The sequence below is a fragment of the Delphinapterus leucas genome, chromosome 11 (assembly GCF_059928025.1).
Source record: "Delphinapterus leucas isolate spDelLeu-1000000601 "Yukka" chromosome 11, BTC_Dleu_Yukka2, whole genome shotgun sequence".
Lineage (NCBI taxonomy): Eukaryota > Metazoa > Chordata > Mammalia > Artiodactyla > Monodontidae > Delphinapterus > Delphinapterus leucas.
Window position 1 is genome coordinate 43,521,275 of NC_143139.1, and position 144,179 is coordinate 43,665,453.

General features: G+C 40.9%; 2 protein-coding genes across 2 annotated transcripts; one reads left to right on the forward strand and one right to left on the reverse strand.

Moving 5' to 3' along the window:
* Positions 1 to 20,024: 20,024 nt before the first annotated feature.
* On the reverse strand, positions 20,025 to 85,085 carry TESPA1 (thymocyte expressed, positive selection associated 1). The gene is given in 15 exon segments (XM_089920832.1): positions 20,025 to 43,252; positions 43,254 to 43,447; positions 57,215 to 57,308; positions 58,470 to 59,266; positions 60,839 to 61,047; positions 65,796 to 65,894; positions 66,167 to 66,203; positions 66,949 to 67,002; positions 67,764 to 67,813; positions 74,368 to 74,410; positions 75,534 to 82,363; positions 82,701 to 82,757; positions 82,938 to 83,586; positions 84,313 to 84,447; positions 84,919 to 85,085. Coding segments are annotated over 11 exon segments (1,788 nt in total). The 5' UTR covers positions 75,697 to 82,363; positions 82,701 to 82,757; positions 82,938 to 83,586; positions 84,313 to 84,447; positions 84,919 to 85,085; the 3' UTR covers positions 20,025 to 43,204.
* A 37,789-nt stretch (positions 85,086 to 122,874) lies between these two features.
* Positions 122,875 to 124,062, forward strand: NEUROD4 (neuronal differentiation 4). The gene has a single exon (XM_022571457.3). It carries the CDS (start codon positions 122,894 to 122,896, stop codon positions 123,887 to 123,889), a length of 996 nt encoding a protein of 331 aa, XP_022427165.1. The 5' UTR covers positions 122,875 to 122,893; the 3' UTR covers positions 123,890 to 124,062.
* Positions 124,063 to 144,179: the final 20,117 nt, after the last annotated feature.

Sequence of the window (144,179 nt, forward strand, 5' to 3'; positions counted from 1 at the left end):
CTTCATTTTTGGTAATTTTTATTGCAAAATGAGATATACGGAAAGTAAAGGAACAAAACATTTAACTTCAGGGTCTAGAAAGTAAAAGCCGAATAAACCAAAAGAGAGTAGGAGGGAATTAATAGATATGAAAGTGAAAGCCATTTAAATGTAAAACCACAAACAGAACATGAGGTTCTTGGGACCCCCTCTTCCCTGGGAGGTACTGGAGGCGCAGCCCCCTCTGCTGTGCTAGCAGCCTGGCTTCCAGGCTTGGGAGCTGGAGCCCACAAATATGCTGGCTCCTTGGTCGGTACTGCAGTTTCCAGACCCTCTGGCTACCCATCCTTATTGCTTCATCCGCTCACCTCGCCGTGACGCATCTTCCTTCATTTAAGACTTTGGCTCCTGGATCACAGTCTTGCTTCCCATCCCATGTCCTCCCAACATCCCAGATAATGTGCATTTTCTGGAGTCTCCCAATTCTTTGACCTCCTCATTTCTAATAAGTTTCATCTCAACTGCTCTGGCTACACATGGATGTAATTCATTACCTAATTTAGCTCCATTTATGACATTCTTAGTTCAACTAGCCCCGATCCATAAGCCCAGCATCCTATGCCTAACTCTGATGTATATATTTCCTTCCACCTTCAGTGCCTTGGCTGCTTGGGTCTCTCCATTTCTGTCTTTACAGTCTTTCCTTTCTGCATTAGATTTCATGATCCATCACACTCATGAAATGTCGTTTTGGTTTATTTGTGAAAAGTGACTAACTGATTTTCTTCACCTTACCATCATTCTCTTGCACATGACCACAACAATGTCACTCGCTGATTTGTTGCAAACTATCAATGAAACTTTAAGTCCTAGGGAATCATTGGGAGCCCGAAGGAGTCTTCAGACTTTAGAGAGTGTGGAGATAATCTGGGAAAGCAGCATGGAGGAAGAGGCTTGAGGAATGGTTGGTGTGGAGCTTCTCAGCAGGGAAAGGAGGGGCAGAGTGGGGTGGGAATGCCTCTGGGAGTCTTGAGAAGAGAAAAAGTGGTGCAAACTTGTGAAGGGGACAAAATATCATGGTGGTCCCATTAGGATGGTGGAAGAGGTTAAGTGCTGGGGATAAAGCATGGATGAAGCAACTTCTCCTGATCCCTTTTATGATTCCTGGAACTGTACGTGGCAATTGAGTACAGAAATCCTTCAATCCTTCAATCTTGCCATGTTAGTATTATCTACTAACAATATCTAAAGTATTGTTTTACAGATTTTAAATTTTGTATAAACGGTCTCACACTTTTGTTTCCTTCTGAAACTTGCTTTCTTTTTACTCTACATTATATCTTTGAGACTTACCTCTGGTGATAAGTGTACCCCTAGTTCATTTATTTAAACCACTGTCCTGGATCCCATTAACCAATTTATTCTTATTCCCCTGTTGATGGATGTTTGGTTTTCTATTTCTTTCTTGTATTAGCCATACTACAAGGATTTTTTGGTTCATGTCTTCTTTTGTCCATGGGTTAGAGTTGCAGGGTTGCGTGATATGAGCATGTTCAACTTTAATACACTTTGCCAAATTGTTCTAAAAAATGGTCCAACCAGGGCTTCCCTGGTGGCGCAGTGGTTGAGAGTCCACCTGCCGATGCAGGGGACGCGGGTTCGTGCCCCGGTCCGGGAAGATCCCACATGCCGCCGAGCGGCTAGTCCTGTGAGCCATGGCCGCTGCGCCTGCGCGTCTGGAGCCTGTGCTCCGCAACGGGAGGCCACAGCAGTGAGAGGCCCGCGTGCCGCAAAAAAAAAAAAAAAAAAATGGTCCAACCAAATGCTCTGCAAAGGGGGTACCCACGACGTATTTGTTTCCATTGCTCCAACACTCAATATTATTAGCCTTTAAAAAGTTTGCAAATATAATGGATATGAAAGTCGTTTCTAATTATTTTCACATGTGTTTCTCTATCAGTGAAGTTGAAGTTTTTTTTCATATGTCTATTGGCCTTTGTGCTGCTTTTGTGAGTTTCTTTTTTAAAATTTTTAATTTTTTTTTTTTACTGTGCTAAGAACACTTAATGTGAGATCTACCCTCTTAACAAGTTTGAAAGTGTTCAAACAGTTACTGTTAACCAAAGGCATAACGTCATAGAGTAGATTCTAGAATTCACCTTATATCTACTCTTTTTATTTGCACTTTTTAGGCCTCTGTTCAAAATTCATTTTTCCAAACTCCTGTAGCTAAAGTTATCCACTCTGACTCCGATTAACCTTCATCCTAGTGCCCTGCTTTCTTTTCTTTCTTTTTTTAAATTGCCATTTAAAACTTTAACTTTAAACTTAAAAAAAATTTATGCCAGCTTTACTGAAGTATAATTGACGAATAAAAGTTATATATATTAAAGATGTACGACTTGATGTTTTGATATACAGACACATTGTGAAATGATCACCACAATCAAGTGAATTAACATCCGTCGCCTCATGTAGCTACCTTCATTTATTTACCTATTTGTGGTGAGAACGCAAGATTTACTCTCTTAGCAAATTTCAGGTATACAGTACAGTATTACTAACTATAGTCACCATGGTGTACACTAGGTCCCTAGAACTTGTTCATCTTATAACTTTGACCATCATCTCTCCATTTTTCCCACCTCCAGCCCCTGGCAACCACTATTCTCCTCTCTGCTTTTATGAGTTCCACCATACCATACAGTATTTGTCTTTCTGTGTCTGGCTTATTTCACTTAGCATAACGTCCTCCAGATTCATCCATGTTGTCTTAATCGGCAGGATTTTCTTCTTTATCATGGCTGAAGAAGAAGACATGACAATAGTGAAGAATATGAGGGTCTCCTCACAAGCGTTTCCTCTTATTAGGGGTCACAGGAAGCCTTCTCTAAAAGCCCCATCTAAGAATTTTTTCAGCTGCCATTGGCTGCCCACCCCTAACTGAAAAGAAGTCAGGATGTGGTCATCTACCTTTGTATCCTTGATAGGGCCAAGCGGGCTGGCAGCAAGGAATATGGGAACTAACACAGCCCTGTAAATCAACTATACTCCAATAGGAATTTTTAAAAAAAAGGAATACGGGAAGTGGCAGGTGAAAACATGGGCTATCAGCTGAGTCAACAGCCAGGTGCCCACCACATAAATCAGTAGAAAGCTGAAGCATCTAACAGAAAATTGTGCTAAACATATGATAAAAAAATTCACAAAAGAATTCAAATGACCAGATAACCTTGAGAAATGTTTAACTTTGCTTGTGAGTAAAGGAATGAGAATTAAAGCAAAGAAACATTGCCTTTGGCTTATCTGACTGGCGAGGGTGGAAAAGAAAAATGAGAATCAAGTCTGGAGGGGGGGTTTGGAGAAACTGGGAATATTTACTCCATGCCGAATAATTGTAATTTTGCCAGTGTGTCTGAAAATCTTTTAAAAAGATGTATATATTTTTATCCCAGCAGTTCCACATTTAGAATTTTTTCCTGAGTAAATAGACAGAAGCAAATTTTATTGCTTCTCTCTGTTGTGGAATAGCCCATAATGAAATGGCCACTCCCTACAACTTACTTATCCACTGCGCTGGTGATGTTCCAGCCAGTTTTGTTCCAGCTCTTTGCTATCATGAACAATAGTGCAGTAAATAGCCTCAGACGTGTCTCCCTATGAATGTGTGTGGGGTTGGATTGTTGGGCCATAGGATGTACACATATTTAATATCACCTGGGACCGCCCGATTCCTCCTGGAATGGTAGAACCACGAACAGCTGATGAAAATTCCCTTTCTCCACATATCCTCATCAATACAGAATATACCAATATTTGTTTTTATCTATTTTTCTAATTTTTTGCCGCATTAATGGTGGTAAAGTGGCAGTTAGCTGCTTTAATTTGCATATTTCTGATTGCTAATACATTTAGAATATCTTCATATAGTACTTTTTAGCCATTTGTATTTCCCTTTTTGTGAATTTTATATTCTTTGCCCACTTTTTGGGTTGTGTTTCTTGTTTTATTGATACCATAAAAATTAGCTAATATTATTGATTGTTTTGTATGTGTTAGGCAAATACTTTTCTAAATAACTTAATCTTCACAATAAACTCTTATTATCTTCATATTATTGGTGAAGAAAGTGAGACCTTGTGTGGTTAGTAAGTTGTGGAAAAATTACAAGTTCTTTCTGCCCCTTTGAGATGTAAATATTTAAAAAACCCCAAACTTCTTCGGACTTCCCTGGTGGTCCAGTGGTTAAGACGCTGTGCTTCCACTGCAGGGGGCACAGATTTGATCCTTGGTTGGGGCACTAAGACCCCACATGCCTTTGTTTCAGTAGATTTGAGCTAAGACTGAGTTCTGGTCTCTCTCTCTCTATTGCAATAGCCTTGAATGAAGTCTTTCTTGCCTATTTAACTTTGTCCACTGTGGTTTTTTCAATTGGTTATTTTTTCAAAGAAAAACAATGAGAAAATAAAAACCGTATGATAGCCCACTTGTGTGCAATTATGCATACATGTACGTGTGCACAAAGACAAATATGAAATATGGTTATAAAAATGAGCATAATGGCAATCCTAAAATGGTGGAATTGGGATTTCTGGTGATCTTTTTTTTCTTTTGCAGTACTCGGGCCTCTCACTGCTGTGGCCTCTCCTGTCGCGGAGCACAGGCTCCAGACGCGCAGGCTCAGCGGCCATGGCTCACGGACCCAGCCGCTCCACGGCATGTGGGATCTTCCCGGACCGGGGCACGAACCCGTGTCCCTTGCATCGGCAGGCGGACTCTCAACCACTGCACCACCAGGGAAGCCCGAGCAACTTACTTTTGAGAGAGAGGTGAAAGAAAGGATTTAGGTTCGGCATCCACGTTATACTTTTCTAAGCCACAAATCGCATTGAGTCCCCTCCCCCACTCCCAGGAGAGTGAGTGAGAGCGCTGTGCGAGGCCAGGAGTACTGGACAAGCAGAACATTATCCGCACAAGAGGAAACAGCAAAATCAGGAAAGAAGCATTCCTCCTTGTGCTAAGAGTTTCCAATATCCATTCCTTTCTTCCTTATCAGTATCAGAACTCCTAAATTTAGCTAAGTCCATGGCCACCCAGAAGAAAAGTGACATTTCTCAACCTCAGACAAGTGTGATCACGTGGTTAAATACGTCCATGCGAGGTAAGCGGAAGAGGTATCGTGCAACTTATAAAAAGTTTCCTTTAAAGAGGGATCATGCCTTTCTTCTCTCTTTTCTTTCCTTCCTGCGGTGTGTCATGTGGGCCTGATAACTGAGGCTACAATAGCCACGTTGGGCCATGAGATGAAGAATGCATGGTCAGGATTGTAGAGCAACAGGATCAAAGAACCCTGGGTTCGTTATGATGGTGGATTGTTTACGGCAAGTGTAGACTTTCAGGGAGAGAGAGTGAGACAGAGAGAGAGAGAGAGAGAGAGAGATGTTTAGCATGTTTAAGCCACTGTTTCTTTGTTTATTTATTTATTCGTTTATTTCCTGCGGAATCCAGTCCTAACTAATCTATACTATGGTACTAGGAAATGGGAGGATACACAAGACAGAAATTAATGTTGGCTTGGTGATTGACTAGCGGGCAGCAAGGGCCCCCAGATTTTGCAGGGTGAAAGATTTTGCCGCTACTGTCATTCAGTGGCAACACGTTTGAAAAAAGGAAACTGCTAGAATTGGAGAGCTAAGTGCCTGCCCACTGAGCGTGTGTGGTATTAGTGGAAGTGATGGGAAATCGCCTATTAGTGTACGTCGGCTGCTTCTTGCCACTTTCATCAAAGTCCTGGGAGAGAGATGAATCCAGGCTAGAGCTCATCAGTCTGCAAGCCGAGATAGGAGGAGGTGTAGCGCTTTGGGAGGTGCTCTCTGCCTGAGGCCTCTAATTTAAGTTGACTGAAAGTCTGTAATTTGGAGTCTTGAAGTTTGGAAAAGATAATCACTATAATATCCCCAAATGAAGCAGTTATATCAGTGGCTGTGAAGAAACAGCGGGAGCAGGAGATAAAACCATGGCCCCAAGCCTTTTTTAGCGTCCTCAAGGAAGAGTTTTCTGCCAATGAGAACCCAGTGCAACGGCAAAGATCAGATTAAGGATGCTGCCTTGATGCTAAAACTATTTTTTTTTCATTCTGAGCACCTGTAGATAGCTGCTATTAACATGATAGAGAGGAGAGAGGCCAGCCAGTACAAACCAGAGTCTTCAGATTTAAAATCCCTTTGATTGACGCTTAGGTTGCTTCCATGTCCTGGCTATTGTAAATAGAGCTGCAATGAACATTGTGGTACATGACTCTTTTTGAATTATGGTTCTCTCAGGGTATATGCCCAGTAGTGGTATTGCTGGGTCGTATGGTAGTTCTACTTTTAGTTTTTTAAGGAACCTTCATACTGTTCTCCATAATGGCTGTATCAATTTACATTCCCACCAACAGTAGGATAGGGAGGGTGGGAGGGAGATGCAAGAGGGAGGAGATATGAGGATATATGTATATGCATAGCTGATTCACTTTGTTATAAAGCAGAAACTAACACACCATTGTAAAGCAATTATGCTCCAATAAAGACGTTTAAAAAAAAAAAGCACGATAGAAAATCAGTTAAATAAACAATGTATTTCTGAATTAAAAACAAAAACAAAAAACCCTTTGATTGTGGGTTATTTGCTTGTGGGATATCTGGGACTTACCGGATACAAATAGATCAGGTCTCTACTAAGTTTTTAAGGAATTATAGTTATAAGGAAACCATGAGCCTGGCTGTAAAAGCCCGTGATTTTTCCACCTGCAAAACCTACAATCGGTGGGAAGTTGTATAGCTTCTAAGAAGGTGATGTTTTCAAAGGTTCTAGGGTTGGCTTTGGCTACCGAAGGTGATGCGCAAGGAGGGACAGACTGGATAAGACAGAGGAAAGGGAGTTTGCTCCTCAAGACCAGAAGCAGGGAAGCTGGATGGTCAAAATAAGGACTTAGTCTACTACCAAAGAACAACGGAATTAATTAATTGTTATGGACTAGTGACTGGTGTGTATTTTCCCTGCTCCTCTTTACCAAATTGTAGATTTAATCTGTGTCGAAATCCTCCATTGCATCTTGGTGTGTGTTCTGAGCAGATGAGGTCTTGTAACTTATAGGTCACCGGATTACAAGGAGTCATATCTAGACGCAACTGAGAAAGAGTTCATCACCCAGAGAGAGCCCTGACTCTGATCAGGAAGCTGTGACTGGTTGGGACTTTGCTGTTGTCTTTTTTTGTTGTTTTGCTTGTTTGTTTGCGTTACGCGGGCCTCTCACTTTTGTGGCCTCTCCCGTTGCGGGGCACAGGCTCCGGACACGCAGGCTCAGCCGCCATGGCTCACGGGCCCAGCCTCTCCGCGGCATGTGGGATCTTCCCGGACCGGGGCACGAACCCATGTCCCCTGCATCGGCAGGCGGACTCTCAACCACTGCGCCACCAGGAAGCCCTGCTGTTGTCTTTTTTGAGGAGCCAGTGTGCATGTCCTTTAGGGAGAGGAAGGATGTACACAGATAAAGCCAAAAAGACAGACGATGGTAGAGAAGGCAAGTTAGTTAGTCCCTAATATCCATCCTCCCCTTCTTCCTCAGCCACAGAAACTTCACATGTTAGCTGGGTACTTGGCTGCTGGACCTAAGGATGATTTTCTAACTGCCATTGAGGCCATTATGGCCGCAGGGCTGTATTCTGGCCAAGAGAGTGCGTACGTGGAAGAGGCTGGTGCATCTGCTGAGAGCATCGTCCTTAGAGAGGAGAATGGGTGCACCCTTCTTTTTCTTGTTTTTCCTTCTTACTGGCTAGGATGAAAGCATGTGAGCTGGAAGTGGAAGAGGTATCTTCAACCAGGAGGCAATGTAGAATCCACATCTCGGGATGGTAGTGTAACAAGGTAGAAGGCAACTGGTTTACTGGTAATTGTGGAGCCAAGTACAGTGATGGTTCACCTCTGCTTCTGTGAGAGAAAAAAATGTATTTTTGGATCTAATCTTGACATTTCCCCCCAAATTTATATAATCATAAAAAATCCACTGCAGCATTTACTTATTTTGATTTTTTAAATTTTAATTAATTAATTTTAAATTTTATTGGAATATAGATGACTTACAATGTTGTGTGAGTTTCAGGTGTAAAGTGATTCAGTTATACATATACGTGTATCTATTCTTTTTCAAATTCTTTTCCCATTTAGGTTATTACAGAATATTGAGCAGAGTTCCCTGTGCTCTACGGTAGGTCCTTGTTGATTATCTATTTTAAACATTGTAGTGTGTACATGTTAATCCCAAACTCCCAATCTATCCCTCCCGCCCACCTTCCCCTTTAGTAACCGTAAGTTTGTTTTCTAAGTCTGTGAGTCTGCTTCTGTTCTGTAAATAAGTTCGTTTGTATCCTTTTTTTAAGATTCCACATAGAAGTGATATCATAGGATATTTGCCTTTCTCTGTTTGACTTACTTCACTTACTATGATGATCTCTAGGTCCATCCATGTTGTACAGCATTTTTTAAAATGACCAACCAACCAACAACATCCGAAAGAACCAAGTTGAAGAGATTGAGTAATGGTTTGTATTCAGTTTGACTATCAAGAGGTCTAACAAACAAACAAAGCTGTGTTTTCTTTTCCCTCCGAGACCATCTTATTTGAGTGAAAGCACTCGATCTATTGCTTGGGATTTGGGGATGGGCTGCTCTGCAACTTGACTGGCAATTACACAGCAGGCCCATGTCCCTGATACTGGCTTGATTTGCCCCCAGTGACGTACATTGTCTCCAGTGTATGATATTTGTCATAAGCAAGCTTTTCTTTTCCTCAACATCAGGCATAAATCGCCATTTCTAAGCAGGCAAAAGAGATTAACTCAATGTTCTTTGGCAGTACATAAATAATTTAAACGGTACATAAATGCCACAGAAAGGTAAAGTATTTTGAACAAGTTGCAGTTATTAGATCAGTTATGATACTACGTAACAATAGATATGATAACAGCAATATGATGCTGGCCATTTTAAGTATAGATGTGTCTGTATTCTACATATATTAAATTCCTTTATATACAATGCATTATTCAAATGGAATTATTATACCACCTTGAAAAGTCTAATGCTAAAAAGTAATAGTTGAAGTATTTAAATGTCATAAACGTTTTAAATATATATGGAAATAAAACACTATAATATCCTTTGTTGTAAATTAAGTCTGACTCTGACTTGTGGTATTTAAAAAAGTTGAAAGTTGAGCTCCTCTGATGCAAGCCCTGGTGGGCCAGGACCCAGAGCCCTCTCACAAAGTCCCTGCCCCAGTCCAGCCTCCACTCCCATAGGGGGTTCAAGGGAATGCCAGAGTTCGTAGGGTGCAGTTAGGCAGAACCTCTCTGGTTCTATGCCCTCACTTAACATTGGAGGTGACTGCAGCCCAGAGGGAAAGTTACGTGTTTTGGATTATACCATGTGCTTTCTTCTTCCATTAGGCAGTGGGAATCCTTACGGCGATTGGCAGGTCTCAGGAGCCCTGTAGCGTTATGGGAGAAAGCGCTTTTTGTATTACTCTTCAATTTGTTTGGTAGATTTACTAGAGAGAGCCTGTGGATGGAGGAGAAATGGAAAAGGGAGAGGAGAGGTAATGAGGGGAAGGAAGGTGCAAGGGTTACTCTTTACCGAGAGTAATCTGATAAGAAAGAGAGTTCCTTTCTTCCTTCTTTTCTTCCTTCCGTCAAACTTTTCAAAAAGTTAAACAAACAAACAAACATGACTCTCATACAACGTAGTATGATAATATATAAAGGATTTACTTAACTCGTCGATGAGGGAAACAGCAAGATAGGAGGGACTAGCATATATGTTAAATTAAAGAAAAAAATGTAGAATAAGATTGCAAAATTAAATCCAAAACTGGTTAATGTCCAGGACTCGAGCTTTGGGGTTATCTTTTCTATGGGACAGAAATCATTCACCGTTCACTATCTTTTCCAAGGTAATATCTGACTTTACAGAGTCTGGGCCCCACTCAATAATAAACAGAGTCAGACAACTATGTTCCCTAGACAATCAGATGATCCTTAAGCAGGCTTGTTAGACAATGTCTTGTATGAACTTGAAATGGTACAAAGTGAGTTTTTTGGTCTTCTTTCCAAGTTTTTAAATAATTTTTCTTAATTCTTCCTTCCTAATTTCCAAAGATCTTTAATTTCTTGCTTGCTCTTTCACCTGTGGTCCTTTATAAAACTATTAGGAGGGCTTCCCTGGTGGCGCAGTGGTTGAGAGTCCGCCTGCCGATGCAGGGGACACGGGTTCGTGCCCCGGTACAGGAAGATCCCGCATGCCGCGGAGCGGCTAAGCCTGTGAGCCATGGCCGCTGAGCCTGCGCGTCCGGAACCTGTGCCCCGCAACGGGAGAGGCCACAAAAGTGAGAGGCCCGCGTACCGCAAAACAAAAGAAAACAAAACTATTAGGAGCTCTATTCTGTGCTCTGGGGTCCAATGGTGAAAAAGACATCTACAGAGTTCTAACATTTCTTGCTCCAGCCAGCTCTCTTCATTGTGATGACAGCTGTACCTTCCACCCCAATCTGGTGTTAGAGGTGAGGACAGTCTACATCTGCCTGATCCTTAAGGCTTAGTCTTTGCCATTCATGTGATGAGGATGCCCTGACAGCTTTTGGGAAGCCTAGTGTGGGCTGTTACTTGATAGACAGCCCTGGGAAGGATCAGGCATGTTATCTGCTGCTCACGAGACAGACCCGCAATCAGTGAGTGGAGTTCACGGGATTCACATCAACGTACCCAGGCATTTACTGTGTTATTTTTTCCCCTCTACATTTGTAAGGCATTTCAAAATCCAGATATTCAATATGGTGTTTATCATGAACTCTTCCTCTGCCCTTTACCACTCCCATCTCCTCAGAGTTAGTCCTGGCTCTTTTAAGAACAAGTAATAGCTGTTATTCCATTTTGTTTGAACATAATTACATGACAAAGAGCTTCTAAGGTATCTCTTATGACAGACAGAAAAATGGTGAAAGAGGCTCATTATTTCCCTGTTTTCAGCCAGTAACTGAGCTAATTACACTGTGCTTTGTTACTTTCTGAATAAACAACAGGAGGGCATGAACCAAGCCTGACAGCTCCAATTGCATGAGTTTCCTTATTGCTTTTACAGTTTATAAATATTTCTTCAACCAGCTTCTTCACTAACAGGCGTGTGATTCCCAGCAATCTCTGCGAAGGCAAGTGAAGGAGAATAAGATGAAGTTAGCACAGATTCACCTTGCTGTGCAGGTGTCTGATACAGGCGATACTGAAGTAGAACACCGAGCTGCACTAGTAAAATATAATCCAGTGGCATATTTTCTAGAAAGAACTTTGTATCTCGGATTAAGTTTGAGAAAAATCTCAAAAATCCTTCTTCAACAACTGCAAATGGTCATCAGTCCATAGTAATAATTTCAACAAGCTTTTTGTTAAAATTTTTAACTTTGACAGACTCAAAACTATAAGGCAGCGTCTTTTAAAATTATTCTTGTAACACCTGTTGGCTTGAAGTTTGATTAGTGAGAACACAATGTGTTTCTCCAATACTTCACAAAGTATTCCTCTCTCATTTTCCTGTTTTATTCATACCCTTTGTAGTCTTCATTATGGCTTGCCTGGTGCTAGAAAAACCTGGTTTGTGTGTGAATGTAGATGTGTCTGACAGATTCCTGAACCTGGGCTTACATGATTTTGGTATTTTTCTCTCGATCAAAAATTTGAGGTGAAGAAGTTGATATTTTGCTTTTAATTCATCCTTCTATGATGTGAAGAATTTCCAAATAAGCCTTTTTTCATGAAAGACTCATGGTTAGCTGCAATTAAAATAATAAAAATTAAGTGTGATTCTTTTTTTTTGGCTGTGTTGAGTTCTTTTTGCTGTGCATGGGCTTTCTCTTTAGTTGTGGCTAGCAGGGGCTACTCTTCGTTGTGGTGTGCGGGCTTCTCATTGCGGTGGCTTCTCTTGTTGTGGAGCACGGGCTCTAGGCGCGCGGGCTTCAGTAGTTGCAGCATGTGGGCTCAGTAATTGCGGTGTGTGGGCTCAGTAGTTGTGGCTTATGGGCTCTACAATGCAGGCTCAGCAGTTGTGGCTTAGTTGCTCCGCGGCATGTGGGATCTTCGTGGACCAGGGATCGAACCCATGTTCCTTGCATTGGCAGGCGGATTCTTAACCACTGTGCCACCAGGGAAGTCCCAAGATTCTAAAAGGCTATTTTGCTTAATGTCATTTATGTTGGTATCCCAAACAATTCTAACAAGAGGAAGATCGATTAGTCTTCTTTTTATTATCATTTAAAATATATTTTATAAATATTTGTTGGCACAAAATGATATTATATTCTTTCTAAATCATCTAGCTGAAGCCAGATGAATGTACACTTTTCATATTTGTATTGATTAATAATTAAATTTATTTAACTATTTAAAAGTCCTTAGGAATTATTTTTATACATAAAATGAATGGATTTTACAATTGTTGTTAACCCTTGCTGTGTCAGAGGTCCCCAAGTCCACCCTTAGGTTTAATGACTCATTAGAAGGACTGATAGAACTCAGAAAAGAGGTAGTACTTATGGTTACTGTTTATTACAGCAATAGTATACAGATTAAAATCAGGAAAGGAAAATGGTGCATAGGGCAGAATCCAGGAAAGACCAGGCATGAGCTTCAAGTTTCCTCTCCCAGTGGAGTCATGTGGACAGTGCTTAATTCTCCAGTGTGACAACTTGAATGAGCTACTGCCAACCAGGGAAGCTCACCTGTGCTTCAATGTCCAGGGTTTTTATTGGAGGTCAGTCATGCAGGCATGGAGCACCTGTGTGACTGACCTTAGCTACTTAGTCTCTAGCTTCTACAGAGGTCAAACAGATGCAGTGTGGCCCAGGGCCCCAGGTGAGCAGAAACAGGTGCTCCCCATAAATTAGATTGTTACTGTAAACTATTTGGCATGGCTCAAGTTCCAGGTAGTCAAAGACACTCTTAGCAGGCAGGCTATTCCAAGGGCTTAGAGGTTATTGCTCCGAAGGCAGTCAAGGGCCAGCCCTTTCTTTGGGATGGGCAGGGTCTGAACACCCTAAGCCTGCTAAGTTCACCTTTCATTGCACACTTGCAGAATTTATTGTTCCAAAAGAATGCTTATGTGAAAGTTAACAGTGCATCTGAATGACACAGCCTGTTTGCGTTACTGATAGTTTTAGGTTATTAGCTATGAAGGTACTTATGAGATAATATAGTCATTGGTCATCAGAGTCTCAGTAATGTCAGAAATGGATGTAGGTATTTAGCTAAAGACTGAGGCTGAAGTCAAAGTTGAAAAGCAGATTCAAAGACAAAGGAGGAGGGCTTCGCGGGTGGCGCAGTGGTTGAGAGTCTGCCTGCCAATGCGGGGGACACGGGTTCGTGCCCCGGTCCGGGAAGATCCCACATGCCGCGGAGCGGCTGGGCCCATGAGCCATGGCCGCTGAGCCTGTGTGTCCGGAGCCTGTGCTCCGCAACGGGAGAGGCCACAACAGTGAGAGGCCCGCGTACCGCAAAAAAAAAAAAACAAAAAAACACAAACAAAAAGACAAAGGAGGAGGCCTTAGTTCTTACAGATTCCACAGTTTGCATCTTCCTTCTGCTCCTCATTCCCAGTCCAAGCCCTCAGGAGTTGTTTGGGTAAATCCTAAAGGCCCATGTCAGATATTTAACAGACACATATACCCTTGCACATAACACATTTCTCTTCTGAGCACCTGTTATGTACTTCATGTACATATCTCTACTGGAATATTTAAAATTCACTTTTCTCTTTCGTAGCTGGGTTAAACTTCTTGGAATGGTAAAATAATGAGCTGTTATCTGCAAGGCAGAAATAGAGACACAGACGTAGAGAACAAACGTATGGACACCAAGGGGGGAAAGTGGGGGGTTGGGGGGTGGTGGGATGAATTGGGAGATTGCCACTGACATATATACACTAATATGTATAAAATAGATAACTAATAAGAACCTGCTGTATAAAAATAAATTTTAAAAAAAGAGATGCTATTTTGCTAGGAGGACCAGAGAAACCAGAATCCTATGTCAATCCAGTCACTTCTCCAGTCCTTAGAGATCCTAAGGGGCTATGTGTACACAAGAGAGGAAAAACAAAAGCAAAGGCAGAGTCAAGTCAAAATCAAAGCCAAAATCAAAGCAATTCTTTATGATTAACTAGGGCTATTGGTGGCCAACTCCAGTGCAGAACTCCAATAAGTTGGGCAGGGTCTCTTGGAGGACTTTTTCTCCATAGTTCATTCATTCAACAAACTTTTATTGAGTGCTGACTATGTATCAAAAACTGTTAATATTACTTAGCTGTAAAAAAAAGAATGAAATAACGCCTTTTGCAGCAACATGGATGGACCTAGAGGTTATCATACTAAGTGAAGTAAGCCAGACAGAGAAAGACAAATACCATATGATACTGCTTATCTGCGGAATCTAAAAAATGATACAAATGAACTTATTTACAAAACAGAAATAGACCCACAGATGCAGAAAACAAACTTATGGTTAATAAAGGGGAAAGAGGGGGAGGAATAAATTAGGAATTTGGGATTAACATTTACATACTACTATATATAAAATAGATAACCTACAAGGACCTACTGTATAGTACAGGGACCTATACTCAATATTTTGTAATAACCTATACAGGAAAAGAATCTGAAAAAGAATATATATATATATGAATCACTTTGCTGTAAACTGAAACTAATACAACATTGTAAATCAACTATACTTCAATAAAAAATTTAAAAAAAAAGCAAAGCCTGTTCTATATGGTGGAAATATAGGAGGTGTCATAAACAACAGCCCGATAAGTAAGGAGGTTGATTCTATTCAGGCCGTTGCAAAGAGCATGCCCAGATCTGAAAGTCTCAGCAGGGTGGTTTTGCCTTAGCTACTAATATAAGGAGGGGAAAACAAGTTGCAAATGGGGTGATTTACAGGTGAAGTAGTTGAGAGAGGAGGGGGAGTCCAGTCGGTCATCTGAACAGGAAATGTTTTCCTCCATGGTTCGATAGTTTTAAGGGACACATGGTTCTAATCTTATCTAATCAATTAGGAGGCAGGGATGAGAAGTTGGTGGTTCTGAGTCTGGCTTTGTCAGCAGGTTCAGGCAAAAGGAGAATGGTCTGTGTTTGGCCTTGTTGGAGTGAGTAAAAGAAAACTGCTGCCCTCATAGAGGTTACATTCTAGTGGAGGAAGACAATCAAACAAGTAAATATATAAATATATCATAGGTCAGATGGTTAAGTGCTTTGAAAAAAGGCAGCATCAAATGAAATGTGACATTATTTTTTTTTAATTCATTAATTAATTTATTTATTTTTGGCTGTGTTGGGTCTTCGTTTCTGTGCGAGGGCTTTCTCTAGTTGCAGCGAGCGGGAGCCACTCTTCATCGCGGTGCGCGGGCCTCTCACTATCGCGGCATCACTTGTTGCGGAGCACAGGCTCCGGACGCGCAGGCTCAGTAGTTGTGGCTCACGGGCCTAGCTGCTCCGCGGCATGTGAGATCTTCCCAGACCAGGGCTCGAACCCGTGTCCCCTGCATTGGCAGGCAGATTCTCAACCACTGCACCACCAGGGAAGCCCCTGATGTGACATTTTTTGTTACGATGGTGTCACTGGGGAAGAATTCTCTGGGGAGATGATCTGAAGAAAGTGAAGGAGGAGCCTGGTGGATACCTGGGGAGGAGTGATCCAGTCCTGGGTGGAGCATGCCTCTCCGGTGAGTGACAGCAAGGAGGCCACCGTGGCTGGAGAGAGGTGAGAAAGGCCAGAGTGGGACTGGATAAGATCAGAGGAGGGGCTGGAGGCCACATCACGTGGGGCTTGTGAGAAATGAGAAGCCTTTGCAGGCTTTTAAAGTGGGTTCTCTATAAACCCAAAGTTATGCATTAAGGACTCTGACGATGCAAAACCACATCCGAGATAACCAGTAGAAATGGAACTGGTGGCACTTAACAGGAGAGACCTGATTATTTCCTAATTTTCTGTCTCTTAGATACTGGATCCAGTTAGAAATCTGACCAATCATAACCATATTCCTCTTTTCTGGGCAAGAGTGAAGAGGCGGGTGGAAACTGTTCACCTCTGTCTTTTCTTTGGAGTTTAACAAACCTATGGTCAGCTCCTCGAAGTAATAGTTAACATTTATTGATCAGTTACCATATGCCAGGCACTGTTCTAAACAATTTACATTTATGAATTAGCTATTCTCAAACGTATCCTCTAAATCAGGTGCTATTATTATTCTCATTCTTTAGATGTGGAAACGGGGATCAAGAGAAATTAAATAACTTTCCCAAGGTCTTCCAGGGCCCAAGTTGGGATTCAAATTCTGGCAGCCTGGCGTTAGAGCTTGGGGCTTTACTACAGCTGATGCTGTGGAAAATCAATGATGTATCACGTATATACCCACCTGAGACCAAAGCAATCGACCATACAGCTTCTTCGATGTTACCAGAGAAGATTCTGAATTGTGTAGAACTTAATTCAGTTAGTTCCAATACAATGCAGTAAGAATTTGCCTCTGCTTTTTCCCTCTTCCTGTTTTTACCCTTGGATTCAGGGTGTGTTTGGTCACCACGCAATTTAGAGAATGACCACCAGATGGCAGTACAACCCAAATTTAATACAATACCAGTAATTTTTTTTAAATGCCCTTTATTGAACAATTTTGGTTTCCTTCCTTTTTCATGCCTCCATACAGAAATAATGTCTCTAAATTGAATATTCTGCCCTTTGGTCCCACAGAGAAATTGTCCAGAATATTTCCTTCTGTTTTGCTCAGTTACAGCCCTGCAAATCTTTCCCAGGGCCTGGGTGGAGGCTGGTAGCTTCCCCTGTAGCTGTGCAGGGCCTGGGCTTGTACTGGTTATGTTTTCATTTTCAGCATCTACATCAAAAACTTATTAGTGAAACACAGCCAACTATTGGGAAAATAAAATGTTTCATTTTTCAAAGAATTGCATCTGAGGCACTAATATTGTTATCTTGCATCTGCAGGGATTTACTGAGGCCTCCTTCTTGCCCCTTAGAGTCGGTAGATGAAACTTAAGATTCTGGCTTTACCTCTTTCGTCGGGCTCCAGGAGTCCAGGCATCTGGACGCTGAGGTTACTGCGGGTGTCACCTGTGGACACCACCATGGGCTCACACTGCCTGCAGCCTGTCCTGCTCATTCTGTTTCTCCATTTCCTGAAGGACCTCGAGGATATTTAAGTTTGTCCTGTCATTTATGGCAGCTGCCATAGCTTCCAAGGAGAAGGGTTTTTTTTTAATGCCAGAGAAACTCAAGAAGGTTCTGCCCTGGTCAAGCCAACATTCTTCTGAGCAGAGCTCCTTAGGGAGATTAATCTACAAAGGAATCAAGAAAAGCAAAAGCAACAAGGTTTTGGTATGTGGTTAAGCAATTCCTTCGCGTTTCACACCTCTTTCCCCTGCTTTCTTCCCTTAACCGAGACCTGGCTCTCTCCTGTGGATGCTTCTTCCGTGGGCTCGCCAGGCAGAGGCTGTTCGTGATCCTGCGTTTCATGTTCAAAGCCAGCATCTTCATTTACCTGCACCAGCTTCCATCGTCCTCATTTTCAGACTCTCCTGCCACACTGAGGGTTTCAGAACTTACTCAGTCACCCTCTGTATTTTAATCCCTGACATCATCACCCAATGTTCCTACCTCTATTTGTCCTTCTATAGCTTTTTAACTACTGTACCTCACCCTGGAAGGGCCCAAACTATAGCCTTCTTACTCTTCGTTGTACGTTTTTACCACCTGCTACTTAGTGGTCAGTTATTAAGCAGATGTTGAATTAGATTGATTGATCAATTATTATCTTGCGTTTGTTTCCTAAGTTAGAGATATCTAGTAAATTGGGTTAGACTAGTAACCTCAAAACTGGACGGCCATACCTTAGAGATATACAGTTACAGATAGCTTCAAGGGAATACATTTCCAGATTCTCAATTTCCACACATTCTTTCCTAAAATGTACTTGCCTGAGAACTGGCCTGTGATCAAGGACTCATGCTGGCTTCCCTTTCCCATCTCCTCTTTCACAGTTTCCCTTCTCCTACTTTAAAAAAGAAAAGCATATTTCTCATTCATGCAGAACAGATGCGTTAACCTTATGTGTAAAAACTCTAGAACATTAAACAGAGGGATATTTGAAATACGGTGCCAGTGCTGAGAAAGTGAAAGACTTGTATAACTGAATAGCCAATCATTTTGAAAATCAAGTGGTTTCTAAATATTTGTCATATGATAGATTATTTTTTTGATAATAGATGGTTGTGTGATGTTCTTAAACACATAACTTAAAAGGAACTCAAAGAACTGAGCGACATTGTTAAAACAAAAGTTTATCCTTTTCTACTAATTGATTTTTTGAAAAAATTTTATTGGTGCTCACAAATAAAAATAAAAATAGAAATAGTATTGATGCTGAACCCTGTAGCATTAAGTAATAATCATTCTTGGATACATGAACTAATTGGGAAAAAGCTCATCTATGGAATGCATTTCCAACAATATATTTTTATGTTTGATATTTGTCAAGATTTAGAATTTATATGTACTATTTTGATCGATAGTGAGTAAATTAAAATTGTAACGATAACTAAATTCAGACATAAATTTTCAACATGTGGAATTTTATGGCTACAGAAAAGATTTAAATAATATACATATACGTGTTGCAGAAGAATTTGATAGAGGAATCCATAAAATACTTTCAAGCATAAGGATATATAAAGATAAAGTTCTGTGGAGGAGTGGGGTATAAAACAGGTTAAGGAGAAAAAGGAATTTTATGAAATTTTTAACTCTAAACACATCTCATCTTAAAAATGTTTGATAGTGGGTATCAAATTGCTATGGCATTTAGATTCCATTGGATACCTTTAAAAGAGTGAAATAACAGCTTTGTTTAAAATGTCGGTATTTTAAAGTGCTGGAAGTTATATCACTTACAACTATTTAAACTTAAATAATTTCTTTAAAAATCCTAAATGTCTATTTAAAAATGTGTGAGAGGGTATGTAGGGTTCCCAAAAATTTTAAGGGTGCTTGTGAGTGAGATGTTTAGGGATCACTGGGCTAGGCCCCATGGGTATCTTTTTTTTTTCTTTCTTTTTGAGCTCTTTATTCTGCTTGAGTTGCCCAGTGTACCCATACTGTTTTTAAAAATAAGGGTTTCTAGTATGGCTTAATAGCTGGTAGAGTATATTTTTGAAATTAGCCTGGCTGTTTGTGGATTTTTGTCCTCATAATCCATATAAATATATACAATTTTGACCATGATTTTATGAGATATAATATCTTTATAAATTTATTTTAGGGTATCTTTTTTGACTCCAAGCCCAAATGGTCCCCTACTTCCCTTGCCTAAGACTGAATCTTGGAAGTTACTACCCAAATGGGATGAAGAGTTTATACCTACAAATATTAGAGGAGAAAGAGCCAAAGTGAAGATTTCCCCATTGCCTTTATTCACAGAAAAACATATCTTCACATTTGTCCTGAAATCTGACCAGTTGGAGCAGCACTTTTTCTCCCATAGAAGAAGTGAGGTGTCAGTTGTCAGAAGAAATGGAGAGCGGCTCTGTCTAGCTCCCAAGTGATACTGTGAGACTAAGGTACAAAATAAATGAAACTGGGAATATTTATATCTGCTTATAGTATTGAGTCGTGGCATGTTTAACCCAGGTTCACAATTTGAATAACTGCCACTGAACTGTAATAGTAATCAACAACTACTTCATTATTATTTTCTATGATTTTTGTGTTTCCCCTGCCTAAGAATGAGGGAGCTTTCCAAGAATTTGTCCTGCTTATTGTTAGATGGGGTGCATTTACCTTGATATTTGATGTTTAATACATTGAATTTTCTGATATTTTGGATTGAATGTTTTAAAACTGAATGATAGATAGGGAGGGTGGGAGGGAGACGCAAGAGGGAGGAGATATGGGTATATATGTATAACTGATTCACTTTATTATAAAGCAGAAACTAACACACCATTGTAAAGCAATTATACTCCAATAAAGATGCTAAAAAAAAAACAACTGAATGACAGCCCAAAGGATTCACAGACATTATAGCTTGGTTAATAAGTAATAAATGAATATTTAAAGGTTGCTGGGTATCTATAGAATCAAAGATTATAGCATGTCCCATGGCTCTAGGCTCTCTCTGCTGTGCTGTGGGATTTAGGAGAACCAGAAAGAATCAGGAGTGAATTTCCTTCTAAGGATGGACGTTGCTTATGCACGAATGAACTGTATGTATGTTAGTTTCAGGTGCATTACATAGTGATTTGACATTTATATACATTATGAAAATGACCACTGTGATAAGTCTAGTAATCACTTGTCCCTATACAAAGTTATTACAATATTATTGACCATATTCCTTATGAAGTGTATTACATCCCCATGGCTTATTTATTTTGTAACTGAAAGTTTGTACCTCTTAATTTCCTTCACCAGAGGGTATGGTGCTAAGTAAATGGGAACTTTCTTAACAAGAAAAAGTTAAGGTCATTTACAAATGACCTACAGCAAATATCATACTTAACCATGAATTAGTAAATGCACTTATCTTAAAATCAGGAATAATTCAGAGAATGCTGCTATCACTATTTGTTTTCAGCCTAGTACCAGGTTCCTCGCTTGAACATTAAAATGAGAAAAGGAAAGAAAATATCAAATAGTTGAAAAGGGAGAAAGAGAAATGTCATTATTTGTGGATGACCTGATTATCTCTATAGGAAACCTGAAATAATCTATAATTTATAAAATAGACATATTTCAATTTCTCTATTTGCAAAATCTAGATTATGTCATTTTATGTTATGTTATTTTATTTTTAATTTTTAGAAGTAAGTAGGACGTTGTGTAGAATCTCCCAACATTGAAATTGGACTGCAGTTTCCAGCTTCCCCTACAACCAGGAGGCAGTTTTGTGTGAACTAGCTCTGCTAATCTTAGCAACTTTTACAAGACCTTAATCTGGAGATGAGCATGTGTGAAAACACTCTTCATTTTGCTGGCATATATTGCCTGCAGAAGCATCCAGGTTAGAAAGAGAGCAGTGGTTGTAGGATTGAATTCTAACACGGAAGCACATTTCATAGGTAGCACTCACTATTACTTAGTGAAATTCTTAGCGTTTAGTGCTCTGCTGCAGATGTGCTTATGGGAGTGGTTTTCTCACCAGACCAGCCCTTCGGCAGAGGTATTGCCATTGTTCCTGGAAACTTCGACATGATCCAGTTTCTCCAGTCCTTTGAGTGATTTTAGGATCCAAATGATAAGCTGTATTAAGTAACCTTTCTGCTGAAATTAGCTTTAGTCCAGGTTAGTGTGTAATAAGTGTCCTCCTGATACACAATTATTTTTACTTTTTTCTTATCTTTAACATGCATGCTTATTTTATACAGTTGTATTCATTGTGTCTAAACAAGATTGGATTTATAGTCACTTAGTTTTACTATAAATACTCCTTTCATGTTATTTGCTTTTCAGTGTTATTTAAAACTTGTTTTAATGGTTACAAAATAGTCCAACATTCTGTTAAATGCATTTTATTGTGAGACATTTGGGTTATTTCCAGGTTTGGGTTATTTTAAGAAATGTAGCAATAATCACTTTTATGCATTTAACTTTTTTCTTTCTTTGAATCTATTCTTTGGACCACTTCATGTGTGGCTTTTGTACCTACGGCTATGTTACTTCCCAAAATATTGTCCCAAATTTCTCAACATAACTTCTGAAACCCTGGAATGTAGAATATTTTCAGAGAAGTTTTATACTCATTGTCTTATTTGTTCATCAGAACAAATTCCTTGAGTTTGACAGGGCAGGTTTTATTGAACTCTTTCAGTTGATAAAACTGAACTCCAGATTTTTCTATGACGTGTCCAGACATTACCCTGTAGTAGCAGAGCTGATATCAGAACCCCATGATGCCAATATACTATTGTCAGTGTCTTTGATTTCTCTCAAGTACCTATCCCATTTGCCACACTGTTCTAAGCCCTGGGGCTACAGCTGTGAACAAGACAAAGTAAACTAAGTTCTTACTCTTGTGGAACTTGCCTTCCAAAGAGACAGGCAAGAAACAAAGAAGAGAATCATATGGAACTTCCTTTAGGTATCAATTACTTTCCTGAAACTGTAGCATTTGAATGAATCCTTTTAACCTTTCTTCCTCCTTTTCTCTCTCTCTCTTTTCTACTTTCTTCCTTTTGATTCCTCTTTTCCACCCTATATTTATCGATGTATTTAGCTGGACTTTGTGCTATATTTTAAGAAAAATAGTGCAACATGAGTGATGTAAGAGTGCAGAGTCTAGATGTGGAGAGAGAATGATTATAATAAAAGTGAATGTAATAGAAAAGCAGAAGATGCAACAGGATAAGATGGCAGTTCACTGAACCAATGTGGGTCAAGGAAGGCTTCCAAGAAGGAGGATGCAGGAGTGAATCTAGAATAATGAGATTTCAGGCAGAAGAGGAGTTGGAAGGGTTTTAGGACAGGAGTTCACAGAAGGATTAGCATGTAGAACAGCCCACAGGGTGCATTCTAGTGTGGATTACCATGGTTAGAACAGTTCAAACTGTAAGTTCCAATTTGAAGAGGAGCCTTCTCAGAGCAAGGAGGAATATGACCTCATTGGGGTGTGTATGAAGCTTTATAGATTGAAAACCGGACAAGATTCATAGGGTTATAAAAAAAGTTATTTAATACAAATTCCTGATAGGGATATAAAAATAAACTTCAAAAAGGGCAGTTTTTGTGAGGTATAATGTTCTGAAAACTTTTCCTTTAAAATTAAAAAAAATTTTTATACAAATTTTAAAGGTTACTTTCCATTTATAGTTATTACAAAATATTGGCTAAGACATGGAAACAACCTAAACGTCCATCAAAAGATGAATGGATAAAGAAGATGTAGTACATATATACAATGGAATACTACTCAGCCATAAGAATGGCTGAGAATGAAATAATGCCATTTGCAGCAACATGGTTGCAACTAGAGATTATCATACTAAGTGAAGTAAGTCAGAAAGAGAAAGACAAATACCATATGATGTCACTTATATGTGGAAACTAAAAGAGGATGCAAATGAACCTATTTACGAAACAGAAACAGAATTATGAACATAGAGAATAGACTGGTGGTTGCCAAGGGGTAGGGGATAGGGGAAGGGATGGAGTGGGAGGTTGGGGTTAGCAGATGTAAGCTGTTATATATAGAATGAATAAACAACAAGGTCCTACTATATAGCACAGAGACTACATTCAACATCCTAGGATAAACCATAATGGAAAAGAATATAAAAAAGAATGTATGTATATGTGTAACTGAATCACTTTGCTGTACAGCAGAAATTAACACAACATTGTAAATCAGCTGTATGTCGATTAAAAATAAAAAAAGCCCAAACCACATAATATTGGCTATGCTCTTTGCATTGTACAATACATCCTTGAACCTATCTTATGCCAAATAGTTTGTACATTTATGTTTGTACATCCCGCTATCCCATCCTGTTATTTTCCCTCCCCACCACTGGTAATCACTAGTTTGTTCTCTTTATGTGTGAGCCTGCTTTTTTTTTTTTTTTTTTTTTTGTGGTATGCGGGCCTTTCACTGTTGTGGCCTCTCCCGTTGCAGAGCACAGGCTCCGGACGTGCAGGCCCAGCGGCCACAGTTCACAGGCCCAGCCACTCCGCGGCACGTGGGATCCTCCCAGACCGGGGCACGAACCCGCGTCCCCTGCATCGGCAGGCGGACTCTCAACCACTGCGCCACCAGGGAAGCCCGAGCCTGCTTTTTTTATGTTCACTCATTTGTTGTGTTTTTAAGGTTCCACATATAAGCGATATCATACAATATTTATCTTTCTCTGTTGGACTTATTTCACTTAGTGTAATGCCCTCCAAGTCCATCCATGGTGCTGAAAATGGTAAAGTTTTGTTCTTTTTTATGGCTGAGTAGTATTCCTTTGTACATATATGTGTGTGTGTGTGTGTGTGTGTGTGTGTGTGTATCTCACATCTTTATCCATTCATCTGTTGATCAACACTTAGGTTGCTTCCATAACTTGGCATTTGTAAATAATGCTGCTATGAACATTGGAGTGCATGTATATTTTTGAATTAGTGTTTTTGTTTTTTTGGATATATACCCAGGAGTAAAATTGCTGGATGACATGGTAGTTCTATTTTTAGTTTTTTGAGAAACTGCCATACTGTTTTCCAAGGTGGCTGCACCAATTTACATCCCCATCAACAATGTACAAGGGTTCCCCTTTCTCCATGTCCTAGCCAACATTTGTTATTTGTGTTCTTTTAAATGATAGCCATTCTTAGAGGTGTGAGGTGATATCTCATTGTGGTTTTAATTTGCATTTCTCTGATGATTAACCATGTCGAGCATCTTTTCTTTTCATGTGCCTGTTAGCCATCTGTATGCGTTCTTTGGAAAAATGTCTATTCAGGTCTTCTGCCCGTTTTTAATTGGGTTGCGTTTTTCTGATGTTGAGTTGTATGAATTGTTTATGTATTTTTGATATTAACCCTTTATCGGTTATATCATTGGCAAATATTTTCTCCCATTCAGTAGGTTGCCTTTTCTCTATCTGCTAATGCTAATATCCACCTTCTGAGTGGGTGTCTTTATGTGGTTCCTAGATTGTCTAGGTTCTCCACTTCACACTGGACTATGTATGTTGGGGCAGGAGAAGGTATGAGAAATTCCCTGTGTTTTCCTTGCTCTCTACTTTCATTTGGTTTTCCACAGCAAGTAGACAGAAATTGGTGGGACCACAAGGTATGTACTTATTGGCTACTACCTTGACTTATTTTTCCTTTAGCATGAGGTCTGTCTAACTTCATATTTAATAGAAATTTTACGGTAAAGACCAAAAAGTTTCAGCCTTTGGCCATGTACCTATTTGTGGTAGCTATAATCAGTCAATTCACTTTTCCTTTGGAGAATTTCCCAAGAAGTAGAAAATGACTTTATAGTGGGTACTTGTCAGGGAAGAAGTATGGACCATATAATTTTGACAGTCTTTCAGAGTGTATTGGAAATGTTTAAATCTTATTGCAGGTCAAGATTTAGGCCTGTCTTGCAGGTTTACCTATTCTCCCCTTCCCACCAGCATACTGATTTATTATAAATATTTTTTAATCTAAGACTTCCGGGCACCATGTTAAATATTTCACATATTAAATAAAAGCTTCATCTTACACCAACTTTTAAAAGTAGCAAATTGTGAAGAAGTGGAAATGGATGTACAGAGATCGTGTGTTGCTGTTCTGGACACATGGCATATATGGCCAAGAACTGTTTTGTATTCAAGTAGTCTAAGTTCAAGTAGTCTAAGGAGGCTGTTACTAACATTGCTTTATATTATTTCACTGTCTGGCCATATGTTGGCACATGATCAAGGATCTGTATTGGACTGCCTATGACTAAAATTTTGATCTTCCTTCTTTTCACAGTAAGGCTGTCTTATTGCATATTTTTGGAAAAAGATTTAATAAGTCTTGGGATTCTTCTCATTGTCAAACTTTCAGCTTGTGGTAGGCTCCTATGCTGGGTTCCATAGACCACCACATTCTTTTGGAGAAAAGTTGATCTTCTCCCATGTACTGGGCTCTAGGAGCTCAAAACTCAGATCTTTGACTCTTATGAATTCAGTGACATTAGGCACTGTTTTTCCCCTGGCAGGTAGTATATAAGGGAGCCACATTCTGTAAACTTCTACGGAACTGTCAACAATCTCTCTCTCTTTCTCTCTTTTTTTAATGTGTGTTACAGTTTTATTTGCATGAATTGCCTCACTAGTGGGGGATATTTGGTGAAGTCACCCAGCTGGTCAGTCATAGGCACACGTTGCCTCTTCTGCCTTTGGCCCTGCTGGGCTGGAATGTGCCCACAGTTCATCTCACCTGATTGCCTACCTTCTCTTCACATCTACTCTTCTCAACAAATGTATCAGTATTCAAATAAAGCCACATTAAAAGTAAAATACATTTCCTCTTATAAAACTATCCAGATAGGAATGGAGAAATCTCAGGGAACAGAGTTAGAGCTGCACTTTGGAAACTTAGAGTAATAAATATGGAGCATCTGCACTAAATAATATAATCTGTGATATAAAATGTGTGCTAAACATGCAAAAGACCTTAAGAACCCAGGTTATAGGTAGTTTCCTTCTGCCCGAAATGATAGTTTTTTTGTTTTTTTTTTCTGTCTGCTTAATTATTTAATCAATATAACCAAGTTGGTCAATCTTCTTTTGTTGAAGACAAACCATCAAGGAAGTAAAGGAAGGCAGGTGACCCAGTGGAATCCTGTTATCAGCTGGATGTTGGGTAGGTAGACGAATATTCATTACTAAGAGGCAGAGACCATATTTGTAGAATGGCCTTAGCTGGATATCCAGATTTAGGGTTACTTATAGTAAATAATCCCAGAATCCATAGATTTATGAGCACAGATTTCTGGAAATGGCTATGTCAGCCATACATTTCATTTAATCATTTCACATATAAAAGTTTGTTTTAGGGCTTCCCTGGTGGCGCAGTGGTTAAGAATCTGCCTGCAAATGCAGGGGACATGGGTTCGAGCCCTGGTCTGGGAATATCCCACATGCTGCGGAGCAACTAAGCCCGTGCGCCATAACTACTGAGCCCATGTGCCACAACTACTGAAGCCCATGTGCCTAGAGCCCATGCTCCGCAACGGGAAGCCACCGCAATGAGAAGCCCGTGCACCACAACGAAGAGTACCCCCGCTCACCACAACTAGAGAAAAGCCCGCATGCAGCAGTGAAGACCCAACGCAGCCAAAAAAAAAATTTTTTTTTAAATTTTAATCTTATACCAACTTTAGGATATATACATATCTTCTTTTTCATATTCTTTCCCATTATAGGTTATTACAAGATGTTGAATGTAGTTCCCTGTGCTATACAGTAGGTTCTTGTTGATTATCTATTTTATATATGGTGGTGTGTATGTTAATCCCAAATTCCTAATTTATCTCTCCTCTCCCCCTCCCCCACACTAGCCCTTTTGTTAAACATAAGTTTGTTTTCTATGTCTGTGAGTCTATTTCTGTCTTGTAAATAAGTTTCTATTATTTATTTAGATTCCACATATAAGTGATATATGATATTTGTCTTTGACTTACTTCACTTAGTATGATTATCTCTAGGTCCATCCATGTTGCTACAAATAGCATTATTTTATTGTTTTTTACGGCTAATATCCATTGTGTATATACACCGCATCTTCTTCATCCATTTATCTGTTGATGGACATTTAGGTTGCTTCCATGTAAATAGTGCTGCTATAAACATAGAGGTGCAAATTAGAGTTTTCTCCAGATATATGCCCAGGAGTGTGATTGCAGGATCATATGGTAGCTCTATTTTTAGTTTTGTAATGAACCTCCATACTCTTCTCCATAGTGGCTGCACAAATTTACAGTCCCCCCAACAGTGTAGGAGGGTTCCTTTTACTCCACGCCCTCTCCAGCAGTTATTATTTGTAAACTTTTTTTTTCTTTTTTTTTTTGTGGTACGTGGGCCTCTCACTATTGTGGCCTCTCCCATTGCGGAGCACAGGCTCCGGACACACAGGCTCAGCGGCCATGGCTCACGGGCCCAGCTGCTCCGCGGTATGTGGGATCTTCCCGGACCGGGGCACAAACCCGTGTCCCCTGCATCGGCAGGCAGACTCTCAACCACTGCGCCACCAGGGAAGCCCCTATTTGTAAACTTTTTAATGATGGCCATTCTGACTGGTGTGAGGTGATACCTCATTTTAGTTTTGATTTGCATTTCTCTAATAATTAGCAATATTGAGCATCTTTTCATGTGCCTGTTGGCCATATGTATGTCTTCTTTGGAGAAATGTCTATTTAGGTGTGTCCATTTTTTGATTCAGTTGTATGTTTTTTTGATATTAAGCTGTATGAGCGTTTGTATGTATTGGAAATTAATCCCTTGTCTGTAGCATCATTTGCAAATATTTTCTCCCATTCTTAGGGTTGTCTTTTCATTTTGTTTATGGTTTTCTTTGCTACGCAAAAGCTTTTAAGTTTCATTAGGTCGCACTTTTTTATTTTTGTTTTTATTTCCATTGCTCTCGGAGATAGATCCAAAAACATATTGCTGCAATTTATGTTAAAGAGTGTTCTGCCTATGTTTTCCTCTAAGAGTTTTACAGTATCTGGTCTTACATTTAGGTCTTTAATCCATTTTTATTTTATTTTTGTATATGGTGTTAGAAAATATTCTAATTTCATTCTTTTACATGTAACTCTCCAGTTTTCCCAGAAGTGGGAAAGCAATCTTGAACTTTAAACCTGGAACACATACTGTAGCTCATTCCTGACTTACTACAAAGATATACACATACGATCAAAGGATCTTTGCAAAGCTAGCCAAACAATTCAATGAGGAAATATAAAAACTCTTCAACAAATGGTACTTGATAAATATCAATATTACCGAAGAGAATCTAAACCTTATGTAATACCATTCCAAAAAATAAATTTATGATAGATTATAGATATAAACCTAAAAGCTAAATGAGAAAGCTACTAGTACAAACACAGAAAGGTATTTTATGAGCTTACGGTAGCCAAAAATTTCTCAGAAGGAATACAAAATGCATCAATATTAAAACAAAAAATTGATGAGTTGGACTGCGTCAAAATAAAAAAGTTTGACTCATCAAAACCACCATCAAGAGAAAATAAACAAGCCACCAATTGAGATAAAATACTAACAACACGTATCTGATAATTTATGAATTAATAATGAAAAGACAAACAAACAAATTGAAATGGGCAAAACACCTGAAGATATAATTTACAAACAAAGATGTAAATAAGCACGTAAAAAACCACTCAGGTTCATTAGCCATCAAAGAAATAAAACCAAAATGAGATATCATTACATATCCACTACAGTGATTAAAATGAAAAAGTATGACAACAGATGTTGGCAAGGATGTGGATGAACCAGAATTCTCATTCATTGCTGGTGGGAGTGTAGGATAGAACGAGGACTTTGGAAAAGTGTTTGGCAATATTTAGAAAATACTTATATCTATCCTATAACCTGGCAATTCTATTTCTGGGTGTTTATTCAAGAAAACTGAAATATGTCACAAATGGTTTCATAAATGATAATTCACAGAAACTTTATTTGCAATTGCCCAACAGTTGGTGAATCTTTCTAATTTTTTCTCAAGTTTAACAGATGTATAATGATAACTCTTGCTGAGTTTTTTATATTTAATAAGAACTTTTTTAATTAGAATGGTAAGAAAGACATCCGTATTTTAATAGGATGAGGACTAAAACGTACATGCAGGATGATATGCGCATATTCTTGCTGAATTTAATCAGCATTTGCTAGTCAGTAAATTCAAGCGTCTTGCGATTAGCTTTCTGAGTTCCTTTTTTTGTAAGTTGCCTTTTCATATCCTTTGCTCATTTTTTCTATTAAAAGTGTTTTTTGATTGATTTTCTGCAGTTCCCTAATTATTTTAAATATTGGACATTTGTTGGTTTTAGAACCAACTTTTTATGTCAACTGTCTATTAACTTTGCCCATCATGGACCAAGAAGAGTTGAGGAATTAGGCATACTTAAGAAAAACATGAGAATATACTGGCATTTCCCAATAGCAGAGTTTTCACCAATTACAGATAGAAATCTTGACTAGAATAAATATATTATACCCTGGATCTTTTGTAGCATATCCACACTACTTATTTGCACCATCCTTTGAAAAATCCTTAATCAATATGGTTTATGTTAGTGTATTCTGTTAAAATGATGAAAGAGTTTGGGAAATTAAGCCCCACTTTGTAGCATATGCTGTGTTAAAACGAGCTCATACATAGGATATATTTGGCTTTGTTTTTCCAGACAATTTCATTCACTGGAATGATCCCATCCTGGCACAATAAAGAATCTCAAAGACTTGATTACATAAATGGGAACTAATTAAATTAAAAAAACTAAATATATGATCCAGCAATCCCACTCCTGGGCACTTATCCAGAGAAAAACATGGTTTGAAAGGATACATACCCCTCAATGTTCACTGCAGTGCTGTTTATAATAACCAAGACATGGAAGCAACCTAAATGTCCATCGACAGAGGAATGGATAAAGAAGATGTGGTACACATGTACAATGGAAATTACTCAGCCATTAAAGAGAATGAAATAACGCCATTTGCAGCAACATGGATACAACTAGAGATTATCATACTAAGTGAAGTAAATCAGAAGGGAAAGACAAATACCATATGATATCACTTATACATGGAATCTAAAAAAAAAATAATGCAAGTGAACTTATTTACGAAGCAGGAACAGACTCACAGACATAGAAAAGAAACTATGGTTACCAAAAGAGAAAGGGGGTGGGGGAGAAATAAATCAGGAGTTTGGGATTAACATACACACACTACTATATATGAAATAGGTAACAACAAGGACCTACTGTACAGCACAGGGAAGTATATCCAATATATTGATTTCCTATTGGCTGAAAAGTGTGGAGTCTGGAGTCTGTTCTTTACAGGGCACCTCTTGCTGCATGTACATTAACAACTCAGGACACACACAGGCCAACCTCTAGAAGACGTCTTAAAATATACAGGTCATGTATAATATAACTAAAATATTTCAACAAATTCCCACACTCCCTGAGCTTCCTGATTTGTTCTCAGGGATCTCTCCATTCACCTGGGGGCAAAGGCTAAGAACTGGATTTCAAACAGAAGCAAGTCTATTCATCAAGGGCTTCATCATTATTGCCTTGGTTAAATGTACATTGCAGAGATCTCAGAAAAAAATATCTATGTCTTTTAACCTATCTGCTACACAAGTGATTGCTATTCCTGATGCTGAGACATCACAGGATGGACTGGTGAGAGTTTAGCTAATGACTCCACGTGTGGCCAGGCAGCCTGCAGGTGCCTTGGACTGACATGAACCCCTCCTGCAAACGCACACCTCAGATAACAGCCACAAGTGAAAGTAAGTTCCTAACCTAGGAATCCTGTTAGCCTCTTCTCACAAAGTCACCAGGTAGAAATCTGAATTTTAGCAGGACCCTAAGCAGAAATCCTTAACAGAGTTACTGAGAGTGGGCCCCAGGCTTTCTCTATGAGCCCATAGGGTCTGACAGTTCATATAGTAGAAGTTTCTGCCCATATATGTGCAGACTAACCCTCTGGCAGAAATCAAATAGGATTTCTTTGCAAAGTTCTCTTGGGTTTTGGATTTGAAAACTACCCGATGCAGATTCTTCTTACAGACCATTTGAAAAACAGATGCAAGCTTCTCAGTGGTATTTGGTAAAAGTAGCCTCACTATTGAAGAACATCACACTGTTCTGAGGCCATAAATAACTATGGATTCCGGTCGTGCCCTGGATGATGGGAGATAGACAGTCAAATATGTGAGGACCATTAAGAAATGCTCCCTCATAGTGTGGAAGTTTACTTTTAAGGGTGTGCTAAGAATGAAATTTCAGGGAGTGACCCACTCATACAGAAACATGTTGTATTGCTGCTTGCTGGTGGCAAATAGGGCTCTCAAAGAACCTCCCTGACATCATTCCAAGTGGTCTGGGGCATAAAATGACTGAATTACCAATGAAAGTTCTTGAACTGAGAACAATGTTCCTGCTTGGAAGTTAGTCTCAAGCAGGCTCTGCAGATACCAAAACACTGATGAAAGAAAGCAAGGGTAAATCTTTTCACTGCATAGAGTTGAAAGTTCCTTATTTAGCAGTGAACAAAGTTTTAAGCTCCTGCCCTCTGGGAAGAATTTAGATATGATAGACAATAAAAAGAAATGATGTAATGAAGAAAACGCATCCAATATTAACAGGAAAATATTGGATTAATAATGGCTGTGGGTGAAATGACCTGACACCGGCAAGTGGATCACATTGGACCTCTATTGTTAGCACCACGGTTCTGTAAGTGGGTTTAAGTATTGGGTATTAACTGGGCACTCATGCTACACTAGGATTTGCTTATCCTGTAAAGGACTAATCTTGTATATAAAATAAAAGTGTGGAACAACCAATTCATCATTAGTTTGGTCCACTTGATTGTATTTCTTCTCAAGGTATGAACTGTACTGTTACTATGAACTACTATTTAATGTACAGAAGTGATCAAGAAACATGATGTTTTTTGATGAAATCCAGTTTTTCAATTTTCTTTTTCCTATTATTATCATTTTCCATCTAAGAAATGTTAGCGTTCCTGAAGTTTAGATAGATGCACTTTTTGGTTTAATTCTAGATGTTTTATAATTTTAGTGTTTATGATTTTGTCTTTGATTTTTGTGTATGGTATGAGATATGAATCATGTTTTTGTTATCATATAGGTAGTTCTGTGTTTTTTCAGCATAATTTGTTGAAAGAATTTCCTTTCTTCTATTGAATATCCTTAGCATTTTTGTCAAAAACCAATTAACAGTAAATGTGTGAATCTATTTTATAATTCTTTATTCTACTCCATTAACCATTTTTTCTATCTTTATGTCAATATCTCAACGACCTGATTAATATAGCTGCATAAGTTTGGAAATCAGGTGTGTGATTCCTGCAACTTTTCTTTTTCAAGATTATTTTTGTTCCCTGACATTTTTACTTTGTCATATACATTTTGCGATCTATTTGTTAATTTTAACAACAAGCCTTCTGAAATGTTGACTAGGATCAGAGTGAAGGTACAGACAAATGGATATTTAAAATTGTTATTTCTTCAATGACATGAACAGAATATACCTATATTTATTTAAGGTTATTTGATTTCTGTCATTGAAGATTTTTTTTTTTCTTTTTTGCGGTACGCGGGCCTCTCACCGTTGTGGCCTCTCCCATTGCAGAACACAGGCTCAGGACGTGCAGGCTCAGCGGCCATGGCTCACGGGCCCAGCCGCTCCGTGACCTGTGGGATCTCCCTGGACCGGGGCACGAACCCGCGTCCCCTGCATTGGCAGGCGGACTCTCAACCACCGCGCCACAAGGGAAGCCCTGTCATGGGTATTTTGATAGAGATTGCATTACATAGTTGCCTTGGATAGACTGATGGGACGTTTTAACAATATTCCTCCAATCCATGAATATGGGCTATCATTCTATTTACTTCTATCATCTTCAATATTCTTCTTCAGTGTCTTACAGTTTTCAGAGTGTACGTCTTTCACTTCCTTGGTTAGATTTATTCCTAATTTTTTGGAATAGTTTGAGAAGGATATAGGTGTTCACTCTCTCCTAAATGTTGGATAGAATTTACCTGTGAAGCCATCTTGTCCTGGATTTTGTTTGTTGGAAGTTTTTAAATTACTTCTTTGATTTCATTACAGGTAATTGGTCTGTTCAAATTTTCTATTTATTCCTGGTTCAGTCTTGGGAGATTGTACATTTCTAAGAATTTGTCCATTTCTTCTGGGTTGTCCTAGTTTTTGAATGGCAAGTGACCTAAGTTGAACCAATCAGACTGAAGCCAAAAACTTTTGTATGGAAATAGGGGGAAGAGATTTATTCTTCAGGTGACATGTACTTGAGGAAGCATTTAGCCCAGGATTGAGTGGCAGCCATTTTTGGATTATGAAAGGCAAATCTAATTGAAAACAGAACAATTATCAAAGAAGCAGAGGCAAGAAATGGAAAGAATAAGCTGCTTGGTCCCATTATTTGAGCTATAAACTCAAACCTCAAGTGAAGACAGCTCTATCTCTAAATTCTCGGGCACATGAGACAGTACATGTCCATTATTACCTTAGACCATTTGAGGTTTTTGATACAATCAAAGTCATTTCTATTAGAACAAAGTTGCACAAACATAAGGCATTTAAAAAAGTGCTCATCAGCCTGTAGAACAGTGACTGGCATGTGATAGAGGTATTTGTCTTGAAAATGTTTTTGTATTAGTAGCAATAGTTAATTATTGTTATGTGTAGCAATAGTAAAAATTAGCAATGAAACTAATGATCACTTATGTCTTCAGGTTCTGGATGAATGTGGGTGTGACCACAGAGGCCTGAGCATTTGTTCAAATGAGACTTAACTGAGCTTTCTCTTTCCTACTTGTCACCATCTTCCCTCTTAATTGCCAACACCTGCAAACACACAGTTCTTGTCTCAGTAGAAGACCCCTGGCTCTTGAATATGTCCCCTTTGACATTTAAACAACCGATGCTCCTCATATGCACCATAAAACGCTCATATTTCAGCTCCTTCATAGGCATTCTAAGAGGGATATAGCCACATAGAGGGACCAAGGGGTTTGAACCAATTTTCTTTCTTGGGTAAGACCTGGAAAATTGGTCATCTGGGATTAATTATCCCTTTCCACTTCCAATACTTCACCCTTCCTACAAGCATATGTGATTTTTAAGGGACATTTCCCAATTGCCATGAATTCTTGCAAGTTTTCTGAGTTCACAGCCCTTTGAATTCTTTGAAGAACTTTGGTTTGCTTTTGTTTGCAGGGAGTTCCGAAGCAGAAATGCACTGTAACATCTTGCTCGGTCATCACTGCTGTGTTGCCTTATGGTTATTACTGACAGTTAGTGCCCCCATGGGTTTAGTCTTAACTTCATTCTGCTGAAATCTTAGCTCATTTCTCTCCTCCCATTCTTCAGCAGGGAAAAACAATTGTTCCCCATTCCCTGCAGGTAATAATGTGGCTTACGCATGTAAGCAATGACTCAGTTCTCACTCAATCTGCTCTCTCTTCAGCTACATCATCCTAATGCCCACTGGACAGATTGAAATAGTCCAAATCTATTTTTAGGCACTTTTGGCAACAGACAACTTAGAAAATTCATCTCACCCATCTCTCTGCATCTAGGCAGGATCACTTTTTGCCTGGTCGAGCAATATTCTTTCTTCCTTCTGAAGTATTAAGATCCTCAAGGGGAGGGAACAAATCCCAGACCTTCTTCCTACTGTTTCTTTACATAGCCACTAAAGCCCTACTTTCAAATTTCTTCCTTCCTTCCTTTGGGTGTACAGATAAAGAGAAGGTCCCAGTGCCTGTCTTCTAGTAGTTTTAATATATATTGGGAGATAAATTTTATATAAGGAACAAATTGGGAGCCATTTCTGGTGTAAGAGCTAACATAGGATTTATTTGAATGGATGAGGAAGGCTTTGCATCTAACCTAAATCTTTGTTGCTATTGTTAAGTTCATGAGATGGTGGAAGTATTTTATTACAGTTCATTTGGGAGGATGAGGATGCAACAAGGTGGAATGAAACCAAATGGTGAAATACCTCATGACTAAATCAAAGATTCAATGGTTAAGATTTGAGATCATCTAATCTGGTCTCCTCATTCCTCATTTGTTCATCTATTTAAGAAACAGAGTGACGCTTATGCATCAGGTGGTTTTCTAGCCCTGAGGACATTAGTGAACAAAACAGATAAGTGTTTTCCTGCACAGAGTTTACATTCTATTAAGGAAAAAGAGGCAATAAACATGGAAGTAAACATAGAATGCGAAGTAGTGTAAGTTCTGTAGAGAAAAATTATGGCAGGAAAGGGGGATATGGATTAAAGGGGCTTCTACAGCTGTAATAGGGAGTTGAGGAGGACTCTGAGGCTGAGAGAGAGAAAGAGACTTGTCCGGGGTCAGGAGGCAGGTTTACAGCCATGACAATGCACAAGCTAACATTTCTTACTCTCAGTCCTGTGTTCATTCCTCTATTTCTTCTGCATGCAGTAACTACTGGTTACTGCATCCTGACTCACTAATGAGAGGCCACAGGGAAAAATGCTGAACAACGCATTTTTCTTAAAATGCTATAAATACAGTAACCTTGATTTTGATTATAGTATAAAAGTTGAATTTACAGGTACATTTGGGAAGTGGTATAGGATATAAAAAAAGACTAGCTGTGCCTTAAATTGCAACTTATGAAAAGAAATAATATAATGCCTTATTATATATATGTATGACTTACTGTTTGCTTTCATGCATAGAAATTATCTGCTTGCATATGATTGTTTACTGGTGACCAAGTATAGCCACAGGAACGTACGGAAGGAGAAAGTGGTATTAAAGAATGGTAACTTTATCATGCACTAAACATCTGAGAAAGAAATTTTCTTAGGATAGAAAATCTTTACAAAACCGTGTCATTAGAATTGTCTTGAGCCATTTGCTGTCCAAGCTCGGGTGTCCTATTATAGCCCTTTATGGAAACATTTCCCCGTAGAGACAGGACTGAGGAAGGATGGATGAAGCAGAGGACTTCCTTAGATACCCTCAGGCTATTAATTCCCATCCTCACACTAACAAAGAGGTGGGTATAGGGAAAATGATCATGCCGACCAGCAGGTAATATAATAGTCATTTTGCATTAGATATTAATAAGCACCAAGCATCAGCCTTCTCCACCCCTAGAAGAGTCACATCACTAATCTGGTTTGGTTTATAAAAACTGTGAAGTCTTGAGACCTTAGGGGCTGTGAATGTGTTAGAATAGGCAGCAAATGTGTGCTGAGCAAGGGCAGGAAAGTGACTGGAGGTTAAACGTTCACCTTGGAAAACTGCCTAAGAATACAAACTGATGCCCAGGAAATTGAGACTTACAGTTGTTTTATGAGAAAATATCGTTTTTCTGTATTAAAGTCATTAGGTCCTAAAGAATTAACAAACCTCAGAAATGGAAGAAATCTCACATATCATTTATAATATTAATAATTTCAGGGCTTCCCTGGTGGCGAAGCGGTTGAGAGTCTGCCTGCCGATACAGGGCACACGGGTTCGTGCCCGGGTCCGGGAATATCCCACATGCCGCGGAGCGGCTGGGCCCGTGAGCCATGGCCGCTGAGCCTGCGCGTCCGGAGCCTGTGCTCCGCAACGGGAGGGGCCACAACAGTGAGAGGCCCGCGTACCGCAAAATAATAATAATAATAATAATAATAATTTCAAACCCTTCTCTCATGATTAATAAGTGCCAGGCACTCTGCTCTGCTCTTCCAGAAAGTAACTCATTTGATGCTCACAGCAAGCTTCCGGAGTAAATATTATTCTAATTAGTATTGAACAAGATGGCCTTAATGTTCCCTTCAACTTAACTGAGCTTTAGGCAGGCTTCTTCTTGATTCTAGGCTCCTGATCTCCATTTTCTTAGAGCATTTTTTTTTTGAAAACTTGCCATTGTAGGCTCAAAGACTTAAATATAAGACATGGCACCATAAAATTCCTAGAAGAGAACATAGGCAAAACATTCTCTGACATAAATTGTACCAATATTTTCTTAGGTCTGTCTCCCAAGGCAAAAGAAAAAAAAGCAAAAATAAACAAATTGGACCTAATCAAACTTATTTTTTTCCACAGCAAAGGAAACCATAAGCAAAGCAAAAAGACAACCTACAGACTGGGAGAAAATATTTGCAAATGATGCGACCGACAAAGGATTCATCTCCAAAGTATACAAACAGCTCATGCAGCCCAATATCAAAAAGGCAAACAACCCAGTCAAAAAATGGGCGGAAGACCTAAATAGACATTTCTCCAAAGAAGACATACAGATGGCCAAGAGGGACATGAAAAGATGCTCAAAATCGCTAATTATTAGAGAAATGCAAATCAAAACTACAATGAGGTATCAAATCACACTGGTCAGAATGGCCATCATCAAAAAGTTTACAAACAATAAATGCTGGAGAGGGTGTGGAGAATAGGGAACCCTCCTACACTGTTGGTGGGAATGAAATTGGTGCAGCCACTGTGGAAAACAGTATGGAGGCTCCTTAAAAAACTAAAAATAAGTTGCCGTATGATCCAGCAATCCCACTCCTGGGCATATATCCGGAAAAGATGAAAACTCTAATTCAAAAAGAAACATGCTCCCCAATGTTCATATCAGCACTATATTTACGATAGCCAAGACATGAAAGTAACCTAAATGTCCATGGACAGATGAATGGATAAAGAAGATGTGGGGTGTGTGTGTGTGTGTGTGTGTGTGTGTGTGTGTGTGTGTATATATATACACAGTGGAATAATAGCCATAAAAAGGAATGAAATAATGCCACTTGCAGCAACATGGATGGATCTAGAGACAATCATACTAAGTGAAGTAATTAGACAGAGAAAGACAAATATCATATGATATCACTTATATGTGGAATCTAAAAAATGATACAAATGAACTTATTTATAAAACAGACTCACAGATGTGGAAAACAAACTTACGGTTACAAAAGGGGAAAGGGGGTGAGGGATAAATTAGGAGTTTGGGATTAACCTATACACACTACTATACATAAAATAGATAACCAACAAAGACCTACTGTATAGTACAGGGAACTACATTCTATATTTTATAATAACCTATAATGGAAAAGAATCTGAAATATATAAAAAGAATGTATATATATATATATATATATATATATATAAAACTGAACCATTATGCTGTACACCTGAAACTAACACAACATTGTAAATCAACTATACTTCAATTTTAAAAAGTAAAAAAGGTGGGAGGGAGGGAGACACAAGAGGGAAGAGATATGGGGACATAGGTATATGTAAAACTGATTCACTTTGTTATAAAGCAGAAACTAACACACCATTGTAAAGCAATTATACTCCAATAAAGATGTTTAAAAAATAAATAAATAAAAAGTAAAGAAAACATAATAAGAAAATAAAATCCCACCACAGCAAAAAAAAAAAAAAAAAAAAAAAGAAAAGAAAAAAAAACCCCTTGCCATTGTAAATTATTCCTCTACCCCTTTGAAACAGAAATCTCCAAGTCTCTTCCCAGTTCTACAACTCAGGACTATCTTTTACAGGGACCTGGGAGCCATCTCTTTGGAATGTAATCTTCGAAAGAGAATTAGCACCTTTATATCCCAGTTTCTGTGGGAGGGTAGGCGCCTAACATCATAGGTGCCTAGCCCTAAGTTGAAAAACTATCTCCTGTCACAAAGATATGAGAGAGATTTTTCCTTTGGATAAAGCCAGTTAGCAAATACAGATGGCCTATGGCCACCTCCTAAGGTCCTTGGTGCTTTTCTATTAGCTCACTCTCACCCTTAAAAACTATCACTCCTGCTTCAGCAGAGTTGAGTTCAGGCTTAGTTCTGGCCCCTCTCCATATTGCAGTAGCCATGAATAAAGTAACACAGTTAGTGAGTGTCTAGATTCTAAACCTACCCCTCACTTTACTGACATTCTGATGCTGTGAGTCAGGGCTTTCTGTCTCATTAGAATCCTTCCTAGAATAAACATTGCTGTGCTAAAAGCACTTTTATACCATTACTTTGCTTATTCCAATCCAGTATACTAGACAGGACAGTCCTCAGTAACTTTACTTTACAGTTGAGAACTTAGGGAGGTTAAACACCATGCCTAAATCATACAGCTGGCTAGTGAATGATGAGGGTGTAGGCTTTCATATTTGGGGCCCCAAGTAGGGTTTATATCCTTGTTGCACTCTGGAGCTGTGAATCTAAGTAGAGCCAGGTACCTGGGAAGGGATAACTTGAAATACCCACCCAATCCTCAGATTTTGGCAACTCTGAAAGCTTATACCCTCTCCAAACCAGCTAAGGACCTCTGGTCCCTCTATCCCCATTCCAATGGTCCCTCTCCCCACTCTTCCACCCAGCAGCCTCCAGAGGCCTTCATGTTGTCTGGAAAAGCCATCTCCTATAGCCTTTTCCACCCACATTACTTTCCTTTGAACCAGCTCCCTGTAATGACCCTGTCTTTCCCCAGCCTATACTTAGGATTCACTTAGAAACTGCAATTTGTATATGGACACCTGTCACTTTGCCTTGTGGGGCTGCAAGTATGAGCAGCCTGCTTCTTGTGGGTGTCCTACATCCCAGATTGGCTCCTCTCCTTTCACAGGGTTTCCTAGGTGACCCAGGATGGCAGTGAGGGCAATGGGGGTGAGGTGGGAGTAGTTGTGGCAGAGAGAAATCAGCATTGAAAGGGTGTTAGGGATTAATCTCCAAAATATACCAACAACTCACGCAGCTCAATGTCAAAAAACAAACAACCCGATCCAAACATGGGCAGAAGACCTAAACAGACATTTCTCCAAAGAAGACATACAGATGGCCAACAGGCACATGAAAAGACGCTCATCACTGCTAATTATTAGAGAAATGCAAATCAAAACCACAATGAGGTATCACCTCACACCAGTCAGAATGGCCATCATCAAAAAGTCTACAAATAACAAATGCGGGAGAGGGTGTGGAGAAAAGGGGACCCTCCTACACTGTTGGTGGGAATGTAAATTGGTAAAGCCACTATGAAGAACAGTATGGAGGTTCCTTAAAAAACTAAAAATAGAACTACCATATGATCCGGCAGTCCCACTCCTGGGCATATATCTGTAGAAAACCATAATTCGAAAAGACACATGCACCCGTGTTCACTGCAGCACTATTTACAATAGCCAGGACATGGAAGCAACCCAAATGTCCATCAACGGAGGGATGGATAAAGAAGATGTGGTATATATATATATATTCCATTGTGTGTGTGTATACACACACACACACACACACACACACACACAAATGGAATATTGCTCAGTCATAAAAAAGAATGAAATAATGCCATTTGCAGCAACATGGATGGACCTAGAGATTGTCACACTGAGTGAAGTAAGTCAGACAGAGAAAGATAAATATTGTATGATATTGCTTATATGTAGAATCTAAAAAAATGATACAAATGAACTTATTTACAGAACAGAAATAGAGTCACAGATGTAGAAAACAAACTTATGCTTACCAGTGGAGGAGAAAGGATGGGGAGGGATAAATTGGGAGATTGGGATTGACATATACACACTACTATATGTAGAATAGATAACTAATAAGGACCTACTGTAGAGCACAGGGAACTCTAGTCAATATTCTGTAATGGCCTATTGGCAAAAGAATCTAAAAAAGAATGGATAAGTTTCCCCAGTTTCTGTGGAAGGGTAGGAGCCTAACTTAGGGGTGGGGGGAGGAGAGCTAGTTCCAAGTTGCAAAACTACCTCCTGTCAAGAAGATACCAGAAAGTTTACTTTTCCTTTGGGTAAGGACAATTAGCAAACAGAGATGGTCTAAGAAGCCTGCCACTACAGCTCTTAAAAACTCTCCAGCCCTTTGTTTCCACCTAGCTAGGCAACCAGACTGGTCTATGCTCTATGACTGGCAGTACTATCAAAATAAAATAGAGTTCTGTTTGCTCGTAATATCTGGTATGATTTTTTTAATCTTTAACACTCATGGTTATCCTTTCTGTCTAATCCCTTTCTCCTGATCTTTGCTATTGTCGACTAAAAAATTATTCACAACCTAAAAGTTGAGAGCTGTTTTTTTAAAAAATATATTTATTTATTTACTTTTGGCTGCATTGGGTCTTTGTTGCTGCGCCTGGGCTTTTCTTTAGTTGCAGTGAGCAGGGGCTACTCTTTGTTGCAATGCGCGGGCTTCTCATTACGGTGGCTTCTCTTGTTGAGGAGCATGGGCTCTAGGCACACGGGCTTCAGTAGTTGTGACACACAGCCTCAGTAGTTGTGGCGCACAGGCTTAGTTGCTCCGCGGCATGTGGGAATCTTCCGGGACCAGGGCTCAAACCCATGTCTCCTGCATTGGCAGGCGGATCCTTCACCACTGCGCCACCAGGGAAGCCCTGAGAGCTTTGTTTTATTTGGCGAGAATTTTTAGGACTTCAAGCCTGGGAGGCAGAATCTCAAGTAATCCTGAGAGTACGGCTCTGAGGAGGCCAGGGAGGGGAGCTAGGATACACAGGAGTTTTGTAACAAAGCGCAGGTAGTCGGGAACATCAAAAGATTACTATTAATTAAAGAAAACCAGATATGTCAAGTTAAGGAATTTCACGCTTTTCTATGTATGAGAAGATGCAGGAATGTGGCTCACTGAAATCATTCCTTTGATATACACCTCAGCTATCTGGGGCCAGTATCCTGTGTTTTCATATCCTGAGTTTCCTCAGGGCTCACCGACTCACGTTGAAGGGCTGCAGTCATTGATGACTGTGACATCCTTTGTTTACTGGTATGGTAGGCAATATTCTAATTGTCTACCATACACTATCTTGCAGTGTATTAGGCAACCAAGTAATACATTACTGTAAGCGTGCGCGCGCGCGTGTGTGACCTCTCCCACCCTACTAAAATTTTCTTCGAGAAGGAATGTATCTAAAATGCTCTATACCACATATGGCCTGGTAGAGTCCTGTCAGTGTTCAAGCTCTGTTTATTGACAAAACATTTTCCTTCTGACACAAACCACAACTGCTTATTCTTTTTAAAATATGCCAAGGTTGGGCTTCCCTGCTGGCGCAGTGGTTGAGAGTTCGCCTGCCGATGCAGGGGATGAGGGTTCGTGCCCCGGTCCAGGAGGATCCCACGTGCCGCGGAGCGGCTGGGCCCGTGAGCCATGGCCACTGGGCCTGCGCATCTGCAGCCTGTGCTCTGCAGCAGGAGAGGCCACAACAGTGAGAGGCCCGCGTACCAAAAAAAAAAAAAATTCCAAGGTTTAAAAACATATTTTTATTTGTATTGTTTTCTGCCAGCAGAAAATACTGTGAATTTTTTGCCATGGCCAAGAGGAGGGATTCTGAATCCCACTCATCTCTTTTCCTATGAAGATCCAAAATTTAGGATACAGGGAGAAAATGGTTTTAGTGGGGAGGCTCCAAGCGTATCTCCTTGGATGAGGCCTCAAGAAGAAAAACAGGACAATGGTATGGTGGAAGACTTCCTGGAATTTAATTGGGAGCACAGAGGGATGAATAGAGGCTCAGAGGGAATCCTACTGTAGGCTGCACCAAGGTTTCAGGGCCTGAAAGTGGGATTTGTGCTTCCTCATTTAGCTTGAGCCCTTTGAGAGTATTCCAGTAGCAACCCTTGTTCCCCAAATTTGATCATCCTTAAATCTTCTAACTGTCCTAGGCAGTGTCAAAGCTTGAGAGAAAATTAAGTATTTGTCCAGGTTACCACTGTCCCTATCATGTAGATCATGTATTCTAATACCCACAGAGTAGAAAAACCAAAGAGAAATGAAGTGACTGCCTAAGGTCTGTCTCTGTGCATGCTGTTCATGATAGCATCAGGATGGAGATTCCAAGTCTCTTACTCTGGTCTTCTGTCCGGTGTACCAGGCTGCTTTTCTCCTACTGAGATTAGGAGTCTGTAGGGCCAGAGAGCAGGAGCTGGATATTGGAGGCCATACAGCCTCCTGCAAGAGGAGGTGGGAGTTAGGCTCTTCTATGAAGCTGCTGCTGTCAGAGCACGTGCTGTGGTGGTGGTAAAAGCCTGCAATGGGAATTTAAAAGAAACACATCATGCATTTTTTTAAAAATTGAAGTATAGTTGATTTACAATGTTGTGTTAGTTTCAGGTGTACAGCAAAGTGATTCAGTTATACATACATTCTTTTTCATTATAGGTTATTACAAGATATTGAATACAATTCCCTGTGCCATACAATAAGACCTTGTTGTTTATCTGTTTTATATATAGTAGTGTGTATCTGTTATTCCCAAACTCCTAATTTATCTCTCCCCTCTCCCACTATCCCCTTTGGTAACCATAAGTTCGCTTTCTATGTCTGTGAGTTTGTTTCTATTTTGTACATAAGTTCATTGGTATCATTTTTTAAGTTTCCACATATAAGTGATATCATATGATATTGTCTTTCTCTGTCTGACTTACTTCACTTAGTATGGTAATCTCTAGGTCCATCCATGTTGCTGCAAATTGCATTATTTCATTCTTTTTTATGGCTGAGTACTATTTCATTGTGTATATATACCATATCTTCTTTATCCATTCATCTGTCTGTGGACATTTAGGCTGCTTTCATGTCTTGGCTATCGTAAATAGTGCTGCTATGAACATTGCTGTGCATGTATCTTTTTGAATTAGAGTTTTCACTGTATATATGCCCAGCAGTGGGATTGCTGGATCATATGGTAACATTATTTTTAGTTTTGAAAAGAACCTCCATACTGTTCTCCATAGTGCCCGCACCAATTTACATTCCCACCAACAGTGTAGGAGGGTTCCCTTTTCTCCACATCCTCTCCAGCATTTATGGTTTGTGGGTTTTTTAATGGTGGTCATTCCGACTGGTGTGAGGTGATACCTCATTGTAGTTTTCATTTGCATTTCTCTGATAATTAGTGAAATTGAGCATCTGTTCATGCACCTGTTGGCCACTTGTATGTCTTCTTTGGAGAAATGTCTATTTAGGTCTTCGGCTCATTTTTTGATTGGGTTGTTTGTCACATCATGCATCTTTTTTTTTTTTTTTTTTGCGGTACAAGGGCCTCTCACTGCTGTGGCCTCTCCCGTTGCGGAGCACAGGCTCTGGACACGCAGGCTCAGTGGCCATGGCTCACGGGCCCAGCCACTCCACGGCATGTGGGATCTTCCTGGACTGGGGCACAAACCCGTGTCCCCTGTATCGGCAGGCGGGCTCTCAACCACTGCGCCACCAGGGAAGCCCACGTCATGCATCTTTGAGACAACTTTGTGTACTGGATTGGTAGAAACTTTTATACCCTACCTGGGGAAATGTTTCTCACTACTATAAGTAATATTTAAAGTTATTATTAGCAGCAGCAGCAATGGGATCAAAGAGTCATGTGACTTAGGCTTTCTGCTCTTCTCACCATGAAATGAGATTCCTGAAAAAGTTCACTTCTTAATGTTTAGACTTATAAAAGTATACCTATGCTTTTATTCTTATTCTTTTGTATAGACTGCTGAGCACTGCTGGAGAAAATGACAAAACTATTCCCAATCCATGTTCTGCACCTTGAGCTGAGCCCTAATGCTATTCACCAATTCGACTATTAATACATATTTCTATTAATAAATATTATTCTTGTCCTTTCTCCATAGTGGCGATCTCAAATCTTTATGATCCTCCTCAAATTTCTTGCCTCATGCTTTTAATGATGACCCAACAGGAAAAAGAGAGAAACCAGTAAGCATATATTTCTTGACCTCCTCTCCAGACAACCAATGTAACTGTATTCACACCTGTCCTTTTTCCTTTCCTCTAAACTCAAAGGTCCTGGCTAAACCCTCCAAAATGCTTTGGATCTCAACTTATTCCAGCTCTCTGTTGACCTCACATCCTCATTTCCCTTCCCTCCTGAACCATGGCCTTCTCCACCCTATTGATTCTTTTCCTTCAGCAAATATACATGCTTAAAACTTCCACATCCTAGAAAACAAAACAAAACACTCCTTAGAGTCTCTTGACCCCTTTACCTACTTTGTTTGCATAATTTCCTATTCATTTTTCACAGTAATATTGTAAAGCCCTGTCACACAATAAAAATACTGTTACCAAGTTTCCTGATCATTTTCTAGTGGAAAATCCAAAGGTATAGTTGCATTGTCTTTCCTAGTGGATAGTTTATGACATATGTTACTGAACACTACACTTTCCTTCTTGAAGCAGTATTTTGCCTTTTTAAACTTATACTTTAAAATATTTGCCTTCCAACTTGTTGCTTCTACTGTATTTTGTTCTTAATAAAAGTGCATTAATATTCACTTAGTTACCTAAGGTGAAACCTGCCAATTTCTCTGTGTTCCTTTATTTTTCTCATCCCTTCCCTCTCCCACAAACACAAATATGCTTGGTCTTAGGCTTAGCCATTGTACATATTAAATATCTCAAAATCTCACTCTTCTTCCTCTCTATTCCCAGCACTCTTGTCTTATTTCTGGTCATTGCATTTCTCCTCAATCTTTTGTGGTAGACTCTGAGATGATTTTCCTTACTCCACTAGCTCCCTATTTAATCCATCTCCCATACCTCTGCTAGAATGATCTTTCTAAGAGATAAATCTAATCATGTCACTTCCTTCATAAATTTTTAGGTAGTTTCCTATCTTCCTAGACTAAATCAAAACTCTGAAAATAACACAGAAGACTTTGTTTCATAATCTGATTTCTATTTATCTTTCCTATTCTTAATTTTGATCCTCTCCCACATATTCCCTTTCGACCACTAGGCAGAAGGTGTAGCTTCTGAAGATACAGTATTATGACATTCCATTCCTCTTTGCCTTTGAACATGTTTTCTCTCTGCCTAGGATATCAATGTCTTGTTTCTTCTTCTACCTCCCCCCATAACTTTCTCCTGTTCAACTTTTACTCGTCTGTCCAGATTCACCTGGACATGTCATCCTCTGGGAAGTTCATTTTTCGATGTCCCTATGGCATTTGATGAAATTAAATCAAAGTAATTGTGGATTTTCCTATCATGTCTTTCACTAAACTATGAGCTCCAAGTGGCCTGGGAGTGTTCCTGCTTAACCTGCGTAACACTCATCTTGCCGGTGAGTTTATAAGAAGGCAAGCAAAATTCAGTGTTGATAAAGGTAGTGAGGTTATTGGTGCTTAGCTCAAAGGGTTAGGGCATGAGTAAATGAAGGTCAGATTCAAGTAAAGGTAGTGAGGCTTGCTCTGATCCACAGCTACAGTCTGAGCTCCTGCACACTCTGGGCAGTGTGCACTGATGAAAAGAGCACTGGTTTGGAGTCAGGAGACCTAAGTTCTAGCTCTGATTCTGATATTAACTAAATAACTGATTCACTTTGTTATAAAGCAGAAACTAACACACCATTGTAAAGCAATTATACCCCAATAAAGATGTTAAAAAAAAAACTAATTACATAATCTTGCTAAGTAATTTTCCTGCTCTGAGCCTTATCAAGCATAAAATGGTTTTTGCTCTCTATGTGATTATAAGGTTTATGTGAGATAATATCTCCAAAAAGGTTATATAATCACTAAAGGCCATTCACATGAAGGGCTAGATGAGGTAGTGTGGATGAAGCCAGGGCCTCTGCTCTGCACATCTCCAGGAGCAATGCTTACACTACAGTCTATGTGAATGTTGACACATGAAGCCATGTGGCGTGACTGCCTTGGATACAGCCTTGGTAATCCACTGGAATATTTGAAATGTATAACGCAGAAAATGAACATTATGTTAGGCATATAGAAATTACTCTTCTGCCTTCCACAGTTCCAAAAGAAGAATGAGGCAGTACAGATAAAGGGAAAGCAAAGGAAGAGAAACGAAGATGCAAAGAAGTGTAATGGCAAACACAAATTCAAAATAAGAAGTTAAATTTCCTTGTTGAGAAATAGGCTTTGCCTCCACCCCCCTTTTCTTAAAGCATGGTTCTTTTGTGTGTGGGGAGGGGTGATGAGAACTCTTAAGATTTACTTCCTTAGCAACTTTCAAATTTGCAATACAATATTATTGACTACTGTATCCAGGCTGTATACTATATCCCCATAGCTTATTTATCTTATAACTGCAAGTTTGTACCTCTTGATCCCCGTAACCCATTTCACTTACCCTCCAACACTTTACCCCTCTGGCAACCCCAATCTGTTCTCTGTATAATGAGTTTTGTTTTGTTTTTTTGTTTTGTTTTGTTTTTAGATTCCATATAGAAGTGCAATCATATGGTATTTGGCTTCTCTGTCAGACTGATTTCCTTTAGCATAATACTTTTTTTTAAACGTTTTTATTGGAGTATAATTGCTTTACAATGGTGTGTCATTTTCTGCTCTATAACAAAGTGACATATACATATATCCCCATATCTCTTCCCTCTTGCGTCTCCCTCCCTCCCACTCTCCCTATCCTACCCTTCTAGGTGGTCACAAAGCACTGAGCTGATCTCCCTGTGCTATGTGACTTCTTCCCACTAGCTATCTATTTTACATTTGGTAGTGTATATATGTCAATACCACTCTCTCAATTTGTCCCAGCTTACCCTTCCCCCTTCCCGTGTCCTCAAGTCCATTCTCTAGTAGGTCTGCGTCTTTATACTCTTGAAGTCCATGTATGTTGTTGAAAATGGTAAGATTTCTTTTTTTAATGGCTGAGTAGTATTCCACTGTATACATATACCACCTCTTCTTTATCCATTTATCCATTGATGGACACACGTTGTTTCCATATCTTGGCTATTGTAAATAGTGCTGCAATGAACACAAGGGTGCATGTATCTTTTCAAATTAGTGTTTTCATTTTATTTGGATAAACACTCAGAAGAGCATTTACTGGTAGTTCTAATTTTAATTTTTTGAAGAACCGCCATACTGTGTTCCATAGCAGCTGCATCAATTTACACTCCCATCAGCAGTTCATGAGGGTTCTCTTTTTTCCACATCCTTGCCAACACTTGATATTTGTTGTCTTTTTTACCATGTTGACAGGTGTGAGGTGCGATCACATTGTGGTTTTGACTTGCATTAGTGATGTTGAGCATCTTTTCATGTGCCTATTGACCTGATCTGTATGTCTTCCTTGGAAAAACGTCTATTCAGATCCTGCCTATTTTTTAAATAGATTGTTTGTTTTTCTTATTAATTGAGTTATATGAGTCCTTACATACTTTGGATATTAACCGCTTATTGGGTATATGATTTGAAAATATCTTCTCCCATTCAGTTGGTTGCCTTTTTATTTTGTTGATGGTTTCCTTCACTGTGCAGAAGCTTTTCAGTTTGATATAGTCCTATGTATTTACTTTTGCTTTGTTTCCATTGTTTCTGGAGTCAGAGCCAAAAAAAAAATATTGCTAAGATCAATGTTAAGGAGCCTACTGCCTATGCTTTTCTTTTCCTAGGATTTTTATGATTTCTGGTTTTACATTCAAGTCTTTAATCCATTTTGAGTTAATTTTTATGTATGGTGTAAGATAGTGGTCCAGCTTCATACTTTTGCATGTGGTTGTCTAGTTTTCTCAACATAATTTATTGAAGAGACTCTTCTTTCTTCACTGTATCTTCTTGCCTCCTTTGTTATAAATTGGTTAACCATACATGGGTGGGTTTATTTCTGGGCTCTCTTATCTGTTGCATCAATCTGTTTTTATGCCAATGCCATATTGTTTTTATTACTATAGTTTTGTAGTATAGTTTGAAATCAGGGAGTGTGATGCCTCCAGCTTTGTTTTTCTTTCTCAAGATTGCTTTGGCTGTTCAGGATCTTTTGTGATTCCATATAAATTTTATGATTGTGTATTTGATTTATGTGAAAAATACCCTTGGTATTTTGAAAGAGATTGTACTGAATCTGTATATTGCTTTGGGTAGTAAGGAAGTTTAAATAATATTAATTCTTCTACTCCATGAGCATAAAATATCGTTCCATTTATTTGTGTCTTCTTCAGTTCTTTCATTGATGCCTTATAGTTTTCAGTGTAGAGACCTTTCACCTCCTAGGTTAAATTTATTCTAGGTATTTTAATTTACTTTATGATGCAATTATAAATGGGATTATCTTCTTAATTTCTCTTTCTGATAGCTCATTGTTAGTGTTTAAAAATGCAACAGACTTTTGTATATCAATTTTGTATCCTGCACCTTTACTGAATTTGTTTATTAGTTCTCACAGTTTTTTGGAGGAGGCTTTAGGGTTTTCCATATATAAAATCATGTCATCTGCAAATAGTGACAATTTTACTTCTTTCTTTCCAATTTGGATGCCTTTTATTTCTTTTTCTTGACTAATTGCTCTGGCTAGGACTTCCAGTACTATGTTGAATAAAAGTGGTGAGTGTGGTCACCCCTTCCTTGCTCCTCATCTTAGAGGAAAAGCTTTCAGCTTTTCACCATTGAGTATGATGCTGGCTGTGGGCTTGTCATATATGGCCTTTATTATGCTAAGTCATGTTCCCTCTATGCCCACTTTGTTGACAGTTTTGATATATTTAAGTTGATAGCAAGTTAAGTTTGAATGCATTCTAAAACTCTATATTTTAACGCCCCCATCCAAATTTTGTGGGTTTTATTTTTATTTATTTTTGTTTTTTAATTGAAGTATAGTGGATTTGCAATGTTGTACAAATCTCTGCTGTACAGCAAAGTGACTCAGTTTTACACATTATACATTCTTTTAAAATATTCTTTTCCATTATGGTTTGTCCCAGGAGATTGGATATAGTTCCCTCTGCTATATAGTAGGACCTTGTTGTTTCACATTTTGTGTTTTTGATGTCACATTTTACATCTTTTTATTTTGTGTACCTCTTACCTAATTATTTTAGTTCTAGTTATTTTTACTGCTTTTGTATTTTAACCTTCATACTGGATTTATAAGTTATTAATCCACTACCTTTAATATATATTTACCTTTACCAGTGAGATTTTCACTTTCATATGTTCTCTTGTTAGTAATTAGTGTCCCCTTTTTTCAGCCTAATGAAGGTTCTTTAACATTTACTGCAAGACTGGTTTAGTGGTGATGAACTCCTTTAGCTTTTGTTTGCCTGGAAAGTTCTTTATCTTCTTTTCAATTCTAAATGATTACCTTTCTGGGTAGAGTATTAATTGGTTGGAAGTTTATTTCTTTCAGCACTTTGAATATATCATGCTACTCCCAGCCTGCAGTTTTTGCTGAGAAATTGGCCGATAGTCTTATGGAGGTTAGCTTCTGCATAACAAGTTGTTTTTCTCTTGCTATTTTTAAGATTCTCTCTTTAACTTTTGACATTTTAATTATAATCTTGGTGTGGCTCTCTTTGGGTTCATCTTGTGTGGAACACTCTGGGCTTCTTGGATCTAGACAGATCCAGACATCTAGTCTGTTTCCATCACCAAGTTAGGGACATTTTCAGCCATTATTTCTTCAAATATGTTTTCTGCCCCTTTCTCTCTTCCCCTTCTGGTACCCCTACAATTCAAATGTTATTCCTCTTGATGTTGCCTCATAGGTCCTTTAAGCTATCTTCACTTTTTAAATTTCTTTGTTCTTTTTGCTGGTCTGTTAGGTGAGTTCCACTGCCATGTCTTCCAGATCACTGATTCTTTCTTCTGCTTCATCTAGTGTGCTGTTGAACACTGCTAGTGTACATTTCAGTTCAGTTATTGTATTCTTCAAACCTGTGATGTTTGTTTTCTACTTTCTTTTATTATCTATAACTTTGTTTAAAGTTCTCACTGTGTTTATCCATTCTTCTCCTGTGTTTGGTGAGCACTTTAATGACCATTACTTTGAACACTTTATCAGGTAAATTACTTGTCTCTATTTCATTGAGGTGTTTTTGTTTCTTTTCCCTGGGTTTTTATCTTGTTCTTTCATTTGAAACATATTCTTTGACTCCTCATTTTTGCTTGACTCTCTGTGTTGTTTCTATGTGAAATAGCTACGTCTCCCAGTCTTGAAGGAATGGCCTTGTGTAGGAGATGAACCTTATCATTTAACCTTTCCCTAGCTTGTTGTCTCTCAAACATTTGTGTTTGTCTAAGCAGCCTGATTTATTCTGGGTAGGTCCCAGTTGTTGAGGATGTGCCAGGACCTCTGAGTGTCCTAGAGGAGGGATCTCAGTTTGGGGCTGATTGAAAGTTAGACCTTCAGGCAGCAGCTTTTAAGATATGCAAGTATATACGGTCCTGTGGGACTGAAATTGTAGACTCTGCTGGCATCAAGACCAAGAACCCGGAGATGTCCCTTTGAGAATGTTGCAAAATTCTGGGCTCCAGTTGAGTGTATAAGCACCTTTCTGGGAGGTACTGGTGAGCTGTAGTGAAGTCAAGTGAGAGTACTGGCTAATGTTCCCTGAGAACACTTCTGTAGCATCTAGATGTGTGGTTAACTTGAACTCTACTTCTCAGGCTGATGCTCCAGGACAAGTAAATAGGCCTTTTGCATGGGAAGACTGGGGGTTGTTTCAGTCTGCTGTCTGTGCAGTGCCCTGCGGGTGGTAGCCTGCCAAGAACTCTAATTGTTTCAGACCTGTGGAGCCCAGAAAGGCAATCCTACTGGCCATCAGAACTAGGCTGACTCAAGGAGCATTCCCCGTGTGGGCTGTGCTCACCTGGCCACTTTGGTAGGGCCATGGGGTGTGCAGCGGCAGGTCACTCACCTGGCAGGTTAAAACATGTCTCTTTAGGAAACTTGTAAATTCTTTGTTTCTCTGAAATGTATGTCAATCTTTTTTAAAGGCAAAATCAGCCCCTTGAAACCTTTACAAACCAGAAACGTCTCTCTCAAGGATATGGAAGCCACTGCTTTGAAATGTATCAAGGATCATAGAACCCCCATCTCCCAGTCTCCAGTCTAACTTAGATGCCTGGCTCCAACTGCAAAACCACGAATTGCCATAAAAACGTGAGAGGTATTTATTATTCCTTTGGCTAAAGGCAATAAGCTAATATGGTTGGCCACCTCAGTTATCAGGTGAATCTAGGATGAACTATGTGTGAAAAATGGTGCTGTCAAGTCCTCTTACTTGAGGACTAGTTACTGTTTATTTTGACAACATGTATGTAATGGGTTGTATCTTCTTGGATATATAAGAGGGTAAGACCCCTTCCTGTCTCTGCAATCTCTTTAGCACATCCTTTGCCTGTGATGCACATCATATTCTGGTTTAATGTTTATTCAAAAACATAACTTTTTTCTTTCTCTTATACCTTTCCGGAGAGGGATTCTGGGGTGGCAGAAGGTTTTGTTTTTAATTATATTTACCCCGCAGACACAAAACAACCTTGGTAAGAAATGTAAATGAGGCAGAAAAATAATTATCACATTCTCATAGTCCTCTCTCTCTTTCCTCTCCCTTTTCTTGTCTCTCCCTACACTTCCTATCTGATAGTTCCTCTTGAGAATTTATTTTGGTATAAAAATAACTGTGCCCAGGGTCATCACCTATAAAATGGGGAACAATAAAGCAACCGAAATCACAGGATTAAATGATTTAATTCCCACAAAGTACTAAGGATATAGTGTATGACATGTAATAAGCAGTATATATATTTGTTATTGTTAATATTATCATATGGCAAAATCTTTCATCAAGGAGCAAGTCTGTAGCTACCTGGCTCACAGAGTTTCCACCAAGCACAAACAGATAGTGTGTTGAGTTACCCACCATTTGGGATTATCTCAGACTAGTTCTCTTCTTTATCCTGTGCTCTGCACCAGCCTCCCCACCTAATCCTTCCTGACTCTTCTCCCACTGCTGCTAGCAGTGTTGATAATAAAATGAAACCTCTCACTTCTAGATATGATCACTTCACAAACAGGATATATATTATGCTGTACTACCTCAGATCTGGTAAAAGAAACAACAACAACAACAAAATAAAAATAAAAATATTCTCCTTAGCAGTGCTTCTCATAAATGTGGTAAAGGTCAAATGATTTAAATTTCAGCAACAGGGCACCAATAAAAGGGCCATGAAGTTGAAATTCTTGAGCAAGGTGCAAATTATGAGGGATGAGTGTCATTCTTTGCCAGGAACTTGGAGGAAGATTAAGATTTCTCTGGAAGAGACTAAAAGATGGAGTGGGAGGGATGAAAGCTGATAGCTGGGAACAAGATCCTCTTTTAACAGAAAATGTGCCCTTGTGCTAATTGCAGAAAGGTGCTCATCTTATATAGATAAATTAGGGGAAAAAAATAAACTCTCTCTTAGAAGAAGAAGACCCTTGAGATTATGGAAGGTAAGCTCAGTAGAGCTGGGTTCCAACCCCTATTTGCCTCTTCAAGTGAGTGTCTTTGTGAAATGTGAGGACCACACAACTAGACACAGCTACTGGCTGGGTGCTGCTACCACTTTCTATCCATGCTTGCACCTCTCCTATGCTTGACAACAAGTAGTAGATTAACACCTGGGACTAGATACAGAGATCCTGGGAGATAATTACAGATCCTGGAAGGGGCAGTAGATCTGAGGAACTGTCCCACCTAGTTCTGCCTTTGATGGTGGTGAGTGAATTTCCCTATCCGTGTTTCTTATGCAGTCTTTAATCTTGCCAGTGCTGAGCTGTTTTCATAGCTACTTCCCACTCCATGTGATCTTTTAGAGGATGATAGAGGAGTGGATTGAGAGAGATAGCTTATAGCTTTGTGAGAAGATTAATAAAGAAACTCATAGAACATTGGAATGATTTGGGAACCACTGTGACCCCCTGCCTCAGCTGAAGTCTGTGTCAGTGAAGGAGAGATCTCTCATTTTTCTAGGGGAATCATAAAAGGAAAATCTATAAAATCACCTCCTCATTTACCTGAGAGGCTAAGTGCATTGAATTTCTAAAGTTACTGTGTTTCATTGAATCTGATAAAACATTGTTTGTAAGACATAATTAATTTTGTATTCCATTAAGAAGACAAATATATGTATTATATATATATATATATATATATACACCCACACACACAAGTATATTGGTTGACACTGCCAACTGTTAGACCCATTCTATTTCAGAGATATTCAAGTGCAGAAAAATGTACATCTTAGAATAAGTGAAATACAGCATCTCTAAACACAGTAACTCCTGCTGTAATGAAATCCCATCACCTAGCAGAAAATGGAGTCTAGTTACATCTAGTTACTTATTTGAAATGTTTAACTCCTAGAAACTTCCTCCCTGGCAACTCAATTCCAATCTTTCTGTATACTGACCTTTAGTCAAAGATGGGACGTTTGTGAGAGGAACTGACATTTTGGGTATTGCATGAATTGTCTAGAAAGGTATAATCATATAGATCCTACACAGCCTGCTTTGCTGGACAAATCGGCATTTTCTTGTGCGAGGCTGACATCTGCTGGACAAGTAACACTTGAGCAAAGCTTTGTTTTGCTATTTTAGAATAAATTAAAATTTTTGGCAGGGAAACCTAGCTGTGGTGCATATACTCCACATTTTCTATTCGAATTTTATAAGTTTAGCAGTTAATTTTCTTTTCAAATTTTGTATGCTGTGGCTGAGTTTCAATGAGCTTTAGAATGACAGCTTACCCTCAGGGCAACTTTAATATGTGAGGATAAAGCCCTTTAATTAAACTAGTCTTTCTTAACCCTCATGGGGTGTCAGAATCACTGTCTGTGAGAGACTGTTTATAAAGATGGCCACAGCAACCCTCCCATTCCACATTGCCTTTTCACAGTGTGACTTTGCCACTCCTATTTAAAAAGTAAAGTCTGTTTTCCTTCCTTTTGAATCTAGGTTGGCTTTGTGCTTTGATTTCAGCAATAACATGTGGTAGAGGGGGCACTGTACAACTTAAAACATATCCTTAAAAAGAGCCACTGCGACTTCAGTTTTTGCTGAACATCCACGTAAGAAAGACAAGTTAGACTACTGAAGAATGACTCACCACATGGAGAGAGTGCCTGCCTGCCTGCCGGTCAGCAGAGAGATTCAGCACCAAGGCCAGCGCCAATAGGGTGAGCCCATTTAGACCTTCTAGTCCAGCCCAGTCAACTAGCCAAAAACAGCTGCATAAGTGAACCCAGATGAACCAAGCAGAAGAATCCCCCCCCAGTAAACCCACGAAACAGCAAGAAATCATAAATAAGTTTTCCTTTAAGTCACTACATTTGGGGTGGTTTATTATGCAAAAATAGGTAACTGCTAACACGAGGAAACTTTAAAAGAAGAATAAACAATGATGCCCAAGTCCAAACCTAAGAGATTTGTATTTAATTTTATTAGGTGGAGCCCAGGAAATAGCAATTTTTTTAAAAGCCTGTAAGACTGGGATTCACTGATCTAAATATTTTGCCCATGATTACCTTTTCTAAAATCAGTAGCAACAGCAACGTTGTAACGGTTATTCCAGCATATGGTGCATTACCTACACAAACTCTCTGTCAGGTTTCATAGGAGCAAACAAAGTTAAGTGAGTTTGGCAAGATTGCTGAGCTAGTAGGAGGTAGGTCATTTGACTCCACATCTTAAATTTTTTCAACTACATATAGTAGATTGCTGTCTTCTGACATTTTACCTCTTTTGTGAGTGACTGATACATACAAGCTATATATCTGGAGATGAAAGTTATGGGTAAGAGAGAATGTAGAGTGATGAGGACCCTAAACCCACAGATAATTAGAATTAAAGGAGTTGGAATCATAAAGACCTTTGCGATTCTGGACCAGTAACAATGAAATTTTGGTGTCAAACAAAAAGCTATTGGACTAGGAAGTGCAGTAAATAGTACTAAGACGTTCAAAATGGAGGGAACCCTAAGCAAGATGATTAAAAATCATTATCTATGATGCCATATTCTCTGTGGTCCTAGTGGATAGTCAGTTGAAGTACCAGGAGATTAATTTCTGCTTAGTTTAAATAATAAAACTTTAGTCAAAATTTTCAAAAAACTAAAGGAAAGCTCTGAAAGAGTTAATACTCGAAATTCATATCTAGAGGAAAGACATTTTAGCTGCAATAACTACCTACGTGAGATTCATTGTCCTTCCTTGAGGAGAGAAGGAGAGCTATGTACATCAGACCCTAGCTGCAGAATGGAACTCAGAGCCTAAATGAACATACATGTGAGATACATTGAGGACTCTTGCCTAAGTCCTATGATTTGGGCTGATTAGAAAGTAGCTAAAAGCAGGTGCTGGGGTATAAATCTCCATGGTTGGTCTTCATCTGGTTGGTCTTCACCTGTTGCAAACTACAATGCTTCTCAAACTTCAATGTGCAAGTAAATCACCTAAGGATCTTAATAAAATTTGATCCATTAGGTCGGGGGTGGGGAAGGGCTGGGATTCCACATTTCTAACAAAATCCCAAATGATGCTAATACTGCTGATCTGCAGACTACATTTTGAATATTAAGGTTATACAGAATTTTCCCCCCGAGCAACAGTTCTCAGGCTGTGATCACCAGACCAACAGCATTGACATCACTTGAGAATTTGTTAGAAATGCAAATTCCTAGGCCCGGTCCAGATCTATTCAATCAGAAACTCTGGGAGTTGGGACCCAGCCATCTGTAGTGTCACAAGCCCTCCAGGTGATTTTGATGCTAAAGTTTGAGAACCACTGATCTAGAAAAGTATTTATCCAGCCATAATAGAATTACACTAGGAGGTTTAAAACAAAAAAAATCAGTCCCTGGGCTCCACGCCATACCAATTAAATCAGAAGGCAGGATGTGGGACACTTCACTGTGAGTATTTTTAAAAATCTTCCCATGTGCTTACAATGTGCAGTGAGGTTTGAGAAACACACACACACACACATACACACACACGAGAGAGAGAGAGAGAGAGAGAGAGATCCACTTCACTTACTTCCTGAGTCTTTGCCAGCAAAAGTCTGGTAGAGGTGGTGGTTTCTGGATCTGCTGGGCCAGTGGCTCTCTTCCTCCTCACTGTTGCTTTGCACCTGTAACCAAGATCCCGGCAAAACTCAGTCAGTGCCAGTGTTGGAGAAAAGTGCAGAATGGCAGATACCTGTAAAGGAAAGAGGCTGAATGTACTTGAGAGACTTGGCCTCTTCTCTTGTGGTAGGAGCCTGGTAGTGAGGAAGGCAGGAACAGCTCTACATTCAATGAGAGGTGACATACATGCAAATGACACTGCAAATCATCATGGCTTCTCTTTGTGGCAAGGATCTGAGGGCTTTTCCTCGAGACTCTAGCACTTGATGGCAGTACTGTCCATAGACCCAGGCAAGAAGAATTCCAAGTTTTAGAGAGCTCACAGGATGAAGAGTTGGTGGACCTAGAGGATGTGTCCACTTTGATCTTGTACTACCCCTTCTAGACCATGCTCTGGATACCCAGAATACCCCCAAATGCTATTCAAATGGCCCCAAGCCTGTTTCAGGGAAATGCATTGGCTTTGCCTCGTGTCTGTTCTCTCAAAGACCAGCCTTTCTCCTAGTGTATGCACTCCCAGGCCTGAGGGATGACTAATGGTGGTTATATGTGTGGGTAGGGGGTTTGTGGCATTTGTATATGCAGGCTGGGGTGTTCACATATGTATGTGCAAAATCCCTTATGGTGCAGGGCAGATCTGGCCATGGGAAGAGAAGGGGACAGGATGGGGAGGGTCTCTGCCCACCCTGCCATGTTCTAGCACTGAAGTCCTAAGAGTGAGAATTCTAGATTTGAACCTGAACTTCTAGGACTTTGCGGTTACATGCTTGTCAAGGTAGAAGAGAAGATTTTATTTACTCGTGTTTAGCCTAGTGTGTAACCTCTATCTGTACTCTTGTGTGGATCCCACAAATGACAGGGGCAGGTGTGCTTGATGAGAAACTTCAATGAAGATCAGATTAGATAAGGAATTAGAAAAATAGTGCTAGAAACCTGGGCACTCTTAAGAAACCAGGCTCATTTCTTTTTCTCCCTCCTTGTATATTAACCCATTCCCAAAGGTTTCTGAATATAATTCAAGAATTGAAAAAATAAAATAAATAAATAAATAAATAAAAAAGAATTGATATATCTGGCAAGGAAAAGGAGCCTGGATTTCCTTTACCCAAGGGAAGGAATCCAGAGCCTTTCTCTGCCAGCCTCTCCCTCACTTTCAACCCACTCACCTCCAAGACCAAAGTGTCCTGCAGCTGCTGGGTTAGAGATCGGTGCAGTTCTGTTCTCTCTTGGCCCTGTTTCCATTTCTGTTGGATGGTGGACAGGTCCAGGGATTTAACCTTCCTGCCCATGGGATTCTTCTGAAACAGACTCTTTCTTGCTCTGCTCTTTCTTTTCCAGAAGGTCTCATCCTTGGCTGAATGGGCTTCCTTACTGGTGGCTTGTAGACCCCACAGCTGTCTCTTTACCTGTGCAGGGTCTGTGCTCCACTGTAGATCTGCTCTGGGCAGAGAATGTGTGCAACAGGGGTTAGAATCCAGAGTTTCTGATGGTTCTTGCAATGTGGACATCCCCTGCTGTGTTTCCTCTTTAAAGCAGAGGGCACATGGACAGGAAGAAGTGGGCAGCTTTGTGCCCCTGATGGGGGGCACAGGATCTCCCTGTGGGACTGGCCCAAACCCAGGGTCTTGCTGGAGGACCAACTTCTCTCCTCGCACTCTGTCCATCACTTCCCACACCACCTGGTCTAAACTGTTCCTTTTGGGGGTGTGGTCGGGTGGTGATAGCCTATCTCGTGGGCACGTGTACAGGCACATCTTGGAGATGGCTTTCCGGAGGCGCTCTCTGGGTGAGTGAGGTTCAGGTTCTGGGGCCAGAATCTTGATGGATGGCACATCAGTTGCGTTGCAATTCCAGAACATGTGGGATGGTGTGAACTTTTGGACAGGGGTCTTAGATACGTAGGAGTACAGACAGAAGAAGGCATCGGCGGTGACGGCCAGTGTTTGCACTTGCTTAAACCTGCCTGAGTGCAAGAGTTGAAGACGGTGAGTCTAGGGGGTCATCAGCCAATTACTTCTTGAATCTTTCCCTTCAACAGCCTTCCTAAAACTCAAAATTCAGAAAGAAGGTGCCATTTTCTCTACCAGCGTTTCTCCCATTTAGATTTCTGACACCCAGGATTCTCTTTCTTGACCTTCTTGACTTTTTGACTCCCTATCCCAAATAGTCCAAAAATTAATTCTATACGGGATGAAAAACTTTTCTGTATCTTGATTTAGCATATCCTTTCTGCTGTCAGTATACAATGGTCTCTATCACTGTGTTTGCCTTAGATGACAAACATGACTAAAAAGGGCAAAATTAACATTATTTTCTTAGTAAGAAAACTTTAGGGTTATAGAAGTCTTCTTTGATAGCAGCAAATCTGAGGGATAGCAATTACTAGGCAATGGACAGAGGTAGAGAAATTTAGATGGACTATATCATTTCTGCTAGACTTTGCTTCTCAAAGTGTGGCCAGTAGTCCAGTAGCATTGGCATTACTTGGGAATTTATTGCAAATACAGACTCTCAGACTGTATCCCACACATTTTAACAATATCCTTCAGTAATTCACACATACACCCATGTTGGAAAAGCACTGTGATAAACCATATATCCCTTAAACTGTAAGTGTCCTAAAGGCAAGAATCATGTTTCTCTTGCCTAGCTGCTGTCCTTCCAGAATTTAACAACTAATTATGTACTTGGCACATAAAATAAATTCAATAAGTCATCCTCAATCTTTAGTGTGTGAAAGAATCATCTAAAATGCTTGTGCAAATACTCCAACTCAAAATCCTTGTTCCAGCAGGTGGAGCTCAGAAGCGTAGTTTTACCAAGTTTTTAAGTTGAATCTGTTGCAAGGAATCTGAAACAGCACGGTCAGAAACACTATGTTGGGGGGCTGTAAAAGAATATAATTTGAAATATATTGTAACACATAGAATAAAATAGAGTCTTTTATCCCTCATCCAGGTAGAGAAGCCCTCTCATATCTTTCCTTAGTATGGAACTGGGACAACTTAAATCATTGTTTCCCTAGACGTGGTCTAAGGATTATACATAAGAATCATCGGCGTGCTTACTTAACATAAATATTCCTGAGCCCTTCCTTCTCTGGAAGAAAAGCCTATGAATATGAATGTTTGATTAACTCCTGCACAATTTAACATAATTAACAGAACCACTGCCCTAAATGGAAATGATTTTAATGTAGTGGCTATAAATGGGGAACATTCAATAATTCCAACTGAGAAATAGAAAATGGGGACAAGATTTAAAGACATTGTTCCTATTTGATTCAGCTGAAAGAGAGAAGATCTAAAGAAAGTAATAGTGATATGAGGTCTCTTGAAGACAATTTCTTCAAGAGAGAGAAGAGAAGTCAGAGTTCTCTATCCTCACTGAAGACAGCATAGGAAGAAACAGACACAAGAGACAAAGGGTCGAGTGAAGCTGGCCAAGAGAAAGTAGTATTTAGAGCCACTGATCCCTGTTGTGAATGACTGCAGGCTGGGAGAGAAGTTGAGCATATATCTGTGGTAACACTCACTGGCCAGCATGAGGCACGGGTCTTCCATTTCAATCCTCCGCACCTGGGACTTCAGGAAGAGCTGGAAATCAATGCCTTTGGCCTGAGACGGAGTGGTGAAAAATCGGGCAGGAATTCGAGAAGTGTCTTTGTGGTCCTCCTGGCCAAAGCCCAGACTGAAAAGGACATCTTCTGCATCTTCTTGCACCTTGTCCAGAATCTCTGAGATGCTGCAAAGAGGGGGTTTGGGTAAACAAGCAAAGCTTTGAGACACAGGGTAATCCAGAGTTATCTAATAAAAGCGTCAGGAGACTGAGATACCTTTCTGGCCATTTCTCCATCTGCCACTGTGACTGAGAAAAGCTTTCACTGCTCTGAATCTAAACTCTCTGTCTGAAACACGGGAGTTACAATCTCGCCCTGGTTTAAAAACTGAACGAGATTCTGTCATGACTACAGTGATTACAGATGAATGAAAATTTGCTATGAGAGGGATTTGAAAAATCAAAAGCAGTCTAGATGCAAAGAAACCTTGCAGTTGTGTTATTAACCTGTCAGTTCCCACTTGCACATACTGTGACACAGCTGGCTTTTGCCAAGCGCTTTGTAACTTGCTACCCAGCTTGTGCCAGTGGCTGTGTGGAACACCCAGGCAATGAGTGTGTAAGGAACATAAAACTCATTTTATTCTCACCCTGAGGATAAAATTTTATCTATACAGGTATGCTCAAAACCTGATTTTGAGAAGTAGGCCCCTTTACAGCACAATTTCAGGACAGAAGTCCTGCATTACAGACCAAACACTTTCTCTCTGTCTCTGTCTCTGTCTCTCTCTCGGTATGGCACCAACATATGTCTACATCCAAAGCTTGGTAGCACCAAGCTGGGTGACACTAGAGCTCACCAACTACGTGTTCCAAACAACCATGTGGGTAGGGGAGCTGTGAATTATTTGAGGCTTTGACTAATCACTGTTACTCTCTTCAGAAAGGAGGCTAGGCTTTTTGATCCAAATCGAGACCATCTTATTCAAGTAATAGCTGAATAATTGGAATCCCTGGATCTATTCTCGTGCATTCCTCCTAACTGCCAATTTTTTTTTTTTTTTTTGCGGTACGCGGGCCTCTCACTGCTGTGGCCTCTCCCGTCGCGGAGCACAGGCTCCAGACGCGCAGGCTCAGCGGCCATGGCTCACGGGCCCAGCCGCTCCGCGGCACGTGGGATCTTCCCGGACCGGGGCACGAACCCGTGTCCCCTGCATCGGCAGGCGGACTCTCAAGCACTGCGCCACCAGGGAAGCCCCTGACTGCCAATTTTATCTTCATGATCCTAAGTTTCCTTATCTGAATTGTGGGCATACGACTAGATCACCGAGGAGGGGGGAGATCGAGGTGGCAGAGAAGGAAGATGCTGAGTTCACCCACCCCAACGAACAGATCAAAAATACATCTCCACGAGGAGCAACTCTCGCTGAAAACACACTGGAGACTGATACGCTCTTACACAGCCAAGGCTGTAAAGCAAGATCTACACGGAATTGGGTAGGAAGAGAAGAGAAACAGTCAGGTCAGGACCTGCATCCCTGCAAGGGGACACAGAGGAAGAGGGGGATTACATGGGCTCTGAGATCCTCCCTGGGGAGTGGGTGGTTCAAACCACAAACTGGGCACCCCAGCCCTAGGGTCTGACGCTGGGCAGAGGAGTCCCATTAGCTGGCTTGAAAACCAGTGGGACTAACAGGAGGGCTGCAGGAACCCTAGACTCTGCTCGCGAAGAGAGCGCACTCGCTCGCTGACTCCCTGAGACAAGGAGGAGGAAGCAGATTGAAAGTGCCTTGACTCTGGCCATCTTCCTGTGACCCACACGGGGCACCCACTATAGTTCCTCTTGCTCCATGGTGCAGCTCTCCACTAGGGTGAAGGCTGCCATTACTGTGAAGGGTGTGTAGCTGTGGGCGATGGAGCTGGCTTGGACCTGGCGCTACATGTGAACCGGGCGATGGCAGCCATTACTGGCGCTCCCAGCAGAGGCAGATGGAGAGCGGTCTGGAACTCTGACTCATGTGCCAGGACTGCTCCCCAATGGGCCCTTGCTTGCAATGGGCACCTGCCCCAGCCCTTCTTGCTCCAGCCCTGCTCCCCTCTGGGGCGAAGGTACCAATGCTGGGTTGCAGGAGAGCACACACTCAGAGGGAATGGAACCAGCTCAGACCTGACCCTCAGGAATTCTGCTCCAACAACTTAGGACACAGTCTTGCCCCGGATAGGGTGCTGTGAGCCACTGAGCACAGGAGAAGCCCTGGCTCACACCAGCCTCTGGCTCTAGCCCTTCCATCCCCAGCCACAGCTTCCACTAAGGTGACAGCTGCCAGCACACCTCGGCGGGGAGAGGTGACTTGTGTCCACTTCAGAGCCGGTTATAAAGCTATAGTCATCAGAGCAGTTTGGTACGGGCACAAAAGTAGATATATAGATCAATGGAACAGAATAGAGAGCCCAGGAAAAAAACCATGCACTTATAGTGCATGATAAAGGAAGCAAGGGTATACAATGGGGAAAAGACTGTCTCTTTAATAAGTGGTGCTGGGAAATTGGACAGCTACATGTAAAAGAATTAGAAAATTTTCTCACTCTGTATAAAAAAATAAACTCAAAGTGGGTAAACACTGTTCCATAAGAACAGAAGTCATAAAACTCCTAGAAGAAAACACAAGCAGAATACTCTTTGACATAAATTGTAGCAATATTTTTTTGGATCTCTCTCATAAGGCAAAGGAAACAAAAGCTAAAATGGACAAATGGCACTTAATTAAACTTAAAGCCTTTTGCACAGTAAAGGAAATCACTGATAGAATTAAAAAACAACTCACTAAATGGGAGAAAATATTTTCAAATGATATGACTGATAATGGGTTGATATCCAAAATGTATAAATAGCTCATACATCTCAATATCAAGAAACAAAGAACGTAATTAGAAAATGGACAGAAGACCTCAATAGACATTTTCCCAAAGAAAACATACAGATGGCCAGTAGGCACATGAAAAGATGCTCAACATTGCTAATTATTAGAGAATTGAAAATCAAAACTACAATGAGGTATCACCTCACACCAGTCAGAATGGCCATCATCAAAAAGTCTACAGGGCTTCCCTGGTGGCACAGTGGTTAAGAATCCGCCTGCCAATGCAGGGTACATGCGTTTGATCCCTGGTAGGGGAAGATCCCACATGCCGTGGAGCAACTAAGACTGTGTGCCAAAACTACCAAGCCTGCACTCTAGAGCCCAAGAGTCACAACTACTGAGCCCGCATGCTGCAACTACTGAAGCCCATGCGCCTAAAGCCTGTGCTCTACAACAAGAGAGGCCACTGCAATGAGAAGCTTGCGTACTGCAATGAAGAGTAGCCCCGCTCGCCGCAACTAGAGAAAGCCCACGTGCAGCAACGAAGACCCAACACAGCCAAAAATAAATTAAAAAAAAAAAAGTCAACAAATAATAAATGCTGGAGAGGGTGTGGAAAAAAGGGAACCCTCCTACACTGTTGGTGGGAATGTAAATTGGGCAGTCACTATGCAGAATAGTATGGAGATTCCTCAAAAAAACTAAAAACAGAGTTACCATATGATCCAGCAATCCTACTCCTGGACACATATCCAGAAAAGATGAAAACTCTAATTTGAAAGATACATTCACTCCATTGTTCATAGCAGCACTATTTACAGCAGCCAAGACATGGAAGCAACTTAAATGTCCATCAACAGATGAATGGATAAAGAAGATGTGGTACATATATATACAATGGAATATTGCTCAGCCATAAAAAAGAATGAACTAATGCCATTTACAGCAACATGGATAAATCTAGAAATTATCATACTGAGTGAAGTAAGTCAGACAGAGACAGATAACTCTCACATGATATCACTTATATGTAGAATCTAAAAAAATGATTCCAATGAACTTATTTACAAAACAGAAATAGACTCACAGACCTAGAAAACAAACTTAAGGTTACCAAAGGCGATAGCAGAGGATGGGGAGAGATAAATTAGGAGTTTGCAATTAACACATATACACCACGATATACAAAACAGTAAACAGTAAGGACCTACTATGCAACACAGGGAACTATACTCAATATCTTGCAATAACCTATAATGGGAAAGAATCTGAAAAAGTACACCTACACACACACACACACACACACACACACACACACACACATCTCTGAATCGCTTTGCTCTACCCCTGAAGCATTGTAAATCAATCAAATACACTTCGAAAAAAAGTTTTAATGCAGATATTTGAGTCTCATCTCCAGAGATTCTGTGTTAACTGAACTGGGGTGTTGCCAGGGCTAAGGTTCAATAAAGACAAATCACTAAAGAGAGATAAGAGCTAATAAGGTCTCAAATTCAAACTCTGACTCCAAATTCCAAACAATTTTTATTATAGCACACTAGTTTTCATCACTTTCCATCTTGTTTTAAAGTTATTTGTGTGTGTGTTTTGTTCACCCTATAGGCTTGGTGGGCTCCTGCGGGCAAACTCTTTGTCTGCTTCATCTTCGAATTCCACACAGTCATTGCCTGGCCTGCATTTGGGGGTACAAAATTATCTGAATGAATCAATGTTTTATTGCCTCAATCAACCAATCAATTAATACATTCATTGATTGTTTACTGAGTACTTATAGGTCCAGGAACTGTGATGGTACCGATACTACACCTCTTGGGGTACAAGGTGCAGGGGAGGAGACACCTGTATTTTACACACAGCATCCAGCTCTGAGCAGTAGATTCCTCTGCATCCCTGCTATTCTTGAAGCAAATATTGTTATGCTTGTCAAGTATGTGACTACATAAAAGCTCTAGCAGTATATCCCAGAAAAAAAACTGGCAACGGTTCTTAGTTCCATTCTCTTCTACCTCTCATCTTCCCCGCCCTTACACCCCTGCCAAACTTGGCACCTACCTTGAACTAGTCTTGTTGGTCCCACCAGTCATGCTACTGGAAGCCAAACTGCAGCCAAGATCCAGTAGCTGCCCAGGCCGGGCTGTCTCCAGGAAGCTCCTGCAGGGATCAACGCTGAAGTCATACTAATCTTGTGAGCAGTCTGCACCCTGGTCCCTAGACATGCCCTGCTGGGCATTGTCACTCCATGCTGGGTACCTTTGAACCATCTACTGTAAAAACTCAATCTATGGTCTCATTCCGAGTTGGAAATCTCACCTCTATTGTGAATCTTCAGCTCTTTGTTTTTAATTTCTTGGACTCTGACACCCACCCCAGTTCAGTAGGTCCTGAAGGAGACATTGTTCAGCCTGGCTCAACTGAACACTTACCTGGAGAAGAGTTTGCTGTTGGCGGCCAACAGTGTGGCTGGACAAGGAACAGAAAGGCAAAGAAAAAGTTAGAAGGGAAAATGCAAATCACCTAAGCTGTCCCTCCGAGCTTAAAACTCAGCCCCCTCTGTTCCCCTCTGCCACTACTATAGGCCCCTGAATCCCATGAACTCTGTTCTTTATATAAGTATCTGAAGATTATCAAACACAGACCTGGACAAATACAGCAGAGAAAAACTGGCCCCGAGCCTCTGAACTTCTGAACCATGCCTGGTGTCCAGACAAGAGTTTCTCTGTCCTGAGGAGGACAGAGTCATTCAGGCACCCAGGCTAGTGTTCCTGCCTCACCACGTGAGTCTCTACGGGTCCCAGAAGACACTGGTAGGTTGCGGTACCTCCATCCTTTATCCCAGCCCTTATTTTCCTCCAATGGAGTCTCTCTCTTACACCCAGTACTCAGACTGCCTGGGGCTTCCTATACAGAAAACCATCTCAAAGATGTCTGGGCAGCCACTTTTATGGTGATTTTATATATTCAGGGGCCAAAGGAAAGCTCCAATGATGGACCAGTAGATGTCTTGATAGGCTGGTGAGGAAGTATTTCTGGGCATGTGACACTTTCTGAGTTTTCCATTAGATCATATGAGATTGCCCTTTCCCTGCAGATAAGACTCCAGGGATGGGCTGCTTCTTTCTGCAGTTCTCCCCTTCCATTCTATCCTTAATTCATCCAGTAGATAGCCTCTTCCTCAATTCCAACCTCAGAGAGCTGTGCCACTTACCTTCTGCTCCGAGGGTCAAGTCATCTTCAAAGCTGGTTCCATGGCTGGGGCACCCTGTCAAATAATAAGGCAAAGGCTGCAGAAAATCAGGCTTGGACTCACACACGCACACACACAATCACACATTAGTATACACATCTACAACCACACAATTACATCATACATCCACATGTTTGAAAAACTACCCCAGCCACACAGATACTAACTCAGAAGTCACATTCATATCTTGATTTAAAAAATCACGTAAAAACTCACCTACAATTAACCTGTCCCCTATATCACATAGTCATGTACACAATCCTCTTCCAAAGAACTGGCACGTGGGGGTATGCACTCACACATAAACATACATATACAGACACACATTTTATTTTATTTTGAATTTTATTTTTTTATACAGCAAGTTCTTATTAGTTATCCATTTAATGCATATTAGTGTATATATGTCAATCCCAATCTCCCAATTCATCCCACCACCACACCCCCGTCACTTTTCCCCCTTGGTGTCCATACGTTTGTTCTCTACATCCACACATATTTTATGAAGCTCGTTTTCCATAGCAGTGGTTGTTAGCTGAGCAGCCACTAACAGAAGCTAACCTTTGAGGACTAGTCAGCCTGTGGGCTCTGACCCAACACTTACTCTATCCTCTGGGCCTCCTGGACTGTCTTATGACCACTAATAGGTGTTCTGTAGGCAGTGAAAAGATAGCATCTTACACACGTGCACACACACACACACACACACACACACACAGCCGTGTCGCTGTCTAAGGTAGAGGAACAAGAGGAGAAAGAACAGAGCCTCTGCTTACCGTTGTGGATCGGCTGTCCTGCTTCCTCAAAAAACCCTTCTTCAAAGTATCTAAAAACCAAAAAGAATCTCATAGGTTTAAATCACTACATTTTCGAAAGGGCTTTTCTTCAAATATTTCCCACAAGTTCACGTAATTTTCCAATGAGAGTCAGTAGTATTTAAACCGCTTTTATGTTGAAGCAAATGGAGAGTGATGATTTGACTGACAAGTCCATAGCGGTAGCCAGAAGGTGCTGTATTTTATTTTATTTTATTTTATTTATTTTTTTTGTTCATCACATTTATTCATTTTCATCCTAATTAATAATAAATAGAATTAGTTAAAGCAGGAATAATGGGTTCGAGATTTGTTAGATAATGGATTTGAGAGTTGTTAGAGATCCTGCCAACACAGAGACACACAACACAATTTCTTACATAAAATAATTTTACATCCCAAGGGAATTATCAGTATGATACACACACACACACATACACACACACACACACACACACACACACACATATATATACATAAAACTTCATAAACTGCCAAGGTGCTGTATTTTAGATTGTGCTATCATTGTGCTGATAACAGTGTCCCAAGTCAGTTTAGCAATGATTCTTCAGTAGCTAGGAAATAGGAAAGATACGGAAGCAAAACTGGAGAAATATATTTACAGAAGCAGGGGTCTGGGTGCCATAAACTTTCCATCAGAAATACAAATACTGAAACTAAGAAAAAACTTTTAGGAGGTCATCTTATCTACCTACACCTCCTTCCTTTTCATTGAGCCCCATTGTTGCTGAATATCACATCTTTCAGGAAGCAGCAGGAACCGCATCTTGGTTAGAGATTACATTTCTACATTTTGAGATATGGGCTTATCAAACATTTACTGTCTCCACAGGAAGAACAATTGGAATTCAGCATACATGGTAGTGAGAAACAACTTAAATGAGGAAGAAATTCGCTGTCTCAAACGGGTGATTGAAGTTGTCTGTGGAAAAAGCTTTGAACAGGGACCGGAGCACCTGGATTCCAGTCCTGGCTCCTGGCTGCTGCTATGTTCCCAAATATTAAGTAAGGGGATTTAGATGCCTAGATATTATCATTATCTAAGTTCACTTCAAACACCGACGTGCTGTGAGTTTTATAGTTGGCTTTCCTGAAAGTTTTAAAAATGGAAGTTGCACGTGATGCTTTGAATGTAATCTCAAATGGAGGCTGGAATAGAGAAGAGTTGTTCAAGTGAGTTAACAGGGAAACTGACTGGAGAGCATCCATTGGAGCTGGTCTTAAACAAGCCTTCTCCTTTATCAGTCTCCAGAGATCTAGGCACCTCTCAGGCTATTGGAGTATCAGTTCACGAAATGTTTATTAATGAAAATGGGCTTACCGACTCAACGTCTGTAGAACGAGCTGTGTTTAATTTTACAAAATAAATCCCTACACATATAGACATCTTTTGCTGGTACTTTCCTTTCAATAGTGAAAAAATCAACAATATTGTCTAAAATCTGGATTTTTACATGTCCTCATGAGAAGAACTGTACATCAATATATGCTATAAAATGTGGAATGATACTCAAGGTAATTAAGAATGGGTAACTCTAATAAACACAACTAGAACTACAAATACATACTTCTCTTCCTAATATATAATTACATAAAGATATATATTATAATACTACAAACGTGTTAGTGTATATATAACATTACAAATATTAGTATAAATTAATATTTCCTATTACTATTAAAAACATTATGATAACAATATAGTCAACTACTAGAAGGCTGAGATCTACTGTTGCATTTAATGCTTGTGCTGTAGCTACACAGTAATGCAACTACTAAGGCCTACAATTACTATAACTACAATAAAACACACTACTGTTACACTTCTAGGTATGCAATCAATGGAAATGCCTGTATACGTTCACCAACAGAAATAATGTTTATAATAACTCAGAATTGGCAGACCCCCAAATCTCTAGTTCTTGTAAAATGGAGAAGTTGCATGATCAATAGACAATGCTACACAACAATGGAAAAGAATGAGCTATTGCTGGATGCAAACACATGGATGAACATCACAAACATAATGCTGAACAAAAAAGGACACATAAAACAGTGCATATTGTATGGTTCTATTTATATAAAGTTTAAAAAGTACAAAATTTATCTTTGATGCTACAAGTCAGGGTATTGGTTACCCTTGGAAGCAGGGCAGTGAACAGAAGGGGACAGAAGGAGCTTCTGGAGTGCTGGTGATGTTCTATTTCAGATTTCATCACTATATTCCCTTTGAGAAAATTCATTGAACCATATATTTAAGACTCGTTTATTTTTCAGTAAATACTTTATACTTCAACACAATTTATATTGCTATTATTTTATATTTATACGTATACATCTGTATATTTATATACAGCTTTATTTAGGTATAATTGATACACGAGGAACCGCACATACTTAATGTGTGCAACTTGATGAGCTTGGACACAGGTAAACACTTGTGATACCATCCATCACCAATCGAACTAACAGACACATCCAACAACTCCCAGAGTATCCTTATTTCCCTTTGATTTTTTTTTTTGGAAGTAAGAACACTTAATATGAGATTTACCCTCTTAACAAATTTTGAAGTGCACAATACCATATTGTTAGCTATAGGCACTACGTTGTACACCAGGTCGCTAGAATTTATTCATCTGGCATAGCTGAAATTTACATCCATTGAGTTGCACGACAATTTATATTAAAAAGAAAAATGCTACTGATATGTATGCCATACTTCAATAAAATTTACATTTAAAAATACCACTGATAAAATTCCTTATTTGCCCAAAGCAAAATTTAGTAACACAATATTTGTTGGGTGTGCATCTTTCATTTCTGTTTTCTAGCTGCGCCCTACCAGGCATGTCCATAGTCTCTACATGAGGACCAGCTCAGGCTGACCCTTGTGATCGTATGCTTTTCTATGTGTATGTGGAATACACCACAGAAGTATGGACATAGGCCTGGATCTGTTGATCCATGCTCAGCTCCTCTGAGCATGGTGGTTTGAAATTTCATGTCCCTCATCCAAGTCCCAGGCCTTTCATGAGTTATCGCTTAGAACATAAAATCAATGACTAGAGACTAGATCCATAGCTGCTCCTCTCCGCATTTGCACTGAAAGGTCCCTTAGCATCATTTCAAGTCTGACATAGAAGAGCCAAGCTACTGCTCTTCCTGCATACCCAATTCATAAACAAAGAGTAGGGAGGAGGATTGGACTGTAAGAAGAAGCATGTGGCTATTTTTAGCTTCTTCCAGAAATTTCCATAGATTCTGCCTGCAGAGACGGATGAAATAAAAATTCATTTTAAGGCAAGACAAAAATTTAAACAAATTTGTTTTCTGCCCATTTTGGCCTCCTTCCTCCCCTCTGGTGTGCATTATGCATTAACCAGACCTCTGCAATGGCAGAAATATCTGCTCAACCGTAGAGATCAATTTTTCTTCTTCTGGCACCAGCCATGTAATGACCTAGATGATATTTCTTTCTCAATCCTACGTATGGGGTCGTGATGACCCACCTCTCGCCTTGTACGTGCAGACATCTTTGGTGAACTTTATGTACAATTCCAATATGTCATTTCCCTTAAAGATAGGGACTGGTGCAGAACAGACTGGTCAGATGACCTGGGGAGATACAGGGCAGCACCTAATAGAATTTCTTAGCTTCAGTACTTACTTATGACCTATTAATGTTACTAGCTATATTACTTGTAATCTTATTTTAAAAGATTATTTTTTCTTGCATTACCGTATGTGTGACTGAGCCTCAGATCAAATTAACGATGATTAGGTGACTTGAAAAGATTGATCAAATATGTAGTTCTATAAGATCAGTGATAGTGTAAGTTTAGATATAGGAAGAAACAGCAAGAGGAAACAATTTCCTGGACCATAACAGACCAGTAAGACAGGTGGTCCAACTGGTCTAGTAACAGTTAGCTACTGTTAACAAGGCCTAGTCCAGTAATAGTACATTGAGTGGCCTATCAAAGAAATCCTCACCTGACCTGGGAATAAGCATTCCTAGTGCCATGGGACAAACTGAGCATCAAATGCCTCTCAAAGCTTGGTCGAAATTAAGACTGAAAGGGAAGGGATTGTAAAATGAAGAATGTTGCCCACCATCCAGTTCTACAAGAATCAAGTCATTAGCCACTGCAATCGCTGACCTACAATACACCTTGAAGGAATTTCAGGGCAAAGATCAGGAGAAGGCACTTTTGCGCTCTGGGAAAACTGACAGAACTGGCCCTCAGATAGTTAGATATTTTCAGGAGAAGTTTTACTCCCATTCCTTCCTAACATTTTTCCTTCCTAGAGGTAATCACTGTCCTAAAGTTGATATGCATCATATCTGGACACACTTTTCCGATAAATAAAAGGATACAGATAGATGCCAGGTAAATAGATAGATGGACTTATTTTGTGAAATTTTAAAGTAGCATAAAACTCATCTTTATAAACTTCATGTAGGGGAGCAAAATTTGCCACCCTGAAATGTCTCTTTGGCATGTGGATTATTTCAAGCTGAAGACAACCAAGGCTCAAAAGACTCAGGAAGAAACCTTGACGTTCTGCCTTAGCTGCCTAAAGAATTTGGATAGAGGGACTGTAACAGGAATAGAGATCTCACTAGAGAATATGAACTAGGTGTGTTGGAATTCAGAGTCTGCTTAGTATCCCATTGTCTTTACATAGTCCAGTAAATGTTTGTTTACCAAACATTTGCTTTTTCATCTCCGTGTGAATTGCCTTCCTCCCCTTTGAAGTCCCAAACCACTATCCCCAATATCATCCTTTGTCTTTAGCTGAGGATGGTATTTAAGGTGAGGGTTTCACCATTTTGGTGAGTTACTCAGTTCTCCGGGGTGTCTCCCATGTATACATGTTTAAACTTTTGTTTGATTTTCTCCTGTTAATCTGTCTCACGTCAATTTAATTCTCAGATTAAAGAATTAAAGAAGGACCTAGAAAGAAGGGTAGAGGAAAATTCTTTCCTCCCTGACACTCACCACTCACATAGTACTACAGAGTATAAAACACTTGTACACATATATCATTTAAATCTCACAAGAATCTTTTGGAACTTTATTATTCTAGCTCTCCACTTTACAGAAGAGGAGTCTGAGATAGAATTTCAGTTGTTTGCTTACAGCTGGTTATACAGATGGTTAGCACAAGAATTAGGCTCAAATCTTGGAGCCTTTTCACTCACCAGACTACTTTTTCATCATAAATTTTGGTTCAGGGTTTATCTTGGTAGAATATAGGTAGGGAAAGGTGATTTCTGGAATTTACAATCTTGTATTTCTGGGAATTTATTCTTTTCAACTAGAATGTAGTATGTTTGTGGTCAAGGAGCATATTTTAAACTACTTGGCACCCCTCTAGGCCATTTAGACAATCAGACAGTTAGCAAACTCACGGTCAGTAATAATTATTGACTTGATAAGACTGAAGAATAGTTAATGGGATAAAGACAGTAACTGAGCCCACTGGTTCTCCTGTACGTATCTGGAGAAGCATTTTAAATCCTGGGACAGTTCTCACACACCCAAACCTGCAAACATTACCACCATCCATTTACTTCCCTATATTTTGATTACCCTTAATTAACTCTGAAATTCCGAACCAGATTATGACAATAAAGACAACATGTTTTGTACACAACAAAAACACAAAATAAATTCTTCCTTGCCTTACCTCCCAGGGCAGAGTTAAAATAAACAACCTTGGATTATACAGTGTTATTTATTTCCTACCAAATAAGCCAGGATGGGTTTATTCATAAGTTAATAAACAAGTTTAGATGAAAGGCTATATACAGCTTGAAACATTTCTGAAGAGGAAATAAAGAGTAGGCGGGAGTTATAAGTTCTGAGAATTCATTATCACACAAATGATCACACTTAAATAGGTCACAGAAGCTTTCCCTCCAGGTCTGGGTAGACTGAACCTAAAATGGTACAGGCAGAGGGGGTGTAGGGTTTCAAATTTTAAAGTGTTTCTCAGGAAAGAGGTACTACATTTTGCCTTGAAGTACCTGCTCCAATTCGTCACTGCTTTGAATGACTGGGGTAAACCCTTAGCCCCTCTTCCTGTGTTCTTCAGTAGAAATAAACAACATAATGATTCATAATGAAGAAATACTCTGACCATAAGAACAATTAGGTTTCTAAGTCCTCTTCTGTTACACAGTGTAAAACTCCAGTCTGAAGGGAAAAGCAATGGAGCAGGAATCTGGAATCTAGCCCAGCTCTCCCCTGTGGCTACCCATTTCCATCCTTCTTAGTTTTAGACCAGGTCCAGACTGTACTTCCAGATCCTCACCCTAACTTAGTCTCAGCCCAGCGATGCACTTGATTCATAGCCCCAATCCCCACACTCACCCCAAATCTTTACAATCCCCTCTCCCTTATTTCAACCTCACTTCTAATCATTACGCCCAATTAAAATTCATGTCCCTGCGCTCTGAGTTCTCAAGAGTCAGAGCCTGTTAACACACCCAAGCATCAACCACGCTCAGTCCAGCTGCCTCGCCAGCACTTACCCACAATCCTGCAGCCAGTCTTCAATCTTGTTGATTGGATTCCCTAGAAAAGCCAGATATCAGATCACCGTGGAAACTGAAGGAAATCAGACTTCCTCCCTGAAATTCACCCCATTCCACAAACATCATTATATAAGCCACCTCACGACTCCTTTTTCTTCCCATAAAACTTTTCTTTAAGATAAAAGAGGAATATATCCGTGTATAAAAATAGTGGATCGGGTTTCCCTGGTGGCGCAGTGGTTGAGAGTCTGCCTGCTGACGCAGGGGACACGGGTTCGTGCCCCGGTCCGGGAAGATCCCACATGCCACAGAGCGGCTGGGCCCGTGAGCCATGGCCGCTGAGCCTGCACGTCCAGAGCCTGTGCTCCGCAACGGGAGAGGTCACAACAGTGAGAGGCCCGCGTATCGAAAAAAAAAAAAAGTGGATATTTCTTCTCTCTCTGCCTCTGTGCCCCCTTTCTCCCAGAAACGTGGAAAATACCCCAAGGTTTGGGAACAGGAATAGATCCTTCTCTTTAAAAAAAAAAAGGAAAAGAAAATAAAAAGCACAATTTTGCGTTTGCACTTTTTGTTTCCTACCAAATAAGCGAGGGTAGGTTCACGTACATAAGATTTATTTTTAAATTTATTTTTTACTTTTTACTCTTATGTCTGCAGCATCATTGGAACCTAAAAGAAGCTCTGAGAGGCATGTGGAAAAGGTACTATTACTATTTCAGGTACTAATACTTCAATTAGACAAGCATGTCCTAGAGCGGTGAGCGACTTGCCAAAGGTCACGTCACACAGCTGAGTTGCAGCCAGAGTCCAGGCACCCAGATTGCGTGTAACCTTGTTACACAGACACAGAAACACTCCAAACATTCATAGAGAACCCTGGCCTCGGATCCTCACAGATAGCTGCTCAGGACGAGGCAAAAGTGTGCCTCTTCCTTTTTCCCAATCTTAGGCTGTTTCTTTCTCACATAATTCATGCCTCATATTACTTTACTCATCTTCCCTTAAACTCATTTAACACAGTCAAAATAAGCCTCGTGGTGGGGGGCGGGGGTGGCTAGCCTAAACCCAGGACCCGCTGCCCGCACTGCAGACCTGGGCATCTGGCACGTTTTCCATATCACAAGAGAACGTGCAAGTCTGTTTGATGTCTAATGGCCTCTTACCTTCCTGGAAAACATCATCCAGGCCAGAAGGCTCGGGATCTGGGACACCCTGCAGGGCTGCGGCAGCGTCCTCTTCCAGGACCTGGGTCTGCCAGTGCCGGCTCTGTCGGAGCCAGGCCCGTCGCCTCTCCCAGGACGTGGGGCTCAGCACAGAGCCCTCCATGGTGCTGGTTCAGACTTCAGGGCCTCCCGCCACAGGGATGCTGTCCTGTGAGTTGGAACACAGTGATGCTGCCTCATCCTCTGGTCAGTAATCACCACTCCCAGGGCTGTCCCCACATCTTCCCAGCTCTGCAGAAAGGAGCGTAGCCCTCTGCCCGTTCCGGAGGAGGGAGGAGATGTCTTGTTCCTCCTCCATCTTCCAACGAAAGGAATGCTCTGAGCAATCTAAACACCAGGTCTTCCAAGTTTGGAAACTGGAAATATCATATGATTTAAGGGACACCGAGAAAGCGCTTCTGACTTGAGAGTTGCTACTTCTCATGATAGGTGAAATGCTGTATTAGAAAACATTTTCTTTAGTTCTTAAGAATTTTGTCTCCCAGAATCTTCCATTGTAATTAAAATATCTTTAAATTTGCAATGTGTAGATTTCACTTTATTTGATCCTCATAAAGATATATGAAGTCTCAGATCTCAAAGGTTAAACGAATTTTCTAAGGTCTCACAACCAGGATGTCAGTCTAACTACAGTCATTCTGGGCTTGTTTTGTTTCCTATTTAGCATAGGATTTCTCTGGGGGCGGTAGGGATGAGGGTGGGGAGAATCCCATAATAAAAACAAGGAGACATTGCCTGAAGCAATTAGCAGTTACCACTTTCAGGATCATCAGATCACTTTCTAATTTGTCAGCTTGGGTTTCTCCATGGCTCTGAGTTAATTGTCCAGTTCATCAGTGTGCTAATACTTCATTTAACACTGCCTAATCAACACCTCTGTATTCTTCCAAGAGATATATTCTGATGGCACGAGCCACTTATTCAAAGAGGAAGACAGAGAGGATGAATCATTCGATTGTCCAAATAGAGCTTAAAAGGACTTGAGGCTAATGTACAGTCATTGGCTTATACTCTGTCCTCCTGCCTCTTCCCCACCAGCTGCACTCACAGTCCCCACAGTGAACAGGTGGAGGTGGGACCAGCCCTTGTCACTGGAGCTGCCATAAACGCTTCATCCTCATGGCTCCACCTTTAACTGCTGGAGTAAGGAAAAATAAAAGGGGGAAATAAATAAGAAGAGCGCCAGTTTCCAGAGACTTCTGCTTCTCAAACGCTTAAAAACAAAATCATCAGTGAAGCATTCAACAATTTAGGCACTAAAATACCTATTTTTGAAAAGAAAGTCCTGAACATAAAATGCATTCCTAGGGCAATAAAATTCTTTTGGATGTTTCTGCTTGTTACAGACAAAACATATCCAGAGAAAAATAGTACATAATTACTGCTGTCTGATCTAAATTCTTTTACTGCAGGCCCAGCCTAAGGCATGTCTCTCCCCCAAGGAGAGACAGCAGTTGGCACTATGAAACTTTATTAACCCTGGACACCCAGCCCTTTCTCCACTGCCTGTGCCTTTAAGGGGAAATTAAACAACTGAATGAAGTCTGTGGTGTATAGTGAAGCCACAAAGAGGGGTAGCAGAGAGAATTTGTTGTCCTTTGGCCAGAGCTGTTATGAGGTGATAAAATGAGGACGAAACTGCCACTATAAAGAATTTAGGGAAAGAGTCTAAAAAGCCTTGCTAGTGTGCATTTACCTAGTACTGCACCTCCATCCAAAATATTTAATATGTTGGTGTCAGTCAGTCCGGGGAAGAAAATATCAAAGGCTAACTTGCCTATTGTCTTTAATTTCCAGAGCAAATGAATCTCACCTAAATCACAAGAAATCTTCGGGTCACAAGAAGAACTAATTTGGTGATCAGGGGAATTTAAAAGGAATTCGGGAAGGAAGGGAAGGAGGGAGAGAAGAAGGCAGGAAGAAGGGAAGGAAGGAGGAAAGGAAGGAGGGGAGGAAGGAGAAAAAGAAGGAAAGAAGGAAGGAACCTTCAACTCCCACACTTTATTCTGCCACTTACTAATGGTACAGCCTTGGCGAATTCAATCCCTTTCTCTGGGCTCAGTTTCTCAATGAGGATGTTACAGCCTAGCACAGTGTCAGAATCTCACTAATTGAGATGAGTGATGGAGGCCTCTCCTTTGGTTTCAGCATCCTCTGTGGTGCAAATCTATCCCACACTCCTCCTACATCTTTGAAAATACGCCAGACTCATACAGGCTCATTTCCCCTCTGCCCCCTGAAAATGCTTATCCCCCGTTCAACCCTAGGCTTTCCCCATGTTTTTCCCCTCCCTCTTCTTCCCTCTCAGCCTTTGGCACCCTTAACCTGAAAGCCCAACTCTTAACCGATTTCTCCGTGAAGCCAGGCCTGGCTTCCACAGCCTCTAGATGATAGGCACTTCCACTGAGCTCCTTCCCTGCTTGACTTTCTTCTTCATTGTTCTTATCACTAACATACTTTGTTTTATTTGTTAATCCAATTTATTGTTTATTCTTCTGATTTAAATAGAAGCTCCGCAAGGACAGAGGTTTTTGTCTGGGTTGTTCACTGCTATGTCCCTGATGCCTAAAACAGAACCTAACTGATTTTCCCCAATCTCTGCCACACGTGGGTTATAGAGACCTGTTCACAGGGCATTATGTGGGAACACTGTAAGTACATCAGTATTTGGAGGTCGGGAGAAATAGAATTGTCTGGTTAGTGGTGACAGAGGGAAGCTGTGCTGCTTGGAGATGAGAAACTGGGTGTTCTCTGTGGAAATCTGGAGGAAGCAGCACATGGTTATCAGACAAGCACGTCGGCAGTAAGTGTTAGAAAGAACTGAAGGATGGATGCCCACAGCTGTCAAGATGGCACCCTTGAAAGCACGGAGGGTCCTTGTGACAGAGAGAGGGCATGGAGATATTTCCTCCAAACAAGTCATACAAAAAACACACACCTGGATGTACAATGGAGTTTGGTGCAGTGAAAAGAGCACTGATGGGAGTCAGGAGTCTTGGGCGTTCTTCTAGACTTTCTGTCCAATTAACTGACTTCTGGCAAGTCAATTAGGTTTTTCTATTTGGGCATTGACTTCAACCTCTAGAAAATGAATTGGTGGGACTCAATGTTGTAAAAGTTCGCCTCTAATACCATTGTTTATGAATTTATTCCAATTGAGTCTGAAATATTTGTAGGAATAATACCTGTACAAAAGATGCATTTGTGTAGTTTTTCCTGTAAGAATTAGGAAACGGCCCAGTGGCCTCTGGAGTTACTTGCCACTTAACAAATTCCCTTTCAAATTAACACTGACTTATGAGGTTCTTGGACTTAAAAGCTTCAGTGACCCAGGAAGGTGGTGAGCCTGGATGAGGGAGGCTGAGAAGGAGCCCAAGGAGTGTGATTCAGTCAGGAGAGCTCAAGGACCCCCAGCACTTCTTGAACTTTTCTGCTTCTTTGCTTTAGCTTACCCAGTTTCAGCCACCTTCCTCTCTACCCAAACACATTCTACATTTTGAAGGGCTCCTCAAGTCATCTCCGTTCTCTTGCCCACCACTAGCACCCAGCACGTGCGCCTAGACCACATTCAACAAGACGTAAGTGGCTTACCTTTCTGGCCGTTATCCACCATTGCTTGTAACCTGTCCCCTAAATCCTACCTCAGGGCAGTGCATGGTACATTGCAACAGAAGGGGCTCAGTAGATACTGTACCTGCAGAGGACCAAGAGTCACGCTGCTGCTGAAATATTATCCCCCTCTAGTGTGTATCATAGGCCAGGGGCTCCGGACTTTCCACATGGTCTCAAATCCTAATGTATGTATTTTGGATACCTTCTAATGAAGAGGAAAACGGCCTGGGGCATAGTCACGCCACCCCTTTGTTGATAGAACATAGGGCCACACAAATCTGACTGAACTTATAAGCTTAAACTATCAACTTCTCTTGTCCTAAAAAAAATATTTTCCAGAATTTTTCATTGTAGGTTTTTATTCCCTGGTCACAAGTTCCTTCTGGAATCTAAGTACCATTTTTCTTGATGCTGGTTTAGATTATAATATTACATTTAGTCCATATTCTGTGGGGATGAAAGTCTGATGCCTGCTGATATATTTTCTCTGACATTCCCACTAAGCACCTCCCCACCCCCAAAAAAACAACAACACGAATGCCACGCTGGTTCTGTTTCTACTTGCCTGAACCACCCCAAAGCCTCCTTTCCCCCTCTGCTATCATTTTCAGTCCTCTGTCTTTTCTTCTTTCCTACATTTTTCTAGGGATTTACTCCCAAAATATTTCTCCACAATCTGTTGAGTGCTCTGGAATCTGACTACAACCAAGTACAGCAGGAGAGAATTCTCTTTTTCTGAGGATGTTATAGTTCAAAGCAGAAATTGCAGCAGCCATGATTGAAGTTAGACAAGAGGAATCACCATTAATGGTTTAAGACTAGGGAGCTGGGGACTTCCCTGGTGGCGCAGTGGTTAAGAATCCGCCTGCCAATGCAAGGTACACACGTTTGATCCCTGGTCAGGGCATATCCCACATGCCACGGAGCAACTAAACCCGTGCGCCACAACTATGGAGCCTGTGCTCTAGAGCCCGCGAGCCACAACTGCTGAGCCTGTGAGCCACAACTACTGAAGCCCGAGCGCCTAGAGCCCGTGCTCCGTAACAAGAGAAGCCACCGCAATGAGAAGCCCGCGCACCGTAAAGAAGAGTAGCCTCCGCTCACTGCAACTAGAGAAAAGCCCGCGCAGCAACGAAGACCCAACGCAGCCAAAAATAAGTAAACAACATAAATTTAGTTTAAAAAAAAAAAACGACGAGGGAGTTGTTTCAGAGCTTTGAAAGGAATATCTTCCAACTAAAGTCATCAGCAGAAGCAGTAACTTTACTAGCAGAGAAAACCTTTATGGGTGTGTGATTATTACTACACTGAGAGCATCACTTACTTCCAGGCTCTTTTCTAAGGAATGTAGTCAGAGATTCACTTTATATAAACATGGGCAATTCAAAGCAATAGGTACTCATAATAACTGAGATGTATAGAGTTCCTTATATTTATCCATAAAACTGTCCCATTGTCAAGTATATCTAAAAAAAAAAAAAACTGTCCCACAAACTACTTCACTTAATCCCAACAATCTCCTTGGAGCTAATTATTGTTATCTGAAGCTCAGAGAGATATGTGCCTAGTCCAAGGTCATATATTTAGGATCTTATGGTGCTGAGATTTAAACTCACATTAGTCTGACTCTAGTTGTATCATCTTTCCACTGATAATGGAGCAAGAGGATAACCTAAGATCACCATGCAGGTGTCACTGATAAATGTAATTTAGGATAAAGGAAGAAGAAACTGTGTTAGTAGATTCTCTAGTTCACATGCTAGATGAACTCTCCGTTTTATAGTCTAGTATAGAAGAGGCAGATAAACCAAAAGTAATTTATGCTTGACTTTGTGACAATCTTAGTAAAGGAAGAGTTACTTTGTCCGGTTATTAGTGTAGTTTTCCTTCTTGACTCCAACGAGATGGTTAGGAAGCAGTTTTGCCTTCCTCAGGCTTAGCGTGGTTTAGCAGCCACGGAGGGCCCAACGAGGTTCTAGTTCAGAGGAGAGAGTCTGCCTGGAATTTCACATTACTTGTAGACTGTTGTGGCATTCAGAACATTTAGCAATGGTTATGGAGCAGCATAGGCAACTCAGAGGTCATACCAGTCCCAGTCCTGTGACTGGGTCCTACAAGTGTGTGGCTAGCTTGGCACTGAGTTTTTGGTGCCATCTGGGGAGTCTTGTGGGAAGAGCTGGGGTAGCTGGGTTAGTGGTGGGCACTCAGTGGTCTTGGAGTGATGAATATTTATCATAATTTGATATGAACATATTTTAATATCTTAGCAACCATATGGGCCTACCAATCTAAAATATGAGCTCTAGTTACAGATGTCTCACCAAGGGGATACTTTGAAGGGGTCTAGGAAGGATGGCCAACTCTTGAGGAGGAAAACTGTAGGAGTGTGCGGCTGTGCAATCAGAGTAAAGCTTGTCTGAAACCACAGTTCTGTCTACTTACTGCATATGTGTCCTCAGTGACATTCCTTATCCCCTCTAAACCTGAGTTTCTTCATATGTAAAACATAGTGTACCAAACTTGTTGGGTTATTGGGGTTTCAAAATCAAAACTCAGATAATGCATACTAAGTCCCTGATGTATAAAGGAGGTGCTTAATAAATATAGTTATTATTGTTATTAATTTCCCCTCAGTCTAAGCCATTCACTAAAGTTGGAACGTTTTCAGGAATAAGGAAAGAAGGAAGGAGAAGGAGTGGGCAGAGCAGGGTACAGAAGTGTGTGTCAAGTCCAGACGGTGAAAGAAGGATGATGCTGTCGAGAAGAGATAAAAACTAAGCAGTAAATAGGTCCTCTGTTCTTACTTAATGCCCAAAGCGATCAGAGAGATCATCTAATCCTGATCACTCATTTTGCAGTGAAGGAAACTGACACAGAGAGAGAGAGAGAGACAGAGAGACAGAAAGAGAGAGAGAGGCTTATCTGAAGTCACATAGAATATTAACTGCTATCAACAGGACACACACAAGTTCTGAGTCCCAGGTGTGTGCTTTCTTCCTTTATATCACATAGCCTTCCTCCTCACTCTTGGTTTCCAAGACCCAGCCTTAGGTTTCTCTTGAGCACGCTGGGCCTCCTCCCGGGACGTGTATCAGACGGACCTCTCTGCTCTTCCGGCTGTACTGCGTCTGTACCCCAGCAGTGCCTGTGAACTGGGACTGAGAGTGAGAGAGCGTGGGAGGAGAGAAAAAGGAAACGGAATTTCCATGATGGGGCCTGTGAGACCTTCCGCAACTTATGCATCTTTTCTGCAGTCACAGACAAGATAGACATCACCACTCTTGCAAGGGGTTGTGGGAAATCCCAGGACAGCCAATTTCTCGGTTTTCAACAAGGACAAACTCCACCTCAAGCCAGGTTGACTGCCGCCCATTCTCCATACCCCCAACCCCCGCAACAGGCTCTCACACTCCTTCACAGATAGGCAATGTCTTGCTAATCTCTAACCCTCTCCCATGTCACTGCCATTTGGAAGAACATCAGAACAAAAATTACCCTGAGTGCAGCATTTGTGCATCCTGAGACTTCTTGTGGTCTAAGGGAGCAGTTCAACTGATTTGAGGAGAAAAGAGGAATGCTATTTGATAAATAATACCAAGAAAAATGCCCATTCACTTTTGTAACTCGTTTCCTCTCTCTTTTCATCTCCTCCCTCCCACAAATAAGTTTAGCTGAATAAATCCCTAAAAAAGACCATCTACAGCCTCTTTTTCTCTCCTCTTTCTTACTTACTTCTACCTCCGTGATGTGGATGAGTTTTATGGGAGCCTTGTAAACTCCTACAGGAAATATTAAAGTTGTACATTTGGAAAAAAGGGATCACGTGCTGTCCATGTTGGGAAACACTAGATTCTTTCATCATCAAGGCATCAAGAATAAGAGACATCAGTTTGCCTGGACTGGTTTACAGGTAGTTCAGTCTAGAAACAGGAGTGAGAATAAGCAGACTTCTCGATCATTGAGTTAGTTCTGTGAATTCCTATCTTTAATTCTTCAGTCTCATTTCCTTGGTAATGAAGCTCTGTCCCTCAGATACTCATGTTTATTCTTCCCTCTTTTTCTTTCACAATATCTACACCCTCTTTTCTTCTTCTCAAAATCTGTGTTTAAGCCTTTTTGCAGTAGGCCCGTGTGTGGGCCGGGCACACAGTACTGTGGGTACTGGAATACCCACCTTTGTCTTGTCCTTTAGGCTGTAAACAGAACAGTTGGCAGTTATCAAGTGGAGATCGATGTCTGATCATTTCCTCTTACTGTGTGAATCATGACCTGGGCTGGGACCAAACTTCCTCTCCATTTTCTAACAGAATATGAATCATTAACCAAATGATGGTATTGGGTCTCCATGGCTGCTACATTATACTTAATCACAGGACTCCATCTAAGTTTCAGGAGAGCAAAGGAGTTATGAGAAAGTGTCTTTGGTATGGTTGTAAAGAGTTTCCTTGGGATGCACATGAAGAAAAAATCATTTGTAAGATCTCTTTCTATCTCTCTTGTGATAGCTTTAGCTTGTTATCTCTGATAGTCTCAGTAGAGATAGATAATAAACCTATCTTACTTTATTCCTAATAATGTTTCAAGTTACATGAAAATTAGACCAGATCTTTAGCTCTAATCACTCAAGCCTAAACTCAAGATTGGACACACAGGTCGAAAGTCTGCAACCTCCAACCTCCTATCCTGGGCACTGCTGTGTACTGTCTAGAAAGTTCCCTTGCCTCTCTATTTAGGGCTATTTGTGGTAGACAGAGTCACTGGGGATCTCTTCCAAACACTTGGGGTCTTATCAATTCTGGGGGGCTCTTTCATCGTGTCCTTGTTCTACACTGGGGACACACCTCTGCTCCTCCACCCACTGGTGGGTTCAGTAGCAAGTAGGGCACGGGAAAACCCCAGCGTAGAGGATCTTTCCACTCCTCTACCTTCCCCCAAACTCATGCAGGTGGTGACATGCTCAGCCTGGCTACCACTGAGACCAGGTGTGTTGGAGGAGCAGACCCCATCCCTCCTCAGGATTAGACAGGTCATTAAGTGGTCAATATATTCATCGATCCATCTCTGAGATGTACGGCTTGAACACTAAACCTGACAGGTGGTTACTGACCTTGAGCCTTCCAGTAAATTTGGCCCGGTGTCGTCCAGTTGTATAAATTCTCCCTCCCCTTTCACCCTAGTATACGTTGCTATAGTTATCTCCTCAACAACTTTCTTCTACAGCTTTTGAAGAAAGTGGTCATACCTGCAAAAAGCAAAATTCATTCTGGCTAGGTATTCCCGAAAGTCAGAGTTATGGATGCTAGAATGGGACCCAGATGAAGCTAAGAAACATTTCTCCTTGAGAACTTTTCCAAGTTAGAATCAAATTGAAACGCAGCAAAAGTGAGGACAGCAAGACACAGAGAGGAACTTCTCAGGTGAGAAAGATGAAAAATTCCTAAATATTAATTCAGGCCGTCGAAGGAACCCATGTTCTGTGACCCTAGCGAGAGTACCTCTCTGATAATAGGAAGGAAAAAAAAAAAATAAAGAGACCTTGTTCCAAGAGGCGCAGTGATGTATTTTTTAAGATGGAAGTCAGGGATGTGGGAGCTTTTCTCCTGACATTTCCATTTTTTTCGCAGCCTGATTTTTCTCTGACTTGTTTCCTCCTATCTCCCAGCACCATCCTAAATCAGTACAGTCTTAAAATTGAGGTGGAAGTTGTACTCACCTGTTCGCTGGTAAAGAGCTGAGTTTGAGGCAAAGCAGTTCTCAGAGCTGGGCACAGCCCTTCCCGGCTGGGATGGAGGTGAGGAAAGGGAGAAGGTATCATATTGCATATTGTATCTTTCTCTCTGTCTTCATTAAAATGCTGTCGCCAGCTTGAAAGGGGAAGCGGAAATGAGAAAACACACACATACGTACACTCACATATGTACAGTCCCCTCCTCCTATCCTGGCCACATCCTCTGCTCTTTAGCTCTGCAGACTGACTGTAGAAGAAAATATCTGCGGTCCCCAGAGCTCACCACTAGGGAGCCCGTCCCATCACAGAGCTGCTGTGGTCTTTGCAAGACAACAGGAGATCTTTTCCTGCTAAGGGGAAGGTACAGCTCATTTAAGGATGTGTGTATAGGAAAGTCTTCTAACCATATAACTGCCTCAAATAACCCCACTGCCTCACATAAAGCTTCTGTCTCCAGGAGGAGAGGTGTCTAAAAATGGTACGGCTCTCTCCCGAAAATTATCTCACATTTATCTCAGAGAAGATGCCTACAGCCCCATCACACACTTGAGAGGGATCTAAGCCAGAGTGGATCTGTTTTCGTAACTCTTTCACACTCTGGTAAATTCCCCAGAAGCTTGTTTTCAAATACTGCACCACTGTAAGCAACTGTCTCTCTGTGTTGACTTCTTTTTTTTTTTTTTTAAGCAAGTTTCTTTTCTTTTTAAATTTTATTTATTTATTTTTGGCTGTGTTGGGTCTTCGTTGCTGTGCAAGGGCTTTCTCTAGTTGTGGCGAGCAGGGGCCACTCTTCATCTCATCATGGTGCGCAGGCCTCTCACTGTCGCGGCCTCTCTTGTTGCGGAGCACAGGCTCCAGACGCGCAGGCTCAGTAGTGTGGCTCACGGGCCTAGTCGCTCCGCGGCATGTGGGACCCTCCCAGACCAGGGCTCGAACCCGCGTCCTCTGCATTGGCAGGCAGATTCTCAACCACTGTGCCACCAGGAAAGCCCTTGACTTCTTAATGTTTTGTTTTCATGCTCAAACCAATTCAAAGTATTTCTTTTTGTAAATAAATGATGGCTTTCCGAAGGTTTTCCAAAATCTGTCACATCCTGGAGATGTCTTCAATTTATTGGCTTTCAGTTCCAAGAAGACTTACTAGACTCTAGAATTTTTTCCCATTCCTCTATCACTTTCACCTCTGACCAGCATTCAGCATCCTTGACAATACCTCTCCTTATCTCTCCAATATTTCCTAATATTTTTTTCTTCTTTGATGTTGCACCATTCAAGTTATTTCCTATCTTTCTTTCCTGGTCCTAATTCTGTTTCCTTCCCTGTGTCATTTATTTATAAATATTTATCATAATATTTATTGTACAAGACACACCTCTGATGTGCTAAGTAACTGTGACTGACTTTCGCATATTCATTCTTTTTTTCCCAAAAAATTTATGGCTATAACTACAGCTGGATCTCTTTTTACCACGTCCCCAAATTCCATTTCCAATTGCCAACAGGACAACTTCATTGGATACTCACAATATATAGTATCGTGGAGAAGCCTAAATAAAATTTCTGCTCAGCAAATTGTTCTCTAAACATTACTTTCTTCAAAGATAAGTAGTATTAAAATAATAATTCTTGATGTCTCTCTCTCTCTAATACACAGAGACACACACAATACATTCATTTATATGTAGGGATAAAAATGTCTAACATATTTTCCCAGTACATAGTAGGTGCTAAACATATGCTTTCCTGAGAATCAACTCAAAATCAACAAATTAAAAAGCCAATGCTAGCACTCCCTTGGTCTCTTTAACATTATTTTTTTCTGTACAAATTAACTACAAAAACTAACTAATGGAACTCTTAAAATTATTTTTAACCTTAAGTTTCTGAAATTCATTAATTTCCTTGACAGTTATTTTCAACATGCTGGAGACAGGGAAAGTACCACCTCTATAGCGCATTTTAATTTTTAGCGTGATAGGAAGCTGCTCCTGGTATTTAGTGCCTGAGGACCAAAGATGCTGAACGTCTCCAAAGCCACAGGACTCTTCAGCAACAGGAATGACTGTCCCAGCCATAATGCCAACATTCTGATAAACATGGGCGGTTTCATGGTTAGGAGATTTGGTTCTGGAGTCACACCCTGGTGCTAGGTGACTCTGTAGTCCTGGACACATTAATTAACACCTCCAGGCCTTAACTTCCTATCTGCAAAATGAAGATAATCTTAAAGGACTGCTTGCAAAGCTACAGGAAAAAAGGAATGTAGAGTATATAGTCCAGGACTTAACTCACGGCAAATGCTCAACAAATTGCAGCTATTTTCTTAAGGCTCTTGAATACAACGTTTTCAATTTATCTATAAATTGAAATGCTATATCCCTGTATCCATCAAAGTGACCTTACTGATTAAAGAATCCATTTCACAAGGAAATTTCTAGAGATTTTGTTTGTTAAAGAAATGTTTGCTTCTTTATAAGCTGTTGCTGAAAGATTAGGATGAAGGCTATATGATTCCCAGGAGGATAAAGAAGGCCAGAATATTCTTCTATGTTTGTCTTCTTCCTCAGTTGTAGAGTGTTTCTCTCTCAGCTACTCTTCCTCTGTCCTTTAATAACGTTAAGAGCCTCAGTTGACACTGTAAAGTTCTCTGATCATATATTCCACAGGCTTCCTGAAACTTTGACCAATTGTCCTTTTTCTGCTAGATGCAGTTCAGGATTTCAGGAGGTTTTTAGGAGATTTTGTTCATTTTTTTTTTCTTGGTTAAAAATAAAAACCCTTAAACCATCTGAGATGTTGAGTTAGCTCTCTGCTGCCCATGCGATTCACCAGTTCAACACTTTATCACATGGCCAGATTGTCATTTTAGGGTGGCCTCCCTCCGTGCTTTATGAAATCTAGTAAAAACACTGAACTGGGAGTAAAAAAGCCATCTGGCTTTAACACTAGCTATATGACAGTTACTTATCTTCCCTGGCTATCAGTTTCCTCTTCTGACAAATAGAGGAATATTTTCTAAGATTCTCTTGGGTCTAGAAACCTATAATATGTACATACACTGTTTTTCTCTTCTTTCATGTACCCATGTGTGGTTTATTACAGAAAACGAAAATATTAAGTGACGGATCTTTGGTAAGAAAGCACTAGGAAGATGAGAGAGAATGCGTTAGGGAAAAAAAAAAAAAAACCTGTTGGCCTTTGCAAAGCTAAGTAAAAATTGCTTTTGCGTGATATTATCCTCCAGACATGTAACCTGATAACACTGATAAGTAAGCACTGAGGTGTCATCAAACAGATGAGCTGGGGCTGGGCATGAGTTCTGAAGCTATAGAACTGAGAGCTAGTTGGCAGGCTGCCAGCCAGACCTGGGGCAGAGCCAGGACAGCTGCCCGGCGAGGCTGTCCCAGGATGGAGAAGCTGCTGTTCACAGACGCTGCTCTGGGCCGAGCAGCTGGGCCTCCCTGCCCAGGCCCAGATGCAAGCGACATGCTTCCATCTCAGTTCTCAGCTTTCTCTTTTTCACACACCCTCGGGTTTGCAAACAGCCATTTTCTACTGAGTCTGTCTCTTCAAATTACCAATGTGGGAGTTTGAGTGAGTTTGTCTCCTTCCTGTGCCAAAGGCTCAAAAGTGGGGAGTGGGCATGGATGGAACCCTAGGGGAGAAGGTGAGGGTTCAACTCGTCAAGGAGTTGAAAGTTTTCTGAACTGTCTCCACACCAGAAAATGTCCTCCGAGATCATCTTGTCCTTTTCTCTGCTTCTGTGCTCTGTGAGTACAGGAGTCCAAGAAATGGGATTTGCTAACTTTTCTATCACACCCATCCCCTGAATCACTCAACTTAATTGCAGGAAAGTTCTTAGTTCTGTTTTGCTATCTCTTCCCTAGTTGGAAGTCCAGCAGAACTAAAGAGCAATATGTCACAGCCCTCTGCAGAAGGTGTTCCTGTAGAGATCTGAAATGATAATTCTATTTAAATTGTATTTAATTGGGTACCTTCTAAGTTCCAGAGATAAGCTAGATCCAGGGGGATACAAAGAGAGACAATATGAAATGCTATCTCCTAGAGGGCTTACTCTCTTGTGTGATCAAATAATTTGGGAAAATACATGGTTAACAAGAGAAAAACCTGATTCTTTAAGGTACAACTTCTCGAAGCTTTTAATAAGCTGATATGAATTGTGACTCTCTTAGGAGTTTCTATTTCCCAAATGTCTTAGTCTTTTTGTTTTGTATTGTATTTTTGGAGGAACGTGCCAAGAAAATTACTTATGGGGAAGTTGTCCTCCACTACATCCATTTCAGTTCTGCCTTCTCTAGATTAAATAATGACGTTCCTGTCTTTTGTCATACTCAGATGATTTGAATACAGATTGTTTGACTATCTGGTAAGCCTATGTCCTAGCTTTCGTCTGATCAAGCCTGTTTAATTTAGAAGCACGTTGTTTAATTTAAAGGTCTCACTGGGGTCTCAAGTGTGATTCACGTAGTGAGCTCAGTGTTTTATAACCCCTTTGAGGAGGACAGAGCCTGGGGTCCACGGATGTGAGTGGAGGAGAAGGGATCTGGGGATTTCACAGGATGGGAGTCAGAGGACTTTGGGGGCCCTGTGGACTTAAGGAATGAGAAATGTGGAATAATTTTCAGCTTGGTCTCCCTACCTAGAAGAAAAGAGGGCTTCTAGGAGGGTTCCTCTCTCTACCAGGAACCTGGTACAAAGTCAACACTTACAGCAATGGTAAAACTGGTGGTAGGAAAAGAACAAGGGGGATGACTGAAATGCAATCAAAATGTTTGGGTGAAAGAGCATTTAAAGTGGGTTGAACCTTCGAGAAACTATGGAGGAAGTGCCAGCAGGCGAGTGACCTCACGGATTTGGGAAACGTTTTAAGCTGGGGTCTTTAGGTCCAGCACTCTAAAACCTTTAAAGGATAGGCATGAAAAGCCACACAGCAGGTAGAATTTGGAGGCTGCTGTAGATTTAGTATAAGGGAAAATATGTAGGGTTTGAGTGTGGGGTTAGGGTTTAGAGGCAGAACACAAGAACTTGGGTTCCAGTGAGGACGGGGCAAGAGTTAAACAGATTGGAGGAAGCGGGGGACTCTTTTCTAAGCCTACGTCCTTCGCTCATCTCTACAGAAGGGAAGCTCTGAAGCCCTGAGGCCATTCCTCCAAAGCGAGACTGCTCTCCCCAGACACAGTGGACCAGAGACCCGGTGGGCGGAGTGGACAGGCAGGCACGGGAGGGTGTGGGGCAGCATCAGTGATGGGGGTAGAACAACACACCAGGATTGCTGGAAAGATGTCAAAATGCTTCATCCGCGTTGTGTCAGTTAATCAGAGGAAGTGGGACAACCGTCAACCTCTGATCAGAGGGACTGCTGCAGAGAGGGAGATCGTGTAGCATCCAGCCCAGCCCTTGGTCTGGGCAGGAGTCTCGGCTCCAAGGAGAGTTCTCTTTGTTAGGGTTAGAGAGAAAGAAAGAGGAAGAAGTGAGGAGAAGAAAGAAGAGAAGCCGAACCAGGGAGAAGCACAGAGAGAATCTGAAAGGAAGTGATTCACACACAAGAGAAAGTAAAACTGGAGCGTAACCTCCCCAGTTTTGAAAGGCAAGTTGCTCTAACCGACCTCTTACAGGAAACATCTCATCTTTCGCAGGCACCTGGTCCCGTCACAACTGCCCTCCTCCTTCCCTGGAGGAGCAGTTCCCTCCTCTGGAGCCCCTCCTGCCCTTACCAGCTCAGACCTAGCAGCTGGCAAGGCCCACCTTAGAAGGTAGGAGTAAATGAGAGGGTGAGTGTGAATGAGATTTAAACCAAAGTGTTCTACAATCACATACTATCATTTTTGCTGCACTCAGGATGAACTTGTTTCTTTTGACCTACATTTGCTAAAAGAGTGAGGAGTCCAAAAGCCTGTCCTTTAGGCTTTGCTCTGAATCTCTGCTGGATTTCAGGATTCTTCACTACAAAATGATCAGATACAAATAAATGGTCTTTAAGGTTCTTTCCAGTATAATAGTTTCTGTTTCTAATAATACTAGTTACCATTTGTTGAGTCAATCTGGGAAAAACAATGAATGTCTATTAACTCTAGCCTTCAAAATCCACTTCTGTAGAGTGGATTTGATAACCCACAGATGAATTAAATGAGGCTTTAAGCAGAATCTGTGTGTCCTGACGTTTCCCTTCCCGCAAACCTCTGTACTCACAGATTAATTCTTCAAATAATTTTTCCCTAAAGACCACCAGGTGGCAGCCTATACCAATTCTCTGAGTTCCGGCTGTGGTTACTTACTAGGTGGCATCAGCAACCAGCCCACAGCTCAGAAGGTTGACCTAACCCAAAATGATGAATTAACCCGGGAGACTGGCTGGATTTAGGGGCTAAAGTGGGCAAATGAGGGTTTCTTCTTCAGATTGGGTAGATTTTTATTCGGGTCAAAAAGTTCAATAGGATTTCAAAAGGTTGAGGAAAAAAATGAAGGTTATGCTGGCAGATCTGAGCGAGCATTAAGTACCAAGGTGGAAAATACAGGTTATGTTTGGGAAAACTCAAGCAGTGCAAGGTGAGTTGTATGACGAAGAACGAGAGGAACGTAAGATTGTTAAGATAGTTTGAGGCTAGATCTAAGAAATCCTTGGATGTCATGGTTCAGGGTCTGAACTTTGTTGTATTTTGTAAATTTTTCTTTTGTAATAATTTCGAATTTATGGAAGAATTGTAAGAAGAATAAAGAGAACTCCAGGACATCTGTCACCCTGACTGACATATTTTTCTTTATCACAGTCTCTTTTTTTTTTTCTGAACCATGTGAGAATAATTTGCAGATGTTATGCCCCTTTACCCTTTACCTAAAAGCAAAGCTACTGATTTTTACACGCCTAGTACAATGATCAAGATCAGGAAATTTGACAGTGATACAATACTATTATCTAATATAGATCTTATTCAAATTTCATTTCTTCCCCTATAATGTGCAGGATCACACAACGGCACACAGATTTCACGTCTCTTTCATCTCCTTTTGTCCGGAACTGCTCTTCAACTTCCATTTGTCTCTCATGACCTTGACATTTGGGAGGAGTATAGTTCTTCTATCCTGTAGAGCGTCCCCCAAGTTGGTTTTTTTGCAGTTGCATGTGATTAACCTGGGTTAGACAACTTTCATGGGTCAGGATGATGTAAGTGATGTAACATCCTTCTCAGTGCATCACATCGGGAAGCCCATGGCATAAATTTTCCCATTGTTGGTAACACAAGGCAGTATTCTCCTTTTGTTTTGTCTTTTATTGTAAAGTTATAATTTTCCTATTTAATTAATAAGTGCTTTTAAATATTTTGAAAGTAAGTAAACATCCTATTCCTTATCAAACTTTCACTTACTGGTTTCAGTATTATATTTTCTTAATGGTGGAGAGTCAAAAATATACCAAAAATATATGGAGTAGGGTAGGATATAATTAGAACCATGTTTAGAAATATCATTCTGGAAGCTGTGTCTGTGCATTATGTGTTTGTGTGTGGTGTGTGTGTGTGTGTGTGTGTGTGTGAGAGAGAGAGTGATTTTACTATCTTTAACTCCTGTATATTGACCTTCTTCTGCCTAGAACTCTGGTATTGGAGTTCTAACCTGCTTCAAGAAATCTTTTAACCTTGAGTCTAGCACATGACAACCCTGATAGATTAGAGGGGGAAAAAATACCCTCTTCCAGGTCAATGCTGCCCGATCTCAGAGCACCCACCTTGGTTGTATTTGCTCGCTTGGGCAGACACCCCTGTGTAAGACACAACCAGCACAGTGGTAACTGCAGGAGCCTACAGCTCTGGGTTGGATTTGGGGGCCATTAGAATCTGGGAGAGGACAAACATTTCTTAAGCTCTCACTATCCACCTATCTCTCTTCTAGATGTTTCACAATGCAGCCACTCACTTAAATCTCACAGCAAGGAACCCTTCAAGGCAGGCATTATTATTCCTAACGTACAGATGAAGAAAATGAGTTCCAGCAGCCTCCGTATAAGGCCAGGATTTCATCCCTGGTCTGTCTGATTCTGAAACCTGTATCACTTCTGCTCCACTCATTGCCATGGCCACACCAAGAGCAACCCTTGTCATTGTCTCAGTAACTGATATAAACAGCTTCTTAATATGCATTTTCCTCCCAGCATGGTGGGCAATAAAGAGCAGATGCCATTTGTCTTATTTTATAGAGGAAGATATTGCCCACACAGCTAGTGACAAAATTAACCTTTTTGACTTTCAGTCAGAAGATTTTTCTAATTATAGCTTGTCCCTCCTTCTTCTGAGGAGGGAGGAGAGGATATGGGTGGCTGAGGGGGGGAAACATAGGGTGTAAAAGCTGTAGGGATGGAGGATTTCAGGGGTAGGGAGACGCCTCTTCTGGCTTCCTGGACGTGGGCTGTGGAGCTGCCCAGTGGTGCCTGTGGGCTTTGGGATGCAGGACACATCTGAGCCCTTCTTGGCTCCTTTGCCAGAGCCCATGAGATTGGCAGGGACCCTAGAGAAGAACCACTCTTCTCTCGGGGGCAGGGCCGATGCTGAGCAGCTGAGCAAGCAGGACTGGGCAGGCAGGCAGGGCCATCTCCTCCAGCTAATCGGTTGTCCGGAGTCCCTGGAGCATAGCTTCCCTCTGTCCTTCTTCCCTCCCTCCCTCCCTCGGGAGGCAAGAGCTGACTTCTCTCCCTTCTTACTCCCAGTGGTTCTCAAGGCCCCCCGGGGAGATCTCTGCCTGGGAACAAGAGAGCCGAAGGAGCGATGGAACCTCAAAGTACAAAAGCAAAGGAAGAACCAGGTTTCTCCTCTGTTTTTTGCTTAAACGACAAGAGGCCCCTAGGACACAAAACAGAGGACAAATTTGCAGGACGTTGCAGGGGAGGGGAAAAGTTAAAAGCCACAGGAAAAGTTAACTCTGAGAGTAAAGAAAAAGAGCCCCAATAAATATCTATATGTCCTCCCACTCCCCCAAATAACAGGCTGAAATGTGAGTGGGAACTGGCTTAGGATTGAAATAAAGGAAGATTTCTGTGGAGTTTTCAAGTTTTATGTCACTTTATGGGGGTAGATAAACCTGTCAGGTCCAGCCTGGACACCGAGGGAAGGGTGGGATGACGCTGGAAGGAAGAGTGTGTTTCACAGGAAGACAGTGATGAAGCGAGTGGTGGGCTGTCAGGATTTGAATCCCTGCCCTGCCATCATTAACCAGCGATGTGAGTTTGGATGAGCTGCATAGCCTTGAAGCCTTAGTCTTCTCATGTAACATGGGACAATAACAGTGCACATCTCTGGTGTAGTGGGAGTGAAATGAGAGGGTATATAAAGCTTAGTATATCACCCAGTACATAGTAAGTGAGCAAAGAATTTAGCTGTTTGTTATCACACTTTTTTTTTTGCGGTACACGGGCCTCTCACCATTGCGGCCTCTCCCGCCGCGGAGCACAGGCTCCGGACGCGCAGGCTCAGCGGCCATGGCTCACAGGCCCAGCCGCTCCGCGGCATGTGGGATCTTCCCGGACCAGGGCACGAACCCGTGTCCCCTGCATCGGCAGGCGGACTCTCAACCACTGCGCCACCAGGGAAGCCCTGTTATCACACTTTTTACTTATGATGAAAAGAACGTTGGGTTGAGGGTGAGGAAAACCGTTCTTTTATTTCTACATCTTTCAAGATATCCAGTTCTTTTCCTGGTAAATAATATCTTCTTTCCTTTATATGTCCTTTATGCAAAAGGGCTGCATACTGTGAGATCCAAGATCTGTTTCCAGTTGTGATACTAACTCACGTTTTGAGATAATGCACATTTTTATGTCACTACTCCGAGCCTCAGTTTCCCCAAATATATATGGAGAGGATAACACCTATTTTGGGTCGCCGGTTAATAGCATAGTGTTTTGAGTCAGACAGGCCTGGATTTAAATTGTACCTTTAACACTTACTAGCTGTCTGACTGTGAGTATTGTAATTAACATCTCTGAGCCTCAGTTTCCTCCATTGTTAAGTGGGAATTATAGTACCAAATACCTTGTTGAGCTCTCAAAGGACAATTTAAGACATTTAAGTATAAGCTACTTAACCCAGAGCTCTGCACAAAGTAGGCATCCCCCAAGTAAAATGAGTAGCTGGTAGCTTTTTGGTCTAAATGAAATTGCCTACAAAGTATTTTTTTCTATCACATTTCTTTTGCCTAAGACAAGGAGTAGATAATGAGTGTACAAATTTAAAATCCTTCTGCTTTCCCCATTTAGACAGACCCACTGAAAAGGTATCTGAGAATATCACTCCAGAATTCAACCACAACCTGCTCCAACACTCCCGTCCCCTGTCCCCTTCCCCTCCACACTAGCTAACAAGGCCCATCCATCAACTCTCAAGCTCACCTTTGTCATGCAGAGTGGACGAGTCGCTAGCTACCAAGCTCACCCCCCCCCAAGAAAAAACACACCAACACACGTGCACACATTCTGCGCTCCACGCACATAATTTCTCAAAAGCCAAATTAAAGTCACCGTCCATCCACGGACAGAAGTCTCTTTCCTCGTCCCTTCTCCCAGGGGAATCCTCACTTTCCACTGACATCACCCTGCACCCCCCATCCTCTAACACAGGCACAAACTGGACACCATCTCTCTTCTCCTTCCCTACTCTATTGCTCAGTAATTATATTCTCCGCCTCCCAGTGTCATGCTAATACAGGCTCCTGGCACAGCTGCCCAGATTAAATTAGAGCCCAAACCAGCAGGCTGACTAATTATATTTTCAGCCTGGAATTCTCTTCCCCCACCTTTGGGGTATGGAGCCAATGAGGAGTAAATTAGTGCTGCCAATATTTGCTGAGGACATTTGACTCTTCTTGCCTGGGTGGTTTTGTCTTCCCCATCCAATCTGGGCCCCTGGAATTAGATTAGATCAGAAAGAGAGAAGAGAGTTTTACTCAAAGGACCTTCCTAAATCCCATCCATCCTCCTGCCGGCTAGCTCAGCTGTGCGTGGCCACCAACATCAGGCCAAAGACGAAAGAATGGCACCGAACTATTTCTCAAGACTGAGATTCTACTCCTGCCTTTAGGAGTCCTTCCCCTCTTCCCAACTCCGAAGTCTCTTCTCCAAATATTCATTGCCACTTATCCTGCAATGATTGTGGCTGAGCTCTTCCACCTCTGTCTCAAGTGGAAAAGAAGGCTACTTTCTTTAACAGAATACTGTTTTACAGTTTATCCGCTAACTTTTGTCTTCGTGGCTGGAACATAATAAGTATTCCAAATTGCCTGGAGACAAGATTTGCCAGTCCTTCATTTCTTCATTCCAAGAACATTTGTTGTGCACTTACCATACGCCCCATAATGAGATGGATGTGAAAGTATGGAAAGGCGTAACTCCCGCTTTGAAGAAGAGCAGGGACTCATGATTGGTCTAACTATGTATAGATGCGCAGGTGGTTAGTTCCTTTGAGAAATCTGTGCCTCATGCAGTGCTGGCACAGAGGCTTGGGACAGGGATCAGCGAAGGCATCATTGAAGAGGTGACCCTTGCGTGAAGTTTTGAAAAGTTGTTCAGAAAACCATTAAAGGACTTCTCTGGTGGCGCAGTGGTTAAGGATCCGCCTGCCAATGCAGGGGACACAGGTTCAAGCCCTGGTCCGGGACGATCCCACATGCCCTGGAGCAACTAAGCCCGTGCACCACAGCTACTGAAGCCCATGTACCACAACTACTGAAGCCCGCATGCCTTGAGCCCGTGCTCTGCAACGAGAGAAGCCACCACAATGAGAAGTATGCACACCGCAATGAAGAGTAGTCCCTGCTCGCTGCAACTAGAAAAAGCCTGTGCACAGCAACGAAGACCCAACGCAGCCAAAAATAAATAAATCTATTAAAAAAAAAAAAGAAAACCATTACAGTTAAGACAGGAATTCTGAGAGAAGAGATCAGAGATACAGAGGCAAGAAAGGCACAGACATTCGTGACCTGGAAGCATAAGGAATAAGACAAGTCAGAAGCATGAGTATTGAGAATTATAATAATGTTTTATTTCTAGATCTTTGGGGGCCCCTAATTCATGTCTTCTTAGCTCAGGGAGAACAACTCTGCCTCTCCAAGACCTGAGCTCCCTCGGTTAGGGTCCCTTCCTTTGTTATCAACTTTCCTCTTCAAGTTTGCTTGTAATAATCCCTCCTACAAAAAAAGTCCTATTCTTATACGGGACTATTTCCTTTGGAGGCACATTTAAGAAGGAAGCTACGATTTCCAAAGAACTGAAGGCAAAAATTCTGGCGGTAGATTTGTTAAAAATAAAATAAAACCAGAAAAAAACAAAACAAAACAAAAACCTCTGACTGGCTCGTGGATGCTTTCCCATATAGTCACCAATCTCCTGTACCTCTTCCTTGCTTCATTTGTTCATTTAGCACTCATTTTCCCAGGCTCTTTTCTATATCAAGCACTATTCTAGAAATGATCCAGCATCGGTGAATAAGACAGCCCTTCCCCTTGAGAAATTTAGTCTAGAGGAAGATAGACTGACACACTGATACTTAAAAGGAGAGTGTGGTGAGAGCACAGAGGAAGAACACTGTATTCATTTCCCAGGGCTGCTGCAGCCAAGTACTGAAAGCTGGGCTGCTTAACACGGCAGAAACTTATTGTCTCACAGTTCTGGAGGCTAGAAGTCCAGAATCAAGGTGTTAGCCAAGCCACGCTCCCTTGAAGCCAGTGGTGGGAAATCCTTCTTTTTCTCCTCCTACTTTCTGGTGCGTTGCTAGCAATCTTTGGCATTCCTTAGCCAGTATATGCATCACTCCAGTCCTCTGTGTTCACGTGGCATACCCGCTGTGTACCTCTGTCTTCACATGGCTGTCTTCTTATAAGGACACCAGTCATACAGGACGGGGTCCCACCCTCCTCCAGTATGACCTCATTTTAACTTAACTAATTACATCTTCAGTGACCCTAATTTCCTAATAAGAGAGCATTCTAAGGTACTAGGGGTTAAGATGTCAACACATCTTTTTTTGGAGGGAACACAATTCAACTTGCATCAGGTACTTAACTCTTCCTAGGTATATCACGAAGTTTCCTAGAGGTGTGATTGAACGAAGTTTTGATTCCAGAAAATCAAGTAAGAGTGAGCCAAAAGGGTGATTTAGGGGAAGATGTTCTTACAGAGGAAATAACGGTAGAAGGGGCATAAAAGTATAGAAGGGGCATGAACAGACCAGGGAAGTGTGAAGAGTTTCCCACAGCTATAGAATAGAATATTCAGAAATAAAGTAGTAATTATGGACATGAGAAGTGCTTGCATCAGACAGTGACAGGCACTAAGATGTGTAGACTTTTTCCTAGTGTCAATGAGATGCTGTGTTTTAACTTAAGGACTTGTGACTTACCACTCTGACCACAGAAGAATGGGGACCTTGGCTGTTAGTAAGTGTGATACAGGAAAAGGAAAGAGGCAGATGGCTCTTTCTCTGTGGCTGAAATGGACTCCTATGGCCCTCCTTCAGTAGAGTGGGCGTAGGCCTCATCTCTGGACTTCCCAATAAGATACAAACCCCAAAGGAAACAGACTCTGTCTTATTCATGTCTATGTTCCCAGTTCTCTGCACAACAGCTGGTGCAACACAGTGCATGCTGAACTTAGATGGGCTGAGTGAATGGATAGATAGTAAGGTATGTTTAGGGCATGAAGACTTTGAGCAGGCCCTGTCGGCCAAGTAATATACCTAGACTCATGCCATTTACTGGTCCTTGGCAGGTAATAAGGGAAGACTCACAGAAATCTCCTTTAGTAGTCCAGGTTTACTATAAGGCTATGTGGGGAAGTAAAGTAGCAGGAGAGCACATGGTAGCAGCAGCTCAATTATTCTGAGTCCAGGAATGCCAGGACTGTGATGCCCAGAGAGGGAGAAAGGGATAATTAAGGAAACAAGTTGAGCTCTCCTAACTCACTGTCTGCGTGTCCCTAAGTTTGCATTTCCCAAGAAAGGATCTGATTAGGTCTCTTCACCAACATCTGAAATGAAGTGTCCCACTGAGGTTTTTTTTTTTGTTTTCCGTTTTTTTTTTTTTTGGCTGCGTTGAGTCTTTGTTGCTGCACGCAGGTTTTCTCTAGTTGTGGTGAGTGGGGGCTACTCTTCGTTGTGGTGCGCGGGCTTCTCATTGCGGTGGCTTCTCTTGTTGTGGAGCACGGGCTCTAGGTGCATGGGCTTCAGCAGTTGTGGCACGCAGGCTTGGTAGCTGTGGCTCAAGGGCTCTAGAGCACAAGCTCAGTAGTTGTGGCGCATGGGCTTAGTTGATCCGCAGCATGTGGGATCTTCCCAGACCAGGGCTCGAACCCGTGTTTCCCTGCATTGGCAGGCGGATTCTTAACCACTGTGCCACCAGGGACGTCCCCCACTGGGGTTGTGCCCCAGGCCCTTTAGAGGGGACTGATGTCCTTCACACATAATCTATACAAGGTCTCCTCTGGCCATTGGTGCAATCAACTCCACTGTTGAGCTACAGTTTTTAGATAAAGCCTTAATTATAACTTTAGGCGGAATGAACCACCATCATCAAAAAGGGACAGTGGGCCAAGCAGACCCTTAAATAAATGCAATGTACAAACTTTATTTAACAAAAGTAACAGGTAAAGTCAAACAGGCTTTATATCAAGTCAAACTTATGTGAAGAGAAAAACTGACTAGAAGAAAATTTATCTTAAACACCTTACAGTAACCTACTTGCATTTAACTGAGCCCTGTTGCTGTGAAGAATATAGCTCACACACAGGTATGGATGAATAATTTGTACATCTTTCAAGCATTCACTGAATACTATCTTATATACACACGTACATTAATTTGAGAAAGATTTATCTGCCGATCCCTAGATATACTTCTTTTTTGTTGATCTTTTGGAGGGGTGGTCTGAAGAGAAGAACAGGTGGTCCTCACTCATGAACCATGTAATGCCCCCAGCCTGAACTCTTCGGATACCAAGTCTCCTCCACTCTTCTCTACTTCGGACATCAGATGGGTAGTGGGTATTTGTTTGGAAAGTTCTCTGGGTAATGTGACGTACTGGTACTTGTAGTGTTTGTCAAAGGACAAGTCTGAGCTGTCAGCGAGTTGCATGTCCACCTTGGGCCAAGGCAACGACTGGACTGCCAGACACTTATTTTTAAGACCCTTCTTCAGAATAAGCAATTGACTGTATCAGAATGAGATGGTCTGTGTCAGAAATGCCATGGCCCTTGAGGATCCTGCCATTTCCTCAGCATGTGCCTTGTATGGGCTTATGCATATTTTATAGACTGCCTTTCATACTTTTCCTCACACACGGGCCTTATCTATCTCCCCAGCCATACTGGGTGATCAAAAGATTATGAACCTTGCAGTCAGGTAAGTGTGGGTAAGAGTCCCTCCATGGCACTTTACAGACGTGTACATTGTTTAGTTATTCACTTTCTTCTTAACTGCTCAGTCCTCATCTGCAAAAGACGAAATCATGTTTCTTTCCACTTTTGGGGGGAAATATTGTATCAGTCAAGGTTCTCCGGAGAAATAAAACCAATTATATATATTTATTTATTACAGGGATTGGCTCACTTGATTTTGGAGGCCGAGAAGTCCCATGATCTACTGACTGCACACTGGAGACCAGGAAGGAAGATAGTGTAATTCAGTCCCAGTCTAAAGGCCCAGTAACCAGGAGCACTGATAACTGAGGGCAGGAGAAGATGGATGTCCCAGCTCAGGCAGAGAGAGCAAAGTGGCCCATCCTGCACCTTTTTGTTCTATTCAGGTGCTCAGCACATTGGATGATGTCCACCTGCATTGGTGAGGACGATCTTTACTCAGTCTACTGATCCAAATGCTAGTTATCTCCCAGGAACACCCTCACAGACACACCCAGAAATGTTTTACAGGTTATCTGGGCATCCCTTAACCCAGTCAAGTTGACACATAAAATGTATCATCACAAACATTAAATTAGAAAACGGCGTGAAAGGCTAGGGACATAATCATTTTCTTTCTCTTTTCCTTAAGAGCACAGATGATTCACAAGAGTTCTTTGCAACCATTTTCCCAGAACCTGCATCAGAGCAGACACCCACAGTTTGCTTATAAATGAACTAAAAGCAATTCAGATACATTTGCACAAGAGAATATCTTACAAAGTGTTAATGAATATTACAGCACAACAACACTGAGAAACAACTGCAAAACAGTACAAATTGTTAAGTGTTCAATAAACCGGCACTGCCTTCAGAATATGGGAGAGGAACACATAATTAGTTTCTTCCTAACTTTGAAACTGCTGCAGGCCTCTGCAGTTTACTAGACCAGCTGCTTTGTCAGGGCCCTTTTTATCCCTCCACTGATCTTCTCAGCCACTTCCCCCCCCCCACGTATCCCCCAGCCAAAGGATGAGTTATCCAACAGCAAGGTGTGTGGAGGAGGAGAGAGCCTAGAAGGAGGTTAATCTCAGTCCTGGCTATTAAACCTGCCACATCACCTCTTCTAGGAAGCCTGGCTTCATAATGCAGCTCATATTTTTTTTACTTGACGTACGGTTGATTTACAATGTTTCAGACGTACAGCAAAGTGATTCAGTTATATATATATAACTGAAGAAATATATAGATACATATATATATTCTTTTTCAGATTTGTTTCCATTACAGGTTATTATAAGATATTGAACATAGTTCCCTGTGCTATACAGTAGGCCCTTGTTGTTTATCTATTTTATATATAGTAGTGTGTATATTTTAATCCCAAACTCCTAATTTATCCCTGCCCCCCTTTCCCCTTTGGTAACCGTAGGTTTGTTTTCTATGTCTGAGAGTCTATTTCTGTTTTGTAAATAAGTTCATATTTTTAGATTCCACATATAAGTGATATCATATGATATTTGTCTTTATTCAGTGTCCTTTCGATGTGATCTTAGCAAGTTAAATCAGAAATGGAAGACGAGTGATCATAAAGTTCACAGCCCTTAACTCACAGATGAGGCCCAGAAAGGTGCTGTGATTTGCTAGAGGTCACGGCGTGAGTTATTGACAAATTCTGAACTGAAACCCAAGTCCTTTGGCTTCCAGCCAGTGTTTTTTTTTCATAATTAAACTTTGTTGACATGTTTTGCCATTGTTTGTTTGGGACCCCTCTGAAAGCAAATATTGCCTCTCTCTGTTCTTTTTCTGTTATTCCTCTAATGTTCTACAAAAAGTAGGACAATCATATGTGTATAGTCTAAATTGAGACACTTTTGAGAATGAAAAGGAGGTATTGCTAATAATTAAGCATGATGCATACTGGAGAATGAGTTTTATTTTACTGAATACTGTTTCTGTTTTACTTTTATAAATTTATCTAAGGTGTTCCTGCCCTTCAAGGAGCTTCTGTTCCCAGTCACCATCACCCCAGGGAACAGTGACAGGAGCTCTTTCAGACCAAAGTCCTTCTGTAAACCCACATTTGCTCTTTCTCTATCTCTCTCTGTCTCTTTCTGTCTCTGTCCCTGCCTCTCTCTTACACATACACACACACGCACACGCCTGCTGTGGAACACACCTTGGGCACCAGAAAGATACCTACATCTTAGACTAATTTGGCTCAGAAGAGAGGAAAACACCCCAGATAAGCAAGGGGGACTAGATAGAGTGGTTCTGGATAAAGACAGAGAGGGAAGGACTAACTTCACCACCTCTTTTTCCCTATTTTCAACCATTCTTCTTTCTCCTTTTTGCATTCTAAACAAACTCCCTGGGAGCATTCTTTAACATCTCACTTCACTCTTTCCCCTTGCCATGAACATATACACTTTACAACATATTTAATTCAATTGCTTGTACAGTGTTATAAGCATTTTAAAGGCATAAGCTCCTTGAGGCCTGGAACAAAGATATTTTATTTTGAGTAAAGAATCTTCAACAAGAACCTCTCACTGGAAGAGAAAAGTAGTATTTCTGTCATAGCAGAGGAATCTAGGACAGGTTGAAACCAAGGTAGAACATCCTGACTTTAAACTTCAGGAGATTATTCCTGAGAACACTTGTGAAATTAAATTTTCTAGTTTTTGTGTGTGTGTGTGTGTTACGCGGGCCTCTCACTGTTGTGGCCTCTCCCGTTGCGGAGCACAGGCTCTGGACGCGCAGGCTCAGCGGCCATGGCTCACGGGCCCAGCCGCTCCGCGGCATGTGGGATCTTCCCGGACCGGGGCATGAACCCGTGTCCCCTGCATCAGCAGGTGGACTCTCAACCACTGCGCCACTAGGGAAGCCCTAAATTTTCTAGTTTTTAAACAATTTTCTCATTTCTATGTAAACAATAGTATCATGTAATTGGAAAGAAACTTGGCAGTCCAATTCTCCACTAGATCCTTAGCGCCTGTAACACTGTCTGACCATCCTAGGTGCTTAGTAAAAGTTTATGAAATGATGTCAGGTCGGCCTGCCAATAATGCGGGATTCTTGAGATAAATGCTCACAGCTCTGCCCAACACGTGTAATAAATGTACTACGTTTTGTGCTACAGAGAAGACATTGAAAGTAAGATAAGTGCCGACATGAGGAGAGCACACATTGTGCAGGAGAAATGAACAAACAGCATGGATTGCAATAATGCAACATATGACAATAGTGCTATGATAGAGATTTTTTAAAAAAGGCTTCTTTCACTTACTGGAAGGACAGGCTGATTCAGTCTTGGAAGGAAAATCATTAAGGAGGTGGCATGCACTAGAAAAATGAATGGGTTTTTAACAGAGAGTGAAAATTATTTGTTGGGAGGCAGAATAATCTAATCTGAATATAATTTCGATATGAATAAGGGTTGTAGGAGATGAAGGAGGGAGCATGAGAAGATCAGGGTATTTGAGGAAAAGCAAAGAAGCCAGGGATCCTGGAGGAGAGTGTGCAAGGTAAAGAGGATCCAAGGTCAGGTCAGAGAGGTAATAGGACAGGGAGGAGGGAAGGATGTGTAAGTCACTGGAAGGACTTTATGAGGAAAAGTGTGAAGCTGTTAGACGCTTTTGCGCAAATACTGGAGATAATTCTCACTTCACTGCTATGCTGAGAACAGACTATCAGGGATCAGGGATGTGAACAGGGGGACCAGTCAGGAGACTATGACAATAACCCAGAAAGAGATGATGATGACTCAGACCAGGGTAGCAGCAGAACTGGTGGGATTCTTGTTGTTGTTTTTTTTGTAAGGCTTTTTATTTGTGGTGTATCATATATACAGAAAAATGCACACACAGTAAATATAGAACTCAATGATTTTTTTTAACAAAGTGAACTTACTTGTGTAATACCCACCCAGATCAAGATATAAAACATTACCAGCACCTCGGAAGCATCTCTCTGTGCCTCTTCCCAAGTATTATCTCCCCAAAAGTAACTACTACTCTGACTTCTATCATGAGATTAATTTGAACTTCATATGAACAGAATCACACAGCATACACGCTTGTGTGCCTGGAATCTTTCATTCATTATACTTGTGACAAGCATCCGTGTTTTACATGTAGCAGTACTGTATAGTACTTCATTTATTCATTTTATTTTACTCTATCGTAGGTAGACATTTGGGTTGTTTGACCATGGAGATATTATGAATAGTGCTGCTGTGAACGTTTGTATACCTGTCCTTTAGTGCACACTATGTTGTCATTTCTGTTGGGTTTTTACCTAAAAGAGGAATTGCTCAGACGGTTTGGCTTTAGTAAATTCCGCCAAAAAGTTTTCCAAATAGTTTTTACCAATTTAAAGAAGCGGTGGGATTCTGAATACACTTGGAAGGTTGGACCAACAAAACCTTGTTGATTAATTGGAAAAGTAAGAGAAAGAGACTGCACAGAAATGACCTTAAGTTCTTTGGCCAGAGTTCCCAGAGACAGGGGTTTCTTTTTTTGCCAGTGGCAACTGAGATGTGGAAGCCTGGAGGAGAAGATTTAGGGAGAGATAAGCACTCAGCTTCAAAAAAGTTAAGCTTGAGATGTCTCTGAGTCATCTCTTGGTGATATCAAGCTGGCAGTCGGATATATGGGTCTGGCGTCCAGGGGGTGGTCTGGGCTGAAGATACACACTTAGGCATCATCACTTATTGCAAAGATGGCTTTAGAGTATAATCATATAGAGTTAGATGCAGGACATTAGTATTAGTTGAGTTAGTATAGACTCAGAAAAGTAAATTATAGATGGAAGTTACAAACTATTGGGATTTCAAAGTCTGTGTTTTGAACCACAACGTTGAATTGCTTTCAAAATAATTACATGTTCTTTGTGCCCTAATCATGTGGAATGTATCTCAAGAAACCTGTATTTCAAAATGATTACATGTTCTTTGTGCCCTAATGATGTGGAATGTATCTCAAGAAACCTGAAGGGACTTTATTAAAATTATACAATTGACTAATAACTCATGTTAAACTGGTAAAACATAACATTTTTACTACAAAAAATAAAGAAAATAAAAATCAAAGACAGCTTACGGCCTAAGGGATAACCAAAATCTGTTGTAATTCTTTCCCGACTTTTTTTCTTAGAATATGTGAAAATGCTGGATTCCACCCAAATTCTATCAAAATAGCCTCTTTATAAGGCAAAGCTTAATGTTTTGCTTTCCATGGCAAGGGAGATCACTATCTTGTCAGAGTCTTAAGAAAGTTTTCTTGTTTTGTTTTGTTTTTACAGAGGGATGGGGGCGGGTGTCGACGTACAATGTGGAGATGTAGTTTAAGAAGGAAGTTTCAATGTGAGCTGTGCAAGATGATTAGATAAAGATAATGATATAATAGTTTAGGATTGAGAAAGAAAGCAAGGCAAGGATCATGAAGTGAGAATTTTGAAGTCTTGAATGGTAAACGGTCATGTGATACTATCATTCAATGTACATTTAAAAGTTTTTTTTTTTTTTTGAGCAGAATTCCTGAAATAAACAGTAAAGTATTTGAAACTATTTCCCTCCTGGGCAAGAGCTTCCTGAACAGGGAAATCAGGTTAATGTTTACAGTAAGCCGTATGGGTGTAGAAAGTCTTCGGTTCTTAGCATACGTTGCAGGTAACTGAGATCCTATTGTGTAGAAAATTTTGTAGATTATGTTCTTTTGATTTACTTTCTGCTATTTTTCTATGTCTTCAAAATCTGCTGTAGACACCGGCTAAAAGCTGCGAAGTTTTATTTCACAAATTTACCTAAATTGAATTATTCTGCTGAGCCCAACTGAGTTATTTCCTGTTTTAACTTATATAAATAGCACAGGGATGAATTTACTTATACACAGAGATATTTCTGATTTGAGATTATTTCCTTTAGATAGATCATTTGAGGTGAAATTATGGGATGGAAGAATTGTAGTCGCATCCTAACACGAACGTGGCTTTTTGATTTTGTTGTGGTTCTTTCCAGATAAGTTCCAGTCACGTGGGTCAAGCCATCTCAGTGGGCAACCTCATTCAAGTTCACTCTCCCCTATGGGTATTTTATCTTTTTTTTTCCCTGTGCACAAAATAGTTTAGATTTTCTGCCAAGGGAGAAAAAAATAAGGCAGGTATTTAGAGCTCTCTGTATATATAAGCTTGCTCTTTATTCTCTATGGCTCCAAACTGTCAGAATTTTAAAAGCTAGTACAATCGTGCAACACATTTACCAGGAACAAGTTATTGAATTATCAACCCTCATCAAAAATGGTAAAATAAGTAAATCTGCTGATTTTCCTCAGCAATCACAAACAAAACAACAAAACAAAACACCTTAGGGTTTCACTTAAACAAATAAACCCCTGTGAGTTTACTTATACACAGTATATAAAATAGGTTACGTGGCACTTTAGAGAAAAATGCACATAAATGCCCAGTTCCCAGTTGGTGCTGCGTTAATGGGAACACAGATGAAAGCCACGTCTGTCTGTCCGCCTAAAGGCACAGCTCAAATTCCACCTCCTACTGGAAGCATTCCCCTGAGCCACAAGACACCGTCTAGAGGCCTAGAGCCCATTTTGCACTCAACGTCTTTTTCCTTGATTAAAGTTACCCATATGTGTGAAGAGCCTCCGTTAGACTATGAATCCCTGGAGTCCCTGGAGTGTTCCTATTTCGTTCACGTTTGTGTCTCCAGCACCTTATAGGATTTGAACAAAGAGATATTTGTTGAATGGGATATAATTTTGGATTATCTGCAGTTTGGGATTTTCCACACCATTGCTCCCTACTGTCAATGTTCCTAATCCTGAATTTACAGATAACCCAAGATAGTGTTAGATCAGCAAGTCTTAATTATATTAGTATCAGGCATCCCAGTAGGAGAGAGGGTGCAAAGCAACTTCACTGGACCATACTTTCTCACTGATTTCTGTGATTTCAAAGGCTTTCCTGGAGGGGATGGTGGGAATCAGGTTGAGTGAGGGTGGGGGAAAGCAGGGAAAAGAAAACCCTCAAGTGAGGCCTGAGATGGGAAGAGGTGGGGCAAGGGAAGTTTGCCTAAATCTTCCACAGCTCCCTTAGAAATTGCCCCTGGGAAGGGGAAGGGAGAGGGGAGGGGGTGATGGCTGGAAGCCAGGGAGAGGATGGTGAAAGGCTGACAGATGGAGTGCTCCCTTTGAGGGCTCTCTAAGGACCAACCGTTGCAAAGCTACACAATGTACAGAAGTAAATCAAATTGAGGTACATGTGCACTAAAGAAGGGGAAAGATGGGAGGGGGAAGAGGGCACACAGTAGAGAGGGGGCTGAGAGAGTGAAATGGAGACCCTCTCAGAGCCTGAAGAAGAGGGAGCAGAGCTGGTTAGGGAGAGAAAAAGGAAAAGGAAGCCAGGTCTTGGGAGGCTGGGGAGTAAGGGGTAAGATACAGACAGGGAGGGTCATACAGCCAGACTATCCCAAGACCTCAGGGAACTCGGATGGGCGTTTCAATTATTCTCAAATTTACGTAAGACTAAATTTTCAAGACCACCAATGGGTAACTGGGGTGGGGGGGGAGGGGAAGCAATATCTAGAGAAAGACTCCATCAGCATCCTAAATAATAGGTGGCAACTCTCCCCATGAATTATTGTGGGAGGTTCCTAGAGGATAGCACAGTGGTTGGTTTCAGCCTGGCCTCAGCTGGTACCCACAGAAAATATTCAGAGCCTTAATTTAGCCTTTAAAGATGTTAAATCCCTTCTAGCCTAGGGGAATAAACAGCTCCCACCCTTAAAGCTGGATTTGGGCTTCTAACTCCTAGATTCGTCTGGGTGAAGGTGGGAGGAGTTGGGGCTGGCTATCAAGAGGCTGAGCCTGGGGTTATTTTTTCATGGGGTCACTGCATGGGGTAGAGAGAGGTTTCGTCTTTGTCTTTGCTTTTTAACCTTTCCTCTCTCACCTCACCTTTCTCAATTCTCATTTTCATCATCTTTTATTTATAAAGCCCCCACCCGCCAATATCTCCACACCCCTCCAACTCCCCTCATCATGATCCTTTTGAGCCTGGGGAAGGGGTGGGAGTCTTTACCTCTTTGATGGTGGAGTAAACTAAAAGGAACAGGGAGAATTAAGGTCCTCAAGTCCAGGAATGAGCACGTTTGGAGCTTCAATGTAGAGCGTGTGTAGGGTGACCAAACAGTGTACATTAAAGCTGGGATATTTTTAAATGTGAAAAGAGTGCTAAAAATAATTAACTGGTATTAATTGTTCTACATCAGGTGCAAATGGCGACTGTACTAGCAAACTAGAATTTATGGTCACCCTGGATAGGAATAAATTGGCATGTAACCCTATAGCTGTGTTTTGCCTCCGTGTGAGTGTGTGTGTGCACATGTACGTGTCTGAGGGGAGGGCAAGGGTGGGATGTAGAAACTGTTCAACTTGTCACAGAGAATCCCTCTTTTGTGGTAACTACCTAGGACTGTTACTTCCCTTTATCTAACCAAAATGACTCCTTGGAGGAGGTGGAGTATTAACTTATTCCATTTTCATTCAAATCATCCTCCTGGTGTTTAAGGATTAAAAGGATAAAATAATAATAAAAATAAACAAAAGGGACATAGCAATAAGCAGGCTTTCAAAGTACAGCATTCATTTCCTGGCTGTGTGATCTTGGGCAAGCTACTTGTCCTTTCTGTTTTGTTTGCTCATATATCCCCAGTGTCTATTGCATGTAAGAAGCAGTCAAATACTTATTGAAGGCATGAATTAAGGGAGCTCATTTTCCTCATCTGTTAAAAAGAAGTGATAACAATAGCTCCCATGCCAAAGAATTGTGGCAATTAAATGAAGTAATGTAGGTAAAACTCTCAATTCAAGGTGAACATTCAGAAAATGCTGGCTGTAAGTACTTCTAAAGGAGATAATATATGCAGACTACTGATGCAACAACGGTATGGTGCAGACACTCTGCAAATGTGTTTCCTCCTTTATTCCTACCCTTTCCCCACACTATAATTCTGGTATCTTAAAATACTCACCTTTGAACCCCCAAAGGGCTTCTGTAGTTATGTATTCTCTGTGTTACCTGATTCCCTGCCTTCCTAGCTCATACCAGGAATTGAAGTGTCAAGAAATAAAGGTCACTTTAGAGGAGAGAATAGGAGAGCAGGAGGAAGGGAAAAATGTCTGAGAAGTTCAGACAGACTTTTGTGGTTGAAAACCATTCATTGTAGAAGCAGAATGCCTGAGTTTGGGAACTGGGCTATGTGTCTGTTTCCTGTGTTCTTTTGGTATTTTCCCTTAAAATTAGTGGGAGAAAGAGAAAATTCCACCTGGAAGATGAGTTCCCAGCTGGTGAGTATACAGCCTGCTTCTACAGCTAGCTTCCACAATGGTCTTCTTTCAACACTCTGGTTGGCTCAAAGGTTTTATGTTTTATTTTCATAAGACAGGTTATTCTCTCTGTTCTGAATTCATAAAATACTGTCTGAGAGCATGAGATCTGGGACAGAGTGGGGCTCAGAGAAGGCCAGATGAGTGAGGAGTATCTCTTCTACTGTAGGAGCTCCTAGGGACCAAGATGCGACCATCTCCTCATATTGCATTATCAGCTGTAGCGCTAAAAAGTCTCTCCTGAAATTGAATCTCAGGCAAGTGTATTGTGGGCAAAACATGATTCTTCTGAACATGTCCTGAACAATGGGGAACAAGATGAGAACGTCTTTCTGCCAGGTGCTTCAGTCTGAGACAGCAGAGAGGCCACTGTTAATCATTTTACTTTGTGTCCCTCCTGGAGCATCCAGGGGATAGAATCTGGATGTACAGTAAACTATCAGTTATCTGCTTCAGGAAGGCAATATGGTGTAGTGGACTATTTGTATCCAAATCCCAGTACCATCATTTAGTACCATCAGGTATCACTTCCGGTGTGACCTTGGGCAAGTGATTTAACCTTTATGTATTTGATCAGTTTATTTATAAAACAGAGATAACAGTAATAATAATAATACCTCATAAAGCTGTTGTGATGATAAAAATAATACATGCAAAGCACTTAGCCTCTAACACATGCTAAATGTTCCATAGGGACTAGCTATAATTACTACAGTTAGTAATTAGTTTCTTCTCATTGACTTCTACCCACTCAATTGATGGATGCTTAGGAGAGGTGACATGATTGGAGTGTCCACTTAGAGTAACTGAGCTTTGGCTGTGATCTGAGACTGCCAAGGGCAATGCTCTCCTTGGTCCTCCCAGAAGACTTGGTGTTATTCATCTCATTACCCTAGTTTTCTTCCAGTAGTATAAATTAAAGCTGGATTCTTAGGAAACCTCCACTGCCCCCACCAGATATTTCTCAGGGCTTGATTGAAGCCTCTTAAATTCAACTTAAAGTTTGCTGCTAAGACGAGGCAAATGCTCCTGGGGCTGAGTGTATGAGGGCAGAGTTGATGGGAACTAGTGAAGCAATCTTTTCATGGAATAGTCATACCACCATATACTCCAGAGTCTGGGGTTTGGCGGGGAGAGGCTATAAGATCCTTCAGAAAAATAAGTTAGGCTACTAGTGGGGAATGGGATTTTAAAGACAGCATGTTTTAACATCAATTTTACTTTCACAATTTATATATGAATACATTATACTTGTCTAAAAAGAAAACAATCTTTTTTTGATACCTGCCTGATCTCAATCTATTTTATCTCAGTCCTGAGATATTCTGAAAAGAAGACTCACTGTTACCAGTTTGTGTGTATCTATTATTTAATGCATGTGTGTACATATTACAAGTGTATCATGTTGATACACAGAAACTATATTTCTAAAAATCATTTTACATTTTCCCCCACAGCATGTTAATACATAAAGTACATTCCTTTTCAGTATATATACACCAACTCATGCAAATTAAATAGTATTCCGTTATTTGGCTAAACCACTGGTTATGTAACATATTCACAAAGTACTTTTTCGCTATTAAAAACAATACTACAATGAACATCTCTAGTCCATACACGGTTCCTTGGGCACATATGTAATTATGTTAGACATGGAGAGGGATCCCCTGGTGGTCCAGTGGTTAGGACTCCATGCTCTCACTGCTGAGGGCCTGGGTTCAATCCCTAGTTGGAGAACTAAAATCCCACAAGCCACGCAGTGTGGCCCCCCAAAATGATAAAAAAATAATAAAAATAAATAAAAGTAGATTATATTAAAAAAAAAGACATGGAGAAGTAGAGTTTTTGAAATATATATTTATATAATTTGATTTTCTGCCTCTGCCACTATACTGAAAGTTGGTTAAGAATGAGAAATTTTAATTCAGAAATGAGAGCGCAGAGATAAACCCAGGCATAGATGAACAACTAATTTATGATAAAGGAGCATCAAACACACGATGGAAAAATGATAATCTCTTCAATAAATGGTGTTGAGAAAAACAGACAGCCACATACAAAAAAAAAAAGAAAAGAAAAAGAAAGTAGACCACTATCTCACACCATACACAAAAATTAACTCAAAATGGATTAAAGACGTGAATGTAAGACCTGACACCATAAAACACCAGGAAACATAGGCAGTATGCCTTTGACATCAGTCTTAGCAATAACGTAACTGATATGTCTCCTCAGGCACGGGAAACAAAATAAAAAAGAAACAAATGGGACTAAGTCAAACAAAAAAACTTTTGCACAGCAAAGGAAACCATCAACAAAACGAAAAGACAATCTACTGAATGGGAGAAGATATTTGCAAATGATATATCTGATAAGGGGTTAATATCCAAAATACATAAAGAACTTATACAACTCAACAATAGCAAAAAAAAAAAAAAAAAAGATTAAAAACGGGTGGAGGGCAGAATAGACATTTTTCCAAAGAAGACATACAGATGGCCAAGAGGTACATGAAAAGCTGTTCAACATCACTAACTATTAAGGAAATGCAAATCAAAACCACAATATTACCAAAAAAGTCTACACATAACAAATGTTGGCGAGGATGTGGAGAAAAGGATATGGGAGGCAGATGGTACAGAGCTTTCAAAGGTGCATAAATTTCCCAACAGGTTACAACAAATGGAAGTACTTTTTTGTAGTTGGAATGAGTCACTCTGTATGCCCTGTGGATGCTCAAATGTACAGGCCTTGAATGAATGTGTGGAAGAAGGTTGAGTCAAATGTTCTTCCCAAAAGGGATAAGGAATCTGGGGAGTCCCAAGAAGAGGGTACATCCAAGACTATTACTTGGTTTCTAGATCCACTTTTTTTTTTCACTTTTAAAATTTATTTATCTGGCTGTGTCGGGTCTTAGCTGTGGCACACAGGATCTTCATTGCGGCATACAGGATCTTTTAGTTGCGGTGTGCGGGGTCTTTAGTTGCGGCATGTGAACTCTTAGTTGGGGCATGTAGGATCTAGTTCCCTGACCAGGGATCAAACCCAGGCCCCCCACATTGGGAGTGTGGAGTCTTAGCCACTGGACAACCAGGGAAGTCGTCTAGATCCACTTTTGTCACTAACTTCATTTGTTACCTTATTCAAACTTGGGGACACAGACTGCACACTTTTGAATGGGCTAGTGTTATTCACCCTCAAAGGGGAATTGTAACATTTAACTATGTCATCATCGCTGAATGGAAGAGCTGGAAGGAAGCCAAGAGATCATAATCCAACCTGGTTATTGACTGGTGACATGAGGCCCAGAGAGCTTAGATCACTCATCATGGCTACACAATTAGAGGCAGAACAAGGTTTAAGAACGCAGGTTTCCTTACTCCCAAGCTTTTTTCACCCCACTGCATCAAAATGTGAAAGAATGAAGGACTTTGCAGTTGTAAGGGAGGCTTATTCAATTTCCCAGTTTCTAGACTGTTCAGAAACTCAACTGACACCTCTGTTTTACCCCAGTCTTTATTCAGTAGAGAGTCATGTCACAAATCACTTTGCTCCAACCTGTTTCACAATTATTTTTTGACCCCGTACCACTTCCCTACTGGAGCACTGAGCTTCTTGAGGTCAGGGACTGTGCTTCCTTTACCTTCTGCCCCCATCTCTAGACCACCCCAACCCTGTACTAGTCTTTGGAGAATAGCTTCAAGACCTGCTCAAGTTTTACCCGGAATATGGGCAGCCTGAATTCTCACTTTCTGGAAGTTCACTGTCCTACTCTCCACAGTCCCTGATTTATGGCTCCAGACTCCGTTTGTTGGTGGTGTTGGTTTTAATTCAGCAAAAGCTAGCCGTCTCCCGAGGGAAGGTGAGAAGGAAGGACATCTGGGGATCTTTTAGAACAGGGTATGTGGCTTGCAGCTCAGGACCCTGGGGCCTAATGTCAGGCATTGGTCCCTGGTCCTCAGTGTCTGGTCGAAGAAGGCAGTTTCCAGCCCCCTTAGGGGCCCTGCAGGCTGGTCCCCTTTGGGGGTCGGGATCACTGGGAATACTAATTAATTCATTAGTGGGGTTGATGGATTATCAAGCTGTCTCCTGGCAGAGGGGCCTTGGGGGAGGGGGGAAGGTAACAGATTGCTGCCCATAAATCTGCCTGTTGCCTCGCTTCTCTCTGCTTCAATGGCTCCCAGCGTCAAGCCTGTGGGCCGGCAACTGAGCGCTGGTTGCGTTTTCTCCGCCCAGCAGATGGTTTTAACAGGTTAGCTCAGAGCTTTACAAAAAGCGGCAGAGAAAGAAGGAAGGGCTGGGGATTGGCCCTCTGGCCCAAGAACTGTGTTGGGGGAGGAGAAGGAGTACAACTGCCTTGCATTCAGCCACCACCCCTTGCTTCTGCTGACAGCATCACACCCCTCCCCCACCCCCGCCCCTTTCTGCTCTCTCCGAGTTGAATAGCCAACCGTATAACGGTCCAGGAGCTGTGATGAGGGTGACCCTGATGAAACCAATTCCACTCCTCCCTCTGAAAAAGGCAACTCTTAAAGAAAATTTAAGAGTTTGCCCTCTTCGACGCCCTACCGAGGCTGCACGCGCAGGCACACACACTACACACAATTGAACGTGTTTTGAGAGCTAATCCTATTGTGTCCAGTCCCTTACATCTGTCAGAGAAAGCAAGGAGCCCCACAGAATGTTCTGTCCCCACCCTCATCTTTGTCTCAATATGTTCACCTTTCTGCTAATCCACTACTCCTCTCTGCCCTCTGAACATTTCACCGGCAGCATCCTAACACCACCAGTATCATCAACTCTCAAACATCCATGGAGGTCGCTTCAAAGACACAAACAGGGGATCAATCCATCCTGTACATACTCATTGCAGCTGTATTCTAAACACAAATTACTCCATAGATAAATCTCCTCTGGCTGAGCTGTAGATTCTGATTTGGTTTTTAGAAATCCACCATTCCTAGCATGTGTAATTTAATGACTCTGAAAATGAAGTTATTTTGCTGAGCGGATATTTCCTAGATAGGGATGCAAAAAAGATTTGTAAAAGCTTAGAGGTTTTCCTATGAACTGAAAAAAAGCATTAATTTCTATTTTCTGGTTTTCTGGGATGGACAAGAGTCACATGACACCTATATCAGAATTTTTTTAAAAAACTATTTTAAACCTAAGGTACTCCTTTCAACTTTATTGGCAGTAAACTATCTTTTGTTTTAACCTTTTGCACATTTCCTTTCAACGAGGCATATTTACAACTTTTCATCTCTATCACACACATGTGCTTACATTGGTAAAGTGATTTCCAAAAAGCCTGGAGGATTGCCTTCAAGTCAATTTCAAAAAGAGGTTGAGCTTGGGCCCAGAATGCTGTCTTGCTATTGAAGGAAAAAACTTAAGTGATCAGGTCATTTTACAGATGTGAAAATTGATGCCAGAAGTAAAGTTGAACTATTAAAGATCGTGCAGCCAATTGCTTATCCAAGCACCCTTCCCTTCGCTCCTCAGAATCACTAGAAGATTGCAAAATCCTTTACACCTTAATAAGAACTCACAATTATGTATTTGATCTTGGTAAATTTTTACATAAGGTAGTATTCCAAATTTGACAATCTCTACAATGAAGATTCCACACTTTCACTTGGTAGCCTGGTCCACAGATAGCTATCTGTCATAAAGCATATACATGTATTTTCTTTAAGTCTTTCCAGATGTAGTTTTCTTTTTTCTCTTCTAGCAATTTAATCTTACTTCAGAATGCCCCAGGAGTTTTAGGAATTATTTGACCCTTCTTTCCTTCCAAGTTCATTACCAATCAGGTGAACTTTTTCTACCTGAACGCTTAATGATATATTTTTGAAAAACAATAGCGAATTCCAATTTGTACTTCGGGGAGTTAAGTGTCCTCAGAATAAAAGATTTTATTCATTTGCTTTTTGTTTTTAAAATTTCAAACAAACAGAAAAGTTGAAAGAACAGTACAATAAATATCGATATAGCTTTTTCTATATTAAAATGAAAGGGTTTTAAATGGGAATGTTTGAAAGGTTAGAAAGAAGGGAGAGAAAGATTCTTCTTCCTTCTATTTTTAGAGTTTGGAAGTTTTAAAGCCAAAGACTCCAATCCACATGTGTAAGGTAACAGTCAATGATGTTGTGTCGTGGGCATGTATCTTTCTCATTCTTTGGCTCTTCAGACGTGGACCAATATTTTTATTTGCCCTTATTAGCTCTTATTAGCTCTTATTACCTCTCAACTTCAGCAACTCTCCTCCCATATTCCCTTTCTACCAACCTCTATCCTCATTTAAACCAACCAACAAACAAACGAATGGCTAAGCAGGACCTGACCAGAGGAACCCTTTGAAGTGGGCGTGTCTTTCGGCTGTGGAAGGGGAGGAGTTAGACTGCGGGCAGTATCACCCCTCCCTGGGCAGCTGGGAAAGCAATCAAAACTGCCGCAACTCCGAGCCTCCGGCCAGAGCGCAGGAGCTGCCCAGAGGCTGTGGTCCTGAAAGCTCCACTCCAGGGAACTAACCAGGGAAAGGAGGTACTGAAGACCAACTAAACTAGCTGCATCAGCCCAAGGCGTCCTGGAGGAGCATACAGAACTCCAAGGAAGGAGTAGAATAAGTAGCAGTCAGAGGAACCAGAGCCGGGGGCATTCCTAAGAGGCAGTGTCCGGGTTTAACATGGATCGCTAAAAGCACCTCCTCCTATGATCTGGATGGTCAGGGAGACTTGGCTTCTCTGAGTCTCCTCCAGGACGCAGATTCACAGAGTTCACGCCAGGGATTGCCACTGACAGAGGTGAGCCAGCGGATGGGGTGGTATGGGGACTACTAAAGTTTCTGTGGGTAGTCCCTGCAGACCTAGAGGAGTAGTTGGTGTGAGGTAAGTCTCTTCTGGGCTAAATAAGGAGGGAGCAGGATTTTGGAAACTTGAATAGAGAAGCAGAGAGAGCCAGAACACTTAGGGACAGATATTTAAATTGTAATAATGTCACTAATTCCCATAGCACCTGTCACTCAAAGTGAAACTCAGATACTCTCAATCATTTTTATAAAATAGAGATTACAAATTATCCTCCCATTGCTGTCAAGCCCATTCTTCCATTTTATTAATGCTGAAGAAAAGGGCCAAAAAGTTTAGCTGCTTTCCTGAGGGCTTACCAAATACGTTGAAAGAATTGACCTAATCCACCACTCTGCTTACAGTTTTTTTGGCTCTGCAAAGAGTGAAGGGGGTGGGGTGCGTAAGGAAATGACAATAGAAAAGGGAGTGAGAAAAGATGTTGGAAAGCCATGGGGCATATTCTCGCCATTGCCCCCATTTTCTCTGCTAAAAATCCTTAGACATTTGGCATCAGTGGTGGGACCTTTCCTTTTCCTCAGCGCTTTCAGATGGGAAATCAGAAGAGAAAGATTGTCCATATATATTTTTGCCTCCTCTGCCTCTCGTCATTCACCCACCCCTAAAAATGTGTTCAGAAAAATAATAATAAATGTAAAATGCCTCCCTCATTTTTTGACAGAGGGACCAGAGATGAAATGCTGAAGAACAAGGAGGGAAAACTGAAGGATTGAGTAACTTCTGTTTGCAAAGTTCACGGTTAGGATCTGAGGCTATGAAAACTAAAGTATGACATGTCTATGCTGGATAAGGGGTGTGTGTGTGTGTGTGTGTGTGTGTGTGTACAGGTATTAATCAACAAGGAAAGTGGAGCGTGTAAAAGTGTGAATAGGAAGAGCACAGAACAGCCTAATGGCTGTTTCCAGGCAGCACAACTTACGAGCACCCTGGTCTGCATTCTGTCTTCAGTGCAGACTTTGTAAATCCAAGCAAGGCATTCAGTCTCTCTGATGCTTAGATTCCCTAGAAACTGGGCTGAATAGTCCCCTTCCTGTTATATTTAGGATTTAGTCATAGGATCAGGAGGTGAAGTTAGTACAATCAGCTTTTAAGAGGAAAGACACTGTCTAATCACCACAAACACAAACGCAAAAGCTCCTTACTCACTTATTCGTCAATTGAAACTTCTCCACAGCAACTCAAAAATTAGTAAAAGCGTAGGATGAATTCCAGGACAGCCCCACACAGTAGTATGCCCAATGACCTCAGCCCTAGTGATGAAAGTATTGGGTCGCCATAATCATTGCCTCAGCAAACGTTTTTTCCAGAACAGATTTTTTTAAAATGAAAAAATGTGGAAAAAAATGTTGAATTTGAGAGAATTGGCTAAACTTAAAATTTCACAGAAGGATCCTAAAAATAGGGGGAAATTCTGTTATAAAGTGTAGATACATAAGGAAATCTAAATTCCAAGATTAAAAAATAAAATGAGCTTTATAGGATCAGAATGTGTTTGGGGGTTGCAGGGGGGCCCGTATTGTGCCTCCGGAGCCAGTATTCATTGACTTTTGTCATACTGGAATGTGCTTCATGTATATTTTGAGAGCTAATTTCTTTTCTAGGAATTGGGGAAACCTAAAAATGGTGTATCAGGATACTTTGTGCAATAGTGGTACAGACTTTCCCGTACAGCTTCTATCAAACAATTGCCAACCCTTACATTTCCATAATAACTTTACAAAGTACTTGCTTTCATAAAAGCTTCTAAATGAGACACGAAAGACAAAAATATTATTTCCATTTTGCCCCAAGGGTAAAATAATTAAAATAATTTTTCTGTGCTCTTATAATAAGTGAGTGATGGAACAGGGTTTCAGTTTTATGCTTCTTTCAATACATCTCTGAGTTGGTTCATTAACAGGCTGAGATCCATGGTAGAAATGGGTACCTGTTCTAGAGAGAGCCAAGTTGGTTTCCTTGATCAAAACTCAGAAGTGCATCACACATACTTTCAACTCTCAAGTCGAAAACTGGCTGTTTATCTTTTTTTATTTTTCTTCTGCTAACTTTTTAACGCGTTGAAAGTATGTAGGTGCAAAAAGTCAAAGGAAAGGTTTTTTTCTGTATCTCTGAGGAGTCCTAGCTTTTACTTCTATTTGAGAGACTCTTCATTTTTCTCCTCTGAGCTCTGGCTCCTGATTCTGGTAGGAAAATCTTATCCCCAATATTGTTTAATCAGAGACAAAAGGAAAAATGTCCAAGTGCCAAGCATGGTCTGTATTCCACCAGCAACTTCATGACCCTGAAAATTCATATGACTGAGGAGGAGTCCAGCCAACTGCTGTCTCCCAGTTATAAAACAGGATGCAAGAGGCTAACTTCCTTCTGGAATCTGGTGGAAGAGTTTTAGTCAGCCCAGTAGAGGCAGCTGATAGAGCTCTGTTTCCTCACCCTTTGTAACAGAACAGGAGCTTTCATATTTAATTTCATGAGGAGGTTGGGGGAGTGGGTTTATCAGGGAATTTTTTGAAATGGCTGTTGAGATGGAGCCATTGGCTCTTGCTGGCATAAAATCAACATTAAACATAGAGTGTAATTACACCTATTGTGTCCACTTGGCCAGAAAAACTCATGGTGAACTTTAGGAACAAAACACCTAACACTTACATGGCATTTATGATGTCTGGCACTATTCAAAGTCTTTAAATGTGTTCGTTCATTTTATGCTCACAATAATCCGGTGAGGTAGGGCTATGATTATTCCTATTTTAAAGAGGAGGAGACTGAGGCACAGAAAGATTATGAAGCTTGCCTAAGGTCACATACCTAGTAAGCAAATGAGCTGAAATTTGAACTCAGGTAATCTGACGCCAGGGTCTGTGCTGTCTAGCCACATTGGGGAAAAGGGAAGGTTATTAGGCAATTATCAGATGATCTTCTGAGCCAATCAGAGGAGGTTCCAAACAGATAAGAGGCACAGTAATTAATACAGTCTCCTTTTATTATTCACCCATGAGAAATAATTTTTATTTTTGAATAAGCAAATGTGTGAATGAGTTAGGTAAGAAAACCCAAGACTAAACAGAAGACTAATATGGATAGTGTTTTACAGCGTTTAAAGTTTCCAAAATACTTTCTCATATTTCTGACTTGCAAAATCACATAAAATATATCGTATCCCTATTTTATCAAAGAGGAAATGAAAGATCAGAGAGCTGATATAATGTGTTTGAGACCAACAACTAGGAATAAAAAGAACTGGGATTAGAATGTGCATTATTCCAGCTTCCATGCTTTTGAAACTACACTACATATTCATGGGATTCCCTCAGAGCTAAGGGACCAGTACCTATGGGAAAAGAGAAAGTTAAACTGGAGTCATCTACATCCTTTCCATGGTTAGTAAGAGAACAAAGATGAAAACTGGTTGCCTTTTATATTGTTTTAGCCAAAGTCATTTGGTTTCTTTCCTTTATACCTGCTGTAAATCTGATTTGAAAGCAGCTCTTTGACTCTTACAGAAACCATCACGTTGCGTTAAAGGCAAAGGGTAGTCTACTCTGTTCTCTTAATCCCACTTCGTGATAGATGTGAGGATCGACAGAGCTTGGCTAGTGTCCAGAGGTACGGAGGTGGGGATGATAAAAAAGCTCAAATGCAGAGGCTAGGTTGGTATTCAGTTTCAGGGGCAATTCAGGGGACTCTCCTTTCCTCTCCTGCTCTCCTTTCCACACGTGTGTACGACCCAGTGATAATGATGACAATGAAGAGGAGATGAGAGAAACAGAAGGAAGAGGCAAAGGAGAAGGAAACAGAGTAAAAAAAGAGGGGGGAATAAATGAATGAAGGGAACAAGAAAACAATTTGAAAGAGGAAGGAATCCTGGAATATGAGAGTTAAAAAGCAGAGAACATTTAAACTAGTCTCCCTTTGGATGAGGATCGTTTCCCGGTGACTTGCTCTACTGATCCACATCTCCTGAAGTCAAAGTGCCTTTCTTTCTTCCCCACAGCTGTGATGAAAATAAAAAGGAGAAAAAAAAGCATCAAACCTAGTATTTGGAATCAGAAGAACTGGTGTTATGTCCTGCTCTACCTGCTGTATGTCTTAGCATTTCCAGTACTTAATTTACCTGACCTGCAGTGACCTCGACTATAAATAAAATGAGCATTAACAATCCCCTTTTCCCTTAAAGTTTTGCTCTAAGACTACACAAATGTTATTATAATGACGTGTGGAACATTAGGTTTCCCAAGCCCACTCCATCCTCTTTGGCCTCGGAGTGCACCTGCCTCTGAAAGGTCTGTGTTACTTTAACAGAAAGTTAATTAGGTCTTTCACCCTCCCTCTGGATATCTGCCTGCGTTAGAAGTGCAGCTCAGCACACAAGCTCCATCATCCATATTAAAAGTGGGATTTTCTGACTTGGCCTGGCTAGCCAGTTGACCAATAGGTTCCAATGTGTGTTTTCAATCAAGCTGCTTACCCAGGAAGCCTTATTAAGTGAGTAAGTCAAGCTGACATGATTTCCGTGCTGATTAACACGAACCTAGGCTGTTTTTGCAAAGCAGTCACATTAATTATTTATAGGAGGTAAATGAGGTTACAAGGAAAACAAGCTCAGATTACCAGAAACAAGTCAAATCATATATTTATATTTTTAAAAGCTATGTACTAATTCCTGCATTCATTGATTTGAGGCTCAAGCCTCAAGGATCAAAAAACATTTATCATGCTCTCCCCTTTCTAATATACAAAGGTGACGGAGGGTTTAACATTTCGAAGACTAGCTGGTGGAACTGGGATGCCCCAATGGAGTTTATCAGATACTTTTACTTGGTAAATTGTGTACCTACGAATCTCTCAACAAATCTCAAAACAATTCAGGCTCTTCCAGAATTGAATGCAAAATATTGACTAAACCACCAGTCTCTTTTGGTTTTCAAATAAGTTTTACAATTGCAAATTTTTCATAGAAAATTCTGACTAAACAGTATCTGTTAGGCAAGTGAGTTAGTCAGACTATTTGCATGTTTGTCTGAAATAGTCTGCGCTATGTTTGCAGTCACTATGTTCCGTGAAGTTTAAAATCTGTTCCCGATTTTCCATTTTTAATGAAATCTTATAATAGTTGCACTAAAATAATCTTAAATAGGTTTGGCAGACTTCTGGCTTGTAATTCGAGCTGCTGCTGTATTCTTGTCTGAGGGTGTGAGATGCGTGTTCAATGAAGAGCTCTCACTTTTAACATATGGGTGGATTTGAAAGATAACCAGTGGTGACCTCCTCTCTTTTCCTGATCCTTTCTAGACACCATGTTACTAACACCTCTAACACCACTAACACTAGACAGACCCGCAAGGTGCTTACTGAAAAACAAAATGGTGATGGTGAGAGAAATATTTCATGATCATGTTGTGTACCAGCAGAGTCAGTAGGAAACAAGGGATGTTATGAGTCAGATGTATATGTGTCTCTAAATAGAGATTGAGTAGTCCTTTGGAGAACATGTACAAAGTCTGAATGATCTCATTACAGTTTTTCATTTATTTTGTGGTATAGTTATATAACCGTTTTCTTATGTTATTGTTTGATATTCTTTTAAAATTTTGCAATATTACAATTATTGTTTACATATTATTATGTAATATCAGAAGTTTCTCTATTTGGACAATAATTTATATGCTCACCTTAGCTATTTCCTTTTATGATCTGAATTCTGGGAAGAAAGAAAAACATGCTTTGAGTGGTATATCAGTTATTTTTGCATAAAATATCCATGAGATAAAGAACCTGAGAATAAAAAGAGTTGGGTATTGACACTGCAATGAATAATCAAGTCAATTTCCTTTTCCTATAGTTGATTTTCTTATAAATGCTATAGTTAAGTGAGTGTCCTGGACATTTATCTGAGCTTAGATTAGTTATTTATTTACTTATTTATTTATTTATTTTTGCGGTACGCGGGCCTCTCACTGCCGTGGCCTCTCCCGTTGCGGAGCACAGGCTCCAGACGCGCAGGCTCAGCGGCCATGGCTCACGGGTCCAGCCGCTCCGCGGCATGTGGGATCTTCCCGGACCGGGGAACGAACCCGCGTCCCCTGCATCGGCAGGCGGACCCCCAACCACTGCGCCACCAGGGAAGCCCTAGATTAGTTATTTAGAATGGAGAACTTGGGCTAGATAATTATAAGTTGAATTCCAATACAAATTCTGTGCTTTACATCTAAGACATAAAAAGAAAATTTAGTTTTAAATCAAATCAGATGTTCACAGGCACTAACCATTGCTGTTTCCTTTTCCAGAGTCTGGAAATGGCAAAATCTTATGTGAAACCCAAGGAGATGACAGAGTTGGTCAATACACCATCTTGGATGGACAAAGGTCTGGCTTCTCAGAATGAGATAAAGGAGGAGGAGAGAAGACCAGCTGCTTATGGGATGCCTGGCAGCTTAGCTGAAGAGCATGACAGTATTGAGGAGGAAGAAGAGGAGGAAGAAGATGGGGAGAAGCCTAAGAGAAGAGGTCCCAAGAAAAAGAAGATGACGAAAGCTCGCCTTGAGAGATTCAGGGCTCGAAGAGTCAAGGCTAATGCTAGGGAACGGACCCGGATGCACGGCCTGAACGATGCCCTGGACAACCTGAGGAGGGTTATGCCGTGCTACTCTAAGACCCAAAAGCTCTCCAAGATAGAGACTCTTAGACTGGCCAGGAACTATATTTGGGCATTGTCTGAGGTCCTAGAAACTGGACAGACACCTGAAGGGAAGGGCTTTGTGGAGATGCTCTGTAAAGGGCTCTCTCAGCCCACAAGCAACCTGGTGGCTGGATGCCTCCAGCTGGGCTCTCAGTCTGTCCTCCTGGAGAAGTGTGAGGAGAAATCTCCTATTTGTGACTCTGCCATCTCTGTCCACAACTTCAACTATCAGTCTCCTGGGCTCCCCAGCCCACCTTATGGCCATATGGAAACACATCTTGTTAATCTCAAACCCCCAGTATTCAAGAGTTTGGGAGAATCATCCTTTGGGAGCCACCCACCTGACTGCAGTACACCACCTTATGAGGGCCCACTTACTCCACCCCTGAGCATCAGTGGGAACTTCTCCTTGAAGCAAGATGCCTCCCCTGACCTGGATAAATCCTACAGTTTCATGCCACATTACCCCTCTGCTAGTCTAAGCTCAGGGCATGTACATTCAACTCCCTTTCAGGCTGGTACACCCCGCTATGATGTTCCCATAGATATGTCCTATGATTCCTACCCCCATCATGGCATTGGGGCCCAGCTCAATACAATCTTCACTGATTAGGGCAGTCAGACCAGCATTTCAGAGGAAGATGTGGAGACATTTCCCATAACTCAAGTGGTTGAGCTGAAGACTCAGTGACCTTAATGGAACCCTACAGATACATATCAAACAAACATATCAAACAAAATAGTCCCAGTCTGTTTACACCTTCTTACACCTGTCTCTCTTTTCTCATCGACTTCTCATATTGTATTGATTCCTTTATTTAGGGTCTTAAAGTGAAATTATATGACTCTTTACAATCATGTGAAAATAGAACAGAAGCCCTGGATCCTATCTTAGTGGTGCCAAAAACTCACTGAATGATCTATGCCAATTAATTTTTCATTTCTGGCCTCTGTTTACTTACTGGTAAAATCAGTCAATTGTTCTAAGTCTAGATAATTTCTAAAGTCCTTCATAGTTCTGAAATTCTGTGACTTTGGTGATCACTCCTATAAACTTCTTGAAAGTAGAAGGATTGAGGAGTAACAGGAAATGGACACCGTGCGTGGAATGATCAAATGGAATTGCCAATGCGTGTCTCTCGGGGACTTGATGATAGGACTTCTTTGCATTTACCTAAAAATAGCTTCCAGAGGCTAACATTCTAACTTGGCTGTCACTGCGAATAATGTTCTTTAAGAGATTAGCTCTATTTCTTGTTGGGCTGAAAGCTGAACATATCTTCCATAGTAATTTGAGAACCATAATAGAGATCTCATACCAACTCGATTCTTGATGACATTTCAAAAGCACTTTTCTCAGTACTAGAGGTGGGGCAAGCAAGTCACTGAAACCTCAGACTCCTACAACCAATGGGACTTGGAGAAGTCATCTAGACCATTTCATGGCTTTCATAACCTGAGGGCCCTGGAAATTCTGATGAAGCTCAGGTACTGCTATTGGAATCAGCAAACAACCCAGGCCACATTCAAGAGCAATAAAATGGCTGTTGGATACTACCTAACCATCGTTTGGGGACTCTCTCCAGCTCACACCCGCCCATGGGAAAACCACTAGGTTTTCTTTGGCAAGATGAATTTCATTTGGTTAAGGAAAAAATGGTTAAAACCACTAGCTTTTGTCCACACATATATTCTAGAAGCACAAGCACCAATCGATTTATTGACCAAACTTGAGTTTTTCCAACATACATATAATTCTTTTGTCTCATTCCCACTAATGGTTACCTCTTCCTCACTTCTAAAATATGTTATTATATATTGTAGATAACATTTCAAGTGACCAGACTTAGGGATGCAGAAATCAAATCCAAGGTCAGTGAATGCTTTTACCAATTTATGTCTTCACCAGAGGTTTATCCTGATTTGCAGGATGTTTCTTTTTCTTCATGTAACTCTTCTTTCCTTTATATCAGCAGTAATTTTGTCAAGTTCATTTTTTTCCAGAGAAATGTGATCTGAGAAATTTCACTGTCCTGTTCAATCTGCCAGGACAATTATTTAAAGCAAACCAAAAGCCTCAATCGTTTACACGATAGTGGATCACATCCTGCCGCTGCCAGAGAGGATAAGTTTAGGAAGCAGGCAGGGTACACAAATAGGGCCAATGGATAAAACTGACAAGGCAGATTAGTATGTCATTTTCTACAGCTTAGCTATCCCCTAAAACCTGCCAAACTATTTGTGTATCTTGACTTTCTTTACCCTCTTATTATCTCCTTACAGTCTAAGTCATTTTCTTTCCGTTTTGCTTGCAGCAGTAATCCTACTGTTTTTGTACCCTTGGTTTGTAAATCCACTTGAAAGTATCCTTGCAGAGAGCTCTTAAACCCCATCAGCCACCAAAGTGGTTCCCCTCACCACGATTTGCCCTAGAGGGAATAGACAAGTAAAATGATTTATAAAGCCATCCTATGTGCTTTCTGAGTCTATACTGACACTTACCTTCCTGAGAGGCTATGGGGGGATCTATCCTTGAAGTTAGCATTTTGTGGCATTTAAGTTTGTAGATAATGAATGTTGTCTGAATTATTTATTAGTTATTATTTATTTAATTTATTTCTCCATTCCATGCAAATTCCTTGGGTTCTAAACATGTGCTTGCAAACCCACCCTAAGACTTCATTTGGAAAGTAGCTCATAATTTTGCTAGAAATTCCTGAGTTTGGGGGTGAGGGCAAAGGAGGAAGTTAGTGCCGAGTTACCTGTAATAATTTCATAAAAAGCAGCAATAATTTGAATGGCTATGCAAGGTAATATTTTTAGACTTTTTTTCCTTCACTCTAAGATGAGCCAGTTATTTTTTGGGAATCTGTTGTTTATGCTTTTGGGGAGTATGGTACCCATGAACCAGTGTGGGATTGTTCAGAGAGACTTTATAATTGAATAAAATTTGGAAATGCAGTGTAATTGGAAAGAACCTACTCTCCAACCCCGGATGGTCTTTTTCTTCTGGGGACTTTACCCGATAATGCAAAGCAATTGCTTAAACATTTTGTAAAAAAAAGTTTTTTCTCTTTTCCTAGCAGAAATAAAGCTGTGAGTCTTCTTAGACATTGTGTTGCATTGTCAATCTTAAAAGTTCTTCTTCACTCTCACCTATTAATTTTCTTTGACTCTAAATCCTGCGATTGAGAAAAAAACAAATCTAGGGCTCTGAGCATTCTAAGCCATCAAACAGGTGACTTAGATGACTTACAGAGAGGTGGACCACAGGAAGATGAACTATTATCCAAAATTTAGGTGGGCCTACCAACTCTTCAAAAAATTATGAAGTGTGTTTTTTGGCAATAGCTCCGTCTCAGGATTTTTTTCCTTCAGATTTCTCCAGTGAAAATTTTCCAGGGTCCCTTTTTACATGCATAAACTTCTGATGACAAAGAAATAATAATGATGATGATGATAAAAATAAACTTTAATAAAATATTGTTGGTTAATCAAGGGAGAGAATTTGTTTAAAATAGTTAAGAAACAAAAACTACAGAATGAAAGTCATTCTCCCACCCCATCCTCCATCCGTCCAGTACCCGCTCTCCAACTAGAAACCACTTTTTAATTTTTAGTTTACTAGTTACCAGAGATCTTTTATGCATATATAAGAGAATATTAGGTACATTAGGTACAAATATGAAGTTAGATTATCCTCTCCTTTTTTCTTCTGTTTTTGGTAGCATAATATAACACAGTTCTGCATACTTTATTTCAACACATACGTTTGAGTAGTTTCATATATCATCAAACTTTCTTAATTCTTTGTTATAGCTGGTTAACATGTTAAGTAAAAAAAAACATAACGTATGATATTAAATTACAAAATTTGGATTTTTCCAATTTTTTGCAATACTGAATGGATAATAGTGTATGCATCATTTGATGATTATTAAGAGGACATTTAGCAAAGAATATTCTAGAGGAATACAGATAAACTGACAGATACCAGCCACAATCACATCTAGCTGTTAGAAATGCTTACTATGTACTGTCACTTTTCTAGGTGATTTACATGTATTCCTTCAATCTACAACAATCCCTCTAAGGGAGACACTATTATCATCCTCATTTTACAAATTATGAAGCTAAGGCATGGAGTAACCTGTTCAAGCTCACCCTGCTAGTGAAAGGTACAGCCAGGATTTGAACTAGATGATTTATCCAAAAGGTTTGGTTGTTTGGCTGCTTGGCTGGTAGGTACATAATGTTGTCATATCTACAAAAGGTTAGAGCTGGTGGAAGAGGAGGTACTTCTTGACACCCTTCAAATTGTCCATATGACATATGGCACCCTGTTGTATCTGTGACCCAGGCTGGCCCATACCCAAGGTCTGAAATGGAACCTGAGAAAAGACTCTCTTTCCATTGACAAAAGCTCAGCTTTCAATTGTACATTGTCTATGTAGATACAGGTTAGCTCACAGATCAGTGCTTTGTTTCTTGAAAGTGCCCATCTTTCCGAGGGCTTAAATCCATTTCATGGCTGTCATCTTATATATCTTTAGAGTTTTAGAAAGAAAGTTTTAACAGGGAATTATCGATATGAAAATAATAAAATCTTTTACAACATAGGAGCAGCCTATCTTCAAGATTATTTTTTTCTGTCTATCTAACTTCAGAGTATAGTCTGGTGCATTAATTGCAAGCATTGGCTTTAGGATCTAATAAATGATATTTTAGTTATGTAACCTACTAGTTGAATTACCTTTATTAAATTGATTACCTTGCGAAACCCTCAGTTCCCTCAAATTTAAAAGGGCAATAATAGCAATGACATCCTCATAGGGTCATTCTGATGAATTAATTGAGATAACATGTCCAAAGCACATATTTAATAAATGGTATTTATTACCATTCATGTTACTATTCATTATTCTTTGATTACTCTCACACTGACTTTTCTCTTTGTCTCTAATAATATGACTAGGGAGTGCTGATGGTGACTGCAGTAGGCTTATTTAGGGAGTCCATAGAGATCTTTAGTTAAGAGGGTTGAATCAGACAGACTTGGGTTTGAACCTAACTGGCTGAGTTCAAAGCTAACCAGGCAATTTATTTAACATCTCTGTGTCTCAAGTTCCTTCTTGACAAAAAGGGCATAAAAATCCCACCAAATTCACAGAGTTGATATGAGAATTAGAAGTGATGATAATGCCAATGAAGGGTTTATCTCAGGTTCCGGCACAAAGGAAGTAATATACTATTATTATTGTTATTGCTATTGTTATTATTGGGAGTAGACGGGAAGGGATGAGGAAATTGAGAACAAGAAAGCAGAAAAGATCCTTTGAATTCATACAGTTGATCATTGAGTCGGGCCAATATCAAAAGCCAAGCCTTTTGACTAGTACTCCTTACGTTGGAATGTGCTATTTTCTAACTCATCACAGGGACACCTTTAACAGAAATCCTCAAAGGCAAATTTCCTGAATGTGGGAAATAGGAAGCATTGTATTTTTCTTTCTTTTCTAGAAATTGGCCTGGAGTTAAAAGAAGACTTGTGGTAGCATTTTGCTGTCATCTGACCTAAGACGATGTAGGAAAGGAATACTATTATCTCACATATACATAGTACTATATATTTCTTTTCAATTCAATTTTGCAAATGGTTGCTGAGCACTTCTTCTGGGCCAGGCATTAAGCCAAAGGCTGCGAATACACAAATGAATACAGGACTGTGCTTTGTAAGTTTATAGTTCGACAGAGTATACATTAATAAAGCATTTCTACCCAGTTATCATTCAGTGTTGACAGCAAGGTGAGGCAAGAAGTTCAAGTATTATAGATGCTGTTTAACAGAGGAGGAAGCTGATACTCAGAGACATTTACTGATTAGCTAGGTCAAGCAATTAGTTAGAAGTTAAGTCAGAGACTATCTGATTACAATGTTTTGTTGGTTTGCTTGTTTTAGATAAGTAAAGTCCTGCTTTATTTGTGGTTAAATAAAACACACTTTCTGGGATGAGGTTAATGGATTATTATGACAATTCTGGATAATTTACTGGTTGAATAACCTTGGTTAAATTAATTAACCCCTCAAAGCCTCAGTTGCTTTGCTAAAATGGCTAAAATGATTTACTACAAATATGAAATAAAGCAAAGAAAATTGTAGTCAAGGCCCGGTTCAGATGCATAGTAACCAGGGAAGTAGTTGATCATAAAATCAAAGGAATCCCATTATGGCTGTCATAATACACAAGAAAATAAAATGTTTGACCAATACCTCAAATGTGTGTTAAGTAAATGAATTAACTTGCTAAATGTGAACTGAAGAAAATTTTAGAAAATAATGGCTAAAGCCTCAAGGAAAGGAAGAAGAAATTGCTGTTTATTGGGCATCTAAACCAGGTATAAGTCCCAAAGTAAAGTTCTTAATGTTACATCAGCCTTCAAAATAAACCATTTGAAGGAGGTTCCAGATATCGTAAAAACCTATTTACACCTTGTAGAAATGTGTAAATAAATATGACACCATGGCAAGTCATGTAAACTCTCTGAGCTTTTGTTTTCTCATCTATAGGATAAGACGACCGTGCCATTAGAAACCTGAAGTTGCTCTCATCTTAATGTTTCCATGCGCAGTAAATGTCCATTTTCTCTGACCGATTACACATATTTTGAAAAAAAAAGAATGAACGATGATTGAATAAAAGATAACAGATGAAGAAAAAGTGGACTACAAAGCATAAAATCAAGGGGGTGCCTTGTGCGGTTTCATCATTACTAGTCAGCTATCTTAAGAAACTGGGTGGCTTCAATTTATCCATTTAGACGGCAATTTTCTAGGCCATGAACTTATTCTCTAGCAATAACCACCACAACATGTCTGGCAAGCCCATAATCTACATTTAGCTAAAGTAAACTTATCAAAGATAGAATTGAGAAATTGTGTCATTCCTAGAGTTGTGCCCTTCCCCCCCACTCTGCCCCTTAAGTGGGAAAGAACAGGAAGATGTTGATCATGTTGTTTACTTGATTGCAAATACAGCATGTTCTCTGTTATCCATATGGATAATTCATGTTGTAGATGACTGACGAAAAATATTTCATATGAAGCTTGTTTCTCCATGCCAGTTTTATATTCCTAGTTTTTGGTGTGTGTGTATGTGTGTGTGTGTGGTGTGGCATGTATACACACACATATTAATGTATCTATATGTAAACAAACATATCAAGGTATATATGTAAATATGTGCATATATATTTGAAGGTATGTGTCTATATATTTTTTAATTGAAGTATAGTTGGTTTACAATGTTGTGTTATTTCAGACGTATAGCCAAGTGATTCAGTTACATATATATATATTATATATATATATACTTTTTCAGATTCTTTTCCATTACAGGTTATTACAAGATATTGAAATATAGTCCCCTGTGCTATACAGTAGGTCCTTGTTATCTATTTTATATATAGTAGTATGTGTATGTTAATCGCAAACTCCTAATTTATCCCTCCCCTGCAAAGGTACATATATTTAACACGTATAGATTGTTGCATGTTGAAAACACACACACACACACACACACACACACACACACCTTTGAATGTACTCTAAAGTCAAATGGGAACACTTTTTGGACCATTTAATTCTTGGCAAGTCTACAGCCTGAGGCTTTCCTTCATTAATGTAATGCTACTAGTAACTGAGCTAGGTTAGGCACGGAAGAGTGGAGGCCGGCCGAGGCCGAGAGGCAGGAAAGAAGTGCAGGAGGCTCTAGTGTTCCCTGCTGGACCTGGAGGGGCAGCCGGATAAAGGTTAAGTGCTCCCTCCTCCTCTGAGAGCTGGCCTCTGAGCTGATGCAGATCCAGGGCAGGCGGGCACGTGGCTGCCCTCAGAGGGCCAGGCACAGGCGCGAGCTGCTCGGGGACTCCTGGGGCAGACGCTCCCCTGGCTCCTGCTCAGCCCGCTGCTGCCAGCCGGCAGACCCCTGGGCATGCTGATGGGAATGGCACAATTACCTAATCCCTGTCCAGGGAGATCTAGGCCACATACAGACAGATGGAGGAGCAGGGGGATTCAGAACTGTTTAGGACTGGAGGAGCGAAGGAGAAAAGCGCTGGGAGAGGTTTGCCTAATGGGCCAGACTTGAAAGGAGGTTCTAAAGTCTCCTTGTCTCCAAGCAGCTCCCAGGCAAGCTGTTTTCTCACCTGAACAGAAGCTCTGGAAGGAAGGACCTTGGCCTTCCCCTCACTGCTGGCACATACGCTGAGAAAAGGCATTGACCCACAATGTCTGGGTTTCCAGAAGGAAGAGGAAGGATAGATGGGTATGGAAAGAAACAGAATCTGGGAGAGTCAGAGCTCCAGGAAGGCCCACTGAGAGAGGCTGACAGAGTCAGAGATACAGAGATCAAGGCAGCAGTGCAAGCGCTCACCGTGTTTCCTTCCTTACTTCTTCCTCTTCCCTCACGCATTCTCACCCTCACTGCCCACTTAGGGCCCTCAGAATCTATCTGTCTAGACTCCTGCGATAGTGTTCTTTTAAACTTCCAATGTTTTTGCACGCAATGTTTCTTTTCTTCGTGAATCCATCCTGATTGACTGACCACCTTAAAGTAAAGCCACAATCATGTCATTTCTTTGGTCAAAATCCTGCACTGGTCCTTCAACCACTATAGAATGAAGTCCAAGCTTCCCAAGCCTAACATTTAAAGCCCGTGCACCACAACTGGTCTTGGTCTACATTTACATATCACTAATGATATATATATATATATACACACACATATATCACCCCATTCCCCCCACCTTCTTACCCTCCTAGCTATACATCTGTGTTGCCTCTCTGGATTACAGCTCCTCTAATCAACATGAAGTGAAGTTGCTCCCCTGCCTTTGTTCCTGGCAACGCCTTTCTCCGGAGTGCTCTCTCCTCCATTGTCACTTGCTGAAATTGTATTTATCCTTCAAAGCCTAATTGAAATTCGTCCTTGATAAGCCTTTACCAGATATCCCTATAATAATTAGGACCACCTTCTTTATTTTATTTATTTATATGTATTGTATTTATATTATTGCCTCCTTTATATTTATTTAATTATTGCCTCCTTCTTTTTGAAGTTTAGAGAATCATGATAATTGATGCTACAAGTGAAGTTACTGTTTCCACTTATGTCTCCTTTACTGTTTATAAGCTTGAGAAGAGAGACTGTTTTATCCTCTTGCACTGCTCCCGGTGCAGTCCTTTCCATATAGTAAGGAGAAGGTAAAGCAAATTTTTTCTTTTTTTTTGGAGCACGTGAACACGTGCTGGGAATTGTGAAGGTAACTTTACATTCCCATGAACTCATACAGCTTTGGGAAAAAAACTTTTTTTCTTTTTCCATTTTACAGATGATCAAAAGGAGGTTCAGATAATGTCCAAGTCTACGCAGCTCATAAGAAGGAAGTGATGACTTGTTGTCAGAGTGATTTTTGCACAGTAGATGTGTCAATGAAAAAGACTGTAAACATTTCCTGAGTTTTGTCTCCCCAATGTCCACTATGCTAAAGAACAAAAACTTCACTATAAAAAATTTATTTAGACAAAGCCAGACAGGCTGGTTGAAACAATATGGAGTTAAATACAGAGACCAATAAAAGCTGTTGAAGGAGTAGAGTTTCAAAAACAAACAAAACCAGAGGAACAGAAAAAGGACCAACATATAGGCTAAGTGAGACAGAGAGAAGGGAAGGAGAGAGAGGAAGTCTAAATGAACAGAATAAAGGCAAGATAAAAGGCGTGTGGGTGCAATTTCCTCAAGTGGGACATCTCAAGTATATTTAGATGCTGTCCCAGAGGACCTGGGGTCTCCACGGAGTTGGGGAGGTAGGTCCACTTCAGGAAACAGCCAGCTGCTGCCTCTGTTGTGCCTCAGGTAGGAGCATGTGTATTGATTCCTGCTGCACAAAAGGCTGGGCACCACCACGATCTCCACCAAGCCTCCCTGAAGACAGTCCCTGGTTATGTCTTCAGAGCAACAGAAATATCACCACAATAAATCGTTCTGGAGAAGAGCAAAGACTACGGGTCTCCCAAGTCGCCCCATTCACCAGAAGACTTATGTCACAACATGAAAGTTTCCCTTTGGTCATTGGATATATCTTCTTTTTTTTTTTTAATAAATTTATTTATTTTTGGCTGCATTGGGTTTTCGTTGCTGCATGCGGGCTTTCACTAGTTGCGGCGAGCGGGGGCTACTCTTTGTTGCAGTGCACGGCCTTCTCATTGCAGTGGCTTCTCTTGTTGCAGAGCACGGGCTCTAGGTGCGCAGGCTTCAGTAGTTGTGGCATGCAGGCTCAGTAGTTGTGGCACTCAGGCTTAGTTGCTCCACGGCATGTGGGATCTTCCCGGACCAGGGCTCGAACCCCTGTCCCCTGCATTGACAGGCAGATTCTTAACCACTGTGCCACCAGGGAAGCCCTGGATATATCTTCTTTAATGACAAGGTACAGAGAAAAAAAAATGGTTTACCAGTGATGTGGGTGGATCAATTTCTCTAGCTCACAGAGCCATTGAGTTCTCACGATTTGTTTTGGGTTTGTGATCTGGACAAACTCTATGTGAATGCCTGGCTTCCCACATACCGTAATTGACTTTGGACAAGATTCATAAACTCCTAGAGCTTCAAAATCTTTATCTGCAAAATGATGACAATATCTTGCAAGATTTCTGTGACATTAAATATAATGATTACCTTAAATGTATCATGAGGCCTGGCACATTACTAGTGATCAATAAGTGGTACTCTGTCATAGACTCTGTCATAGTCATCATCATCAACGTCATTCCCTCCTACACAGGTGCGACCTCCATCACATTGGGCTAATGGAAAGAGAGACCAAAGAAGAGGCGGAGAAATGAGGAAAGGGGACCCGTGGGGGTACAAGTAGTACTGGATGATGACTGAAGCCATCAGAAGGAATTACTAGCTTGCAGTCTGGAGTGTGTGACTCAGCTGGAGCCTGAGTACAAAGGGGTCCCTAAGCAGAAGCATCAGGGACAGACAGGGGGCAGCTGACACCGTGTCCACCGTTGGCACAGTCCAACAAGATTTTCAAGGATAAGTGAAAAAAATGCAGTCCTGAGAGGGAGCATCGCTGAACCATGCTGCCCTGTTTTTGGGCAGCAGCTGCAAGCAGAGATAGCAGCTGCAGTTGTTCTCAGCAGCCCGGATTCCCAGGGAAAGTGGGCATCAGGCAAAGCAAAAGGGGGAGAGATAAGCGTGGGGCAATGCCCTGGGTTCCCAGGATGGGACATTCCATTGCACAGAAATAAGGGGCTTGGGGTGACAAGGAAAGGGTGCTCTGAATGTGAAATGATGCTCAGTGTTGAGAGCAGGCTGATAGATCTTTGGAGAGAGCTAGACTGGGGGTCAAGAACTTTCTAACCATTTCTGCTCCTAGACTGTTGCATAAACACGAGCAGATAATAATCATAACAGCTAATATTAATTGAGTGCTAACCAGGTGCCAGGCAATGTGCTTCATTTTTTACATATATGAAATAATGTGATTCTTAGTATGATACTATGAAATCGGTGCTAGCATTGTCTGCATTTTACAGATGAAAATCTGAGGCACAGAGGGGGTAAAGCAGCTCTACCAGTTCACATAACAAGCAAGTGACAGATCTGAGATTTAACCCAAATGGTTTGGCACCTGAGCTTGCATTTTTATCCACCACTCTCTACCAGCACTGTCCAATAGAAATGTCTGCAATGAGGGAAATGTCCTATAACATCAAGCCCTTTAAAATTGGCTGGTGAAACTGAGGAACTAAATTTTTTAATTTATTTAAGTATAATTAATCTAAATTTAAATAGCCTCATATGGTTAGGTCCTATACAATGGATAGCACAGATTTATATTACCTCTCTAAGGAGACAGATCTCTATCATTTTCAGTTATTATTTTTTTTCCATCTAAAAATTTTGGGTTTGTACACAGGGATGGAAAACATGTGAAGTGATTTCCACCGCTTCCTCCATGCCTGCCCATATGGATGTCATTAATGAAGCAGGACTCTCTTTCTTACTGAACCTGGACCTTCCTCAGAATCCATCACAACACAAGACTCTAAGCAGTCGCTGTGAAGGACTTGGACTCTTCGTTTGATAAGAAAGGGGCCTCCATCTCTGGACCCTAAACAGTATCCAAGGAAAGTACTAGGTTTAGGCATTGGAGGGAAAGAAGACATCTCTTCCAGTTCTTTGCATTCCAGCAGCACTGGTTTCTTTCCTCACCATCAATTGTACCCACACCAAATTGCTTTTCACCCACATAACATCTTTCCCATCCCTTAAGCCTAAATCTGGGCGGCCCATCATTTGCAGTGCACTCAAGTATTTAACTGGTTTTCTCTGAAGACCTGATCCAAGTCAACGTTTGCTGCACTGGATGTCTATTGTCTTATCAGCAAATACGAATGGAGACAAAGGAACACTTTTTTTTTTTCCTAAATGTATTTCTGAAGAAGTCCTCTACCAGCATCCATGGTGCATCTCTGCACTGGCAGAAAGAGACTGGCAGATCAAAGACAACAGAGATGCTATTTCTTGCAAACGCAAGGGAAGTAACAGCTCTCCAGATAATTCTCCAGCTAGAATTTTTGTTTTGAGCCTTGAAATCACCTGAATAACCTACCCTTGGCATCAGCCTAAGCCTCTGGAAACTCCAAGGCCTTATTTGACAGGTATTTTCCTAGTTGATTCCTAACTAACTTATTCTCTCTTTGCCGAATGACCTTCCAGCTCCCCTGCCTTCCCTTGGTCTTTTGCCTGCCAAACTCCTACTTACATTCAAGACGCAGTTCGGATGTCACGTGCCCCGGGAAATTTTTTTTTTTTTTCTTTTTGCGGTAGGCCGCCGTCTCACTGCTGTGGCCTCTCCCGCTGCGGAGCACAGGCTCCGGACTCGCAGGCTCTGCGGCCATGGCTCACGGGCCCAGCCGCTCCGCAGCATGTGGGATCTTCCCGGACCGGGGCACGAACCCATGTCCCCTGCATCGGCAGGCGGACCCCCAACCACTGCACCACCAGGGAAGCCCGGGAAGCTTTTCTGATCCCGCTCCTAACACACACAGCTCCCAGGCTGGATGAGGTTCCCCTGCTCTGTGAGCTAATAGCTCCTCTGCTCACCCCCCCACAAGAGTGTTATCCTCCCACCTCTATGGAACATCTAAGTCACTCTGCTCTGCTCCTGTGCTCCTAAATCCATCTCCCCTGAAGACTTGCTCATCAATAGTAGGAAGATAAATGGAAACCTCTGTCCCTAGCACCTCGCAAAGAGTTTGATATATGGCAAGAGTTAATACATACTCATTGAGTGGACAGAAGAATAAATGACTGAGCTAGAGAGATCAGGCTCATGTGGCAGAGGAGATGCGTGCTACTGACGGACCAACCCCAAGGTCAGGAGCAAGGGAGCCTGTTCCCTCGCCAAGCTGACCTTTTCTGTTCTGAACAGAATAATCAAGGACAGACTCTCTCTTCCTCATTCCCTGACACCCCCATAACATTCCAGTCATTCTAATTTTATCTTCACATTTGCCTCCAGCCCCCAATCCTGCACAGTTCCAAAACACTTGGCTTCTCTCTCCCTCTGCCCCAATTGTTCCTCTTTCTATAGCATCGGAATCTCATTGTCATGCCTGCCCTATTCCCTCCTGACCTCTCAACCGCCCATTGTTAGATGTCAGGAGGGCCCGGGTGGCAGCTGGGCCCCAGCAGGGCAGACCTGGTGTCCCCAGGGCATCCCTGGCAGGTGCTGGAATACTCAACAGCCGGGCCTGATGTCACCACCCCCATCCTCTTCCGTAGGTTCCCTGCCCCCTCCCACCAGCTCCAACCCCCTTTCTCAGGAACTGTTAAGAGTCTGAACGGTCAGCATGGCTAGGTAGAGGCTTAATGAAAGAAAACAGTTTGATTTTTTCTCTGAAAAAACGTCAGGCCTGTCCTCTGGGTTGTTTGTACTCTTGTGCATATCTTAACTCAGTCAGACCTCCTGTGTGCTATTGTAAGTCTAGGTACTATTAGCTGAAAGCATCCCCAAATACCAGATTCCAACTCTGAACGTTTTGGTTACCTCTGTCTGCAAAACTCTCACTACCACATCTTCTGAGACCATCAAATGTTGGTTCCATCATTCAAAGCTATACTCAGTGCTAATCTTACAAGATAGCCTCTCCCAATTCCAGCATCTCTCTTCCCTTCTGTGGCCCCTTCAAGCACCTTGATGTTCCTCTGCCACATCCTGGGTCCCCTGTCTCCTCACTGTAGACAGTAGTATGCGGGGTATATCCAACAAACCTAGTTCAGTGCTTGACACATAGGAACTAAATACTATGTACCAGTTATAATCCAGTTATGAAGTTTACCCTCATAACTTCATTTAGCTTGAGCCCCACAATAACCCACTGCAGGGATATTATCATCCCCATTTTAAGATTAGGAAGCTGAGACTCTGCACTTATTATCTGCCCATAGTTATACAGCCTGTTGGTGATAGAACCAAGGCTTGGTTTTTGTGGTCTTACATTACATGATTTTCTACTTAAGTTCATCAAATATTCAATTAAATTTTATTGATGGAATTGTTAAGGTCTAGTGATAACACAGATGCCAGGGACACAGACCAAATAGGAGAATAGAGAGGTTCATATATTAGGAAGAATTTTCCCAGTTTTAAGAGGGAATACTGTTTATCTTCCTGAATGCCAAGAAAGGAAAAGGAAATTCCTATTTACATGGGCTTGGATTAAGTAGACCTCTAAGAAGGTAGAGAGATGTATGGAAAGATCAGTTTTGAAATTCTTTCACTTCCTCATTTAAATTCTTCGTAACCATGTCTTATCCTCACCTCCAATGACATCGATACCAATGCCAAGTAATAAATGACACTCCTACTCAGCAAGAGAGCTTTTCCATTAAATAGAAAGTCTGTGCACTTCATTTTGTCCTACCTTCATCTTATCCTTTACACCCTGCACTCGCAAGTCTGTAGGCCTTCTTATTTGGCAAAGGTGATACTCACTAACATAGATTTAATCCCTGAAGTGGGTCTGGTTTATAAGCTGTTCACTCCAAGCCTCCTCAAGGCACTAACGTGTGTGATTAAGATCGTTAGTCGGGACTCAACTCTAAACTTTCAGTCTCGGTTGGAGACTTCGTTATCTTTCTCCTCACCTAGCTCTTTCACCAGAGGATTCTGGCTGATTCATTTAAGGTGTGAGGCATGTGAACAAAGGAGGTTTCTGCTGGAAATGAAGAAGATGAGACATCGAGCGCGGTGGTTCTCTTCCAGTTCCCAGCTGGTTCTCTTCCAGTTCCCAACTGGTTCTCTTCCAGTTCCCAACACGGTCCCAAAGAGGACCATGGGGTCTTAGTCTCACCTGCATATTCATGTTTGTTCAAGGAGGTAGTCACGCAATTAATAGGGTAATTCCTTAATAATTTGTTCTCTGGGGAAGGCTGCTGCCTCACTTGGGGCTTCCACAGTTAAATGTTCAGATTCCACTTTTGCATTTGAATCATTCCCAGAGCTGGGAAATAGACAACTTGTTGAGTCCCTGGGGCAAGAGAATAGTTTTTTAAAGACAGGTAATAGCTGGAAGCTAGTGATTCTGGTCAGAGGACATATAAACTCTTCACAGCTAGGAGCTGCTCCCCTGCCAATGCCCTGCCACCCCCTTAGGTCTTGAAGTATAGCTCTCCTCCCCGATACGCCCCATTCCTACACCAGCATATTGTAGATAACTGTAGTTTTGTAAACCAAGTTATGTTTTTAATAAGTGGCAGTTAATTTGTCACTTGAATGACTAATGTTTTGGAAAAATTTTTAAACCCAGAATCTTCTAAAGCCAACCTTCCTTATTTTCCTCTTTTTTTCCTTTCTTAAAAGAGTAATTAGGGCTTCCCTGGTGGCGCAGTGGTTGAGAGTCCGCCTGCCGATGCAGGGGACGCGGGTTCGTGCCCCGGTCCGGGAAGATCCCACATGCCACGGAGCGGCTAGGCCCGTGAGCCATGGCCGCTGAGCCTGCGCGTCCGGAGCCTGTGCTCCGCAACGGGAGAGGCCGCAACAGTGAGAGGCCCGCGTACCGCAAAAAAAAAAAAAAAAAAAGAGTAATTACACATTGAGGCTTCCTTAAAATAAGTCAGACCTTTATATATGTAATTATTCTGACATGGCTTTCTAATTTTTAAAACTTCTGTTATCAACAATTAGTGATGTCGGTTGTATGCACATCATTGCCCATTGCTTCAGTTTCCATATTGGAAAATAGCAGGGGATGAGTCTCTGTTCCTCCATATCAAAGAAGACTAGTCCAATAATCATTGTGCATTCTTCTAGAGAAGGGGAAGGATGCTTTTCTAGGCAGCCAGGGATGATCTTTATACTAGGGATGGACAGCTAGTTAGATCAGGGAAAATGTCTGAGGTTCAGAGAAAAGATTGTGGTGCTGTTTCCAGGTGCCCTTCTGCTTCCAAACAACCTACTCACCTGTATCCATGATATTCATATTACATTTTGATTTCTAGCATGCAAGAGATGGATTCTTATGATCCATGTTAATTAGTATGTAGCAACAACTAACAACAGTGTTTGACGTTACCAGCCATCTTCACAGTATTCGATACCTATTAGGTGTTCAATAGTATTTGTTGAATTAATAGATTATATGGTTAATTTTTAGTTCTATTCAAATACATTTTTCATTGATGCAATGCTCCCTCCTTTTCTATTTATTTTACCCTCACAATAACTCTGAAAGCTAAGCAATGGATATGGGCTATCCAACTATCAGCCCTGAGTACCGCCTGGCGCGTGATTCTTCTGGCACATGGTTAGTTCTTTTCTGTCCTGGATGGTACAGTGTAGTGTATGAGCTGATCAAACCAACAACATCACTAAAATGCCGGTTTTTTCCCCTCTAAAAGGCCTCTTTTTTTTCTCTAGGACATGTATAAAACGAAGGTAGAGGAGATTACTTCATATCCCTCTGCAATCATCCTCCTAGAAATCATTCCTCAGGATTATGTTCTCTTCCCAGCTCATCCCAGTTTTGCAATGGGGCATCTCTCGTTTTATGGGACTCATGGAAATGACCTGATGCTGTTCCTGAAGATTGATATCAGAGAGCATGTAAATTGTCACAGGCTATACTCTCTTCTACTTTTGAGTATCTTCCTCCTAAAGCCACCCCCTGAAGACTTAGGTAAATTAAAATCTATATAATATTAGAGAAAAAAATTGAAATTATCCTCTACAAGTGAGTGTTCTTATAGGCCACGGGAAAAATACTCCAAAGCACGTCACCAAGTGCCCCCTTCTCAATGTTCCTAGTTTCTACACCCATTCCCTGGAGAGAAGGGCTGCTTTCCCTGGCCTAAGCAAAGGGAGAGAACATGACCCCTATTGAATACCACGCCAATTGAAGGTACTACTCTCCGGAAAACTTCGCTATTGATTTGCTTTGCAGACCTTTTATAGAGTTTACTTTACAAGACATAAACTACTTCCTATCCACATTTTGCGGGGGGGGGATTAAAAAATGGGAAACTTCTGGGGAAGCATTTAGGTAAGGATGAGAAAAACAGGTTTCTTATGCAAGGACTACAGGCTGCATCCATTCTCTCAAAGCCAGTATAGATCCTGCTTTTCTAACTGCTTTAACAAGGAGACATTCTATTCTTCAGACAGATTCTAAAACTTCTGACTCACTAGTTGTGATTTTTTTTTCCCCTGAAGCATATGCTAAACTTGCTCTTTATTTTCATGTTCAGCCATCTACTGAACGCTGTAGGCTTTAGGCCAAATAATGATCAGTTTCCTGATACTGATGAACCACTATCCCCTCTGGCCTACTCCTTCTCTAATCCCCAGTAATCAAAATGTCTGGCATGTGGTCTGTCTTCATCAAATCTTTGTTGCTAGGATGGTCACAGGATGGCTGGCATAGGTCCTCTAAAATTCCACCCCAAATCTGGAAGGAAATGGGTTGTGGGTAGGGAATAACACTCTTCTTTACTTTTTCTCTTTTAATCCATTAAAAAAAAAAAAAATCCAGGAATCTACCCGGCAGAATTCCTTTTATGTTTCATTGGCTAGAATTGGATGATCTAACCATCCCGAGCTGGAAGAGAGACTAGACCCTTGTATTTTTTACTCTGTGTCCCCTGAGGCAGACTCACATGATTGGGAACAAGGGGAAATGGGAGTAAAGACTGAGTAGGCAACCAACAGTATCTGCCAGAGTAACATTCAACCAAAGCTTGTGATGACTTTATAGTTTATAAAGGATAGTAAGTTTTTCAGTTATGAATTTTTTTAATTGAAGTATAGTTGATTCACAGTGTTGTGTTAGTTTCAGGTGTACAGCAAAGTGATTCAGTTGTACATATAAATGTATATATATAGTTATTCCTTTTCAGGTTCTTTTCCATTACAGGTTATTAAAAGATATTGACTAGAGTTCCCTGTGCTATACAGTAGGTCCTTGATGTTTATCTATTTTATAATAGTAGTGTGTATGTGTTAATCCCAAGCTCCTAACTTATCCTTCTAGTAATTTGTTCATTTTATCAAGAGCATTAGTTTTTTCACTTGGGAATTTTTTTACACGTAAATTTTCATAAACTGTGTTAATTTGATCCATTGCTATTTAAATTATGTAGACTTTTCTATTAGGAAAAAAATGTCCTCAGAGACCTGGCTGTATTTTATTATCTTTGAAGTAAAATAGAAGTGGGCTAGTAAAACAAAAAGTGGTTATTGCAGACTTAAATCCAAACACACCTGGTTTCCTCAGCAGTTGCCCCGGGAAACATGTTGAATAAGACAGCGCAGAAGAAAAAGGAAGCTGTGAACAGTGCCATCCATTTTCCAACACTGCTCTAGAATAAAGTGAAGTTCACTAGCTATAGACTGCAGAACATTTTTTCTTCTTATGAAGATTGTGTTAACATCATCTCATTGCTGAAGTTCCTCAAATATTACGAAGAACAATTCACCAGTCAGGTTTTAAACTTTACTTGGCACCGTGATGTATACTTTGTCTGCGTCTGGAGGCTTGAGTTCATTTAACACAACTCAGTGTTCTCTTAGAGTCTTTTTTCCTGTTATGAACTTTAATTTCACCTTCAAACTTTTTATTTTCCAGACTGTAGTTCTTGGTGGAGCCATCAGGAGTGGCATTCTGCCTTCTCTCTGATACTTGTTAACATTACTACATCTTCACCAAGCAGTGCCTTCTTTATTTATATTCTTTCTCAAAACTTAGCTCATTCTCAGTCTCTTTTCTATATTTATGGTCTATATTTATGGCCATAATATTCTTTTGTGAACAAGCTTAACTATAGGTGCTTTATTCCAAACGCTACGTAGATTTCTTTTGAATTTTTTCAAAGGATTTTCATCATCATATTGTTTCTTTGTAAACCTAGAGAAGTGGAATTGAGGTTTGTACCCTTAGAATTAATACTTGTTCTGATACATATTAGGTCTATAATCTTGGCTGAATCATTGGACATTTGTTTATCAGCTCAGTCTTTATAATTTGTTATTTTTTTGGAAACTATAATGATTTGAGATCATTTTAAAGTTTTCCTTAACAACTGTGTAGGCTTCTATGGTCTAGGATTTTACACTTTATTGTAAACAATTCAAATACAAAAATGCATAATGTAAAAAGAAAAACTTATAATCCAATGCTCATTGCAGATAACTCGGGGGTGTGTGTGTGTGACTGTGTGTGTGTGTGTGAAAGCAAAAGCAATCTGTACATAATGGTCTAGTATTTAAGGGAACTTTGTATTATTTTCTATTTCTAATGATGGCTTTAGGATCCCTTTTATTTGTTTTTTGGAGTCATTTTGTCTTATGTACCCTTATAGCCAACTTTCTTCTCCTCTCCCCTTTACTGACTGTCAATAATCATTTTCCCTTAGCTTCTGTGAGTTTACCTAGTTTAGGATTGCTGACTCAATTTTGGCTGGGGAGTTTGGGCTCTCTGACCCATGGTAATCTTTACCTGGTCTCTAGCTCTCCTTGGCCATGCCTAAGGTCTCAGTCCTGGATCTCTCCCCTTCTATAGACAAGCCACTGCCTCACAGGTTTGATATGACAATGACTTCCCCAGGCAATAATACCCCACTTCCCATCCCCATCATGGGTTTCCCATGGGGGAACATATTGGGCATCTCAAGTAGTTTAGAGTCAGGGAATACCTTAGGGATAAAAAAACAGACACAGAGTTTAGGTTATTTATCAGGAGTCACAGATGTTGAGTGGGAGAGCTGTGTCTAGACTGAAGTTTCCAGGACTCTTCCCATACAGGCCCTGCTGATCCTGAATATCTGTGGGCAGCAAGGTAAAGGTTAAAGACAGCAACGAGGATGCACTACAGTTACTAATGGAGCCTGTATGCTAGGTGTCTTCTGTCACATTTACCTTTTGTTCTCCTACTTTAACCAGGATATTTTAATTTAGGAATTCCAACATGCTTCACTTCTATAAAATGTATTTCCTTTTAAAAATGTGTGTGTGGGCTTCCCTGGTGGCGCAGTGGTTGAGAGTCTGCCTGCTGATGCAGGGGACGCGGGTTCGTGCCCCGGTCCGGGAAGATCCCACATGCTACAGAGCGGCTGGGCCCGTGAGCCATGGCCACTAAGCCTGCACGTCCGGAGCCTGTGCTCCGCAACGGGAGAGGCCACAACAGTGAGAGGCCCGCGTACCGCAAAAAAAAAAAAAAAAAAGTGTGTGTGTGTGTGTGTGTGTGTGTGTGTGTGTTTCATGGTAAGGGCTAGCATAAAATGAGAAAGCAGGCAAGCTAAGTCCTCTGACAAATAGAAAGTACCACACCAGATATAAGA

Bases quoted from the DNA above. Each gene is read 5' to 3' on its own strand.
- NEUROD4 (XM_022571457.3), top strand. From the start codon at position 122,894: ATGGCAAAATCTTATGTGAAACCCAAGGAGATGACAGAGTTGGTCAAT.